The sequence below is a fragment of the Anser brachyrhynchus genome (genome assembly GCF_964034855.1).
Source record: "Anser brachyrhynchus genome assembly, chromosome: 16".
Lineage (NCBI taxonomy): Eukaryota > Metazoa > Chordata > Aves > Anseriformes > Anatidae > Anser > Anser brachyrhynchus.
This window is the reverse complement of record NC_137734.1, coordinates 13,151,486-13,284,759: the sequence shown is the minus strand read 5'-3', so window position 1 is coordinate 13,284,759 and position 133,274 is coordinate 13,151,486. Positions and strand designations below refer to the sequence as shown.

At 47.0% G+C, this 133,274-nt stretch overlaps 4 protein-coding genes across 11 annotated transcripts; all 4 read right to left on the bottom strand.

The window, feature by feature from the left end:
• Positions 1–20,419: 20,419 nt before the first annotated feature.
• On the bottom strand, positions 20,420–51,616 carry DHX35 (DEAH-box helicase 35). 2 transcript variants are annotated; one of them, XM_080557514.1, is made up of 22 exons: positions 51,462–51,616; positions 50,136–50,269; positions 49,693–49,785; positions 48,793–48,870; positions 46,727–46,831; positions 45,441–45,502; positions 44,760–44,829; positions 44,224–44,283; positions 42,311–42,423; positions 41,313–41,409; positions 40,065–40,223; positions 38,584–38,794; positions 36,361–36,485; positions 35,554–35,608; positions 31,378–31,473; positions 30,855–30,949; positions 30,176–30,253; positions 28,895–29,024; positions 28,124–28,205; positions 27,528–27,599; positions 25,123–25,261; positions 20,420–22,228 (listed from the first exon to the last, which is right to left on the bottom strand). In XM_080557514.1, exons 1-22 carry the CDS (start codon positions 51,499–51,501, stop codon positions 22,184–22,186), a joined length of 2,139 nt encoding a protein of 712 aa, XP_080413640.1. In that variant the 5' UTR covers positions 51,502–51,616; the 3' UTR covers positions 20,420–22,183. The 2 variants fall into 2 exon arrangements, with proteins under 2 accessions (XP_080413640.1, XP_080413641.1); XM_080557515.1 differs by having other exon boundaries at positions 25,150–25,261.
• Positions 51,617–52,312: 696 nt separating this feature from the next.
• Positions 52,313–57,450, bottom strand: LOC308178615 (protein FAM83D-A-like). Its single transcript, XM_080557538.1, has 4 exons — positions 56,913–57,450; positions 55,194–55,361; positions 54,485–54,609; positions 52,313–54,275 (listed from the first exon to the last, which is right to left on the bottom strand). Exons 1-4 carry the CDS (start codon positions 57,369–57,371, stop codon positions 53,885–53,887), a joined length of 1,143 nt encoding a protein of 380 aa, XP_080413664.1. The 5' UTR covers positions 57,372–57,450; the 3' UTR covers positions 52,313–53,884.
• Positions 57,451–57,769: 319 nt separating this feature from the next.
• Positions 57,770–65,844, bottom strand: LOC308178614 (protein FAM83D-like). The gene is made up of 4 exons (XM_080557537.1): positions 65,309–65,844; positions 62,505–62,672; positions 61,415–61,539; positions 57,770–61,055 (listed from the first exon to the last, which is right to left on the bottom strand). The coding sequence occupies exons 1-4, from the start codon at positions 65,765–65,767 to the stop codon at positions 60,101–60,103; spliced, it is 1,707 nt and encodes a 568-aa protein (XP_080413663.1). The 5' UTR covers positions 65,768–65,844; the 3' UTR covers positions 57,770–60,100.
• Positions 65,845–66,282: 438 nt separating this feature from the next.
• Positions 66,283–129,738, bottom strand: PPP1R16B (protein phosphatase 1 regulatory subunit 16B). Of its 7 annotated transcripts, XR_013939851.1 has the most exons (13): positions 126,464–126,740; positions 109,626–110,028; positions 81,943–82,013; positions 79,864–80,009; positions 77,762–77,865; positions 77,360–77,484; positions 75,725–75,850; positions 75,315–75,390; positions 74,050–74,179; positions 73,155–73,323; positions 72,330–72,506; positions 68,413–69,850; positions 66,283–66,728 (listed from the first exon to the last, which is right to left on the bottom strand). XR_013939851.1 is itself a non-coding variant. In XM_080557536.1 (12 exons), the coding sequence occupies exons 2-12, from the start codon at positions 109,870–109,872 to the stop codon at positions 69,785–69,787; spliced, it is 1,437 nt and encodes a 478-aa protein (XP_080413662.1). In that variant the 5' UTR covers positions 109,873–110,028; positions 126,464–126,740; the 3' UTR covers positions 66,283–69,784. The 7 variants fall into 7 exon arrangements, 6 of the variants coding, with proteins under 6 accessions (XP_080413662.1, XP_080413658.1, XP_080413657.1 ...); XM_080557536.1 differs by having other exon boundaries at positions 66,283–69,850; XM_080557532.1 differs by lacking the exon at positions 126,464–126,740 and adding an exon at positions 126,827–129,738 and having other exon boundaries at positions 66,283–72,506.
• Between the last annotated feature and the right edge of the window lie 3,536 nt (positions 129,739–133,274).

Genomic DNA, 133,274 nt, shown 5'->3' with positions numbered 1-133,274 from the left:
GCCTTTTAGAGCTGAGGTCTTTTGTTTCTCCCCTTCCAGGGCACACAACTGGTGGGCAGGTTGAATGTGGCCCCAGCACTCCCCAGATTAGACCATCATTGTGCACCACAGCAAGGGAAGAAAAGAGATGCTCAGCCATCAGCTGATGCTGCTGAGTAATTCAGCCAACAAGCACCTTCTAATTCATCTACCAAGCAACATTCAAGCACAAGCAGATCTTATGGTCAAACACATTGATTTTTGATTGCTAGAGACAATATATCTTTTCTGCTCTGGAGCTTCAAAATTCTTCCCAGCACCAAAAGCAAGGATAGCTTTGGTTTATAAGACCTTTAGCAGCTGACAGAACAGGCAGTGCAAGGGAAAGAAATCCTGATTAGGTGCCTATGTAGGTTGAATTTCAATAATTTTGGGCGATTCTGTCAAAGGGCAAAAACTAAAACTGTTTCCCATCCCCATCCCAGCAAATCCCAGTTTAGGTCCCAGCATGGTGCCTCGGTGGCCTTCCCTGTGATGCATTTATGGTCCTGAGAGATGAGGGTGTTATGGGGAACATAATGTACAAATCCAGAAGATGGGAAAGCAGGAAAAGGTCTTTGATGGGCTTTGTTGTTACTGTGGAAAAACTGTATTTGACTGTCAAAGCACAAGCTTCATGTTGGGTTTTGGCTGCACTGGTTTACAAACACCCTCCGGAGTGCCTACATGAGATACCACCAGTACTCTGAGTAGCGGCCCCTCTATTTTTGGTCTGGGCTCAGCATCTTCCTTCTCATACAAGTGAGTATCTGCAAAAAGGAGATACTTACCGCTTTTTAATAGAACCTGAGAGCATGCTGCATAGTAGCACATCAGCTGCGGTTTTCATCTGCTGCCCTCTGTGGAACACAGTAAGAAGTGTTTGATGGCGATGCAAGGGCCTTGGCTTGCTGAGCTTGGCTCTGCACCAGCAGTGGAAGCCTCTGCTATTACAACAGCCCCCCACAGCCACAAAGAGCAATTTAAGCATGAAATTCTCTATAATCACAGGTTAGGGCATGATATGAGCTTGTTCAGAATTCAAGAGACCTCCACTTGGGAATCAGGTGCCAAAAAATAATAATAAAGAAAAATAAAAATAAAACAAATAAGCAGCATCCAGTTTTCTGCATAGCTGCATAAAACTATATGCTCCATGGAATAAAAGTGACCCCTGATAAAAATCCTTCATTGCATCCATAAAATTCCATCATTGCATCTGTAAATACTCCATATTTAACTCACACCCATGAAATAACAAGAGTCAGATAGTACGTAGTTGAACTTTTTTGGTTCTAGATGCTTAGGTATAGCTCAAAATGAGGCGGGCAGGATTTCTTGCATCAAATACAAGATCTGCTAGAGCAGGTACAGGCTGCTCTTTGCTACATGGTTGTGGTGAAGGAAATCCAATGGGCTTGTCAATACAGACATTTAGACTACTCGTTGCAAGTGTGCAGTGTTTAAAGAAATCACAGATGTTTTTTGTAAAACATGAATAAAAATGGTCACTTGACAAAAGTGTATCTGAACAGATATAACCGCTCTTTTGACATATTCGTATTTCTCATTTATGCACCTCTCCACAAAGTAGGAATTAATGACCCTCTCTCCACCCTCACAAAATTTTCATTTCTTTCCCCACCTCTGCAGACCTCCAAGAGGCCACACTTTGCACTCCACCAAAAGAGGATAACTGGCTCCAAATTAGACCATAGAAAACCACAAAAATGATCCCTCTGGGAGGTCGGCAACACTGTTGCAGGAACATTTTAACCAAGAGAAAAAAAAAAAAAAAAGGAAGTAAAACTATCAGAAAGCAGGTAAATACATTTAAAAAAAAAATCATCATGGGTCTATTTTCTACCCACCATTATAGCTGGCCTAGACAAGAGCCATAAAATGTCTTGCCCGAACTACTGGGGCAACTGTGCTTTGATGCAGTCGCCACCATGCTTGACCAAAGGAAGGCTTGTCATAAAGCTACGCCTTACTTCAGGCAAAACTTTCTGCCCTGAAAAATCTCAAATTACCTGTGGGTGAACAATCTCAAATTACCTTTGGCTCTAGGAAGTAAAATTGACTTTTTAATCTGGTTTGATTCACTGAACTATTATGCTAAGTGGGATATTTTAGTTGTCAAGGATGAGCACAACAGCTTGAATCAAGATCTGAGAAGACTCCAGCGTTTATGGCTCCTTGGGCCTCCTGGAAACGGCTTGCTTTCCAAACAAGTGGCTCATGGCAAGTCTTTAGAAATCCAAACACGGATCCCAGTGGCACTCTATGACCAGAACAATGCCAGGCATGGCCTCGGTGCTCACCCAGGTGCTGTCTGGCCCATCCAGGAGAAGGGTGGGTGACACCAGGAGAAGGGTGGGTGACACTCATGCGCCTGGGCACCGTGGGCTGACAGCCCGGGCTGCTCGCGGAGGCTCAGCAAGATAAATGTCCTCCTCTGTGAGATGAGATACCTATCCCACAAATCACCGCTCTCTTCCCCCTGCACCTTCCCTTCCCTCTAACCCGCTTCCATTACTCATCCCCTGGACGAAAATGCAAAGAGTAATAATAATTAGACAAGTACAAATAGCCAGACAGCCTTGCGGATGGCTCGTTCCACTAAATAACGGGCCGTTACCATACCAACGGGTGGGCCGAGAGCAGGCCTGACGGCGCTCGCGGGCGCTCCGGCGGTGGCACCTCATCTGTTATCCCGGTCCTGGCTCCGGCCTCTCCGAGGCCCATGGCGCTGCCCAGGCCTCGCGCCCCATCCGTTTAAGTCAGGAGGCTCTGCTGCCTCTTCCGAGGGACTGTGCCGAAAGCCTCCGTGTCTGCAGGAAATTAAGCAGCAGCGCAGCTTTGCTTCTGGAAGGAGGACAGGGATGGAATAAGCAGGCTGAGCTCTTTCTGGGATGTTAATGCCAAAAAACTTCTAAACTTTGGTAAACTGGGAGGCCAATGTGGAGAGAGCTGGCCAGGGCATAGGCATGGCATCAGCCTGCTTGGCCAGAGCACGTATTGCTACTTCTCCAAGGACTGAATTTGCTTTGCTGGGATAAATCTGGGCTTGTCTGGAGCACAGTCTGATAGGGACAGACAAACCAGAATCCTCAGTAGGAGCAAGGCCCTTAGAGAGCTGGGCTGGGAGAGCTTAGAGAGCTCCAGATAGGGAGGAGATGGACTTCAGGTCCAGAAGGGCACATGTAACAACCGAACTCTCACCTGCACTTCTTAACAACCATATACAACCTGGCTAACTGGGGTCTGTCATACAAAAAGCCAGAAGTTGTAAGACCACTGACGAACCAGTATGGAGAAAGATGGGGAGGGATCAATGACTTTGATCCTTGTGACAGCAGGAAACCTGCTGGGTTACTCACACTGCCAGCGGTAGGTCCAGCAGGGTGATTTGGGCTGAAAACCTAAAATACTTCACTATGTCACAGACACATAAGGGAGATCAACTACAGATTCCTGGTGGAGCTCTGTGCCCTTATCAATAAACACAGTTGTCTGACGTAACAGTATTTATTACACCAACCCAGCTGCATGAAGAGGTGGGTGCTCTGAAGGCGAGGAAAGCCTCTTTGTTTTAAGAGTAGACACAACAAGCTCTGTCTGCAATCTTGCTAACAGAGTTAACAACAAATCACGTTCAGACATTTTTGGAAGAAGCCTCCTGCAGAGGAGTGATGCTCTTTGAAGGTCAGCAGCACACACTTCCCTGTAGGTGTGTTGCTGCAGGGCGGTCCTGGCAGGTGTTCCAGCTCCTTCACAATTTTTCCTGTCTTTCCTGTCTTGGCTGATGATTTCCTAAGAAGTAAAACTACCAAACCCAACAGGTCCAACAGATTATAAAACCCAACAGTTTCTGCAAGAAGTACTTGTGCACTCAGTAGCTGCACACTCAAGATCACTGATCTTTTAAAAATCTTGATAATTGCTCCTAGTTCAGGTGATGAAATCTGGTCAAAACAAAAGGTCTGGAAACACCATCAAAAAGGCACAATAGTCCCTTTCCGAAGGGCCAGAGGTGCAAGAGATTGGGGGGCGGGGGAGGGGGGGCTCCTCCATGTGCCACTACCTGTCCAAACCTTCAAACCTGGACAACTAACAGCAAAAGAAAAAGTTCTGAAATTCTGGTTGCCAGTTTTTCTATCATGCAAAAAGATGGTCAAATGGAGAGAGGAAGAAGTCAAACATTTTGTTAAATTATTGAAACATCATTTCTTGAACTAACAGTTGTTCCAACTCACACTCTGCAAAGGTAATCGATTTTTTCTCCCAAAGTTTTTATTTAAGATTTTACGATGAGGCTTAGAGATCGCATATTGATTTAATTAAATTAATCTCCTTTTGCTTGCTGATCTGTCCTTGCTGCATATAAAATAGTCTGTGTCCCAGCTGAAATTCGCAATATATTTCCAGTGATAACCCTATCCATCACAACAAACACTATCTTCTTGTTTTAGGGCCTTCAAATATGAATTTAAGGTGCAGCTGTTTCTACTATCATACAGAAACCTCATGAAGACAGTAATTACTTTAACCTCTCTTCCCTATAGCTAAGCTATATAAATTCCCTTCTCTGTCAGCTTCCTTTGCGGTCGCTTCTCTTCCCCCCCCACAACCTCCTCAGGAGGACCCGGCAGTTCCTGTGCTAAAATTATTCATGGTACACATGCTTTTAGGACAGTACATCATCATTACAACAGGGACCCCATGCATACCGTAAGTGAGCAAGTTAGCATTTGCTTCACCTTCCTTTCCTTACTCTGCAAGGGAGGTGGACAAAAGCCAGAGGAAAGGCAGGCTGACAGAGCCAGCGGAAGCTATCTATCACAAAAGCCAACAAGAAGGGTGTTTTTTCACTTTTCTTCCTGAGCCAAAAGGACAGCAAGTCCCATGCAACTCTGCTTTCCCAGTATTCACAATCTTAAGAACCAGAGTAAAGGCAGGTAAAATAAAGTGTATGAAGGCAACTGTTTGTGTGAACAGATAATGATGCAAATGCTAGGATAATTTTACAATAGCTCAAAATAGCTGAAACGAACCCTTCTCTGCTATTTCTGTCTAGTTCTGGGAACCTCCTGTTCCTAGACACATTGAAAACTGGAATAAAAGGGCATTTTATCAATGAAAAGGTCAAGCAGATCATTTAATTCCTGACTCGCACTATACCTTCTAAAGTATGTGAAACAAAGACGACTTTACTAGAGTATACAAATGTTAAACAGAAGGACTTACTCTAATTTGCTACTTCTTCACAGCCCAGATGAACCTGCCATGAATTATTCATTTAAAATCCACATACCTGTAACTAGTCAGACTGGTGTCCAACCTCATTTCAGTCGCTTCACTGCATTTTTCCCCACACCGTTGCTATTGCAAGTTGAAGCAAAAGATTTCTCCTCTATCTGTTTCTCCTTTCCTCTGTTTCTGGGAGTCGTTTGGTTCCCAGCTCACTTCAGATATTACCAGAATGCAAATACTACCGGAACACAAGCAGTGAACGAACTTAGTGATCTACTTTACCCTGCTGGGCACAGAGATGATCTCCAACGGTACCTTCCAGCCTCAGTCATCCTGTGAGTCTGTGACTGTGGTAATATGTACACAGATGGGGGGTAACAAATGCAAAGCCTTCTGTCTGCTAAGGTGCAAGACAGCATGACTCTAGGGTGCAGGGAAAGTCTCTGGAGAATCTAGACAGCCACCGTGAGTCTGAACATTTAAACAGCCTTCAGCTGTGCAGGGAATGCAGAGTGCTTTCCAGCAGCCAAAGGCCTGGAATATCAGAGTTCAAGTTTCCTGCTAGATTTTGTACCAGCAATTTGACTAAAAAACTTGCTCTAGAAAAACCTATAAATTAAACTAGGGAGGTTTGATTTCAGGTGAAGCTGTACTTCAGTCTAATCTGTCAGGGGAAAAATCATCCAGCAGTTCAATTCCTAAATAATTGTTCCAAATTACATCCTTAATATCACAATTCTAAGAAACAAAAATTAAAAAAAAAACCATGCTCACATATAGTAAATAAAAGTCTCTCCTATACTAGGACAAAATAATTGTGGAGTACGTTGTTCTAAAACAACTGGGTTGATTGCAGAACACAGACTAGGTCGTGTTTAGGCTTTTCTGTTTTCACTTAGCACTGGCACCTCTTGACAGCAGTTTCTGCACATCTACTCATTGAATTATTGGTCCCCATTTAAATGCCTGTGCCCTGTGATAGACCTGTCATTACCTGCATCCCTCAGCCACATGTGATTAGAGGAAAATCAGCAATACAAACAGCCCTATCTTCCATATGTAAACTGATTCAAGAGCAGGTTAAGGCTCCAGCTTTGTGGGACATCACTAGCAGAAGGTGAGCAATGGTACCACTGCTACAGTCAGGGAGAGGGAGCACCACAAGAATGCTCTTTTAGTTTTGCAGCTGAATTTTGGGGCATGACTGCAGACAGATTTCTGAGCAGAGCTGGGTCAACTCCTGTGGTGTCCTGGCAGCACTTTCAGGAGCAGCCTGCAGAACTGCTGGCCCTCCCCAGCATCACTAGCTCCTTGCTTCCCTCCAGAAAATAAACCATTTGATTTGCAAAACCCCTCTTAATACCACAACAAACCTTTGTGCATTCCAGTTCCCTGGCTGTGCCTCTCCGTAAAGCTGCTTTGTCCCCTTTGCACTTAACAAGACAAAGAAGATGGTTAACAAGAACTTTTGCAGATACATTTTATTTTTATTTTTAAGACCTTCGCAAGCCAACTCATCTGCTCTCATGGGCTTCTTGCTGATACGTCTCACTTTATTAGTGCCTTTGGCCTTGAGTGTCTCAGCTGTTTGATCAATACTGCAGGGGGTCAGTGATATTTTCTCACTTTTAGTGGCTCGCTGCCTTTAACTTTGTCACCTGATGAACAGCACTACCCCTGGAACGCTTATCTCGTATCGATTTTCTCCAGGCTCCTGCTGCATTTCCAGATGTCCCACCATTTCCCCCCCTGTCACCACACGCCCATTTAACGTTAACTTATCCCCCTTTCTCCTGGCTCCTCATTCTTACAGAGGCTTTCCCCCTCCCCCCCCTCCACACTAGCAGATTGTCAAAAAAACAATTTCCTTTTTCCACCTGACTCATTGTTATCCTTCAGCCGTTTGTTGTTTGTCAGCCGGGCGCCCACAGCTCCGTGCTGGGATGGGACGAGGAGAGGGGCTAAGCCAAAGCAGATGTCCAAAAGCCACCCGCAGCCCCATCCAAACCTACCCCTGGTCCTACAGACAGCCTCCTCCTGCACCAGGGCTGCGGTGGGTACGTGCTCAGGCTCGGCCGTAACGCATTAAGCAGGATGCACGTGCTCAGAGTCGTGTGGGGTTGGGAACGATGTGGCCTGGTGACAGGGACCCTCAGCCCCCACCGCTGTCGGGTGCTTCAGCCCAGCCTGGGTCTGGAGCAAGTGACAGCCGCCTGCTGTGAGCCCCGGCAAGCAGCTTGTCATGCGCTGTGCCTCCCGATGCAGGGGAAGGGACTGACGGCTACCAAAAGCTCCATTTGTAATGGAGTGAGGGTTTTAACGCCGTTGTAACTCTGTCATACCTGATACAGACTGCTTTGCTAGCGGAAAGGACCACAAATCGAGGTGTCATCTCATTCCTAGGCTTGCACTGAGCTGCATGGCAGAGCAGAGAGCTGGGGGCTGCAGGTTTACACTAGTAAGCTCTGGTTCTTTGCACATTTTTTTCCTGCAACTGAAACCATTTAAAAAGATTTCTATGATAACCTTACATATTCCGTCCCCTGGAGTTGCACACCTTCCCTTAGTTGGGCAAAAAGGATCATAACCAGAAAGTTTACCTTCCTCACCGAAAGTGAAACCTTTCCTCCTATCTCAGTAGCACAGAAAGCAAAACAAAATGCATTTCACGTGGTATGGAAAACGGAGCAGCCCTGCCAATGGTTTCCAAATGTCTCTCCCTAAATTGAAGTAGACGTAAGCCAAGTCCAATGAGGATTTTGGGGAACCCTGCACACACAGGGTATTTAATCACACCACACACACATTGCCCTAAAACAGCTAGAATGTGAAAAAGCCTTTCCAGCCACGTCACTGGCAGTAGATAGCTGGTTATAAAACTAACAAGGTGCTGCCCAAGAAGAATCAGCTCACTCCATGCTCAAGATCTGGGAAATACCCCAGGTACAGTGATACTCCTCCAGCCAGCCTCATTTCCAGAGCTTTGGGGTTCAGCCCACACGTGCTTCCCCCAGCAGCTAGTAAGGGCAGAGTACTGCTCACGTCCTTAGCGAAGTATTTTCTGGTCAGAAACAAGTTTTACACACTTTCACTTACAAATGTATCTAAAATTAAAATGAACTAAGAGCAGAGCAAAAAAAAAAAAAATCACCTGGAATAAAAAAATATCCATACCATCCAAAACAGTATTTCTGATTTTGCATTCCAACAGAAAAATGCAAAGTAAAAAGTTTTCACCTGATAGTTAACTTCTAAATTTTCAGCTCATCAAGAAACAAAACAAAACAATAATCCTCTCTCCCTCCCCCAAGTCAATGATTTACACAGCTTTTTTCAGTCCCGTTAGAGACATATCAGTGGGGGGAGTCTTTTGATTTCACTGGACCAGATCTAACAGGTTTCCCTAGTGTTTTCCTGTGACTCTGTTGTAGACCATGACTTTTAGCCATTAGACGTCCTGAGCTTGTGGATGCAGAGATGGTGAAAAGTGATGGCTTACCTTGTTGTACTTTTACTGTAGGTCACTGGCTTGAATTTCCCTATTTTTAGGCAAATAGTATGGTGAATCTGGGGAAAACCACTATGTTAGTAAGAGCAGCAAATGCTGCTGTACTGTACTGCTGTGCAGAACAAAGGGAACTAAACCTGGTCCAAATGGTGCAAAAGGAAGATGCTGCACTGGGCAGTGACTGAGGCCAGATCATCCCCCGCCAGGGAGAAGCCAGAAGGGAGGATGCGCTATTAGACATCCAGGTGAACTCTCACAGAGAAGGCTGGAGGTCATGATGAAAGAGGTGACCACTGCTCTGCAGATGAAGCAGCAAGACTACCCCCAGGGCGTCAAGCAGGAGGGCCGGGGAACAATTTTCACCATTGAAGGGTTTCACAGAAGCTTCAGTTTCCCACTGGGACAAGTGAGAAAGGAATCAGAGGCAAAAAGCCCTCTGCCCAGCAGGAAAGCCAGAGTTCCAGGGGGTGGAAGAAGAGAGAAATGGCAAGTAGTGCTGAGAGGGCACCTCTCCTCTCCTCCACACAAGGATGCTTCACAGATCCTGGCCTCGCAACTTGCCTCTGCTGACGCCACTCAGTCCCAAACAGAGTTATGAACTGGTCTCTCCCACTTCTTTGCTCCTGAAGCAGATTCTACACATTTCTAGGGCTGCTGGGTGGCTTGTTCCTCTCCCGCCTGTGAGAAACTTTGAAAACCTCCAGGTCTTACTGTGCCTCCCTCCAAACCACCCTAGAGGCTGCAGCAACATGGCACAGCCCTTCCCAATGCTCAGCATTTCCCTCCAGCAGCTTTACCCATCCCCTCTCTGTCTCCTGGCGTTAAACTCTGGGATTTAATATATATGTGCTCTTTTATTCATCTAACAAGTTTATTCCTTTGTCAGGTGCAGCCTCATATCAGAGGGCTGTGCCGAGATGGATACACAGGGAATTTATTGCTATAACAGGCTTATTCTTACAGCATCTATTCATTTATGCAGACTTCCCTCTGTTTGGCATCCCTGTGCATAAACAGCAGGGGCAGCGAGCTCCCACGCAGCAGCCGCAGCGCGAGCCTGCATTGCCCTCCTGCGGCCAGCCGCTGGATCCCAGAGCCTGCACATTAATCATAGCAGCAGGAGTGTAAAATTCAATTTTACCTCTCCATTCATTCTGAGATGAGTTGAAGGCCGGCCTTGTACATATAAACCACACTTTACTTCATCAGAGCCCCGGTAACAAATGGAGTGTCTTCTTCGGGGAGTTTAACCATCAAAAAACACCGCGCCATTTAATTCCACGCGTGCCTAGGGTCAAAGAAGTAGCTCTTGGCATCAGCAAATGCTTCAGCCCTCAGCTGCGCAGTAAACTATGTTTTAGAGATTGTTCCTCAATACGAAATGATCAGTCCATTTATCTGCTAAAGCAGCCTGTCTCTTTGTTCAGTCTCCCAATATTTTTTCCGCTGACCTGATCTGGACAATAAACCAGAGTCATCTTAAGATATTCACCATTCAATTTGTTACTTGAGTGCCCCCAAGCCCGGCAGTCCCTGCTGCCAGTGTCACAGGCTGCCCAGCCTTCGCCACCAAGCTGAGTGCCCATGCCGGAGTCCCCTGGCCCATGGTGGGGCAAGCATGGGCACACTGCCCGCTGTGCCCGGCATATGGTGATGGGCTCTCTGGCTGCAGTAACCACACAGCCCCAAGCCACTGCCGTGCCCCAAGGCCCCTGCCAAGTGTTCTTCTGTCCACCCTCCCTTACACCAAATACACAAGCAGTACTCGTGCATGGGCTGGGGTCTCTCTGCTCCATGGGTTCTGCTTGAAGAGCTGCATTCACACTCCTTCCCCTAAGCTGATAAAAGGTTGGTTACCATCTATAAAAGAGTCTGACCTATACTAGGAGGCCCCCCTTTTCATCCTAAAACTCCTCCTGGAGGTGGTGAGTTTTACCACCTTCTGCTGAAGATGACTTGGAAGCACTACTGCAGGCTGCTAAGTGAATGCATCAAACACAGAGCCATCACGCAGAGCAGGAATTTACTGGTAGTCTATCTAATCCTATGGACATGACAAGTTTTGTAGCAGAGCGTGGTGCTGAGGTACCAAGAGCTAAATCCAACAAGTCTTCCATGTCCTTAGCAAACATCAATGAAAGGTGTGACTGTGTTCATCTCCCTCGGAAGGGCCTCATAACTCGTGTGCACAACTGTATCCCTGCTGGACATCAGCAGGCCACTGCTGTCTGAGTTCTGTCTTTCCAGTTCTAGAACTGGTTCATCTATGTCTACACCATCTTGCCAACAGTATTTTAGAAACTCATTTCCAGGAGATTTTTCAGTGTCCCAAAGAGCTGAGCTCCCAGCTGGACTACCAATACAAACTCACTTTTCCCTGGCTATCGTAGGTGGGCTCCCAATAAACAGGCCAAATGTCATGAACGTTATCCTTCAGTATCAACAGTCCCTTTGCATTGCACAGAAGATTACACACCTACACAAGGCTGTGGTGTCCACTACTGGAGCCAGATGTCCAGAATTTTGACCGCACAGATCCCTGACTCACCTCCAGAGCCCTTTCATGCGTGTAGCTGTAAATAACTAATGCAAGTTTACACTACAGTGATGGAGGGATTTAATCTTCAAAGACGTAAAAAGAGTATTCAAACCACAGAATCATACTTGCTGCTCAGACAAGAAACTTCCTAGAAAATCTGCTCCTCATAATCATTGTTTTTGATTCATTTGCCGTTCTTCATTATGCATGTGCCACTGTGTTGCCCCACTTCGGAATCCCACATTGCCTATTCAGCACGGCAAGCACCAAGATTTTAACAGCAGCCTGCTGATAGCAGGAGCTTTCTCAATGCTTCTCACCTCAGTTGCATCACACCAGCACTCAGCCAAAACAACACGGGCACAATGAAGCAAATGAGGAATGCCCGAAGCCTCACACATGGCACTTCCATTTTGTTACAAAGGCCCAGAGGGCTGGAGCATGCACAGCACAGCGTGGGGAGAGGAAGCCTAAATGTCTGCACGGTTGCAGAGGGGGCCATAACCCCAAATTTTCCATGGAGTCCAGCCTGCTTGCACAGAGATGTACAGATCACCTGCGTCATGGAACTCGCTGGCTTCCACCGGGATGCCTCCTGACAGTGTGATGATCCACGCTGACTCACAAGCTGGTCAGCAGAGAGGATCAGACACAGGTATCTGCTTGGACTGTTTGCTAGCAGTGGCACAACTGCTCTAGGATCGCAGCTGGCTGTACATTCCACAGAAACCCTCCTGGCCCTAAGATCTGTACTAGATGTGAATGTTTTGGTTTTGTTTTTTGGTTTTTTTTTTTCCTTTCCAGAAAACTTTTCTTAAAAAGGTTTTGACTATTTTCTGTGGAAGATTCTAGAACTTTATCCATATTTTGAATTTTCTCCCTAATTCTGTTCTTTTTTTTCCCCCCAATGGAAAAGGATGAGGATTAACCCTCACTTGTAAGTCTGCGTCCTTCTGCCATGAAAAAGCATGGAGAAGAGAGATACCTAGCAAGATGGTTTCTCCCACCTAACTACATTAGGAAAAGGGAGAGATGGAAGATTTGCTTTCTCTACTACTTTTCCTCCAGTGCCCACAAAGGAGGAATTAAAGGGTGACAAGGGACATAAATAAACACAAAAAACTAAAATAGAAATTGAAGTGAGGGAAAAAGTGCAACTCAAATCAAGTATAGCGTTTAAAGATCAGTCAGCACTGAAGCACTGAAAAGTATTGGATGTCAGCAATCTGCTAATTCCTATTTTAGAAGGGTTTTCTCTCAAAGTGTTTCAACTAGCCTTGGACAGGAAACTCAAAACACCCAAACCCACTTGCCAAAAACATTTCTGCGTTCCAGAAAGCATCACATTTGTGGGTGTCAGTATATCTGACAGACATTACAGTCTTGTACTGCCGTAGGAGATAAAATTTCACCCCTATTTACACTTCAGTAAAATGAAATACAAGAGGATTTCTCCAGTGAGACACAAAGTCAAGAGCTAAATTCAGATGTTCTAGTTCTGTTTCCAACTCAAAATTCATTCCAGAAAAAAAAAAATGGAGGGAGGAGACTGATACAAAGTGTTTACCCTCTAACTTCTGTAAAAATTCACAAAACATCCCGATCCAAAACAGTTCACAGGACCACTGGCCTCTGTAAAGGTTTGTCTTCCTTGAGAACCATTGGGAAGACCTGCACCCACAGAAGGTGCTTGTGCTGTGGCCGTCTCCACATGCTCCCAAGTGCCATCAAGGTGGCTTTGCCCTGGTCAAAGCTCTGTAATGCTCAGCTCAACTCTTTTTTCCCCACACCTGATGCAGGATTTCTGGTAAAGCCTAAAGTACCTGTCTTGCCAGAAATTATTACTTAGGTACAATGGTTCCTGAAAAGCTTCCCAGCCCTAATGGAAACTTCACTCACATGACTAAGGGCTGGGCAGCTGGTTCACTTATATTGGATCTCTTCTTGCTACACATCTTCCCCCTGCATACCACTCCTCACAGGAGTAAGAGCCCTTAAATAGACATGAAAGGACTTGGTGACAAATGGTCTGAAATTAAGAAGCATCTAGAAAAGGCTTTTAGATGGCTATAGGGCAGGAGGCTATAGGGCAGAGTCAGAGCAGAAGTTCTTACCAGCAGTGTATCTGCAGCCCTTCTCTGCCCTCTTCAGTCTTCAGCTAACGATGAACATTTGCCACTCAGACCTCTTCTCTCATCTTTGTACGTCTTCCTTGTGGTGAAGCACATCCTCAGGAGGCCTCCAAATAGGACTTAAATTGAAAGGTGTACACGCAACGACGAACAACACGAATGCCCGATGTGCCTACACACATGGAACCTGCACAATGCACGCTACACAAGTGCTCACAAACCCTGGTCACCAAAAAGATCCAGTGATGAACTTGGGGTTCCCAAGAGGCCTGAGTGGTACAATTTGCCATTTAAAGACGACTGAGGAGTCACTTTTCCCTAGATGTTTTGTTTACAGGATGAGAGCCTGAACACATTATGAGTGGAAACTCCTCCAGCTCGCCTGCATTCTCAAGGCTGAGGAACGTGGATCTGCTGTGACCACACGGGCTCCCTCAGCTGACAGGAAGGACACCCTGCTTGCTCTCCCCGCAGCTAGAGACACGCTCTGTCCGATCAAGAAGGGCACATGCAGGCTCTAACAGCTGGCCTCCCGCTACATGGCCTGCAGTGAGCCCTGTTGGCTATAACACACGTCCAAGCCCAGGCACCATCTCTGTGTAGGTGCTCAGCCTGTCAACCAGCCAGTTACAAAAGCAGGTTTTGTTACAGGGCCAGGAGAGGCGACCTCTGGAAGCGCTCCAGCCACAGGCCCCAGGCACGCGGCGGCAGGCCGCCTTCCACTGCTCTGTCTAAAGCAAGAGGCTCCAAGGCTTCTCCGATCGATCCCTTGCCACTGAAGTGCAGCGCTTTCTCCTCAGTGTCTCCCCCTGCAGTGCAGAGGGTTAAACAAGCATCAGCAGATGTTTTCAAGAAACCAAAGTGATTTTGAACAAGACGAAGCCCTCCTCTCCCTTTGCTGGCCCTGACCGCCCTGCCTGCACTCCCGGGGAGCCACAAAATGCCTGTGTGTGTCAGTGTGCTGACCGGCGTCACTGCTCCCCATGGCCACCAGGCCCTCACGCTGCCTCAGCCCACATTTCTGTGTCAGAGCAGCTGCTGTGACTGGCACCATGCACAAAACAAGCCCGGCCTATGCCCACACAGCGGCAGGCTTCATTCTCCTCCTATGCCCTGACATGTCCCCGTTCCTGCAGCGCCCAAAGGCACCTGTGAAGTTCTGTGCCCTGGCGTGCCAGATACCGAGCACCCGGGTGCATAATCACACGCTCAAAAACAGTCCTTGGCCTCCCAAAACTTTAACAGACATGGGGAAGTAGGAAGGCCTAACTCCACCTTGCAGACAGGTCCTGTTCTTGGGAGCAGACCTGAACGTTAACCCAGCTCTTCCAGGTCCCAGCACGGGGCACCACATCTGACATAAGTCATTTGCTGGTCTCCAGCTTCAGCAAGGCTCGAAATCATAGTTTCTCATCAGGTACTACAAAGAAAAACAGGAGTTCCTCAATATCTGGCCCACGAAGGACGTTTTCTGGCACCAAAACACTCCCTGCCTGATGGGATTATCCTTCTGCCAGCAGGTATTTGCAATATACACCCTAGTTCTTGGCCTGAAGGCAGCCAAGAAGCCTTTGCAATTCTGTCTTCTTTGTCCTATTCCTTCTGCAAATTTTGACTTCACCCAGCCAAGTAGCGCAGGATGCACAGTTTAAGGGATCTCTTCCACCTCAGCCATTTTTCCCCCGCAGCACTCGGCTGGGGAGCAGGAGGGCACTGGGAGCACTGCTTCGGAGGCAGCAAGGGTGAGAGCTGCAGCTGCAGCCACAGAAGGCATCTCCTGCACTTACACTGCCAATAGCAAGCATGGTTTTCCTCCTGTGCTCCTCCTTGTGCTGCTGCGCACTCCAGGAGCTGCTAAAGAGAATTAAAACAAAAGTGAAATACATATTACACATACGTATTTCATATATACACATACATATGTGTGTTATATTTATATATACATATATATATATATATATACACACACACACGCATAAAAATCTTACATCTTAGGATGATGATCCTAGAAAGGACAGTCAGGGATTTTTGATGATTTCAGATGATTTTTGATCTCTCATCATCAACAACGTGGCTAAATGCAACCTCACACACTCAAAAAACTTCAGCCCCGTGAAAGACAATTTTGAAACAGAGCAGGCAGTTACTTTTGCTTCCTTTGTGGGAAATTGTATCTACCATGCTGCCATGAAATGAACTGGATTTGTAGCTCTAAACCGTTAATTTTGTTTATTGCAGTAGTGGATGGAATCCAGCTCAGATTGGAAATTTCTTTGTAGCAGATACAACCGCTGCTGCCCTGAAGCGTGGACAAAAAGGGAAGGAGATAAAAGCCAAGTGGGAAGGCAGGCTGGATCTGCCTCACATCATGGAAATACCTACCTAAGACCTGCCACAGCAGGGCGTCTCAAAAACTTCATCCTGCCCCTGAGTGTAGCCAGCAGCAGACACTAATGAAAAGATGGCGTGCCCCTACCCAATATGTGCATACCTTCAAACATTTTGCTGAGCTGGCTGTATTTTGGACATAGACTGGTATTTTCAAAATACCATGGACTTCTTGGCCTCTTCGTGCTGCTCTGAGCCTTGTTCCTATCTGCAGAACCCATGGAGCATTCCTGTAGGAAGAACCAGCCCAGATGCATGGGCAGCCTCTCTTTAGGGTTTTCAGGTTTACAAAATTTTGCTAAAAGGAGACGCATCTAGGTTGGATCTTAGGAAAAGGTTCTTCACTGAGAGGATAGTAGACCCCTGGAACATGCTGCACAGAGAAGTAGTCACAGCACCGGGCCCATCAGAGTTTAGGAAGCATTTGGACAACACTGTCAGATGTATGGGTTGATTTTTGTGTGGTCCTGTGTGGAGCCAGGAGTTGGACTTGATGATCCTTGTGGGTTTCTTCCAACTCAGGATATTTTATGATTTCACATGTGTCCCAATATTTCACAGAGGAAAATCAACCGGGTTAATGATGAGTTTTAACCAAGAAAGCTTCAACAATTTAAAACTAGAAGAACATTCCAGTATGCCTTAGTTACAAAAAATAATATATGTGGAAAAAAAAGGAAAAAAAAACAGTATGGAAAAAGAAGAAAGGTCTAATAACACAGATTTGCAGCCTTACACTGAGACTTCAGTAACATACCAGGAAATACCTTTAGTGAATATTGTCCAGCTATACAGAACTGTTGTGGTTTTGGCTGGGACAGAGTTAGTTTTCTTCCTAGTAGCTAATATGGTACTGTGTTTTGGATTTAGGGTGAGAATAATGCTGAGAACACACCAATATTGCAGAGCAGTGCTTGCACAGAGCCCATGGCTTCCCAGCTCCTTGTGCTGCCCTGCCAGCGAGCAGGTCTGGTGGGGGGGGGTGGAGGGGAGAGCATAAGAGTTTGGGGGGGACACAGCCAGGGCAGCTGGCCCTAATGGCCCAAGGGACACCCCATGGCATGGGGAACAATAGAAGTGGGGCAGCTGGTGACACACAGCTTGGGGACTGGCTGAGCATCAGTCAGCAAGCAATTGCATTGTGCATCAATTGTTTTGTGCATTCCTTTATCATTTCTTTTTTTTCCCTTCCTTTTCTGTCCTATTAAACTGTCTTTATCTCAACCCACCAGATTTACCTTTTCCCCCAATTCTCTCCCTCATTCCACTGGCAGAGGGAAGTGAGCAAAGGGCTGTGTGGTGCTTAGCTAACCGCAGGGTCGCACCACAAGTGCTTATGGGCAGCTGTTTTCAACTCGAAGGATTCTAGTAACTCTTCTGCTCATTATTATGAAAATACCTCTACTAGATAAGACAATCGCAAAATTTAACTTTATTTAAAATCTGAGAGCTGAAGCCAGAAGTCGCCACCAAAAAAGAAAGTGAGAAAAACTTTTAACTTCAGCTGTGGTTGGTCACTTGGGTAAGCTAAGTATAAAAGCCACTGACAAACGCCGTCAATCTCCTTGACTTATTAGCACGCTCCCATCCAGAACACTCTTCTAAACCTCCAGCTATAGTCCACAATAAAAGTTGCCATTTTTATGGTTAAGAGTATAATTGAAAGAACTGCTATAGAACGTATTGACTTATGGGTTGGCTGTTGGGTTTTGTTGTTTTTAAACCAGCGGGGCACACAGCACTGGGCTTTTTCTCTAATCTCTTCAGTTGAAATACTGACTTTATCCTATATCCACAAGAGCTTTTCCCTTTCCCCTTCCTGCTCCCATTTATCACAAAACTGATTTAAGAAGAAAAACGTTTTAAGAATTGACCAATTATTTCTTCCCCCAGATACTACTACTCAAAACTGACGCCTGCCATCTACTGGCATTTTTCTCAAAATGCAGTCAAGCCTTGGGCAAAAATGCTCATTTCTCCGAGAAATCTTACAGGTGGTGAAATTATTGACAGGAAAAAAACGTGCAAGCTCTTGAGTACAAAAGCTCTGCAAGCCTGAGAACCAATGAGACACTGGATATACAGTCAGTTTTTCTGTATGCCACTTATGTACATCTTCCAACTAGTTTGTTCCAAATTGTTTTGTAGGAGAAACTTAACTCCAAACTCTTTCTTTGCCAGTTGTTGATAGTATTGCCACTTGATAAACAGCAATATAAAATTATGGAACCACACTAAGAAACGGTGATTCCAAGCTGCCTTCACTGGAGTTACTCAAAAGTGATGAACTAGTCCAGCAGAGGCCACTCACCAGAATGATGGGATGCCACCAGTTACCGACGCACATTCAGGCTCCCAAACACGTGGGTTCTGAAGGGTTAGTGGAAAAAAGGTACAACAAGTTTTCCTTTGTAAAGAGAGCAGTTAGAACATCAGGAAAGATTTTGACAACTACATTTGAGAACAGAATCACCCTTCCAATCCAAAGGCAGTGTATGGCCTAGTTTTACCCCCAGCATGGCAAGGTGGGTTATCACCTCTGTGTTCCTGCATCAGCAGCGGCGGGACGCAAACAGGCAGTGCAGTCCTCAGCTCCAGGACTGCGGGTCAGTGATCCTATCACAAGATACAGACATCACACAAAGGGGACAAGCACAGTGAGGCTGCTCAGCTAATTAATTCCTAATCAGCTTCTGGAAGTTTAGGTTCCCACCAAGCAAGCCAGCAGCTCAGTAACCAGTTGTTCAGCAGCAGTCGGAGGAGTAAACAGGCAAGGCACTGCAGTGAGTCACTGGGTGAACCAGCGATGAACAAATTTTGCACCTATTTGCACCTTCCCTACAGATACCTCCGCTTCTCAGCACTTTTCCCTCCCTTATTCCCTACAATGGGGGTTCCTGACAGCTGGCCCAGCCCTCCCTTGTGGTCAGAAATGTCTTTCCAGAACACGTCTGGAATTACTGAAACTATTACTGAATCAATTCTAACGTGTTACAGCCCTGTCCTCCCTCATGCACCCTCCCCGTGGTAGCTTCGCTGCCCTATTTCTCCATTTGCTGGAACAGGAAACTATTCACTGTTTGCACTTGCCCACAAGCTAGAAAAGATCTGAACCACAGGATCCAGAATGAGTCACACATATCTGACTCTAACAAACAACTTTAAAGATGCACACAACTTGACTTACTGCTTTTTTCCCATGCCCGTCTACCAAGTGCTTAGCGTAACATATACATAAAATCAACCCATCTTAAAATCGTATCCTGAAGTTTAGAGAACACTGCTCTGTGCATGCCTCAATTATGTATTCTATTCTCATTTTATTATCTTTACGATAATGCACTGAGTATTTTTTTTATCATAAAAAGTATTTTTTAATCATAAAGCACTGAGAAGTAATGGCAGATAAATCTCCCTAAGCACTGTATTTACACCTTTAATTTTAGTCAATAAATGCTCTCTTTCCTCAGATTAAACTTGCAGAGCTCTGGCTGTTTTCCTACCCCTTTAACGGAATTATTTTTAGTCTATAAGAAATACATTTCAATTAACAATGTCTTACCTGAATTTTTATTCTGATTTAGCATCATCTTATTCCACCACTGACAATACTAAAGTCACGAGCAGGAACCCTGACAGCACTTCCCCATGGACTTCAGTATAGCTTTTTTCCCCCCATAGTAATTTGAAATTGATGGATTGTAGGTTTACTTTTTAAAAACATTTATCTCCTTGTCAGTGGTGGCATGACTTCTATTTCAAACAGCATTTTAATTCAAGAGTGATATTTTAACATCGTTCCCTAAAGGCCAGACTTTAAATCTTAAACTGTTTCATAAACTTCTTTGCATTCATCTTCAAATGCCTCCAACCTCCCCCTCAATAGCACACCGACTGTTTATCCAGCAAAGAGCCAACAACAAGGCAGAGTTGCCCATCTCCTTAATCAAAGTTATTTAAAGCATAGAGCTACACAGACAGCTAGCAGAGAGCTGCAGGCCACAATTTTATAAAGTAAAGACATTTTCAGTCCTTTCAAGTTTTGGGTCTCTGACTTCAAGCACCTTCAAAGGGTCCACGTTTCCGATGAAAGCCGTGCTCTCTCTCTAAAGATACCTTAATATGGATACTAAAAACACTTATTCTTGCCTACATCTCTAGTATAAAGTCTACGTGTTCGACCTGTGTGTGCACCTCCGGCAATCCCTCCATAGTCTGTAAAACTACCTACCCACTGTGAAGATAAGTCTCCATTTCTGTTTTTGTTTATAAGACCTATTGCACTCATTCTTATAAAAGTAGAATTGCTTGCAGCATGTTACAAAGCTTTTACATCCCTGGGTTCTGAACTTGGCACGAGTCACGAGTCACAATCATTCCAACAGAAAATTTTGCAGATGTAAAGGCAGGCTGAAGTACACCTGGAGAAGAGAGTTCAGACCCAGCTGAAATTCTGAAAGCAGCAAGTTATAGTGGCCACCCTCTGCACGCCAAGCACCATCCAGACCAGCACAGTACAGCCACCCAGTATGCTGGGAAACCACCCTCTAGTCAGCCTGAAGTAATGCACTCTCAAGCTTCCTTGATTCAATGGTTTTATTTTTCATAAGAATATTTCCAGAGGACGGAGCGACACAGACACTTTACAAGTCTTCGTATTTAGTTCTTTCTCTGATCCTTTAACAGAAAAAAACCTGCAAATTGATTATGTTTAATAAGTGCCAGCAATGCTCTCAGCTCTGGCTGGGAGACAGACCCTGCCCCAAAGAGCTTCCGTTCTAAGAAAGTAATACAAAGGTGAGGATCCCAGGGAAGACAACAAAGAAGGTGACATGGTTTGTCGTGCTGCTGGTGGCTTACGTTGAGACTGGTACATCTTTTTGTGCTGGCAACCAGTATGACGACACTGCATAGACAACACATTGCACATGACAGAACATGTTCTTTCTGCAGGTGTTTGCAAAGGAGGAAGTAAAAAGCTCTCAGAGTTTTCAAGGCAGTCCTGTTACGAGGAAGGCATTTACTCTACATAGAAATTTCTGCCTATTTACATACTGTTGCTTTTTTTTTTTAAAGAAAACAAAATCATAGCTAATGTGCCCAAAATATTAATCACATCAATTGCCTTACAAAAATAAAATTTTAAAACAGTAAGTTGTGCCTTTCTAAAATAAATATTGATACAGTAGGAAAAAATAAATACATGTATACAAGCTATCTTATTAAAACACAAAAATTACAGTTCTTTACTGAAAAGTAGCCATGGAATTCTGGTTAAAGCAGGAAGTGCTCATAGCATCCTTCTCTTGCAGTAACACATGCAGTCCCGGGCAAAGAAAAAATTCTTTTTCTTATTTATATGTATATATATACATACACATATGTGTGTATACACACACACACACACAGTGTTCCTTATTAGTAAAGTACAGAACATATTCATCTTTGCTGAATGAGACATTAGAAAACGTGTTCCCTGATGAAATTTTCTGGGATTTCCAAGCCGAAAGAGGCTAACAGCTTTTTCTTGTTAGAAAAAACAAAACAAAACGAAAACAAAAAAAAACCAGTAAAGCCCCATCTGCAAATCTGAATAACTTAACAAATGTATAGTCCCTTGACTGAGGAAAAAAAAAAATCCTTCTTAAAAAGGCTGAGCTGCTTCTCTTCCTCCCCCTCCTCAAACAGCTATTCTCAAGTATGGAAATGAGACATTTTAAATATTATGCTACTTTCTATAGGACTGTTTCAGCAAAGGAAGCAAGGGGCAGCTCAGCTTCAGGCAGGAGACTTTTACTGCTTGGGAGCACAAGCTGCACCAGTTCAGGATGGTCCGACATGAAATCAATGTTTCCATGGCAGTCCCTTGCATTTCAAGGGCGACTTCCTTGCCCTGAGCTACCTGCTGTCAGGAGTCAGTCTCAGTTTGGCCGGTAGCAGTCACAGTGTTCTAGGTAACAGGAGGCAGGGTACCCTATTCCCCACTCTCATAAGGCAGCCGTACCACTCCAGGAAATCAGCTTCCCTCTTGAAGGCTTTTTTTGTGGTCCTGTATGTCCTCTTACTTTTGTTTTTTGTTGTTGTTTGCCTATTTATTAAAAGGAGCAACATGCCTAGATTAACAACAGTGGTCAATTAGGCAAAGAATAAAACGTCCACAAAGCAAGCTCTACATAGGTTTACAATGTACTGGTCATGCATAAACCCCTACAGATCCTGGCAGGCATTTAAACATTTAACTTTATGTATGATCAAATTGGTACTGAACTAACTGCTGAATGGACTGTAGCCAGCTTCAAATCACTGGTAGGTTCTGCATCTGCTGTCACAAGTCATGTCAAATCAGTGGTCATCCACTTTAGCTCTTTTTGCTTTCAAGGAAAGATGCTACAAAAAGAAAAGAAAAACTTCTTAGCACATACACCACAAATAGAAAAAAAGTTCAACTAGAACGTTTTCAGTTATTAATCATAAATTAAATAAATCCTTATACAAATATTACCCTTCCCAAGCCCTGCTTATTATTGATAGAGCTAAAATAAATACATAAAATCCATTAAAAAAAAGAAACCCACATGCATCCCAAAATAGTATTTTGGCTTGACATAAAATAGCATCTTCTAGTACTTCTGTATTGACTGCAAGCATATGAAGATTCCCCAGCTGAAGCAACTTGCCAACATGTGAAAATGCACAGAGAGATAGATGTGCTCCCAACAATGCATCTGCACAAACAGCAGGAACACATACACGAAGTACAAGATTTTAACTAATGTATTAACTCTGCAGCTGTATTTTCACTGGAGCTTTGAACCTATTTGCTCTTAAAGAAAAAGGCACGCAAAAAAAGTGCAATGGAAGAACATCCTCCAAAAGCACTGCAAAAGTTGGAATGAAACACAATTGTCTGAAACTGTAATCAGAAAAATAGAAAAATAGAAAATATAGAAATAGAAAAATAAAGTCTTTTAACAGAGAATCTAATCAGTTCTAATTTGTTTTTTTTTTTTTTGTTTGAACATGATACAGGAATAAAAATCCTCAGATTTCAGAAATACTTAAGCAGAAAGATATGTTCTTCAGTACAAGAAGTCCGAATGACTATAATTCAGCATAAATTTTTGTGCCTTGCAATTGTTTGCATATACAAAATTGACATCTATAATTCAAAGCTTTACACAACAGATGATATATCTGATTTTCAAACATTTTTATAAATACACCCAAGCCTTTTGGCTGATGAGGATAAACAAACTGAGGCTGACCAAACTGAAAAAGTTTTTGAAAAAGTTTTCCTCAAAAATAGCACCACCTTTGGTAGCTTCCCTTTACTTTAGGATGAACGCAGTGCTTACTTCATCCTGCAAACAGAGATCATCTCTATCAAATCTGAAGGATGGCAACACTAAGAGTTAGGTGATTTTATGGAGTATCTGCAACAGTGGTAATGCTGCCTTGGAAAACATGTTCTCTCAGTCAGGTAGGTAGTACAGTTCAAGACAACTCTTACTCACTCACAAAAAGCAATTCAAGTTTTGCCTGAATGAGTCACTGAATCACATTTCCCAACACCACCTATTTAAAGGAAAACCTCACACCGAGTTTTAGCCCATGGAGAGGTCATATCCTAATGAGATGTTGCGTTACATATGGGATGTTACAGCACGTAAATATGTGACTCAAAAGGATGAATTATTCCAGGAGCAGATTAGATAAAACAAGAATATTGGCTCATCTTTTTACACCATGCTTGCAGAATACATCTAACAGCAGCTAAAGACTCAAGGGACTACCCTGCAGGGTCATTACTACCTTTGTCAAATGCATTATAGAGTAAAAGGCAAAAAATACTCAGCTACTTAATAAATGTATTTATAGATGGCAAACGTCTGGATAACCGAGATGAATTATTCAAGCTCAGCATTCGTAAAAATAAGAAAAAACACCCTCTCAAGTCAATTATATGGACAGATACCAATTCTGTTGTACACTGTAACCACATAGATATGTTCTAAGACAATCCATGTAGCACAATGCACAATGTTTTTCTTTTTTTTTTTTTAAACCAAAAACCCCAAGAAGCAAAAGAAAGCAAGCCTGAGATTCTAAAAAAAAGAGTCAAATAGCGTAGCAGATGTATAAATCAAACAACCATTTTTGCAACCTGGCTGCTCATACGCACAAACAAATCTCGTTTTGCATCAGTCTGATACGCAAGTGCATTTTTTCACTCAGCATTTTGGAAATAGTTCACTAATTCATATGATTAATATTAATCCCCATGGGAAACTCACATGCAAGAACAATTTGGCTATCTTGCCTGTACAGTATCTACATGTAATGTGGTATCAGAAGCTTCGGCATAAATAACAGTTAGATAATTGTGAAAACTGGATTGGCATTAAATATTATCAGTGAGTAAGTCTTGATTGATGAATTTGCACAGGACAGAGTAGCTAAAGAATGATAGGAAAAAGCGGTAACTGTTAAGAGATACCTGTGAAGAACAGAACCACACACAGGATGGTTGAGGTTGGAAGGGACCTCTGGGGTCCATCTGGTCCAACCCCTCCTGCTCAAGCAGCAACACCTACAGCAGATTGCCCAGGGCCCAGTCCAAGCAGCTTTTGAAGATCTCCAAGAAGGAGACTCCACAACTTCTTTGGGCAACTTCTGCTAGTGCTCTGTTACCCGCACAGTAAGGAAGTACTTCCTGATGGCTAGACAGAACCTCCCGTGCTCCAGTTTGTGCCCACTGCCTCTTGTCCTGGCACTGGGCATCACTGAAAAGAGCCTGGTTCTGGCTTCCTCATGCCCTCCCTTCAGGTATTGATTAGATTTATAAGATCCCCTCCTGGCCTCCTCCTCTTCTTCTTCCTCTAGGTATGTATATCACACATTAGAGAACTTAAAATAAAGGTTTGCACAAATAGCAGCTATTCTTTGACATTCCGTGTTTTAACAGACCAGAGCTGACTTTTGCAGCCCTGAATCATGAGTAGAAGGCCTGGGATTTGCTCAAACATTTGCAAAGCATACAAAGACTTAAAATTGTGAAAAGCATGACCTCTGCCAGTCCTAGTGCTGCTCCCAGAAGTAATACCAACCACCTACATTTAAGTGTAAAATAGTTCAGGGTTTCATTTACTGGAAGAACATACTATTTTGTAACTTCAAGATCATGCCTGTTGGTTGGATACTTTTTGTATCATTACATGGATGACAAAAAAAAAAAGCCCTTAAAAGTTCAGATACAAGAGCTGTTAATACAGCAATGGTACCGTTTGGGCTTTATGCTGATTCCGTACCGTTCCTTGCTGGTAAAAATGAGGTGCCAGTTCCAAGAGCCATGCTGATTCAATGGCAGTCACATCTCTCATGTAGTATTTGGCAGTCTGTATGACTTCATTGTAGACTACCCTAGGAGAAAGAAAAGAAAAAAGAATGTGCTATAAAGCAATGAGGGAGGCATGTATATAACAGCATATTTAAATAATTTCACATGCAAGCTGCCAGAGGTAGTATTCACAGCACAACAAGAAAATCTGTAAGTTGTATGGTCTCTTACCTCTTGCCTTCCAGTTGTTTAGAGTACTCTACATTAAGACAATTTCTAGACTACCATTAAAAACAATTTCACATACTACCATGATAGACTGCTACAAGGTATAAAAAGAAAGAATGGGGCCAAGGAGACTCAAAGCGAATCTTTTGGAAGACAGAATATTAGTTATTCTGTAATATCAGAAGGAAGGTTGTCAAAGGCACCAAAACCCTGTGCCTGTAATAAGCTGGGCACAAATACTGCATGACTACCCCTGGTGTCTGCAAGCAAGCAAGATAAGGATTAGAAAAAGAAATCAGCTTCACACCCTGATAGGAAATTTAGAAACAAAGAGTCACGTGGACTCGTTCATTACTGCCTGCATGAACAGAACGGGCAACCCATTTCTGAAGATACCCTTCTGCAGGGAAAGTCATTTTTACCAAGGAAGCACAAACCGACGCTCTGAACAGTTAGTCACCAAAACCAGAAGTCGTTATCTGCCTTCTATAAACGTAAAGCTGCCACAAGGTTTGTGGTCTCTCATTAGTTGGTATTTTGCTCTCAAAGCAAATAGGAAAGAGTCCAAAATTCTCTTCTCTGCCAAATGCAGCCAGACTCATGCTAACCAATCCAACTAAAGAGAAATCAAAGGAAGAGAAACAAGAACACACGATGTACACCTGTAACAGATCAAGAATTGAAGTTCTCAGTACAGGAGGTGCTCTGAGGCAGAAGCAGCACTGAAAGCAGGGTTGCCAGGGAAGTTAAACTCCTGTCTTAAAAGATGCCCTTAGCGAGTAGGGTGTTGGGGCTGGCAGTGACAATACCACGCGGCCTTGGAAGACAGCTCCAAGAAATTACTGCTGCCACCAAACAGCCAGTGAAGCAAACAAGAGCTTTCAGGTTTTACCAGTTAAGGCTTGCAGCTATCTACAGTTCCGATTTCTTTATGTCTGGAAGCGCCCAAGGCTAGGATGGAGATTCTGCTCTGACCTCACTTAAAAACTCAACCCTGCAGTACTTGAGCCCTCTGCTAAGAGATTGCAGAAGGTGTGTGCTGGAGCAAGGAATTCTTCCAATATTTTTCTACCACTGGATTTTCTTTCCAGATGATTTTCTTCTCAATTTATTCCTCTTACTGTCTGTCACTCTCCCATAACAGAACCTCTTTCAGGATGTCATCTTCAGCAAGCTAAAAAGTTTCAGAAGTGTATCTGCAAAGCATTCTTTTCATCATTTCAAACAGCTTGTGTCTTATTTTTAGTAGCAATGACAGGAGGTTAAAAAATGGCAAAAAGGGGAGAGAAGCAGGCTGGTTTCATTGGCAAAATTTACTTTAGCTACACTCTGCTCAACTCAGCCCTGAAGAATCGGTCCAGTTCACACCAAGTGAGAGCTGGACTCGTTTCTATTTTGTGAGCCAATGTAATTGATGGCTAACTTCCAATCAGTTACGCTTCTGCAAACCATACGCACAAGGCGTAGGAGCCCAGTTCCAAGATAACAGATGACACAGGCCAAGTTTACCCTTCAAATTCTCAGCTATAGGACAAGAGTCCAAATACATCAGGTTCATCATGTTGATGTGGCAGTTGGGAACACATTTCTAGTTATCTGAGCATTTTTGGCATAAATAGAACTGTAATATCCCAGCTATTTTGAAAGTAAAACTATTAATGTCATCTATCTTTTAGACAACCATATCTCCTCTCAAAGGATTTTGGATCATGAAATTTATATCTAAGCCCTCTACCAGGAATCCAAATGCAAGTACTGCAGCATTTGACAGGACATTTACTTATTAGGTTTAATAAAAGCAACTTAACTCTAGCCGCATCTAGGTACAGAGACCACTCAGAGAACAATCTGCAGTGCAAGACGTGGTGCCTATTAATAGAGTCACTTGCCTCTCCTTTCCAGCCTCTGCAAGCTTTTTGATTGTTAAACATCATTGTATTTCCCTGATTTATTTGGATACTGCCTACAAAAAGTTGCAAAGGAAACACCAACCAAATTATCTCTGTGAGAACCATAACCTGCATTTATCCCTCTCTCCACAAAAAGTCATTCATGAAAATGTCTGGATGCTCAAAACGTCTTCTAAAGATCACAAAGCAAGTGCAAGTTGCTTTCACTTACCAGCGTGGAGGTTTCTCCGCATACAACACTGAAGTGGGGTGGATATGAAGCTCGTGGTCATCACGGATAGTCCTTGAAAGGAAGATATTATTTCAGACCAGGCACAGATTTATTATTTAACATTTGGTTTCTTCCATCCACAGTAAGACCGTTAACAAATGGCAACAGTGAAAGAACTGGAGCAAACTAAAAATATTCACATTTAATGAACAGGCTTTCAGTTGAAGCCAGGCTTAAATCCTGTCAAAAGGAAAAAATGATAATTTAATGATCTAGAAGAAATCTATCTACATTAAATGAAATACTAGTGTTTCAGGCTTTTATTCAGTGCTCTGAAGCACTACAAAGATGCAGTACTTGCTTGTATTAACACAAGTAATTCCTATTAGTAACAGCTTCCTGCTATCAATAATTATATTTGCCAAAAAGAAGAGAGAAAAATTGAAGCAGTTTGAACATACAAATCTTCAAAGATGTAGTAAATCAAGTGCCACATGTTTCTTACTACAAGTGCCTAGAAGAGCACCCATTTGTTGATTTATCCAGTCAAAGCTTTTAAACCAAGCAACAGTTGTAATGAAAGTACATATATTTACCTGTAAGCACCGGTAGAGTGGAATTTAGCTGCATTAGCAAAGAATCCAGAAACTATGCATCTCAAAACAGGATCTGGATCACCTGCAGAAAATAAATTTTTCTGTCAAATTCCTCAATGTAATGGCAAAAATCCCTTAAATTCCCCTTAATCATCTAAAGCAACTTTTCACACTGCATCAAACGTTGATAGCAAAGGCTTGAAGGCAAACCCTGCAACTGACTTCAGTTTCACAGCAAATCAAAATTACTGTGAAAAAACAGTTGCCACTGACGTCTCCATGAAGATAGTTTCACAGTCCTTAGAGCAACCTCGTGTGACAGCTAAGCATTGAAGTCTGATTTTTCAGAGCAGTTAGAGACAAGTTTTGGGAACTAGTCATAGCATCCACATCCTCACAGCACAGCTGGAAATCAGATCCCAATGTCTATGCATTTTGAACATCGTAGAAAAAATGCGTTTTTTGAAAAGTCAAACAGGTCACCCCATTCCTTCTTTTATGATTTTTTAAAATCTGTCCTTTAAATATATAATCAATGGTCATAATCTCTTGCTGGAAAACTTAACTAATGAAGACTGGACTAAATTCAAATTGTAAAAATGGGTTAAGTTGCTCTTTTACAGTCATTTTTACGGGAAAGATATTGTTTTAATTAATGTTATTTTTAGGCCATAGAGAAAAAAGGTTACAAGAGAAGCAAGAAGCAGACTGACAATTTGGAAACTATCCTCAAAATGTATCGGACATGTTTAAAAAAAAGCAAACTTTCACCTTCACTGGACTTCTTTGGCACTTTAAAACGTACAAGAAGCTTTTTCAGCTGCTCTCTTACAACAGAAGCTCTAACAAGACCTTTGTAGTTTAGAAAGTGTTCCTGACACCACTGAGAGCTCTTGCTGTGCTGTAGAATGAGAAGAAAAAATTACAATGAAATACCTCCAGCAAAACAAAAAACAATCTCTCTTGGATCACAGTCTTGTTCTGTTTTCTTTTGTCTCCTACAACACTATTTATTGTTCTTTTCCCTGAAAATTATCTGCCTACACAGCAACTAACATGAGTTAGTAATCGTCAGTAATTACAGAACATGTTTGAAGCAACTTCTAAATGGCAGCAGAATAAACACTGTGAGGATATGTTCAAATAGTTGTTCCTCATTTCTTCACATGTAGTGAAAGAAAAAAGCATTAATCATTTCATTTTCACACACAAGTGCATTATATCATAAATTAGTCTGTTTTTAATCTGAAAATGTAAATGAACTTTTCTGTTTACTGTTTTCATAAGTTCAAATGTTTTCATTATTTCTCCAGAAGCCAGCACTTACTCCAAGAATCTCTGCAACTGGCTGAGAGAATTACGCAGGTACGAAATCTAAAGGGCAAAGTTTTAGTTAGTACCTGAGCTTTGGTTAGTACCTGGAGCTGGGGAGAGGAAAGTCACTTTTTTAAATACTAGAGCCGTTACACTGGTTCAACTCAAGACTGTTGCAAATATATCATTACAGAAGTGCTTTATACCAACAAAACATACTTCTCCCCAGCAGGTATAGTACTTCAAAACTAATAGGTAAAACCTCAGCTTACAGAAAAGTATTAAGATTGCTGTTAAACCTTAGGGTAAATACATAACGTTACTGAAAAAAAGGATGTGTTGATCAATGAGGTAATTATTTAAAAAAAATGCTAGACTTTGATGCAGTTTATCACCAGTAAAACTCAGATATGTTTATAAGAAAGATACGGTAACATGAATTTCACTTAGAATTTGAACACCCGTTTTTCCTAGACCTTTTCAAGAATTCCAATGGAAACAGTTCTCTACAGACAAGAATTTTGTGCTGTACCCAAACCACAGAATTCTTTCTATTTCCCATTCAGAGGAACTACACAAGGTCTGTAGCAAAATACAAACAAAGCAGAACTATCACTTAATAGATTTGGCAAGTCCTCAACTTTGAGGATGCTATATCCAGAACTTCCAGAATCAGAACTGGGGGACATTCGAGTTCCTTATGTTTCTGCAAATCCACATACACTTGAATCGACTTACTTTCACAAAGGCTTCATAAACATTAAGCATAGTGAGATGATCACCTTCTTCCACAGCAAACTTCCTGTGCTGCCTGGCCTGAAGAAGAAATAGATTTTTACAGGCAGATTGATTTTTGCAACGATCATGTCTAATACCCTCAGTTCCCATCATCTCCATGTTGCCTGGTGACTGTCAAAATTCTTACCATAAAGAGTAGGAGTTCTAGGCAACATCAATATTCTACTAGCCCACCTACACTGAGGTGGTGTTCTAAAACTTAAATTAGAAAAGTGAACTGAGAAGGAACGCCAAAAGTGTACGAGAAGGATGCATTAAAATTAGGCTCTTGCTACCTTTGAAGAATTTGCTACATCCTAATACTTTTTTTTTGTTTCTCTCAAAAGGAAAGAGACTTGGGGAGATTTTTTTTAATTTGTTTCTTTCTATCCCCTCCTTTAACAAGCCCTCGTGCTGGTCAATATTGGATTATAACCCTCCACATTTCTGATCCTCAGAAGGAGACTTTTAACACTGGCAAGGAACTCCAAGGCTCCCAGTGTTACTCAGTTTCTCCTTTTACCTATAACCAATAGGTAGAGTTTAAAACTGTTTCATTTTTCATAAACTTGCAGTATGCAACAGGCATCAGTATAATACCTTACATATGGAACATACAAAACAACATGGTTGAACTTACAGCTTGAGATTTTTGATTTGGAGGGATCATAAAAATATTTTGAATCTGCATCATGGCAGCAATTGTTAAAATTTCCTGGGAGCAGCCAAAATTTCCTGAGGAGTAAGTGGAGAAGTTCAGTACATGACATCTTTTATCAGTCAACTTATCACCGTACAAAATAAAGAGGAAAAGAAGCATGATGTATTTTTAAAGTATATAAAAATGAAGTATCTAAACTCATGGATTTTCTTCACAAGTATAACAATGAATGTTTTTAATGGAAAATTACAAGACAAATATGTTAGACTTAATTATTGATGTATTAAATGTGTTAGACACTATCAGAGAGGTCCATTAGTTTAACGATTCTTTTTACTAAACACCATGCCAAGATGTATATTTCAAGTAGATGTATATTTCACTGTATATTTCAAGTTTAGCAAATGTCTAATACTACTCTACAGTTACTAAAGGTAGTATTCACTACTCAACACAAGACCACGAAGAAAAGTCTGAGGTGGTTTTACTTTTTTCCTCTTACCTGATTCCAGAAGCATCTTTGCAAACATAGGATTCAGAGGAAACTCTGCTATTCTTATTCCAAGAGGCTCTGTTAAACGGCAGTGCATATCCAGACCTGCAGCACATTAATAAATGCATCTGTGATACAGGCAAAAGTAGCACAGAAAGACTTCTTTCGGAATTTAAAGTGTACAAAAGAGCAGAATTAAGAGCTAAAAATATAGCAAATATACCTAGGAATAGAAACAGTTTTGTGACTTATATCTGCTTAGGTCACAGAGAAAAATAATTCAATATAATCTGAACTAGAGATGCACAACTGTTGAAGATTCTCTGCAGTTTATCCTGCCTCATGCATCAGTAAGTGAACTGGCAGCCACGTTCCAACTGTAGCCTTTTTACTGGAGCTGAAGCGGTACAGGATGGAGGCATGGCAGCTTGATTTTCAGCGCACGAGAGAAGCCCCACAAGAAGACTAACAGGAGCAAAGGAGCAAGACTTTGGAGCACCGCAGATTGCATAAATAACCATAGAGTAGTCTGAGGAAACATAACTGTGACCCAGGCATTATAAACATGTTATTTGACAGACTGCTTGGTGGCAAGGAAACCACAGTTGTACTTCAGCTGTGTTTCACAGAGAAAACCAAAACCACAAATCATTTCAAAGGAGAATAGCTCTGATGACTTGTGTCAGCATACCTAAAGCCTCTAAACCTAGCTACCTCTATCACGTTTACTTTCTTTTATTATTTGATATACTTTTACTGAACTTCTTATGACAACATAGTAAATCCCTCACCACACCCCTACACTAACACTTTAAGACATTTCACATGTCAAAATATTTTCCTCAGAAGCAGGTACAACAGTCAGCTTATGTGAAGTGATGAAGTTAACGTATTTAAACACGAAGTAAAAGAAATGGCAGAAATTAAGGTATGATTACCTATCATTTGACCAGCACAATAGAAGAGGCTTAAGTGCTACCACCATTACTATAGAATCATGGAATATCCCGAGCTGGAAGGGACTCGTAAGGATTATTGAGTCCAACTCCCGGCACCACACAGGTCTACCCAAAAATTCAGACCATGTGACTAAGTGCACAGTCCAAACGCTTCTTAAACTCCGACAGGCTTGGTGCAGTGACTACATCCCTAGGGAGCTTGTTGCAGTGTGCGACCACCCTCTCAGTGCAGAACCTCTTCCTGATGTCCAGCCTGAACCTCCCCTGCCTCAGCTTGACACCATTCCCGCGGGTGCTATCGCTGGTCACTAAAGAGAATAGATCGGCGCCTGCCCCTCCACTCCCCCGTGTGAGGAAGCTGTAGACCGCGATGAGGTCTCCCCTCAGCCTCCTCTTTTCCAGGCTGAACAGGCCAAGTGACCTCAGCCGCTCCTCATACATTTTCTCCTCTAGGCCCTTCACTATCTTCGTCGCCCTCCTCTGGACACTCTCCAACAGTTCAATGTCCTTTTTGTACTGTTGGTGCCCAGAACTGCACCCAGTACTCAAGGTGAGGCTGCACCAGTGCAGAGTAGAGCGGGACAATCACTTCCCTCGACCGACTAGCAAGGCCGTGCTTGACGTACCCCAGGATATGGTTGGCCCTCCTGGCTGCCAGGGCACACTGCTGGCTCATATTCAACTTGCTGTCAACCACAACCCCCAGATCCCTCTCTGCAGGGCTGCTCTCCAGCGCCTCGTTGCCCAGTCTGTACGTATAGCCAGGGTTGCCCCTTCCCAAGTGCAGAACCCGTCACTTGCTCTTGTTAAACTTCATGCGGTTGGTGATCGCCCAGCTCTCCAATCTGTCCAGATTTCTCTGCAATTTAATATCTTAGAATAAGCAGCCCTTCATTTAGAGATATTTAACTGAGTTCCCAAGTATGGAAAAGGAGAAATTAACATCTTTTTAACTTTCTACAGGTACATCAAGCCATAATCCATTGGTTTCTGTTGAATTCTATAAATCTCAAAGCAATTATGCATGAATATATACAGCTTGTGCACAGATGCCTTTGTAGCAATACGCCTGAATATAAACCAAATAAATCAGAGCTCTGCTTAAAGATAAAGATATTGCTAAGATTATTATTGAACACGCTCAGCAGAAAGTATTCAAGAGTCTTGTCATTAAGCTTCAAGTAACAATCACTAGTAACGTGATGGGCTGAAGGAGACAAAGTTATTTTAAGCTTAGCTGGAGTGGTCGTTTCTGATAGGCAATAACTTACACAAATCTTCACCAAAATCCTGGATCTGAAGTAAAGCTGAAAATTAAGTCACTTTTTGCCTACTTATCTGTATTCCCCTAAATTATACTTAAAACTTACACCAGCTGACAACTGAGACCTTCAAAGGGGCATCAAAGAAGGCTAAGAGGTGCTCCTGATGTAATCTGTTTGCATCACTGTAAAAATAATCGGTCTGAGAACAGTGATGTGTTTATCCAACAGAACTATCTCAGCCTTAACAGCGTTTGCTCTGCACATGTTTCTCTGTTGGCACTGCATTGGCACAATAGGGTCCTGACCCTAAACTGCACATTTGCATGCTGTTACAATGCAAATGATGAAACACATGTTCATACTTGCGTAAGAGTTTTATTCCTGACTGCACCTGCAAACTCTTGGGCAGCTTCACTTCTGCAACTTAAAAAATAAATAAATAAAAAGAATCTATAGTAAGCCACTGAAAACCTTAAACTTCAGCAAAAATTTGAGAGTGAATCTATATCACGCACATACATTCCTTTCCATCTCAGACACCAACATCAGTGCTTCTCTGCTTTGCTACAAAAGCTGGACAGCCAACAAAGTAACAGCTCTACACTTTCCTGTGAACCTACCATGAGCATAACACTTCTGCCAAAACATCAAACAGCTAATCAGTGAGTTTATTGATCTTTCCTCTCCATTTCCCTAAGGTGGCTTTGGCTGCAAATTCATCCTTGCAACACACTTTGGAGCCAGTGTGCAGGCGCTTGTTCCAAGCTCGAAATGGCTGCCAAGAGCCAAGTGCCTTGAGTGAAACCTTCCTTCACAAGATGGAAATGAATCAGCACAGAACAAAATCACAGCCAAGAGAGCTACAGTTCCATGAGAATAAGAATTGTGCTGACTGCCACAAGTTACAACATGGCATTTGTAAGTGACGTAAAAACAGCCCCAAATGTCTAGAAGCTTCCAAACTTTACAGCCTCTTTTATACTACCTTTTTCCTAATGTTTACATTATGTAGCAAATACTGTTAACTTAGTATTTGTAGTTAATTAAGAAGTAGAGCAGACTTTCATTTTGATTACTTGTTCTTGCATCAAATTTTTGTTTTGCTTTAAGTTGGTTGCACTCAAAAAGATTAAATAGCTGTCAGAAAGTGTTCTGATAAACAAAATTAGATGACATACGTTCTGCTAACCGCAACAAAACTGAAAATTGTGTATAAAACTATTGCTAGAGTGTGATTTTAATGTTAGCAGTGTTCAACAGGAACGTAACAAATACAAACCAAGACGAACACGTTTAACCTCTACCAAATTTGAGAATATGCTATGAATAGTAATTTAGAAAATATTATAAAAAGATACTCTATTAAGTAACTAATAAAAAAGTACTTTGACTTATACTCTCATGGTTTTCCATGTGCCTTAGCATGGTTTCCAGGAGGATCAGTCCCATGATCTCGTCAGGCACAGAAGAAAGACTGACTGGCCTGTAGCTCCCCAGGTCTTCCCTCCTTCCCTTTTTAAAAACTGGGGTTATGTTTCCCCTCTTCCAGTCAGTGGGAACTTTCCCAGACTACCACAACTTCTCAATAGTTGATTCTTCTCATGAAAGTACAAGGCAATATGCAGAAGATAGCTACAAAGTACACTTTTAAACGGTTAAATTCTAGTTTTATACTCCATTCAACCGATTTCTAGTTGTTCCCATAAAGTTACTGCTGCTATTTGCTTGCTTACCTGTGTAAAATAACCTTACAGTAAAAGAAAGTAAATTCAGGAAGCTGAAATGCTTTTCAAAAAATTAAAAATAAAAAAAATAAATCTTTCACTGGTCAAATCTGCTATTTCTCTTACTCTGTTCTCAAAAGCAAACTTAATTAACATCCATCCAATCACCAAATCCAAATTAACAATGTTTTTCATAACTTCTGTAAGATAACTAAGTAAGGCAAAGTATATTCTCACCTCCTAAAGCATACAGCAATTCCAAAGCTTGTACCATTGACTGTGCAGGAGGTGGCTGTGAAGAAAAAACACAAATTGTTTAAAGTTATCATCACAGAACAAATGAATTTTCACAAAAATTCTTCCACAAAATCATTACATTCTAATTATCTACTTTCTTAAGCAAAATGAAAAGAGTTCTCAGACTCTTCCTGTCAGCTTTCCATTAACCACCAGTGCTGCAAGCCAAATCCATCTCAACAGGCTCATCATAATTACTATGACACTCTCAAGATCCTATCAGCATACAGAATTAGGCCAAGCTAGAAAAGGCAAACTTTCTTTATCCAAAAGCGACTGCTGTAACAATTGTTTCTTAACTTTCTCTTCTAATGCTATCATATCAGATTTAGTTACCAATATAAGAGTAGCTAGAAACTTCACAGAAATATAAGAATTGGTATTGCTCTTTTTAATGAGACAGATTTAATTCTGTAGATATTTCTCTTCCCCCTACAAATTTAGTGTAGAACAACTAGTTAGTTTTGCAGAACCTTAATGTGTTTTTCTTCCCAAGCTGTTCTCAGCACTTCTAACAGCAAACTCCAGAATACAAACAGTCGTTATTTCTAAGTTGCCACACACATTACTTGTACTAGCTGATTTCCACAAAGCTATTTTACTGCCTGATAGTAGGCAATGAGGCATGCTTTCCAAATTAACAGGGCAATAATTACTGGTTAATGGTTCTATGGGTTACCAGCAAGTCATCTCACAATATCTGTTCTCACTAAAGAAAGATGACAGACTCCATTGTCCAGGACTCACTGAAAGAAAGGGGAACCTGAGCACGTTGTCAATTCCCAAAGCCTTCAGCTGCAAGATGACGGGTGCAAGGTTACTGCGCTGCATCTCAGGAATGGTGGACTTTGGCAACTTCTCAAAGTCTTCCTCTGTTGCAGGAGAAAACAAAGCCATTTGGGATTCAACTCTTACCTTGGGCAAGCCAACATGACAGCATTTCAAGCAGCCATTTCAAGTTAAAATTGAATTTGAAAGACCAAACAGGTGTTAAAACAACTAACTCAAAAGATGATGTTTCTCTAATTACTGTATTTAAAATTACTTTAATGTGAAAATTCTGTTTTATCTACACTGGTGATTCTGTAGTTGACCCACGTTTCAATTGGAAATGTAAATTCTTCATAAAAATCTGGAAATACTTTATTTTTCTTCCAATAGTTTGATATAATACTATAAAAAAAAGCTTTGATTTTGAAAAAGGGACAAGGAAAAGTTCAAAACAAACGTTCTCAATATAAAAATACTATTTTTAGTAACTATTCAAGTCAATGAGGTTTTAAAAAGTGTATTGAAAATAATGACTAAGGATTGAAAAACAATTTATTCAGCAATGCCTTTTTTTTTTTTTTAAAGGCATACTTACTATAAATTCTAAGCCTGGAGAAACACTTCATGTAAGGTCAAAACCCCCATAACCTCTCTATCCATCTCTTCTGCATTACAGAAGGCAGCAGAGACACATTTCTATGCTAAACTCACCCCAAATCAAGACAAGAAATACCTCACTTATTTTTCATGTCCCGACAGAAACTTCCTCTATCTCTGGTCTCTCTCATACCTTTACTAAGACAAAGGTAGCTTACCTTTTCTGTACTTTGGTCCAGTCAGTGCACCTTTTATTTATTATTTTTTTCTTTAATGTTTCTTAAAACACTCATCATTAGGCCATCTCTGGGGCACACAAAAATAACTTAAGTATAGTCATGTAAGAGATTATGTTGACAGGAGCACTAAAACCACACAGGCTGACTAATCCTGAGACGCAGTATCATCATGGCCACCTACAGAGTAAAAGTGCTCAGTGCCACTACAAATGTCGTAAGAGATCACGGTGGTATCACCTGAATTCTTAAACAATGCTCTACAGTTCCACATGGAAAAATACTGCAAACCAATATGGGAAAAGGTGCTCTGTTTCAAAGATGCAAGGACCACACATGCGAGAGACGACTATGAAATAACTTTTTTTTTTTTAATAAGATGTATCAGCAAGAAAAATGCTCTGTAGTACATCCAAACACCTACCTCGTGAAATGCAAGCAGATCTCACACAGATGTATTTTAACAGTATCACCCAGACCTAATGACAAATTATTAATCTCAACAATTTACTAAGCATTTGCTTTAGTCTGCAGGCTCTCGTCCATTAAAATGTCTGCTAAATTTAAAGCAAAAGCAATTACATTAACTCTCGGTTCTTCACTGGACACACAAATTTAGGGAATAAGTCACGTCTTTGTTTGATGTGGCAAGTGCAGGAAAGCACATGTATGTTGCAAAAAGATATAAGCCTCAAAGCTGCAGTAGAACTAGAGAGAACGTCAGGCACATAAGCTACTACTGTGCTCAACTGTAAAGCCTTTTCTCATTAAACAGCTGAGAATAGAGACAGTTGGATTGCAGCTTTCTGAACACTGCCAGGTGGCTGACAGATTCATTTGTAATACTTATTTTTCTACAGTGCCAGCCTAAATAATTCAGGACGGCATTTGGGGTTAGCACCTATTGCTCTGAAAAAGAGACCGCATAAGGAAGTTCTCCTCAACCATCTGATGAATCCTTTATTAGACACACAGTCTAAAGGGGACTTTAGTCACAGTGGAGAGTGTCATATGTGAAGCAAATCCTCAGAAACCAAAACAGAAGTTTTTCTTCTTTTTTAACCAAGAAAGGTAAATGAGTAAACTTGTCACTCTGAAAGCTGTCAGCAATTGCAAGCCTGAAATACTGATACAACCTCACTGCACTTTCCCTGATCAGTTTGTATTTCTGTTTCATAAAAACGATTCAGTTTCCAATGCTTAGCCCGTACAAACAATGTGCTTTTAAATATGCCAAAGGAATAATCAAGGGAAATTTCTATCTCTTGCTGAAAGAAGAAAATGCAGTTTTGTTCCCCTTTAGCTAATGCTAAAACAAACTGCAAGTCATACCAGCAGACTCATCTTCCCTACACAAATTACTGACCTGTATAAAGTCTGTAACATTTTCCAGAGCGGTTCCGGCCGGCACGCCCTGCTCTCTGATTAGCTGACGCTTTGGACACTGGTACCACCACGAGGCATTCAATGGCTGTTTTTGGATTATAAGCCCGAAGCTTCACAAAACCACAATCAATTACAAATGTAATTCCATGAATTGTGATAGAAGTCTCAGCAACGTTGGTGGCTACTATCACCTGCAGATATGAACACAAGGAGGATACCGTGAAATGCCCCAATTTCCATTACACTGTCAAGCTACCATCAGTGCACCAGGACTGAAATACAAGCCTCCATTTGAGATTGAAAGATCTCAAATACAACAGCTTCAATCAACACACACTGCAGTTAAAAAAGATACAGCGGACGCAGCAGAAATAGCTGTCAACTTGAAGTCAGTCCAGTGTTTTACAGTTTCACAATTAATTTCTTATTCAGATTTATTCTCCCTTCATAAAAGCAGTAGAACTTGGCTGCGTTTACAAAGAAAACCATTATCTGACTGTAAATTGAATGTTATTATGTAGTGAACTAGAATATCTTCTCTCTGCTTCTCAGTTATAGTGAGCTGTTACTTGTAACACTCATGCAGGGCAGGAGATAAGAGGGGGGCAGAGTTGATTCGTTGTTCCATGTTCAGTATTCCTGCAGAGATGTCCTAAAATATTAAAAAATAATTGCTCCCTGCTGACAGGAATTTTAATCCTTATTTCACCTGAAAATAAAAAAAAAGTCTTGGCAATTAATTGACATATCCTGAAGACAAAGTAAGTATTTACCACTCAATGTTTTCCAACATCAGATGAACAGTTTTACTCATTAGACTCCAGAAGGCACAAGAAGCATAACAACTCATCCCTGTGTAATTGTCAGCTTATCTCAGCCCCAACACAGGCTCTGCCTAAGCACTAATAATTGCGACCAATTGGATGACAGTTCTGTGATGTTTAAACATCCAAACAAGACTTTCAGAAGTCAAAACAAAGCATTTTCTATGTAAGCCAAGCAAGTCTTAACTTGTTTCTTAAGTGAAAATAGAGCATTTACCCACTGTCATTAGTTTTTCCTTTACTAATAGAAAATAGACATAGACAGTCCACAGAAAGGAAAGAAAACAGGTGAAAGCAGAAGACTTCAGGGTGTAAGAAGCTGCAACTGGATATAAGCAAAAGCTGCAAGTGGATACAGACACACATGGCATGTAAAACAGCTCTTAAAAACTGAGGATTTGAAGTAGACAGGAGAGCTAGAGCTAACTTATCTAGGAACAATGGAAGATGAAAAGGGAAGCCAGACAACATGATTACGGTTCGCATTGTGAAAATGACAGGCACTATCAGGAGATGCAAAAAATCTTCATCCATAGAAGTTCACAATAGTCTTGTGATGTGAACGTTATATATGGTACCTGTGAAACACAGACACCCTTCTGGGTGGTAGAAATGAAGACATAAATTACAACCGTACCTTCCTGACATTGCGAGAAACTCTCTCAAACACCTTCATTTGCTCCGGATAAGGCAGCCCAGCATACATGGGGAGAACACGGAGGTGTCTTTTCATTCCAGTACGAGAAAGGGCCCGAGCCTGTTCTATAAGCATTGAAACAACAGTCTCCACTTCCTCCTAGAACCACAGCAAGACAAAAAAGGGCATGTGGGAATTTTCACTTCAGTATCATACAGCTATCACCTGTACAAAAAAAACCACAAAAATAATCCTAATATAGTTTTAGTTGTTCAAAATCCAGGACCACATGAATAGCTCCCTCAATTTTTAAATATTCTCATATTAATTGCCATTTATATGAAATATATATTTATATAAAATATTTATATCCATTTATTCGAAACAGTGTTCCTTCACAAATACATGAGAAAAATCGCAAAGGAAGGACTGAACAAAGCTCAATAAGGAGGAAGCAGGCCTGTTTTTCTGTGCATCTCAACGCGTGAGAGAGCAAAATGAGAAGCCATATTTTGGCTGTGCTGTGGATCTTGATGAGGTATGACACAGTACCAGCATTAACACCTATCCTCACATGTTCTCAGAGATTACATTCAGAGATCAGCTGTGGCATCTCACTCAAAAAATACAGACAACAAAATGTTTAGACTTTGCCTTATCATATATTAAATTCACTTTTTCAAAGTTGAATCAATAACGGGGATGAAAACTTTCTTGTAGAAACATGCAAGATGCTAGTGAAGCTATTCAAGGTAGCTTGCTCTGTACTGGAAGGATGATAAGCCACCTCCCATTCACTCTTCTGGGCTGCAAAGTGAGCTGACGGGCACAAACAGAGCAAAAGAGACTAGCAGACCTCATAGCAATTTGTTTTTCTGTCATAGACTTCAGATTTCAAGCCTAAAAAATGAAAATTCCATTTGCCCTATTAATGATCATTCACTGTCAATTTTAACAACTTTGTAGGTGTGACTAGCACCAAGAAACAAGCTGTTCCGCATATCAACAAGGCCATAACCATACAGCATTAAACAAGGGAAAACATTATCCATTACTAGCTCTGATAAATTCAGACCTAATTACATTTTCTGAAAGTCCTTGGGACTGGCCTAATTCTGTTCCCATTGACCCAGAAAGGTTCATCATCCTTAACAACTGTAAAGTAAGCACAGCTAGGGAAAGATGGAGAGACTTTGCAAACCCAATAATACAGCACTGTAAAGCAAAAAAAATTGCTTTTGTCTATACCTGGCCAGTTAAAAATGCCAGTATATCACCATCATTCTCCATCTGGTGAATTTTCATTGCAGTTTCCACAGTTGATTTTACATAGTCTGGAACAGGACTGTGGGGAGAAAAAATAGCAGAGATGTTAGTAGAAAAGTAAATACAGATGCCTCACTTATGTAAGAGTAGAATAAAAAGCTAGCTTTTGGACACTGCACATCACATGCACAACATTTAATTCAGGATGTGTTCTTTGGAATCAGCCTTCGACAATTCATTTGTTTCCTTGACACCAATGTGAGTTTAAAAAAAAAAAAAAGTCTTTCTACATGTGTTCTGCTGCTGTAAGCAACATCCCACCATTTCAAGGGCTTTTTTTAATGCTGTTTTTCCAAGCAAATATGCAAGTGCTTACTTCAAATGTATAACTCAGCTACGACCACGGGCCTGCTCTAAGAAAAGAAATATAACCATAAGGATTTACACATGCTATTACCATATTTTTCATATGATCAATTTACCATTTATTAGACATGTTCCCAAACACATCCGAGAACTGTGGCATCTCCCCAGAGCGAACTGACATGACCAGAGCTGGTTGTACAAATGTGAATTCATGTACGCAAGTTAGAAAGTTCTTTTGAGAATTCTGTTTTAACGATTTCCACTTCGGGGGCTTTTGAGAGGCTATATGCATTTATTGCAAAATGAAACTGATGGATGAAGAAAAGACCCTTCAATTTGTCCACAGCTTTCACTGTTTCATCACTTTTGTACTTATGTTCCTGCTCTTCACAAAACCAGAAGATTCATTCAATCTGAAAACAACACTACACTTATATCCTTAATTTCTTGGTATGAAGGCTATGAAAATATTTTGAAAGAACAGCTCTGTTTGCCAAATCAAATGTTACACCTCCTTACTGCTGGTTTGTGTTTCTGACTTTTAACTTAGGCAAAATGACACCACGGTCAGACACTCTCCTAATCACCACTGAGAAGATCAAAGAGAAACACACCTCTGTAAGTAAAAGATGTCCACTGGAAACGTCCTCCCCTCCACAGTAAGGATCACACTGGTATCTTTGCTGGGGTCACCGGTGTCATTTTGATTAAAGAAATCCCTGAATTTCTACATTAAAATAAAGACAAACGCTTTCAGTTTGATAAATTCAAAGAAGTGAGGGAAAAACCTAAAGACAATAAGAAGTCAAAATACTATTACTTGAATACATTCTTCACAAATTCGACAGTCTTTTAATAAAGTACTAAATAAAAAAAAATGATTTTGTTGCCTTATATTCTGGTTGGGATTCAGGCACTGGAAAAAGTAGATGTATAATCTTTTTTCTGGATCTACCGAAGCTAAGTAAAACATAGAAATTATTGTTCTTACAAGTTTGAGTGAGGCTTGCACATTCTCGCCTATATTTTTGGATAAGTAAATTTTACAGTTTCCACTGAAAACCAACATCTCACTTTGTAAAAGCAGAGTTAAGCTGATTTATGTAAGTTTGGGACTTGTGTTGTGAGACACTTCCATAAATTTTAAGTTTATCACCATGTAATATTTAAATAAGTAACGAGTGAACAGCAAGAACACAAATAATCCATCTCAAATCAAAGAGATACCACAAACTCTGTATTTAAACAAATGTATATACAGTCACTAGTTAGTATGAGTTAAATTACTAGTACTTTACATTCACTGCAAAGGCAGACTATGTCATGTTCTCTAATGTAACGTATAGAATACACAGTATTGTAAGTACTACCAAAGCACAGCATATTATCGCTGTTTATTGCATATGGTATTTGTCACTAAAGGAAGTCTCAGTACACCTACATCAGTGCTAGATGCAGCTCTCACCACCACAGCTCATGAAAGATATAGTGGAGTTCAGAGAAGTACAGAGAAAAGCAATGAACACGATAAAGGAGACAGAGTAGCTGTCTTACGAGGAGAGGCTGAAAAGGCTGGGACTCTGCCTGGGGAACAGAAGGCACACAGCTGAGGTTTACAAAATCAAAGGTGAGAGGAAACTTCTTTTTGTTTGAAAAATCCCATACTACTTGAACTAGGAGGCACTTGATCAACCTAGCATATTTAAAAGAGCATCTCATTAAATAGTAGGCGGCAAACTTCTGGAAATTGCTCTCACATGAGGTCACGGAGACTTACAGATTCAACAAGCAGATTCAAAAACAAATTAACAAATGGCAGGTCCACAAACAAATGCTAGAAGGAAACAGCAGGAATGTACTGTCTAAAAACCCTATTATAACCATTGTGGATGCTGAGGCAGCTCAAAAAAAACGGACCCACAGCAAACGGACGGGATCTCCCTAAATAGCATTTCTCAGTGCTGCAGCTGCTGCACCAGACAGATCACTGTGCTGGATAAACTGCTGCTCTGATCTAGGAGAAATTTTCTGTTCTTACTCAAAGTTAAACTATGACATTTTTAGTAAGTTAGATAAATTCCCAGAGGCTGCAAGTCAATCACAGAGTTTATTTCTCACTGAAATAAAACCTCCTTGTCTGTCACTTACTTTTAATGGTCTATGGTTGTATCAAATTATTGCTATCAGTAAAACAGAACTAAACCTATGTCTCTTACTAGATTAGATTAAGCCAAAAGAACATCTTTTTATACAACAATGCCACTAAGATGAAAAAAGCCATGAATATATGAAAAACAGATTTATATTTAAAATTACTTCCAAAGAAATTTGGTAATGTAATACGTAAAGCAAATACAGCAACCTAACTGTAGCAGATTTTTTTTCCTGCATTCCTTCCCCCCTTCACCACTCAAACAGAAGCAATACTTCACAAGAAGAAAGCAGCACAGAAGACCAGCTGTATATAAACAGAGGTGGAGCTGCCACTTCAGGTCACTTCATTACAAACAAAATTTGAGAGAGATACCTCTGCATCCAAGGTGGCTGAAGCCACAATCAGTCGAAGATCACCACGCTTCTTTTGAATCTAGTATCAAAGAGAGCAAAAACATCCAGAGTAAAAATTATTTTCTGAGGTATAAGGCTAGAAGCAAGTTTTAGAGCATCAACAAGAGAACTGCGTGTGGAGCTTTATATAATTAAGAGTAAAAAACAACTGGGGGTATTCAGTCTGTAATCACAGTTTACTCTTAATTTCTGGTGGTAGTCAGATCCTTAGTAGATTGAAAGTCACCAGCTCCCCGTGAGATTACTTCACACGATCATCATCAGCAGAACCAAGATTGTCTTTTTGCTATTACCATATAAAGAGAAAAGCCAGCCTTACAGGGAGGAAACAGAGCAACCCGAGTGTCAGATGTATCATGTACAACAGGCTGTAAGATAAATGAGGAACTAGAAATCTCCCTCTCTCAAATGGGTCCTCTAATCAGCCATCAAGACCAGAGGTCTAGCAAAAGCAATTGCAATGAAAAAGGTTAGAGGACACTAAAAAAAAATAACCTTTTTTAGTAGGCCAATGGCAATATCTGTATAGAGAGTCCTTTCATGGGCTTCATCCAGCATGAGAACACTGTGAATAAAGCAGAAAGATAAGATTTTAGAAATGGTTAGATTAACACTAGAATCTCTATCTTCCTGTGTTCTATGAAATACCATTGTTTGAAATTTGTTTCTGGCTTATTAGTGTTTACAGCCTCCTAGAAAACTGAGGAGATTAAAAAAAGAGAACAGAAGCAAAATGGGAGGGGAAGAGTAGCTAATGCATGTGGTACATACACAATGTTCTTTATTCAGGCTGTTTTTTTCAGAAAGGGGTGCAAGAAGCAAGGTTTATCTTCACTATACTGCATAGGTTTTTTTAGAATAAGCCTGTGGTTTTTTTTTTTTTATTATTTATTATTAGCGTAAGAAAGAAAAAGAGTTTAAAACTAGTGTATGAATCAGTTCAGACTCCACAAGGTACATTTATGTTTTGCTCCAAAAATTGCAGCACCAAATCCTGCTGGGTTTGGCATTGCGATGATCAGTTGATTTTCTAACAGTCTTTACAACATAAAGAATTCAATCTCCTGAATAATTTTCACATCTTTTTATTTAACTTATCATACCTCAGCCTAGAAAAAAAAAAACAAACTGTCTAACAAGTCACACTTCAGCAAGCATCATTCCATGTTTCTTTACCTGTATCTTGTTAATAGAGGATCAGCCATCATCTCCCTCACCAGCATACCATCAGTTAGGAACTAAAAGTGAATGCAAAGAAAAATGTTAAAAAACAAACAAATGAACAACACACACCCTAACAGATAGTCCTAATTACCCATGTGATTTTTTAATATGAATTTTTTTTGCCTGAAGTTTTACTTGTCTTTCATTTTCTAATGATCTATTAAGCTGAATTACTTCCAGCTACAGAAGCCAAATCTATTTCTGAGTATTAGCCTGGAGATAAGCAGAGAGATTGGTATTGAATCAGTATTGAACTGTTGAAAGTGAGTTGTTTTCACAATGAAAATATAATGGACTGGAAGCAATGGAACGCTGCAACAGAAGTTTCTTCACACTCGTCTGTAACATGACAATCTCCTCTACAGATAACATTCTCCATGTCAGTCCAGTTTTGACTCTCTCAAAGTAAACTACTTAACGGCAATTGGGCATCTGACCAGAACACAAGCCTTAACATTCCAACAAAATACAACATGTTAATTTAGTAATTTCTTCTTAACTAGCCAGTGGAAACAAACCAGCTTCACATAGCCATCAAGCAGAGTTTGACTGAGGACTCCAACTTTGACTTTGAATTGGGCAAAAGCTTGTTGTCAAGGTAAAAATCTCCAGATTTCCAACCCCAAATGGTGAATCATCATCATCAAAAATGAATAAACATCTTTATCTCTTTCAAACTGCTATTAGTCTCAGAAAAATAAAAATTAAAAGACTAAATTCTCATTCACCCTCATTCCTCTTCCAACGTAACTAAAGCAAACTCTCGTCTGTACACTACAGAAGCAAAATATTGCTCAGAGGGCTAAGGAACAGCTGCAAAGCTCGCTATTTAATCCATATTAAATTACTCTCAGTTAGCCTGCTCATCTTCCCTTTTATTTGCACTTTTAATCAAAATCTATTTTTAGGGTGGTGAGAATAGTTGAGCTTTGATTCACTGCAGCCTTTCACTATGACTTTGAGTGGTGTATCAGGTCACACTAGCACTGTATCAATAGCTAGCAACTAGCTTGAAAATCTTTACTTTTAAAAAGGTGGCTGCCAGACCAGCAGAATACAGCACGTTCTAGTAAGGTCTGGAGAGCCACAACCATTTAAGCACACTCTTGGGGTACCCACCCGGAAACCAGGAACGCTACCTGTTCTCTTTACTGGGCATTACAAGGTTCTCATTAATTTTGCAAAAGTACTTTAAGAGTTTCAGCTAACCTTTCCAGAGGAACCACATACTGTTTCACCTTAATTCTTGTAGCCTGGGGATCCGTGCAGTCATCAAAGCGAATACAATATCCAACTTCATGACCCAACACCGCACCCCTTTCATCAGCAACTCGGCCTGCGACCTGAGAAAAGAGATCTGCATAAACAAGAGACAGCTCACAGCAAACTTCTTCGCTCTGTCATCGTTTTGTCCATAGGGAATTGGCATTAAAACAGGAATAGAGCTACTGCTTCTAAAGAACTATTTGTTCTTAATGAAATACAGAATTCTGTTTCACAGCACAGTGCATGCCTAATACAGACCTGGTAAATACTTTTAAGATGTTTCAGAACAACTTAAATCTGTTTCACACTGCTTCCACTTAGAAAAGCTACAGAAGTACTTTTTTGTGATAAGGACTCTGAGAGACCTACAAAAGCGGCCCTCAACCAGTCACAAAGCTGGGGAAGGACTCCATACCTGCAATTGTGGGAATGCAGTTTAAGAACACAGCATGCAAAGAGGACAGGCACATAGCATGCAGAGAAAAAAGTCATCAGTTAAGCTAATCTGTCCCTGAACTTATTCAGACTTTTTTTTTCTTTTACATGAAGATGCTACTCTCCATTTCATAATGCAGAATTCAGACAGAAAAATGGCAGAATAATTAAAAGCAACAACAATTTTTGGAACAGTAGAGCTCTGGGCCAGTTTTAAGCCAAGAGCTCATTTAGCTAAATCTTGAATCACTTAGACTTATCCTACTGAATATTATGTATTATCAGATTATGATTTCAGCAAATTGCAGAAGACATTTAAAAGCAAAAAACACAAAAATCCAGAACACAAACATTAGTTCTGTTTAAATTCCAACAGCAAGCTATCTTCAGTCATTCGAATGACATTCTAAACCATACTGGTAGGCAACAAATTCATTTTCACTTGGAATCTTAACACTCCTTCACTTTCAGGCAAGCCTTCAGGATAACTGTCAGCCTGAGTTATGCAAGCAGAACTTCAGGAATTTCTAAACTACACTTTATGTCTGTGCAACTACTGCTCTTCACTTCTGACAGCCTCCATAGCCTAGCTGAGAAAGCGGGTAAGCAAACTGGTTAAAATTAAAAAAAAAAAAAAAAAAAACAGTTTAAATTCAAGTAATAAATCACCTTCAGTGTCTCTCATCTCCCTGCAACTGCCATATAGCACAGGCAGTTTGCAACATTCTTAAAGAAAAATCCTACTGTGACTATATACTAAGCGCTAATTGAGTAATCCTATTTTAGCCTTAAAAATAACATGCTAAGAGAGAAAAGGGAAAAGAGAAATAAGTTTGCCCGGAGAAGTCATTGCAGTATATGCAACATCTTGTGTAGAACCATCCAATGTCAGATGAATGTCCTATGAAGGGGAAAAGGAAGGACACTGCAGGCAGACTGCCCAAAGCCCAAGACGCAGCTCACTGCTAGGGACTGTTTCCTTAACCGCAGTGGATCTAGCCAAAGACCGCTGGATGAGATGATACAGCCGGGTAGACAACTGCTCAGTCTTCTACATTTTTACAAGAGACATATGCTGATGTACTGCAGTTACAGTTTCATGCCGTTAATTAAAAAAAAAAAAGGCAAAATGGGGATTACAAAAAGGCACCTCAGTTTTCTATAGAAAGAGAAAAAAATCAGGTATGAACTGCTAAAAAGAGGTACACCACCTCCCATTTCTTCTACTGGCGATGTTACTGCACACAGATTTGCATTGCTACTTTACTTTCAGAGAGCAGTTAGGGGTTATGCAAGCGTTATTCTAGTTGAGAGTCAAACACAGCTCAACCTTGCACAGTCCTAACTCCCTGTACAGTTCTGCTGATGCAACTCAATTTTATTTCTAAGCTTTTACCTCTGCAATTCTGGGATTGGAATTTTGGCAAGACCTACTAATCTGGTTGAATTCAGCATATAGCACCAGCAATTCTGGAAGGAAGATGAGCAGAAAAGTCTATTCACTCAGGAGCTCACAGAGTTGTCATTCCTGCCTTTCAGCAAAACTGCTAAGAAATCGGAGGTTATAATGACAATAAAGTGAAAAAACTGGGGAGAAACTCACTGAAACAGCAGCAACTCGACGAGGCTGTGTCACCCCAACAACTCTTCCTTCAGCTGTCCAGCCAGCTTCTGCTAGGTACTGCAAACCAATAAGAAGGACAAGAAATGAGTCACCTGGGTTGTGATTACAGCAAGGTGTTGGTTCTCCACACTCTACATTTCTTCCTAGTTCTGACACAAAATGATGTATGACCCTAGGAAATCAGTCACTTGGAGATTTTGTGCATTATTAATCACACCATTAAAAACAACATATTACCATATTGCTTCCTAAGCACATTAGCTTCCAGAAAGCATTCTTAAAGCAGTTCTTTGGGTCTCAAGTATTAATCTGATTTTTTTTTCTTTTCTCTTTATTTTATAACCTCTTTGAGGAAAACAAAACTAAGCAGCACAAGACCAGTGCTCACACTGGAACAGATGACATTCATCATAACCCAAGAACTAACTTCTGCATATTCTTGGACTTCCTTCATTCCTGTCACAACAGAGAAAGTTTTAAGAAAATACAGAAATATATACTTGAAAAATCTCCAAGAGCAAAGCTCATTAGAAACCTGCACCTTTTTTCCTACTCAAAAACATATTCTCTACAACATTTTAAACTTAAGTCTGACAGAATAAGGACACCTACTACATATAGCACAGTAACTACTATTTGTACCAGCATAATCTTGTTGCGTGTGGTCCTTCAGTGTAGCGAAAGAAGGCTTTGTATTACAGATATATCAGCTCCTGCTATGCAAAATTAAGCTTTATTTTTCTCTCCTTTTGTTCACACACACAGAAAAGCACTGGTAAATTCCCACTCCTACAGTGCAGTTCAGGGATGCTCTTTTAACATTTCATGTAAAATTCCCTGAGGGAACATTTGATTTTACCAAGCTGAATGCACACTTACTTGTGGAATTTGCGTTGATTTCCCACATCCTGTTTCCCCAACAATCACCAGAGTTTGATAGTTCTCCACTAGATAAAGTATGTGATTTCTTAGCTGAAAGATGACATTTTAATCTCAAAAACAGATTTGTACAAAAATAATAAATTAACATTACAGTAGTTATATAACGACACAGTAAATTCATTTTACAAAGTACTTACTGTCAAAAGTTAAATCATACTTTGAAATTTACAAGCATTATACGTACAACATATAGTAACTTAAATCTACAAAGCCTGTAGATTTGCATTAAGGTAATAAACTTTTGCAGGAAATATCCTGCATAAAGGAAATGCAACTACTGCTGTATGCTGTAAAATGTTTCTATGCTGCTTTCTCAAAACAAAAACATAAAAGCCAGGCACCACACAACAGATTTAGTATTCCAAAAAGAACTTCTGTACCTTAAAAACAGGCAGCTTTTGTCTTTGTTGTTCAATAGAAAGGGAAGCATAAGGATTGTAGATGATAGTTACACCACTGCTCTCAGCAGGACTCTGCCTCTCCTCTGAAACACTGACACCAGGACCTTCTGTGCCTAAATGACATAATATTAACAGGAAGAACACGCTTCTGTCAGCTGCGTCACAGTACTGCCAAAATCAGTACGTTCCTTACAAAGGAGAATCATGGATAGCAGCATGCATCAAAAGACCAACTTTTCTAAGAAAATAATCAAAAGCATTCAATAAAACAAGCAAAAGTTCTTTCAAATGAAATATCTTTCTCGAATACGTATATGAATCTTTAAATGAAGATAAACGGGGAAAAAAAAAACACACAGGAAAAGTATACAGCAAGGTCTTGGGACCTTTCTTCTTCTGTGCAATAGCTCAGATGGAGATTCAACAGCCATCTCAGGAGTATACTCACGACTTTAAGCCAGCCAGCCATTTAACAGAACTTCTCTTGACTAACATGAACTGCATAAGCATTCAGCCTTGTCAGCTTATGAGGTACGCCACTCACTTCAGCTCTGTATCTACCATAGTAATTGAAATTTGATTTACTTCTGCTTCAAATTAACATATAACTGCTGACAACCAAAAACACTGAATTACTTAAGCAAACCTGAAACTAAACCTCATCTCGGTAAAGGAACGTACCATCTCTGGCTACATGTTCAACGGGGAATGTCTGAAAGCAAAGAGAAGGCTTCTCCTGTTTTGTAGGATGTGTTTGCTTGGGCTTCTCTCACTGTTTAAAAACAGTTAGTCCCTTCTCAAAGCTGCCCAGCAAGATTCATAGCCTATTGACCCAATCTGAAGAGCCGTTAGCAATGCCTCTGAGAGCTATCCACGCCCCAGTGCACGTGGGGAAGTTAAGAAGCTCAGAAGCCTCTTGCCCTGTCACTGGGCACCACCAAGAAGTGCCTGCTCCAGCATTCCCTGCTCCCCGCAGCCGGCGTTTGTGCACAGAGACACACCCCGAGCCTCCCCTTCCCCAGGCTGTCCCTGCCACCCCCTGCACCGGCCCCACATCACCTCTGCGGCCCCTCGCAGACCCGCATCAGCCCACCCCCGCCTGTGTGGTGCCGGGCAGCCCACGGAGAGCCCCGAGAGGTGCCGCAGGACGGCCCGGCTCCCCCAGCGCCCCTTCCACACAGCCCAGACCCGCAGGGCCCAGAAGTCCCTCCGGGCCGAGGGCACGGAGCCCTCAGCGGCTAGGGGCAGCCACGGGGAGCAGAGGAGGCCGAGGAGCGCCCCCGGCCCAGGCCCCGCCGCCCTCACCCGGCTTCCAGAACTTCACGGGCCCCACGGGCGCCGCCATCTTGAGGCGAGAGGCCACGCGGCAGCGAGGGGCGGGGACGCGCCGCCCATTGCCACGGCCCCGCCGCCCGAGCGGGGAGGCGCCGAGCGCGGGGCGGGCCTCGGGGCCGCGGCTGCTCCCCTGCGGTAACATCGGGCAGAGCCCGGCAATTAACAGGCTGAAAGATCTCAGCCTCCAAAGCGTCCTGCTGTCGTTAATTAACTACTGATAATTGCTTCCCTCCCCGCCACGAATGATGCCACCTCACTGCGAACGTGAGGCGTTGCACTTCACGCCAGGCGACTGAGGGACTGAAAGCAATTACAGGAACAGTTACAGCCAGAGTTATTACAACCAATTAGAATTATTACTGAATCAAATTTAATCTAGAGTTTGAATTATTTAAGTATAAGAGGGAGTTTAAAAAAAAAAAGTAAGTTTCCAATAAGTAATGCTGTCAAAAATTCACACTTAAGGAAAAAATTAACCACATTTTATATTCCTAATCATTCTCCATAAATAACACACAAGCAGTGCAACTGCAGTGACAAAAGCAGAGTGCACTTTGTAACGCTGTACTTCCCCAGTAACTCCTGCTATGTCTCTGGATAATCCCCTGATAAAACCATCATTCAGTTATAATTAAAAGACATTCTTAAAATTCTAGCTACTTATTTCAGTGGAATTGTCAGATAAAAAAAAAAAAAGAACACTATCAAAAGTAAACACAATTGTTACCACAGAAGTTTGTACCATCAATATATTAACAACCGCTGAGAAAAAAGCCCTACTTTGTGGAAATAGTGCCCTATTAAAATAATGAGATGAACAACAAAGTTAAAAAGTTGTATTTGAGAAAACAGATATACAGACAATCATCGCTGTGAAAGTAATACTGCACAAACAACATTTTGCATAGAGTACAAAATTATCATTTTGCCTTTACGGAAAATATAGTTAAGAATAAAAATATATATTTAAAACTTTTTTTTACATCAGGATAAAACTTAAGACTATTAATCTATAAACTATTGAACATTTACAAATTAGGAGTCAGAACTATTACATTTCCGTGTTTGTAAGCATAGAAGGACACACAGTAGTTGTATCCTAATCAGTATGTTATTGCATTGTCAGTAAAGACCATTTCTGTACACTCGCATGTTCAATTTAATATTGTCCTACTGGCGTTTAGCATAGACCCATACAACATTCCCTAGCTAAGTTTATAGATTCCCCTTTGAGGCCCAGAATCCACAAGAATCCACTTAGGCAAGAATATACCCAAGATTTCTGCAGCAGCAGAGCCCCAAGAACATCTTGAGGCATGGCTACCACGGTTGGGTTACCAGGAGTTTCTGCACTGGAAGGCTGGTGGAACGTCAGTGCATCTAAGTACGACAGTTTGGGAGGGTGTCATTCATTTATTTTTCTTCTCCAGAAAACAATGGATTTTTAAAAAATTGAGCTGGCACGAAACTTTACAATTAAATGCTTCTGACTTCCACATTATTACCTGTCAGGTGGAAGTAAGGCTTTTTAGAAGTAGCAGCATCTTCCCAGATTTCAGATCTAATCAGCTTTTCCCCCCATAAGAGCAGGCAGCAGCAACCACAAAATAGGTACGTAATGCCAAAAAAACTCTATTATTTGGCTTTGCTACAAATGTTAGTAGGTTCTCAGTAACATTACCTTGATTGCAGGCATTTAAAATACATTTTTTGTGATGGTCAACAAGTATTCTTATTACCAAAAAGAAAAGGTAATTTGAAATTCAGTCATAAGAAAACCACGATGGCCTGATGTATTAACTTGTTCTGCCAGCTGCGCAGCTTCATGTAAAGAAGACGTAACATTTGAGAACTAGGACTGGTAATTATCTAGTTTCTAGATTATGGCTACTTCAGTTCTGTCATGAAACCGTTTGTAGAACACAAGATCAAGCTTAGAGTGATTTCAGAAATGTACAGCAGTCCTGATATTCATCCTGAGAAGCCTTTTAAGCAATATATACATATTTAAGGTATCCGGGTATAGAAAATAAAGTTTGAGCCATTGAGCCAAGACATTGCTAACCCATTAGCTTAAACCATTCAAGAACAGGTTGAAAAATGAAAAACTGACAGAACACTACAAGTCATTAATGGCTTTCCAGGCGCTAGGAATTTTGTCGTCTTTGGTATTAAAGCACTTCTCAGCCTAAGACAATACCATAACAGTATCTGCTGCTCAGCATTATAGAAGTGTTCAACTGAAACCACGGCTCCAGGGTCCCTTTCTCTCAGTTTGAGGTTGTTTTCCCAGCTGCTCACACACACATGCTGTAAGACAGTACGTCATGTAAGACACGGACCACGGGCCATGGTTTCGAGGTTCTGCGTCTCGCTGTGAGTGAACTTGTAATTCATCTCTCTACGATCCAGTGCGGTCTCATAACTTGAGAGCCATTCCTCTTAGTCAGTGGAGGAGAAGCATGCATTGCATTATTTGACACATAGACTGCCTCCCTTGAGGCATACAGCCAGTTTCGCTTCCTTTTTAGATTTCCTACAAATGCTCTAAGATATAAAAACTCCATTCTCAGGAAGTTTTCCCTGGTTAAGTCTCTGGAAGCCACTGTTATCCTGACCAGCTGATCCAACACCTTACTCTTCTTGCTGCTGGAAAACTCTTTGAGGTTGACAGGCTTTGACCGTGCATAAAGAATCCGAAACTCCTGGTCAAAGTGTGCAACTGCAGGGCCTGACAGGATCAAAATGTTACTGCTGTTCAGCTTCCCATCTGTCCATGTAAAACTAGCAAAAGAAGAATGAGAAAATTTCAAGTTAATTCAAAATTATATTAAAGATCAAAGTATTAACTGAAAATTCTCTTAACAGTGTGCCTTGTTCTAAGGCTAAATATTACAAGCCACCTGTTAATAAGGAAAGCAGTTTTGAAATGTAACTATTCTTGTCCATTTAAAGAAAACTGAAGTTAAAAAAAAAATGAAATTGCCACTTGCCTGTAGGAGCCTGTTGTCACTCTAATGCCATCGATTAACATGAACTTTTCACGGACTTTTCCAACAATTTTAGCACCTGACCTTGTGTAGTATGTGTTCCCAGTGATATTTCGAATTCTCATCGACTGTTAAAAAGAAAGATATGAAAAGATTACGTGAATTTCAAAGTTAAATGATTGCATTTAAAGGAGTGGTCACTGACAAACTACAAAGGTTGCTGTGCAGCAGTGCGGGTTTCACCCCCCAGAAACAATTTTGTGGTGTTTTAGCAGGCAAAGAGAAAACACGCTAAGGGACAACCCCATACACTGGTTGTGCATAATGTGATTGTAAAAAACATTGCCTAATATCAGAGGGACCTGAACTCCACGTCTTCTTGAGAACCTCCCTCCATCAGCCTTTGAAAGCTCAGGAAGCCTGAGCAACTCCAGTCATCCTTTTAGAAATCAGACATTCCTCCTTCATTTTCTTGAATACTCCACTAATATTTGTACTCAGAGAGCAACTGTGACAGCCTCTTGTAAAGATTTCAGCTTTTATATTAACTACCTTCTTATGCAAGCATGGTTAAATCTTACAAGAAAGGGCTAGAGCTACATAAACCCCATTTTAAGTTATGTCAGCAGGTGAAAGAATTTCTTCTAACAGCTCAAAGACTACAGTTATTATAGGACCAACTCTCTATCCCTAGAGACATTACAAGGCGTACCTTTTCCTGTTCAAGGTCAACTCCCAGATCTCTGCACATTTTCAGAAAGTGGGAAAATGAAGACTGATCTAGAAGGATGTATGCTTTAACTTGCCGCTGGCTACAAGCTTCCAAGAGGTCTCTGAAAATATCGGTATCTGTGAAGGAATCCATAACCAAGGCAATCATCTGCAACAAGTTTCAGAAGAAATCATTAGGCTGTTTCCACAGCATTCCAAGAGAGATGGCGTGTGAGGAATTTGCCTTTGAATTTAAATATTTTCCCCCCTATTTTCTTCTCCTTGGTGGTTATGCAACCTGGTAGTCTTCTACAGTACAATGCATTCTTCTGTTGTTCACAGAACTGCTGAAACATTTAGGAGACATATAAGAAATAGCAGAAAAAGGAAGAAATAACTGACTAGAATAAAGTTATGTGATGAGGAGGGTATTTTGGTAAAGATGATTATAGACTACAGTACACCGAGGTACAGGAGATACAACATACTTCACTACAATCACTTATTCATGCCTCTGTATAGCTAAGAAAACATTATATACTGAACTCAAGGATGGAACCCATTGTTATTTGCCCCAGTTTTGGCATTGCTTGACTCACTTATAACAGATAATATCAGTTAGGATTTTTATTAACCCATTGTAAAATTTCCTTTTTTACAGTAATTAGAACTGTGATTTCAGTAGTGGACTTTGAAGCTTTTTTTGCCGGGATCTGTATTGGTTTGGTTCATTTGGTACACACAAACTAGCCTGAAAGCCTGTTGTGGAGAAACACCCCTTACCTATTTAAAAAAATTGGAGTTCATCACTAATTGCCAACAATGAGAGCTCCTGCACCTGTTCAGTAACGCATTGCTCATGGCTTTTCATTAAGGTTGTACTAAAGCCTTCCCCTTTTTTACTCCTTAACTTCACCTTCAAGATCCAATTACACAAATCTCAGTGTTTCTGCCTTTTCCCCGACCTCTGGAGTGGTCTGCAAGACACCTCAAGGCATCCAGGAGACTGACACCTCTCCAAAAAGCAAGCGAGCTCATATAAAAAAAGTCCAAAAAAGAAAGACATTTTGCTGTCGGTCTTCTTCAGCTACACCACTCCTCCAGCTACACACCCTGCTTGGTGTGACAGGAGCACTGAGCTCGCCGGGGGCTGTCTAGGGGTGAGAAGATCTCACACCAATCAGACCAGCGGAAAATAAACGTGCAGCTTCGGGATTTTCTTAACCCTCCCAGATGCCAAAACAGGGGTCTGGGTAAGACAAATTTGGTCTCCGATTCCTAGACAAGAGGTCTTCTCCTGAGGACAGTCCCCTTGTTGTTAAAAGCACTCTAAAAAATTTTTAAAAGATGAGCTTATTTCCAAAACATAAATGGGTCGAAATCTTTCAAACTTTTCAAATAGGAAGCCAAAAAGGTAAAAAAAAAAAACTCACCTGCGACCAACCGTGGCTGCTCATTGCACCTTTTTAAGATAGATCTGAGCTTCCCCTGCAGCTTACGGTTCAGATTCCCGTGACACGCCGAGCAAAGCCCCGGCGCCCTGCCCGCGCTCCTCACACCTCCCTCACAGCTCGCTCCGGTGCTCGCTGCCCTCCCACCGCCTGAGTGCCGGAGCTCGGGCGTGCGTGCCTTCGGGGCACCCCCTGACGGGGCGATTTATCGTGCTTTTTCTCCTAGCGAGGCAGCGTGGGGGGGCCTCCGCGGTGCCCCGCGCACCCACCTGCCGCGCGGAGCGGATCTGCCGCCGCACCGCCTCCTTGCAGCCGCAGCCGCTCTCCCCGCAGCCCGGCTGGAAGTGCGCCTCCACCCGCGTCAGCCCGCGGAAGGCGCCGCCGGCGAAGCCCGGCCAGCCCAGCTCCAGCGCCGGCGGCTCCACGTCCGAGCGCTCGGGGAAGTAGGTGAGCGAGGAGGCGGCCGGCGAGGCGCCGAGCGACGGCGGCTCCTCCTCGGCCGCGGCGGGCGGCACGGCGCCCCGCGCGATGGCCTGCACCTCGGGCTCCGACAGGAAGGGCGGCAGCTGCTCCCGCCGCAGGAAGGCCCGCAGCGCCTCGGGGCCGCCCGCCACCAGCTCCTCCAGCGCCAGCCGCTGCGCCTCGCTGTACAGCCCCGGCTCCGGCCCGGCCGGGCGCGGCGGCCAGCGCCCGGCGCCCTCCTCCAGGCACTGCGACAGGTTGGCCATGGCGCGGCTCGCTGCCGCCCCGGCCCTGCCTTTATAGCGGCCCCGCTGCCCCGCGGCCCTTCCCCGCCTCACGCCCGGCCCGCCCCGGGGCGGGGAGCAGCCGCCGGCGCTGCCCCGGGCCCGGCCCCGCGCTGAGGGCAGGGGGCGCCGCGAAATGGCGGCGGCGGGGCCGGCAGCCCCCCTCAGAGCGTCCTGGGGAAGGGGGAGCAGCGCGGCCCTCGGGCTGAGCTCCGGCTCCCCACCAGAAGGTGCTCTGTGAGGTTAGAGAGGGCAAATGGTCCTCCCGGGCAGGCGGCCGCGTTCCGCCTTTTCCTTCATTCCGCAGCAGCCAAGCGGGCAGGGCGTCGGTCACCGGGATGCAGAGGGACAGGTAAACAGAAGACAAAACTCGGAAGGGATCCGGTGAGAACCCCCGTGGCAAAGTGAGTTTATTTGTAAAAAAAGGTATTGTTCCTGGGAGAGCTCCAAAACAACCGTACAGCGCACCAAGCTGAGAAGTACAGAGAACAAACACGGTTTTCAGGTGGATTTTGGATACATTCAAGCATTGCTGAACAACGAGGCTTTTAAGAATACAACTGTGACATTGGCCTTGAATGTGTATTTGGGCTCCCTCTTTGCAACCCCCTTTCATCTCTGTTCCAGCTCTAGGAGCTGTGCGCCTCACCTGTTTAAGCAGGTGCAGTCAGCTTTTACCTTGCCTGCACCTCTCCATGCATCTGCCTTACAGCTTTAGGAAAGAAGCAGCTGCTTTAACCTCCAGCCTATAAAAGTAGCTGAGCCTCTTCATCAATACAGACCTCAAAGATAGAAATTCTAGTCAGTAGAATAAAGTGCTGCTGTCTACACTTCGGTTACAGCTCTGCTGAGTTTTGGCTCATTCCTATTCATTGCTCCTTGTGAAAATAAATAACAGCTGAAATGTGCCACCTACTGGACAGGCATGCCCATAAATAAGAAGGAAATACCTCACGCAGACTCTGATTTGACTCTGAAGAATTCCGAGTCTGGTTGGTCACTAAAATATTGGCAAACAGGTCTAAAGAATAATATCACAGGTCAGATTTCAGAGAGAACTCAGAAAATCCACATGCTGCTCAAAAAAGTGATCCATCAAGCATGGACACATGCACAGTAATACTAACAAATGTCCATGTAGTGTCTGCAAAGTGACTTAACCCAAGATCCATTTAGTGTTGAAAGCAGAGCATTTTCAAAAGCTAGAAAGGCACTTAACTTTCTTTGAAGAACCTATTAGTGGATAAAATACAGAGCAGGAAACACAGAATACTTCAGAAAGCACAGTTTAACATAAAAACTCTTAAAAAATTACTTGTAAAAGAATAAAAACAAACAATCTAATGTTTTTGTAGTGTTTGAGCAGGGGCTTTGTTGTGTGTCCTCAGTGATTGTCTCACCACTAGGTTGACTCCAAAGATGCCATTTACAGGTCTCTTAACAGAAGCAAGATCATAGAATCAGTAAGGCTGTAAAAACCCTCCAAGATCATCTGGTCCAACCATCACCCTACTACCAATGTCACCCACTAAACCATGTCCCTAAGCACCATGTCCAACCTTTCCTTGAACACCCCTAGGGACAGTGACACCACCCGTTCCCTGAGCAACCCATTCCAATGCCTGACCACTTTTTATGAGAAAACTTCTGAGAAGAAATGTCTCCTAATTTCTAACCTGAATCTCCCCTAAATGGTTCAGAAACCTCCTAGACCAAGCCAAAATATGACTTAGTCTCAATTCTGGGAGAGACATTGAACAAAAGGCGTCTTCTGAAGTTGTGCCGAAAGGGGTGCACAACAGGAATGCTGCTATGAGACACTGAGCTCCAACTATTACCTCACCTCCTGCTCACAAGCACGATTTGCACCCCCAAACACTTCAGCACTACATTTACATTAATATTCAAACAGATCCAATCTAAGTGCTTCTAGTATTCAAAACTAAAAACTAGTTAAATGAGGACAAGTTCCCCTAAAACAGGTATTGCTATCTTGGAGCACTAGGTTGCTACTTCCTTGATTTTTAAAAGATGCTCCTCTGAGCATGTGCACATATATACAGATGTGTATGTATGTATATCATATATAGAGAGACACACACACACATTAGGTGATCAAACTGAAGAGCTGGTTAGCTCAGTACTACCTACTCACTACCCTTTCAGAATGCTTAAGCAAGGGAAAGAGGATACAGTTGAACATAAAAACCTGCAACTGTTCCAATAGACCCTTCACAACTTTAATGGAAGAGCAATATTTTTATCTGTGAAGTCAGAAAAAATAGCTTTATGATTAATTTTTTCCCCTCATGCTAAGTAAAAGTCCCAATATTAGAAAGGGGAAAGAAGTATATATTGATAAAGTCATTCTGAGCAAGGTCAGTCGGAATCAGATTTTTCCAAGTTTAGATAACTTAAAGCCAAAGAATTAGCAATCCTGAAGAGTAAACATATTAATGCTTTCTAAGTCAAGTATACAGAAGTACAATAAACCTTTACCACTAATGCATATAAGGGAAACATGTAAGTGGTTATGGTATAAATAAAAACCTGGTTTTTATTACTTAAATCGCATAGTATAAAACAAAGTGCTGGAAAGGGATTTACTCTTGTTGGTATGTGTGCAAGTACTGGAAGGAATTAGAAGAATCAGCAGATAAACAAGTGCATTTTGAAACCCAAACTTCTGTGCTCTGCATTCAGTACAGCAGTCATTTATTCAGAGAAAAGAGTGAAACGTCTCGGAGGCTGCGCAGGCTGGCACTGATGTCTCGCCTCTGATTTAGGTCGCATCTTCCAGTGTAGTGGTTCATGTAGTTTTCAGGCACACGTCTCCTTCGGGATAGGATATCCACCATGTGGCTGAACTTCGACCTGATGGTGGAGTAGTGGAATTGCCTCTCCTTATGCAGTTTCTGGAAATACTCTGCCCTGTGGCTGCTGGAGTATTCAATGGAACGAATAGAAGAGAGGGAGCTGGTAGAGCTCGTAAGAGAGCACTGGGACGACGATGAAGACAGAGATCGCAGGCTACAATTTGATACAGACTTTCCAGGTGGAAAGGATTCTTCTTTTGATGCCCTTCTGTAAAGCAGGGGTGTTTCTGCATGCTCTTCTTCCTTTGTCTGTGTCACTGCAGTCTTCAGTAAAACTGAAGTCTGAGTCCCTGTCATTCTAGCATCAACAGAAGTTTGGGTGCCAATTTCATCTGTTAAAACGTTGGTCTGCGTGACAGCATTACACGCAGTCACTACGGGCTTCTCTTCCCACCAGCCAGTTTGAGTTGATGCGTTCTTTCGCTCCGCTGTGGCCTCCTGATCACTGAACCACTCCACTTCACTGATGAAAGAATGTCCCAGGTTACAAGGTTTGCCTCCAGGAGTATCTTCAGCCAGATCTAGTCCTTTTAACACTTTTTTGGGAGTACTAGACATCCTGGCAAATTCTGCTCTCAAATTGCTTTTTACAGAGTATTCTTTAGAGGACTCTATTCTGCTCACCAGATGATCAAATATTCCACTGTTCCTGGAGCTCGACAGACGTTTAGGGCTGATAGGGTTTGACTGGGCATAAAGAATTCTGAACTGGAGGTCAAACTGTTCAACCACTTGACCTGACAACAGCAGCAAGTTACAGCTGTTCAGCTTCCCATCGGTCCATGTGAAACTATTGAAAACAAACCAAGATTCACAGTTAAATTTCAGCTCACTTCAACACGTACAGTTACAGATAACAAGACAAGACTCCGCTTAGGACTGTTGTGCATAAGGGAGATATCAACTTGATTGAGTGAGTGTTCACTCTCTCCTTCAGGAAAGCCTCTACATAGCCATGGCCATGTCCCTTCCTAGCTGTGTAAACCAAGGCAGTTTTCCCACTGTGTTTCCAGTTTTGGGTTAGTTCCACTTAAGAGAGCCCACTTTACATTTACCAGCACCAAGCAAACAGCAAAGTTAATACACCCTTCCTGCGGAACCTCCCCCTTTGCACAGCATCATCAGGCACTAACAGACCCCAACACTTGCCTGTAGGAGCCTGTTGTCACTCTAATGCCATCGATTAACATGAACTTCTCATGGACTTTCCCAACGATTTTGGCGCCTGACCTCGTGTAGTATGTGTTCCCAGTGAGAGTTCGAACTCTCATCAACTGTTTCAGAAGAGAAGGGAAAAAGTAACGTCAGATTTCAATTAAAGTTTTGATCAGTAATTCTGCATAAAAACAACTAGACACATTATGGAAGATTGGAATGAAGTGAACTTCCTTACATTATTTGGCAAGTGAGTCTTAGTGCTAAATTTCTGTTAGTTTAGGAGAGGCTGGAGACTCGGCCTGGAGAGAACTGCCAGTTCCAGCTAATTACTGACCACAAAGCTAGGAGTGCCTCCCCATACAGAGAAGCTCGCGCTTGGGTCAGCATAAGCCTGTCCTAGCCAGGACATAACGCAGTCACGTCAGCTTACATTCAGAGGAATTGAGGAAGCCACCTCGGTCACACCATCCAAACCCTGAATTAAAGAGATGTTCCCAAAGCCATGCCACCCTTGAGCTTCCTGTGTTTGTTTTCCTTAGAGTCACTTTTCTTAACAAGCCCAAGGAACCCATTATTGGGTTAAAGAGAATAAAGCTACTTAGATCTTGCAAAATTAAGTGCTTGAAGGTAGCCACTTTGTCAGGACACTCCATCCAGCACACTGGGGAGCTGCACAGCGTGGCTGTAGCTCCTACATACTGGTAGCGTAGGGTAGAAGTAAAAGTGCCTTTTCTGTGTGGTTTTCAGTTGAGTGTGTGAGCAATTTAGGGACACTGTTTAGTGGCTGATACTGGTACTAGTGTGATGATTGGACCAGGTGATCTTGGAGGTCTTTTCCAACCCTCATGATTCTATGATACTAGCCAGTATTGGGCCTTAATCTTCAGGAGCTGAGAAACATTTCAAAACCAAAACAAGACATCACCACCCTTTTATTTCAGTTACCAAACTGACAGGATGCTTTAGTCTCTCAGGGAAGTCTGATGATTTACAGAAGGGTGTCTTTGATGTCCGAAACCATAAGCAGTAACACAAGAAGTAAAAAACAAACCACCTCCCCTCCACCATGTTTAGTACTTACACTTTCCTGCTCAGGACAGACTCCTAAATTCTTGCACATTTCCAAGAAGTAGGGTAGAAAGCCCTGGTCAAGGAGGATATAGACAGGGACCTTCCGGTTGTTGTAGGCATCCTGAAGGTCACTGAAAATATCAGTATCTGTGAAGGAATCCATCACAATGGCAATTACCTGTAAAAAGAAGTGGCAACACTTGTTTAAGAGCTTTACCTTGCACAAGGCAAGATCATTGCCTCCCCCATCCGTTTTCTCCTGCTGTACCGTCAAGGCCAAATACATATTTCTTTGCCCTGCTGCTTTGGCCTTGGCAAGTGTTAAACAATTTCTATGTTCTCCCAATGTTTCTGTAAATTCATTGCGTCCCGGCGTGCAAAGCATAAGACTGAAGAGATCTTTCCAGCATCTGCTGCAGTGTTTGTGCACAACCTGCTTTCCTACCTCATCTCCCGTAAGCAGACTTTTCTAAAACCCAGGAAGCTGACACAGCAGAGTCAGCAACCCCTACAAGCCATCCCCACTCCTGTGCTTCCCAATGTGTCAGTAGCATCCTGTGCTGCAGGGATTATGCTGAATGAGGAACTGCCATATCCAAAGAGCAGTTCTTATAGAGTAAGAAAGAGGGAGTTTTTACACTAAACCGTACCGACTTGTGCCTCCTGCAAAGCATTCTCAAGACTCTCTTCTGTGGCAAAGCCGCTATAGACAGCCGCTTCCCCCAGGAGAATTAGCTCAAACAGCCTCTCTCGGTGTCACAGCTAAACATCTCAGACACTCACTGCTTTCTCTTCAGGCCATGCATCCCTACGTGAATTACCATGACAAACTAGTTCTGTAGCAACATAATAAACTGAATACGTCCCATAAGAGTCTGGAAATGGCATATTCTGAGTGTCCATCCAAAACCCACACAGGAAAACCATCCAGCTGCTCAGGAGCAGATGCAGACTTGTAGTAACACTTCTTTACAGCAGGCAAGTCCTAAGAGGAAGATTCCCTTCCAGTGGGCCAAAGATAAAACAGTCTTACATTTGCAGACAGCCTCCCCGTTCAGAACAACGCTGTGTGCCATTTCTGCGCTGGAATCCCAGCCCCTCAGAACTGGGATCATGCAGCTGCATGGGTGCAGACACAAAGGATTTGGCTTCACGACTTACTTCCCTTATTGTTCCCCTAGATCAGCATCAAGGACACCAGTTGCACAAGTGCTGCAGTGCCTGCCTGTATCAGATAGCGGTGTGTGCGCCCTACTGCCACATGCCCAAGGCACACATGCACGCAACGCAGCTGCTGTGTGTGGCATCGCCTACGCTCAGAGGAAACATTTCCCACAAGAACAGACTGAGCTTCGCATTCACACCTGTGCCCTGCTCCTCAGGCAATTGGCTCTAAACAGATGATTTCTTAGTTATAAAAAACACAGACGTGGTGGTATTTCTACATAAAGTTAGTTTACACCTGTGCTTCTTACATACCTCCTCTGGTCTCCTCCACCGTATCACTACATTAAGTGCCAAAATAAGAGAGAGAAAATTAAGATACTCTGGACAAGACCAGGTGAGTAAGAAGTTAACCCCTGAAAACACAGAACAAGAGGTACACAATTCACAGTAAACCCTTTGGAATGCTGCTGCCTTCAAATGACTACTCAGTTAGAAGAGCATTTTAGATCTAATCCCAGTATTAGAAACTGAAAAAGAAATAAAGTTGTACTCAAAGTGAGCAAGAGTACAGTTATGTGTATAGGAGGTAGGGAACACACTTTTCTCTGTGCTGGGCCATTCAGGATAGCAGAGGCAAGACAGCAACAGTGCCCAAATTAGTCTCTCAAGCCAACTGTATCTTAGCAAGCTGAGAAGGAACTGTACAGCGTCTGCAGCTTTCCTGTTCCTCACATTAACCCTGAGAGCTCAGCTCTGATTGCACAGCTGCTCACAGTACTTCAAGTGACAAGGGTCGAAATTCTCCCTGTCCCACACCCAGGAAGCTGCCTCCCAGGCCAGGCACGTATGCTGCAGTGACCAGAACAGCTCGGCGCCTGTTGGCTCCACGCGAGGGAAGACATTTCGGCCAGATGCTACAGGCAAGAACGTGAAAAACAAGAACAGCTTTTTGGAAAAAAACAGCTGTTTTCATGGGGTTTGCTTGAACCACCAGACCGCTCACAGCTACCTGATACAGGACCTTTGCCAACAGATCTTCGTGTGCGACTGCTTCTGGCAAGCAGCCCATGCTCGTGTCATCCTCGTGCACGCCCCAGGCTTCTGCTCTTAGGCAGGCAGGGGCCCGGCTCCGTCTCTAACTCTGGGTGTGCCCCGTGGGAGCACCTCACCCAGAGCCAGGGATTGCTTCACCTGGAGAGGAAGCTGTACTTTTAAATTTTGGCCAAGCCAATCGAAAGGCTGCTAGTGGGGAAGGTGGCTCCCTCCTGGGACTGCAGTTAGAGGCTACAAACTCAATTAGCGCTGTGAGTTACGGAGAACAGTTACAAGTTACTCCTCAGCACGGCTCTTTTAGGCCATGCCCTGCCTCAGATCAAAACCACCCGCTCCTGTGAAACGGGAGCCCTGCTAAGAGCAGCTCCGCACAAAACTTTGGGTCAGTCAACGAGAAAAAGAGAACCAAAGAAAGGAGTTACAGTCACAGCGCTACCTCTGCAGATAACGTTCCCTGGATAAGGAAGGATACAACACAGACAAGCCCCTGAGGAAAGGCGGGAGGCTTTGGCAAGCAACTCCGGCTTGCGAGGTGGCGAAGCTGGGTGAGGAAAGGCAAGCCGGGACCCGAGGCACGGGGCCGGCAGCACCCACCTGCCGCGCGGAGCGGATCTGCCGCCGCACCGCCTCCTTGCAGCCGCAGCCGCTCTCCCCGCAGCCCGGCTGGAAGTGCGCCTCCACCCGCGTCAGCCCGCGGAAGGCGCCGCCGGCGAAGCCCGGCCAGCCCAGCTCCAGCGCCGGCGGCTCCACGTCCGAGCGCTCGGGGAAGTAGGTGAGCGAGGAGGCGGCCGGCGAGGCGCCGAGCGACGGCGGCTCCTCCTCGGCCGCGGCGGGCGGCACGGCGCCCCGCGCGATGGCCTGCACCTCGGGCTCCGACAGGAAGGGCGGCAGCTGCTCCCGCCGCAGGAAGGCCCGCAGCGCCTCGGGGCCGCCCGCCACCAGCTCCTCCAGCGCCAGCCGCTGCGCCTCGCTGTACAGCCCCGGCTCCGGCCCGGCCGGGCGCGGCGGCCAGCGCCCGGCGCCCTCCTCCAGGCACTGCGACAGGTTGGCCATGGCGCGGCTCGCTGCCGCCCCGGCCCGCCGGCCCTGCCTTTATAGCGGCTTTGAATCCAAACAGCGCCGCGCCGCCGCCGCCACTGGGGCAGCCGCGCTCCGCCTCTGCCTCCCGTTGGCTGCGGGACCCGGCGCGGCTCGGCACGGCCCCGCCTGGAGGCCGGGCCCGGCCCGTGAGGGGAAGCGGCGCCGGGCGCAGGGCCCGCACCCCTCGGCCTCGCGCTCCCCTCAGGGCCGGGCGGGGGCGGCCCCGCTCCCCTCACGCGGGCCGGGCCAGGAGGGCGAAGGCCCGAGGGCCCGCAAAGCCGCTGTCAGACACCCGGCCTCCAGCAAGGACAGCCGCGGTTTCGGCCTTCCTCCCCGGCCCCATAAAGAAAGGAACAAGTTAAGAGTCGCACCTACCCCTGCCCGGATTTACTCCCCTACTCTCCTCCTGGCACTAACAGCCACAGGAGCGGCGGAGTCGCTCAGGGAGAGTTCCAGACTGTGAACCAAATAAATAAAAACCCGCGGGCTTTTCTGTATTATTAAAAGAAATTTAATATAATTTTTAAATTAAAAAATTCAATCTCTATTAAAGACACAAGTCAGGTACTAATACTGTCAGACATACCCTTTTGGCATGGGTTTTACATACAATTTATGATTTTATGCATTGCTTCAACATGTTAAGAAACCACCTTTTCATACTTACAGTAGCAATAAAGTCAGTTCCATACAATATCAAATATCCTTTTTTTAAAAAAAAGTTTTAAATATATTAGACTCTGATTGCCAAAATGCCATTTTATACACAAAGCTGCTAATACAATATACAGTTCTTACATTATTTTTTTCACATAAAATACATTTCATCAGGTTTTATTTGTACATCATTTACTACTGATCGATGGAATTACGAATTATTGCAGAAGGCTTGCCATCGTGTGTTACATCCTGTACACGCAGCAGTCGCACCGAGCTGTACAAGGGCTGCCAACGCTGCCGTAGTTCCCTCGTCCCCCCTCGGGACGCCAACACCGCAATCCACAGGCTGAGCGTGCCGAGGTGGCAATGCTAAGGCTGCATTTGCACCATTTTAAAACCCGTATGTCCCGGTCAGGTGGAGACAATTGTATTGGTGTAGATTTGGAACAGGTCTCTTGAGCACTGTCTCCTCTACCACAGCTTCCGCAGCTGAAATACAGCAAAATATTCCGGGCCCTATTTTTGCCATGGCAGATGTTGCCTGAAGAACCCAGTGGTACTCGAATCATGCGGGGCCACTGACAAGTCCATTACCAGCATGGCCAACATCAAAACAGCAGAATAAAGCTGAAGAACAACCAGGAACAACGAATTCTGTTGTACAGCCACAGACAAAACAAAACTAAATTCCAAATATTAACTCTGTTCTGTGGTAAGAGGCTAGACCTTGCTACTCAAAGTATCTTCTGGACTCTGTCTGTGGAGAACTGCTATAACTGAGTAGGTCAACAAGATTTGTTAAATTAGAATGAAGATCCTGATCATTTCCATTCTCTGTGTTTAGAAATGGTGATCATGAGAGAAATGAAAGAATGAAAATTGCAGAATCCTACATGCTCTGAACTGCTTTCCTCTTGCAATAAAGAACGGCACAGCATAGTCACTGCAAATGTTCCAGAGACCAGAAACCAAATTAATTTTAGCAAGTGTGATAAGGCACAGAAATATCCAGACATAGGGAGGACACCTTCCAGCAGGTACACAACAGTAAATCTGTGGCTCACTACAGACCAGTGCTCTTGCTTTCTCTGTTAAGATATTCCTATTTCATGGTATTGCCAATTTTGTTTCAGCATAGATGATTAAAGTTAACAGAAGCCCAAGATTAAAGCAAAAGGACACCGAACAGAGTTTATGCCATTGGGAGATTATAAGTGCTTTCACCTGCAGCCCCATGAAATAAGACTCGCTCAGTGTACTAGAGAACTCACTGCCTCCACTGCATATCGGACTGATTCGTTATTGCTATTGCCCTGCCATGCTCTTCTCCTCCCCTACCAGGAATTCCTCAACCATGTCATTCCCCGACCATGCCTACAATATGGTGCAGAATCGCATCAGCTGGAGTCAGTTCTTACCAAAACCAGGAGGGTTTTAAGATTCTGGAGCACCACAGAAGTGAGGCTAACTGAGATAAAATCGCATCACTGGGTACATGAAGTACAGACCTGGGTCTGAAGCCAAACAGATCCCAGCAATGGTACTGAAGCCCTTAACTAATATTTCATTGCTGGGACTTTCCTGGTGGAGTTCAGTAAAGCAGATACGCTATTTTGAGACACTTTTTTTGCATCTAAATAAAGTCTTTCAACACGGGAAGTAAAGCTGCTCTCAATAACTAGTTAGTTTGCTATAAACACTACGACTAGCACTTTGGAAGATTTTGCAAGCAGAAAAGTTACTCCCATGTGCAGCTTTGCCTACAGCAGGCCTGTCAGCACACCCGTGTTCTCAGATCTTTGTGTAGCCTGCGCCAACTACAACCTTCGGCTTACAGCCGATGGAAGTGGGACTCTGATCTGACCTTCAATCTGTACGTAGAGCTTTATAGAACCTAGAGTCACTGAGTACGGTGTAAAACCCCCAAGTCTTCCTCTAATAAGCCAAGTGCTTGATACGCCAGTCACAATACGATTCACAGTTTCTACAGCTTTTTAGCAAAATGAAGATCCAGTGAATTAGCCAAGGTGCCTTCTGCTATGTACTCGAGAGCTTTCCACTGGGATGGTCTTATTAAAATGCACAGATAATTGAGAGCACTATTATTGTAACATTGCTAAATTTTACAATGAAAAGCCCTGTTCCTAGAGGTAGGCTCCTACAATGCGTGTACAAGAACATCTACGTTTTCATTGCTCCCCCCAAAGCCTGTTTGTCTCTACAGCACTTTAGAAGCAGGCTGAATACCCGCTGTACTGAACCGCTCATTCCAGACCTCCAACCAACAGCTCTTCAGGCAGCATAAATTATCAGCTCCTTCCCTGAGCTTATTTGCCAGTGCCCCGTGGGCAGTGACTGTTACATCTGAAATGTCACCAATACAAAAGCATGAATCCGTTTTAGGTCACTCTTCAGCTGTCTTCCCAAGTCCCACTCTGATGCATTCTGTGGAGTGGAAGATAAATACTTGGCTTGGCTGTGACATAAATCCTGGGATATTTATCAATTACCGATTCTCTCCTCTGAATGAGAAATGATTACATTTGATCAGACAGCACTTGCCTTCAGAGGACATGTTAGTGCTAACACCAGAAGAGCTGTATTATGGCCAATTTACAATTACAATGCAAAGTCCAATTAATGGATGCTTTATAATCTAGAACCTGTAGCCTTTTTCTCCTGATAGTAAATCAATTGTTGTTTTGCTCAAATCACAGCTAGAATAATGAATTTCTGGGGCTTCACACATAACCAAAGTGAGGTACCAATGAACTCAACGCTATTTGTCTAATGTGGACTGGCGTCCTACAGCTTTGCTGTATCAGTAGCTCCCAGTGAAAGCAAGCCTCTAACTACTTAACACCATTGCATCCAGCTGCCTCCTTTTCATGTGCGTGGAGCTACGTAGCATTCAGTACACTCGATAGCACAAAATTGCTCTGGGAAGGAAAATGGCCCCACTCCACCTACCTCTGGGAGGGAAGGCATCAGCAGGGCCAAATCTTGCACCACTTACTACCGAGTGGGTAACAGCACCAACATTTGCTATACTGAGTCCAGAATGCTCGTGGGTTTGGATGTGAGGAGGCAATCCCAGCACCATGGGAGAGCAGGGGCATCTGGAATCATCTTCCCCCACTCAGTAACACCCAGGCTACGCTTGGTTTTATCCCAGATAAATTTTCTCTAGGTAAGCAGAAGATCCCCTATTAACTATACACAGATGCTGTAAAGTCTGTCCAGTTACTAAATCATCTTCTTTCTACTGGATAGTCTTTTAATTTCCCTTAAGGTTAAGCACAAGAAGTATTTTCTAGTCTTATATTTATACTATGCATTCCAGGAACAGAGGGAGAGCTGGAGCCGGCACATTAGCCACAAACAGGGCAGCACAAGCTACTGGCTCTGTGTCAGAAAAAGCCCAACTTCTCTGTTTCAGAACAAACGCAGAAACCCCTTAACTGAAGGGAGGCTGCAAAATAAATAAATAAATAAGCAGACTGACTGCTACCATTTCCCAATTCGTTCCTGAACAGGCCCGTGGCCCTGTGACATTACACAGCCAGCCCCAGCGAGAGGCCAGACCTCAGGGCACGCTGCCACGGCTGCGCTGGGAGCAAAGGAGAGAGCCTTCCCTCCCTCCGTGGAGCTGCCCAAAACTCTGCACATGGAGAGTGAAGGATGCTTCTGGCTGCTGGCGAGCAGAGGGTAGCGGCTTATGCTCACTGGCAGCCTCAGCCAACTTTTTATGGCCTAGAAAAAGGCAAGGCTGTGGGGATTCCCAGAGGGGAAGCGTACGAGTGAAGTGCAATACTGATGTCTAACAGCTGCCAGCTAAAAGGATGACGGGTGGAAGCTGCATTTTCTGTTGCTCGGCTGAAACACAATTACACTGCCGCCAGCGTGATTTAATCCACCGATGGCTTACAGAGCCCCAAGCAGGTGTGTGTTTGCAGTCTGGGATTTCAGCTGCCCAAGATGACATACTCATAGAGATAGTTACCTGTGGGATAGCCCCTGTGCAGAAAAAGGTTTGAACATTTACAGTTATTTCTGCAGATGCAACTTGTTAGCTCAGCTGTAGCCAGTTCCTCGGAGCTGGCTCCCATGGGGCACTTTCCTTTCAACCTCACCCAGGTACACAAAAAACGTGACTTGCTGAAACACCAGTGCCAAACCCCCCTGTTATACCATGCAGGAGTTTCTCAGGTACGTCAGAGCTACGTGAACTACATCAAAGCAGTGGTGTTGGTGCACCAAACTCTCTACAGCAGAGAGACTTTGCTGAGTACGGCGTGGTGCTGGGTGCCCTTGCACACAGAGGCAGTTAAGCCCCATTCTGACAGCTACTGATGGTGATGATTTCATCACGGGAGCAGGAAAAAGCCAAAAAGTCTCCTGTCCTGCTGCAGTGTTCGACTACCAAAGCAATGACTTAACAGTTATTCATCAGCCAAAGACTGCAGGTTAACCTAAGTGTCGTAACATCTAGGGAGGTTAGAAACATTTTCACACCTTTCTAGGTTAGTGCAGGCAAGCCTTTCCTCCTCTTCCCTCCCAAGCCCTGTGGTTCTGGAAATCCAGAAAAATCCGAACACAAAGCACACCGCCCCAAGTATCTGTGTTGAGCATACAGAGTAAACAGAATCAATAAGAAAGTGAGATCAGCAGAAGTCTTTTCAGTTTTAAACAAATTAAAGTCTAAATAGTACAAATAAGTGTTTTAAATTACTTATCCCAATATAGACCTTTGTCAGTATTTTATTGCAGTAAAATTCTATTGCCAGGGCCCCTTATTGCAACACCGGTTTTAAAGCCTGTCGAGTGAAGCCTGTTCCAGGCAGAGTTCTGCTTAAAACCTGATGGCAGTCTGCATGACGAGTTCACATGAGCAGAGCAGGACCCAGCCAGCGCACAGTTTCTGATGGTGAGCTGGCACTGCAAGGAGACAATACCTTGCAAACTTCCTAAAGCAGGCGCAGCATCCACGCTTGCTTGTTGCTCAGCCCCTGTAGACGCAGGATCCAGCTGCAGGGAAAACAGCTCTGTCCACTCGTGCAAACCTTGTGTTGGGGCTGACCACCCCTCCGGGATATGTGCATCACTCAAGAGAGAAAATTCAGGTCTGAACTGTCACCCTCCAGAAGCGTGGTGGCTTGCAGCAAGAGGCTCAGATGCAAATATATTTTAATTCCGATCATTTCTTCTTTCCAAGCCATCCCATGACTCCTCAAGGATGGGGAAGCAGCTCATACTTTCTTCCCCAGGGGGAAAGACATGGGCATCCCCTTTTACATCCTACCGATGCATATCCCTTCCTCTCCTGAGAGCCTTGCTCCACCTGCATTACTCATTCAACTTCAATGGAAGTAATTGGCAGGGTAAAGTACAATTCAAGATGAACGAGGCCGACACAGTCAGGATGTCCGTAACCAGATCCTCCCCGTGGAACGCCAACAACCTGGCCACAGTGATAGATCCAACCAGCCCACCCACTTCTCGTTTCCTCTGGGGCAAGTAGCAGGTAAGACTAGGAAATTCTGCAGCACCCATGCACCTTCTCTTCCATTTCCTCCATGGGAGCTTTGAATTTCAAGAGGGGTGGCTCACCACTGGACACCGTGTAATACACCGAGGTCCCATTGGAGCTGTAGGGAGAAGTCCTGGATCCGATTAGGTGCGACTTGGCCTCGCCCCCGTTTTCGGCAACTCCTCCCATGCCGCTGCCGAAGTGGGTGCTGAGGAAGGGGTGGTTGAGGAGCTTGGCCGCAGCCCGCTGCCGCTTCAGTTCTGAGAGCGTCTGGTGGCTGTGCTCCTTGTAGGCGCCCCAGAACTGCTGCGTGTCGGGGAGCCCGGGGTTGCCGTAGGGCAGCACGTGGCCTGGGCTGCCGTCGGGGTCAGCGTGCATGCTCCAGATGTCCCCGTTGGAGAAGGTGTACTGGTACGTGCTGGCCGATGCCATGAGTCCGTTCTGGAGGGGGATTTCGGAGTCACACTGGGTGCTCTTGTTTGCTAACTCTGGAAGGAGGGCAGAGTTCTCCAGCACTGAATTCTGTAACAAGAAGACATTAAAGAAGAGCATCTTCCCCCATTCTCCACGTACAGTTCATCCCTGTGACAACTTCCTAAGTCAGCTCACACTCAGCCTTTCAGCCGGAGGTACTGCAGCAAAAACATCAAATTCACCCACCAACAGGACCCTATAATGCTGTGAGTCCCAACCAGGGGCTGCTCCCAGCCAGAAACACAGAAATTTTAGCACAGAAGGACTCAGAAAAAAAAAATATAGATTGAGTGATATGCATGTTAATAGAACATGACAATTACTCAATTAAAAACAAGTAACTGCAAAGCAATATAGAAATTCCTTTGTGACTACCTGTTTGTTAGCTCTACAGAGAAATGCATGTGTCATAACTAACTGCTATTTTTTCTGAACACTCTGGTTCACTAGGGTCATATCTCAAACCTATTTAAGCAGCTGTAAATCCCAAACAGCCTTTCCACTGTAGTGAGATATTCCTGTTTATACTAAATGAGAATTTGGTCTTTTGCTTAAATCTGATGGATAATAAATCATAAATAAATAATAAATGATTACAAATTTTTCAGCCACATCCCACCCCAGGGCACCCACTGCTATTGAGCCTGCACTACCCACCCTCCTCTGAAACTCTTTAAAACAACTGAGATTCCTTACAGGGTCTGTATTCTCCTGGTCAGACCGAGTCTCCCCCATTTCTCCAATGAGACCCGAATTCCTTCCTTCTTCTGCAGCCCCCAGCTGCTGCCAGACGATGGCCTCTTTCTCGCACTCCTTCCTGTAAAGGTTTGTGCGGTCCGACAGGCTGGCCCTCCTCACCACCTTCCTGTGGGACACAGGGAAAGAGCATCAAAGCTGTGAGCAGGATATGGAACATCTTACCCTCTAACTCCTCTCACCTTCTCCTCGTGCTTCAAGGCATCTCCCACTGGAATGTAACGTGAATTTAGTTTCCTGGCACCCACGCAAAGCAGACAAAGGCACTAGTGTGGATATTAAAGGTGGGAGGAATTTTAAGGAGTTTTAAAGTAGTACTGCAAATGTGGGTTAGATCTCACACAGCTCACCTCATGGATCTACTCTGCCAGGGGAGTAAATACAGAGGGAAAGGGCCCGTGAGATAAGGGAGTTCTGTGGTCTGCAGGACTGCTTTGATGTCTAGCAAAGGTCTTATAAAGGCATTTGCAAAGTGTCTGAACACAGTATCTTGGCCATGAGAATTTATTGCTCTTCATTCCCCTTCCCCTCCACCTTCCTCATTAAAGCTGTCAAGAAGCTCAAGTTAATCCATCTGAAGCGCTGATTCTCAGTCCCAGCTACCAACAGTCCAGCAGGGTAAATCCTCACCACCTGGCTCTGTTCAGGGCAGCTCTAAAGAATCCCTCGCCAGAGGAGCTCTGCCTTCCACTGACAGCCAGTTTCTGCCTTTCAGAGTGTGCTCCGAAAGGACAGACGGGCTCGTTCTCTGCGCGCTGACCGCAGGGTGCTCGGTGGTCACACCTGGGTGGCCAAGCAAAGGCGCCGGGTGACCTGCGGGGAACAAGGCACTCACCCACGGCTGCCGGTGCTGGAGGTCCTTCGGCTCAGGGAGGATTTGTGCCTCATCTGCGACTTCATGATCACGTCATGCTTGTGTTTCAGCTCCAGAAGTAAGACTTTGAATTCCTCTTCTTCACAGAGATCTATGGGGCACATAAACCAGGCCGTTAGTCAGACCATTCACACATGGTACCATTCGCAGCGTGGTACTACCTGTGTCTTCCTAGTACATACAACTCAAAACGCCAGGAGGAGAAAGGAAATTTAAGCAAAATATGCTTAGACACATTTATCTCCAAACAAACTGCAGGAGGCACAGTGGTTTGGACACCTAAGTGGGATCAGAAAACAAGAGCTGCTCACTGTGACAGTGGCTCAGCTTTGCGATGATCCAGCTGTTCAGCTAGGTTTTGTCCCATCTCTAGCAGTATGCTTTGCCTTTACCTGTGACAGGGTGAAAGATATATTGACCAGTGTCTCAACACTTCAAGGTGTGAGGAAAAGAAATTTCCGTAATTACCAGACTGCACCTCCCCTGGTTATAGCATTTTTACTTAAGTCTCCAGAACTTAAGACCAGACAAAGGCAGAGCAGGTCAGGGTAGAAGATGAGAACTTCCATCCTTGTAAAAATATCCTGGAAAAAAATGAGGATGCACAGATTTTGCAATTAAGAAAACCTTAATGCCAAAACCTTAATGCTTAGAAAACCTTTTGCCAAAAGAAAATGTGGCACAAGATAATAATAGACATGGTCAGATGCTAACACTGGCATTTTTACTTCCAATCTGTTCCAGGACTTGTGTGTTTTCTCTTCCCTCTCCAACCCTGATAGGTTACAGCACTTCATTGCACCAAGGCAGAACTAGAGAGACACAAGTTTTAGGGCTGCACTCCGCTTTAGAAGTGGTACACCAAACCCCGCTGCTGTGGGGTAAGCCAGGTCTAAGACCATAATGCAAGAGCAGGGAGACTCCAAAGCACGGGAATAGAGGGATGACATGAGTGTGGACAGACAAGACAAAACCTTGGTGCTCGAGAAATTCATTCTCCCTTCTTTTTATGAGCAGGAAGAAGCATTTTCAGGAGTAACAAAGTCGGCTCTTTAAAACTTCAATCCCTGTTAAAGTCCTTATAACTTTGATTCTAGACACCTGAAAAATGAAGTGTTAACGCTTCTGAAAACACCATCTGAAGACTCCAGCAGGCTTAGAGGCAAAAGCTTCTAAAGGATTTTCTTAATGACTTTGATCTCGTTATTTAAGATTAGTAAACCCACCTATTGGCATCTCATCCAAAGATGTCCTGGCACTCAAGCTAGCCCCATGGGACACAAGCAACTCAGCCATCTGCATCTAAAGAAACAGAAAGAAAACCCAGTTAACAGAGGTATTTTAGGAAATCGTTTTCCACCTCAAACTGAAAAGTTGGAAGATGACAAGAAGCAATAGGATGCATGCTCAACTTGCCTCACATCTTTCTGGTACATGTGTGATGTTAAGTATAGCTCCCACCATTCAACTGCACAGACATACTCTTACTGAGCTTTCTCAGCAAGAGCTTCTTTTTGGAGCCCTGTGGATCTCATCTGACACCATCCAGCAAGTCCAGCCCTAGTACGGATTGCTTGTTTGTACAGGCAGAAAGGAATGTCACCCTCGTACACGAGTTTTGCAACAAAATCCTTACCTGTCCCCAGAAGGCCGCCGCATGAAGAGGTTCCCAGCCGTCCCAGTCCTTAACATCCAGGCTTGCCCCCTGGTCAAGAAGGACTTCAGCTGCATGCAGGTACCCATTGGCTGCGGCTATATGCAACTAGGAGACAAGGAACAGGGCATGAACCACCTGCAAGGACCATAAACATTTTTTTACACTGAGCTTCAGTGGAATTTCCTGGATGATGTCTGACTCTAGATTCAGACAGGTGGCACGTTGGGCATTTGGCAGATGCATTTCCATCAGGTCAAAAGCAGGTTGGTCCTGTTACTGACACTCAGCATCACCTGCATGCAATTCTGCTGGGAGAGGAAAGTGCTCAACAGTGCTTAAGATCTCTTACATATATGGCTTAAAAAGTAATGTTTTCAAGTTTTAAATCAGGGCTCCTAAGTGCTCCCCAATCAGCAAGCAAACAGCACCATTGAAGTGCCAACCTGCCAGGGAGAACATCTAATGTGAACTCTACATCCCTCACACCAGAAAACATCTCCTCTTCCCCACTAAGTTCTGTGGATGTGATTTTTTGATGAAATGTTGAGCATGCTTTAGTCAGGACTCCCTTTGTGCAAGTGCACTTCCACTCATTCTATGATTGCTTTCACCATTTGAAAATCAGAAACATTTAAATCCATGGCGACTTCTAGTTAAAGAAATCTGATTTTTCAGATACTGGCCTCCAACTACACCCATCACTTTGGAGACATGAATAATAGTCTCCTGTACTCCACCATGACCCCTCATGTGTCTGAGGATTTTCATAATTGCTGTCTGCTGCTGCCTCTCTGAGCACGCCATTGACCTGTACGCCATTCTGAAGGTATGAGCTTCATTCAGAGCTCATTCTACTTCAGCTGTGCTAAAGAGGAGCACAAAAGCGTCTTTTCAAAATTTTCCGCATGGATTCTACCCCATGAAGTTAAAACCTCATCTGGAAATAAATTCTGATGCTTTCTGGCAGTTCAATTAATTTCTACATAAATTTTATGGCATGGGGTCATTTCCTCTAGAGGTCGTATGATTTAACAAGGAATCAGTTAATGCTCAGAAGCAGTCCGACAAGCAAATGCAAGCTTGAATCTGATGCTGAGAGTTGTTAAAACAGTTAACAGTTTTCCAGGACTGGAAGGTAGTTTCACAGCTAGAGCCTCTACAAGCAAGGTGGGGGTGATACAGAAAGGGAAGCCAATACACCTGCTTCATTTTTTTAATATATAAGCCATTTAACAAGTATTATATGTATAAATTTATATCCTCATCGCAGGATATTTTGAACCTTTCTGTGGAAATTGCTGGTACCAACCACTGTCAGATGGGACACGGGGGCTCAGCAGCCTTACTGCAGGACCCGACCCGTGGGACAAGTGGCGGAGGTCACAGCAACAAGGGATTTGCTTCAGAAAGCTCAGGGTTAGGCACTAAGTTATGTCAGCTGTACTCACGGACAGAGCCCGTTCCTACGTGACGATACTAAAACAGAGGAAAAGATCCAGACAGCTTCCTCCCTCCTTGTAGGTGTTGATTTTGTATAACCTCCTGCCACAGGGCAGGTTTCGTAACCCACAGGCTAAAGGAAGGCAGAAGCTAAGCCGTGGCAGTTTCACTCACCAGCGTAGCACCCTGGGCATCAGTCCTGTTCAGGTCTTGTCCAGTCGCAAGTATGTCATGAATGTCACAGATCATGACCTGCTCCGGGGCAGCCCGCATCTCATTGATTTTTTCCTGTGTAATTCCTGTTAAAATTCCAGTTGAAGAGTTGGAAAGGATCTTTGTCTCCACTGGTTGAGTACAATTATACTCATGATTCCTTGTTGATTTGCCCTCACATTCTTTCCAGAGGCTGAGGGGACTTCACCATAAATTAGGAATCAGAGAAACTAGACAGTTCCAAAACATTATGCCAGGCAGAAGCTCTCCGCTTCTCTCAAGAGGGAAATCAAGAGCTGAGAAGGTCATTTTAAGTACTACATTGGCCCCCTTTTGAATTCTACATGTTCTCAGTCTCCTTACCCTGATAGGCCATGCAAGTCTCGATGACATCCAGGGTTGGCTCGTCTTCACAGAGGTCGTACGGCATGTTGCCATCCGCGTTTACTGCCAGCAAGTCTGCTCCACTGCAAGGGGAAAAAGGTGTCACACGAGAAAGGATTCCCGTAATATCCTAGAGCAGACAGTGCCAAACACTGGGATAAACGTTTGGCAAAAAGCAGCTGGGGTTTCATGGTTGCCCAAATGTCACCAAGATTTGTTAGACAATATAGATTTAAAACAAAGCCATGGAGCTATGAGTGGGGAAGACAAGTTCCAAAAGCGGATGAAAGGCAGCACCTCCTTCGTGGGCTGTGGGGGGACACAAGCCACTGAGCCGTTCCTGTCCTCTCCTGGTCCTAGCACTCGTCCTGGCACTGGACAGACCAGCAGCTTCTCAGTGATAGAAGTGATTTATTTGCTGAATTTCTGGATATCAGTGCCAAGCAACTACCAGGTGCTTGTTATCTGGGCAGGTGGCAGCCCTTGAACAAAAAGTTCACAAGGACCGGAGAAGTTGTGGAAGATACAGGGTGAATGGTGGAGGGAGCCTTCCACCTAACCAAGGGCACACTGGCAAAAATAAAAAATAAAATAGTAACAATAAAATTTCTGGCAACTGGTGAATTTTTCCATTTGATTTTCCAAAAGCACTTCTCTAAGCCTCTGTATCACCTCCAGGAGGTACTATTTGGAAGGCAAATAGCCAGTTATATTGTTCACTAACCTAATATTCTCACACGGTAAAAGAATTTCCAGCACCTTCTGAGCTTTGCCATTTTAGCTAGCTGTTAAGTAGTCCTCAGCTGACCTCTGCTCTACCTCGGCAAGATGGCAGACAACATCCACTTGCATTTACACTCCTGTTCCTTTACTTTTTTTCCCCTCTCTCTGCCCGAGCAGAGCAAACTGCATTGAAATTCACACTTGCAATGTTCCAGTGTTAGTTTAATCAGCAAATAAAAAAGCAAGGAACTGAACATCTCTTGTGGGCTGCCACCTCTGATGGTCTCCCAGGGCTCCAGGTGCCACCACCAGTACCACTGCCTCCCATGGCAGTGTTTAACCAGCCATTTGGTATGTGAGACCTGCTCCAAAGGACGACTTTCATCATAGCAAACAAATCACCCCTTCCTCAAAAGTCCAGTGGAAGACTCTTTCTGAGCATGGGATCATGACACCATGCCTGCACCCTCTGCCTCACTTCCTTCATTGTAAGTCAAGAAAGAAGGACAAAAAGTTCCATGCTAGTGTCCCAGATGGCAGCACTGCAGGGAGAAGAGGCCCTCAGGGAGAGGTCACAGGCTCCGCTGTGCAAAGCAGCACGGTAAAACCCCAAAACACATTTTGCCCTCTCCACCGTCACCCTGGCAAATGGAGGAGAGGCCTCCATGTGCAGTCAGGACTGTCTGCTCCAGCAGGTGCTCATTAAAAGCTGCGCATAGTATGGCTCAAAACGCATCTTTCCTCTTCCTCCTTGCCAGCGGGCCCAGCGAAGACACGAGCTTTGTGGCCCTTGAAAAGGCAAGGGGAAGGTCCAGGGCGAGCGCCCTGTGTCACACCGCTGGGGAACAAACGCATTGTGAGCAGCTATCTGGTCACTAATTAAGAGCCAGTAAGGCAGGTCAAAAAGTTCACCCAAGTATTCAAGCCATATGAACCTGCTGTCCTCCTGCATTGGTGTCTCTCTGACTGTGGCTGGAAGACCTGAAGTTGTGTTTAAAAGCCTGAGAGTAGGTTGTGCTGGCTGCTCCTATTTCTACCCATCCAGCAAGCACAGTTCAACGAGCACAAACACAGGCACGTACACACCAGGACACAAGGCAAAATGGGCAAATTTCGGCCCAGTCCTGAGCGGCTTCCTGAAACTGAGTCGGGCCACCTGGGTTTTTATTGCATCTCCTCAACCTTTCTGCTCTTCCTCCTCCACCTCCTCTTCCCCCACGTAGGAAGGAGTCCCACGAACAGCCTGAGAGCAGGCAGGAACCACCACCGAGAGGTGGCAAGCAGTCCCAGTTCCCACCCGCAGAAGCTGCGGGTTAAATCAGACTTGCAGAAAGGGGCAGACACAACAAGCCACCTACTGCTGGATGAGGATCTTCACCAGGTTGATATGACCACACGTAGCTGCTGCGTGCAAGGGAGTCCACAGCTCGTTGTCCTTGGCGTTGACGTTGGCCCCGTGGTTGAGGAGAAGCTTGACTATCTCTTCATAGTTGTCTATGCAGCACTGGTGAGGAAGAGATGTAGACAGATTGTTTCGGTTTGCTTTTTACTTTGGGAAGGTGAGGGCTCACACCTGCTCAGTTGTACCACGGTACCTGGACACGGGGACCTACTTTATGCTGCGGTATTTGGCAGCAAGCCTCTCCAACAGCGTAAAACACCAAGTTCAACACAACCAGGCCAGAAAGGCACCATGCAGAACACCCACATGGTGGACTGAAGGTCACTGGTGTTCTGCAGGGCCTTCTGGTTTGGGGCAGAAGCAGGAGGGGAACATCAGCAAATATGCACACAGCTGCTGCTTCACTGGGTCTTCCATATTCAAGAGCAAACAGAGCAGAAATTCAAGGTAACCAGCATAGCTGCATACCGAGGGAGGAGCTGACAAGCTGACATTCCCTTTTCTTAGGGAAAATCCCACGCGCTGGCATGCGATGAATAAAAAACTTCTAAGCAGCTCACGCTACCTACCATAGTTATCTGAAGAGATGCAAGCTGGATTCCCAACAATATGAAGTGCTTCATGGGGCATCTTTCATTTCCTGGAAAAATCGGCATCCCCCATGCACTCACACCAAGAAGGGCCTCGACTGCTTCCTTTGGGGAAGGTGGGATTTGCTCTTTGACCCACCTCGTGCTCACTTCTTGATATGAACATGTGTATGGGACACTAAAATAAGATCGGTCCTTGTGCAGAAAGCCCCTTTGTGGTCTGCCCACGCTGGAGCCTCGTGGCCCAGCGCTGCACTGCAGGCTTGTACAGGGGCCGAAGCACACCCACAGCAAGCACCTCGGCAGCCGAGTGACAAGGACCCTTTGTGCATTCCTATTTCTGTTTACTATTTATATGTGGAAGTGAGGCTAAAATCATGCCTGTCAGATAGCCAAGTTATCCCAGAAGCAAAAGCTGCATCCTTCACTGGAAGCCACTGCTAATGGGCATTTGTGTTCGTTTGGCAGCTTCTCTCTGTTCAGGGATACAATTAATTCTCATGAAGTCAAAGCTTCCACCTCAGCCCCCAAATGCACCTTTACAAAAACTGATCCTTTAGTTGGCAAAGCCTTTCACAGCTCCAGCAGCTGGTGGTGGAAGCAAAGAGGCTGCCAGCAGCACCAGCTGCCTGCGTTTCTCTGTGTGCAGAACAGCATCGCTTTGGAGAGGAGGTGGCAGGAGCTTTTGCTCTTCTAGGAGCCGCTTTGCCTTTTCAAGTAAGCATCCACCCGGCTTTGAAGACAGAAAGCGACTTGCAGAGGAATCCAAAATGCCAAGTCAATGGGAGCATTTACAGCGGGGACAAACGGAGAGAAAGCCGCGTGTCCCCGTTCCACCCTCGGAGCGAACTCCACAACTACGCTGTTGTTTTTGGCGGAGGCGCTGGCTGCCAGGCACGGGGAGCCCCATGGGACTGCCACGGGGACAGTCCTGAGGCTTTGGCACTGAGCATCTGGGCTCACGAGGTGGCGTGGGGACAGGGCCGTGGGAAGAACAAAAAACCCTGGCAGCACGGAGGCTCTGAGGAAGGACGCAGGCTGGCACCCCAGGACAGCAGCCCTGTGTTTTCCTGCAGATCTGCTGCTGCCCCTCGCGCTGACCATGAGGTCACACAGCCTACAGAGAGCTCTTCAAACACCTTGGGCATCATTTATCTAAGCCTCTTCCAAACCTTGTAAGGTTGCCATAGTCTCTCAGTGTGAGTTAACCTGCTTTAAGAGTTTACCGCCCAGCCCCATAAAGATTATAGAGTGTGAGCAATGTCGGTGTTCGTGCCTGAAACCCAGCCCCAATTCCTGAGCCCTTACCAGCATGGAACAAAGCCTTGTGTACAGCACGAGACGGGTTTTATCTCGGCTCACTCCCCAGCACAATGTGGCAAAGCTTCCCTGTTTTCACTGAGCGAGGAGATGAAACAGGGAGCGTTCTGCCTGTTGTGCCTCACCTGATGCAGTGCGGTTAGTCCGTCTTCATTGCACAGGTCGGGGCTGATGTTGCTCTTCAGCAAGTAGCACACTGCAAGGAAGGAAGAGAGGAGAGGACGGTCAGAGCTGGCACCTCCTGTGCACAAGCCCCAGGCAGCGGTGTCAGCGGAGCAGCCCTGCTGGCTTTATCCAGCAGGGAGCAGCAGCACACAGTTTTCCCCCCTGCCTCCTTTCAAAGGAGGCTTTATGACAGCCATCATTTCCACAGGGCAGTGCTGGAGCAATTTACGTTTTCTTCTTTTGCTTAGTGACAGCCGAGAGCGACCTCTGCACGCTGCAGCCCAGGAGAGCTCCGAGGCGATCGGTGACTTTTAGGTCCTGAGCTACGGCCGCAGGAGAGATCGCACCGCGGGAAGATGAGGTCCTGCCTCGAGAAGTTACCGGTGTGGTACAGGAAGCCCAGTCACTCATGGCACATCTAAAATACACCAGGGTTGCTTTGGACACTTCACATGAATGGGTGGGTATTTGAGGAAAGCTTTCCAGAGGCTTAACTTTTAAATTGCTGCTTTGGGGGGAAAGGATAAGTTTTATTCCATTAAAATGCAAATTTGGGGAACACATAAAAAGCCATTAGCCTCCAGGCAAAAGATGAAGTTTGCTCTGGGGTGCAGCTCTTCTGTGGGGTAATAGCGATAAGGCTGGCAGAGGAAGCAATCGAATAGCAATAGCAGGAACTTGCAATCCAATGAAATCAAATTCATTGACAGGTCTTGGTGATCCATACCTGTCTTCTGGTGCTTGCTTTCTCATTCCCTGCTTTTTCTCCAGATGTTTTCCTACCTAATGCTTTTCCCACCTCAGCTGTCACTGCCAGCACAGGCATAAGCCAGAGCTTCACAGTCATTTCCTTGGGGCCAGCGCAGCGACATATTCCAGCCCCACCTGATTTGTTGGCAAGGATACAACCACTGAGCGAAACCAGAGCTGCAAAATAAGGAGCAGTAACGAAGCTAAACGGGCAATAAACATCAGAGCTGGCAATCAGGAACGACTGCAGGGCCGGCCACTCCCAAAGCACCCGCAGGTGCCGATGCCCACTGCGGGCAGAAGGAGCTCCCTCCCAGTACAGCCGGGGGAAACTGGGAGCAGAGCAGCTCCTGGCAGCCAGTGTGGGACCTGGGGGACTTTCTCGCTGGAAAACATGTCCAGGAGCACACTGATGTTGATTTATGAAGCTTTGTTCAAGAGAGGTGGAAAGCACACTTGCAAGAAAGTCAACTTGGAAGCAAAGTGGGATTTTGTTTGGACACCACCGGCCTGATGTCGGCAAAAAGGGAGGCAAACGCAGACAGAAGTGGAGTAAGGCACTTCCCATCACGGCATCATTTCACCAAACGCTGGCATTTCCCTTATCTGGAAACAACCTGAATGCATTGACACCTGCTGGGTAAAACCGGTACAAAAAAGGGAAAGACAGCGAAGAACAAAACTCGCCCCACACCGCGGCAAAACCCCCTCACCGCGGCGAGTCCAAAGCATGCCGTTTTTTTTCCAGCTCGGAGGCCAGTGCAGGAAGCCCCCGGCTCCCCCGGCACTCGCGTGCGTGCCGGCAGCCAAGGTGCTGAGCTCCTCCAGGCAGCACACCCACCCCAATGGCTGCGCTCCTCCGGCTGCTGCTGCCCGGCCTGAGCTCTGCTCTCATCGGGGCTGACCGATAGGCACGTCACCCCCAGCGGATCTGGTCGCCTGTTATTTACTTTGGATGCTCTGCCATTAAGGCTTTAATTCAATCCGGGCCATTTAAGAGCCATTGTGTCCTAATGACAAGCAGCCCCATAATCACGTTTCGCCTGATTATGGAGATTTGGACAAGTAGATGCTGGCGGATCGACCTTGCGAGTGCTGTCTCTCCATGGGGAAGATGCAAAAGCATAAATCCCAGCTCGTTATGGTGTTTGGGGTTTTGTGCTGAAGGCTTTGTGGTCACGGCTTGACAGAGCTAGTGAGAGTCCTTAAAGGGTTAAGAATCAGACAAGGATTTGTCTTACCCTAAAGCAGCTTTGAATTCTCCACTGACCCCTGCAGCAGCCCTCGTCTTGGCTGTACACCATGGCTCCCACCTGCCCTCGGGACCTGCTCACCACTGCCTGCAAAACATTTCCCTCTACATCCCAACACACCAGAGACCGATGGCCAAGAGACACCAAAAAAAGCCCCAAAAGGTAATAAAGCGAGTTATGGATGGGGTGCCAATGATTTCATGAGGACACTGCTTGGATAAGAGGCCAGACTCCTTGCCAACTCGCCCTAAAGTAAAGTTGGCATCGAGAGGCGCAGCAGTGGGAGCACAAAGCTGGGCAGCAGCGAGTCCTGGCTCCTTCCTCCAAAGCCAGAGGGACGTTGCACTGAGTGCTCGCCCACTGCCCGTGCTCCAGACAGGCTGCAGAGGGACACGGAGGGAGGACACGGACATCTTCGTCCCCCTGCCAACCACCCTACAGCGACCTGGCTTAAAAACTTCCCTCCCGTGTGACCGGTAAGAACAGACCCGGCTGTAGGAGCCGTGTGCATTTGCGGGTTTTCCAGTGCCTGAAGAAAGGGGAGCACAGCTGTGATGCTTTGCAGTGCTGGAAGACAACCCACCAGTTCCAGCGCTGCACCCGATCCCCTCCGTTGTTTGTAGCACAGCGCAAGAGGCAGGGACCTGAGCGAGCAAAGGGCTTCTCTTCGAGGCTGCCGGTGCCACGCACCTGGCTGTGAAGCTCAACTCCTCCTCCTCCCGCAGCCCAGCACCAGTGAGGCCATCCAGGCAGGAAGGATACGCTCCAGGGATGCAGAGCGATCACCCAGCAGCAGCTGATCGCCTTCTGCTGGTGAAAGCCTCAGCACACCACTCGCATGGACGCTGCTGAACGCCGCGGCTCAGCCAGCGCAGCAGGAAGGGCTTCAGTGGTTAGCAGCCAAATCGCTGCCAGCTTAAAGGGTTGAGGTCACTGCGGCCTGCAAAATGGGCTTTTATGGGTCACATCTGAGCAATCAGCAGGCAGCAGCCTCCACTTCAACACTTCTGATTAACTCCACTCTGACACTTATGATTAACTTCTTAAAGAGAGCTCAGTGCCTAAAATGCTGAGCTCTTTAAAATCTGTCCTTCGTGGCGTGTAGGCGGGGGGAGGTGGAGAGAAGGGGCTGGATGCGTGGATATACTTCATTACAAGTTGTGGGAAGCAGTTTCAAACGCTGAGCAAATGAAGGAATGAAAATTATTACAATAAGAGTGGGGGTGAACAAATTGTTGTGAATAATTCATTGCAAATGATATTAACTGAACAATCACTCAAACGTATTTTCCATTATTCTGCATGCTCTGCCTATAATTGAACCTTTCACACGCCAAGATGGTGTACATTAATCTTCGATTTATGTTTTATCATTCACATCTGTGCTGAGTTAAATGGAAAATGCTCTCACAAAAGCTGTGAAAATACATCCCCAAACCAGTAGGTTTTAAGTCACCCTCCATCTCAGGTCCTGGGGCAGCCCCAAGCAGATCCTCCTCCCTGCACACCACAAACCCCCTTCCAGCAGCTCCCGCGCCTCCCACCTCACTTCTTCTCCCCCAAACCTATAAATCAGGGGGAAGACAAAGAAGCCACTGCAGAGGCCCTAAGGAAAATTCAACGTGGGGTAATCAGCTCTCTCACCTGAAGAGACAGGACAGCGCTATCATTTTACATTCATGTTACTTCCCACAGAGGTTATACAAGAAACAAATGTTCCAGAAAGGTTCCTAAACCAGATGGAGACTTTTCTGTGGAGAAAAATGCCTTTGTCAGAGCAGTTCCCCCAAAGTCAATAAGCTACACCATAAAATTCTGGATAATATTACGCTCCCATCTATACCTGGCTTCTGCATACCTCAAGTATTACTAATTCATCAAAGACAAAGCCAACTGATACTGGGAAGAAAAATAAACAAGAAAACAAACAAACAAAACACCTTTCTGATAGGAGGTCCCAAAAACACCTTCCTGATAGCAGCTCCCAAAAATATACAGTGGCAAATTGTCCAGAGTGGCAAGCAGGCTTCCCTGCGTGCTCTGAGCTTACACACACACGCACACTGAGTTTTTACAAGTCCAGGTTTTTGTACAACCTTTGCACTCAGTGACTTCTTTTTGAAAGTGATGTTCAAACTCTTCTATTTCACTGTCTGGTTCTCCTCTCCTAAAGGACACTTAAAAGCTGCTCTGGCAGTGAGGTTTCTAAGGCAGTGGAAGGATTCTCCGACATTTATACACAATTTCACACAAGTTTCACTTGGGTTAAGATGCACACGTTTGCGCACCAGTAGAAGTCACTTCCACCCAAACACAGCTTTAAGCAAAACCCCAGTTTGGCAGAAGAAATTCTTCCAGCATCACTCGCAGTGATGTACGGGTGGTGCCTGCACCAACACGTGTGCCAGCAAAGGTCTCAATAGCCTGACCCCCGGCCGGGCACGGCGCTCTGGACGGGCTCAGCTACTTCATGATGGGCTTTTCCTGCTACGGTTTTGCAGGGGTATTTATCACATAGGAGAAACTTTGCCAGAAAAACGGCTTTGAAGCTATGAGTGCTTTGCAAGCAACGCATCTAGCTTCCTAACGCAGCATGCCGTGATATTCATATTTAAGAGCACAACTAAACCCTGAGCAACCCCAGGAGGAACGTACTCAGCCCTGTCCGCTGCTCGTGCACCGTGCCACTGATAGCCCACCCTGGCCCATTGACAAACTCTGCAGCTCCCTGGAGCTTCCTGAAAGACAAAATAAGCCACGGAAAATAAAAGCCACGCTCAGCTTCAAACATTTAGCACGCCTAAAAATAAATATGGCCCGTTTTGCCTGCTGAGCTAGCAAGCGAGACATCCCATCGTGACTGATGGCTGAGCTTTCTCAGGCAGGATCAAAGCCTGTGAAGACGCCTCCCACCTAGTTCATGGCTGGGCACACACGTTCCTCCCAACATACCCACACAATCTGGGAGGTTTGGAAAGAGGCCAGCAGAGTCCCATCTGCTTTGTGCCACGTCCACAAGGGCAGGGAACATTTCATGCCATTGTACTCAGCCCAGGTGCTCGCAAGGAAAACCTGTTTCTAACTGTGACACTTCTCGCCCATCGCAGCGCACCCTCGGCCACCCGCAGAGCCAGCCGTAACACTGCCTGGTGACTCCTGCCTACAGAGAAAATGCACTTTGGTCAGTGGGCACAGCCAGGTGCCCGAGCCCTGCCGCATCCCACGTTTCCCGTGTTCTGTGTCTAGGTTCATATATAATCCACTTAGTGCTAGTGATGCCAAAGCGTCTTTCTTTTATGGCTGCCATCCACCTGGGATTATTCTGACAAGTAACACTGTGCAAGCTGCCCATCTGCAACCAGCAATGCTCAAAGGACACGGTAGAAACAGAGCCAAATTAATTTCAATAGACAAAATAAAAATTATAGGAAGCTGCCATCTGACAAGCCCTCCTAAGGATGCAGCGTCATGTTAAAAGGCACCCTCACCCTCTCCTCCTGCTCAGGCTAACAGTGAAATTGGTCCACTCAGGAGATACCAAATACATAAAAGAAAGCTGAAGTCAGAGACTGTTTTTTCAGTTTCCTATTCCTCATCTGCTATTGGAAGAACAAATAAATCATTTTGGTATGGTCTTTAAACAGATGATGGGCTTGAAGGGATGAGTGTTTTATGTAACCTGCGGGCTCAGCTGCCTTCAGCAGGATTGCTGTGGGCAGGGAGCCAGGGAGGCAGATTCCCCAATATCATTGTGACAGTGACACCTGGGCTGCCAAAGAGCCTCTTCTCTCTTTAAGAGGCGTTTTGGAGCAGGTATTTGTGAATTGCACCTATTTGAAGAGGGCCAAAAAAATATTTATGTCAGATTTACGGAGCTGTGGATCAAGGAGAGCAGGGCCAAGGTCCCCGGGGTGACTCAGAAGCTGTAGCCATGAGCGGAGCAATGCCAGGTTTTGGGGTGCCGTGGCGCTGGGCAGAAGTCCCTGCACAATGTGCAGAGGGACTTGCCCGCTGTCTTCAGAGCCACGCGAGGCAGCGGCCTCAGCAGGGAGGTCCAACAGAAAGCGAGGGCTGGAGGACAGCCACGTCCTCTAGAGCAGCTCGATAGGAATCTGCACCCCCCATCCCCTGAGCCAGCTCCTGACACGCGGGGTCTGGTGCGTGCAAGCAGGTAAGCAGCACACCTCGCTCCCTTGGTGTCTCAGGCAGAGTCAGACGAAGGGCACCTCCAGGATCAATAAATGCTGACCAGGACCTCCTCTTCCCCTACTGCTCTGGCCTCTTCCAGCTTTCTTCCCACAAAAATTTCTTCCTGGAAGTCATGAGAACACCTTCAAATCCATTCAGACAATGCAACATCAAAGCCTTTTATCCGAGTAGCACAGAAGATCCCACTTAAATACCTGTTCAAAGACTACTTTTGATCTGCAGGACCAAAACCTACCTACTGACACGTGCAGCTGCAGCAGTCACCGTCTGTGAAGTCTGTCCTAAGCCTATGAGAGAATAAACCTTTCAGAGCACCAGAAAGAAAAGGCAGGGAAAAAAAATTAATTGGCTTTAATAGAAATCTAAACACTTCTTAAGCTGTAATAAAAGGGAGCAGTGGTGTCAGGAGGTAAATTTCTCCAGCTACCCGAGTACATGGAGAGCTTCCCCCGTTACCCTAACGCAGTCACGTAACAGGGGAGCGGTGCCTGGGGAGCAGAATCGCTCCATACAGAGCCAGCCTGCCAGTATTTGCAACAGGATACTCTAATACGCTCCGTATAGCAGGAAATAGTTCATATTGCCATTTTAAAGTGTTATTAGGTTCCAGAGTCAACAGCCTCTGCCCCAGCTCGTATTTCAGGCATTTATGGGCTCAGCTCAGCAGCTGTACGTTGACCTGAACACCACGAAGGCTTTTAAGAGTCTCAATTATAAAACAGGAAACTTTCTATTTAGAGTAACGGAAAAGAGGTTTTGCTAGAGGGGTGGGCAAATGTCTATTTGCTTTTCAAGCTGCCCTGCGTTAACACCAAAGGATTCCCTGCAGGAAGAGCCTGCGGGCTGCAGCCCGGGCTCCTGGCTCCCCAGCTCCTGCTCCCCAGCCCCTCTCCAGCTGGGAGAGCCCCGGCTCTGACGGGCAGCTCCGACCTTGCTGCTCTCCTTGGAGAAGCTCCTGCTGCTTTGGATTTTTCGGTACCTTCTCCACCCTCTGCGGCACCCCCTGTGACCTTGATCAGCACGCTGAGGTTTTTTTCTTCGTGTGAATTTGTCTCCATTTAGTACAGGATGAGTACATGTGGGACGAAGATCTTCAAGAGACGAAAGACCAAATCTCGTACTGATGTCTGATCGCTGCACTCGTGAAGCAGGCTCCTACCTGCCTAAACACTCGCTCAAGGCAGGAGCACGGTGTGCCACGACACGCTCTGTGACAGAGCCCTACAAAACCCCTCCTGGTGTGAAACGGCACCAGCAGGAGCCGGTGGCAGCCCCCAGGTCCCCCAGCCCCGGCCTGCCACACACCACTGCCCCGCACGGGAGACCCTGGGGGCACAGCAGGAGTTAAAGCATAATCTGCTAAATCATCACCCCCTGCTCGACAGCACGGCTTCTTACTGGAAACTCTGCATTGCTATGCAGTGCCGGAAGGGAAATGTCTATTAAGGAGAAAGTCCCCCCCCACGCCTCTTTTTTCTTTTTTTGTTTTTAAATAAAAAAAGATTGTGGTTTCCTTTTAAAAAGCAAACGCTTCAGAAATAAGACTTTCACATAAGTTTAGCAGCACCCTGCACTTTACCAGGGAAACACCGGCTGATCCCCCGCAGCCCTCCTGCCTTAGCAGCCGGCAGTTATTCGGCAGCAAGTTTTAAGCGATGCAGAGATTTGAATTTCAGCACAGCCTTCCAGGCAGAGATCTCTGAAAGCCCTGCTGCCGTTAGCAAAGCAGCTCCAGACTCTCTCCCGGGATTTTACAACTGGCATTCGCCTCATTTCACAGATGTGACATCTCAGCCTGAGTTAGACCAAAGGCTCTGGAGGCTCGGGTTTCTTCACCAAGGTCACAGCGACGGTCCCCGGCACGGCTGTGACGGTGCCGGGAGTCCCAGCTCCGCGCACAGGAGAACGTTTCTCTCCTCTCCTCTCCTCTCCTCTCCTCTCCTCTCCTCTCCTCTCCTCTCCTCTCCTCTCCTCTCCTCTCCTCTCCTCTCCTCTCCTCTCCTCTCCTCTCCTCTCCTCTCCTCTCCTCTCCTCTCCTCTCCTCTCCTCTCCTCTCCTCTCCTCTCCTCTCCTCTCCTCTCGGCTGGTCAGCCCAGAGGAGCTGAGCGAAGGAGCTGAATTCTTAACGCTAACAGCTCCCGTATGGCAAGGTGAACCTTATTTTAGACAGAATTGGGTAATTATGTGTATGGGTATTTTAAAAAGAAAACCTGAAGCCGTTGCTCAGTGGCAGCAGCTCTGCCTGGTGTCCCCTCGGGAAGGTCCCCATGTGGAGCAGACACGGGGCTGTCTGTCTGTCCGTCTGTCTGTACGCTGCGCTGGGGAGCTAGGCCAGGAAAGGAGCACAGGGACACGGCACAGAGCAGGGACACCAGGTCAGCACGCTGCACTTCGTCCCGAGTCAGGAACACTGCCATAGCTGAGGCGGAGAGTGAAGCACGTCTGGTCACCAAGCCTACCTTTTACAAACGTCCCTGACCTTCACCAGCAAGCTAGCCGGCACAGCTTCTTTTTTACGGTATTCTTTTTGAGTCTCCCCTCTCACAAGCCTGAGAAGTTTGCAGGTTTCCAGTCCGCATTTGGCTGCCTATCACACCAAGACAAAGCGCACAGTCGAGAACCTTTTTTTTGGTATCAAGAAAAAAGAACGTTTCATTTGCTCTCCAGGCCAAACACCTCCGATCTCCAGGATTGCCCCGGCTCGAGCATCAGCCCCATGCAGCTGCCGCTCGCGGTGCCTGCGGCAGCCTGACGCCAGCACAGGCAGCTGCCACGGCCACCAAGCAACTGCACAAAGTCACAGAGCCAGCAGCAAACCGCCCCTCGAAGGGACCCGGCCTGGAGGCACGGGAGGTCTTCGGACCATTGCGTACCAAGCAAAGGTGTTTCCAGGAAGTATCCGCAGGTTTGGTTTCAACACGACCAAACCCGTCGCAAACTGATTGCCTGCAACACCAACACGCCGCTGCTGGAGGCTGGGGAAAAAGCAGCCGGGGGGTGAGAGCCCCGGGGACTTCTCTCGCAGCATTTGGCAACCAACAAACCGTTGTCAGAGCAGTCGGAGATGGGGAACGTCAACGAAGGCATAGAGTGCTGCGTGGAAATTGCTTTTTTGCCTCGAGGAGCTGAACCTGATCCCACTGAGGATGCTCTGCTCGGTAAAGACCACAGCATAAACTTGCTTCAGGTTGCTACTCCCACAAATCCACCTTTAAGCCCCATTATCTCAAGCATCCAAGTTAAAGAAAATAAAAAAGGACCCATTACGAAGAATATGACAAACACTTCATTGCCTAATTTCATGGCAGAAGCTCTGAAATCCCCTACCACGACTCCTCAGAGACTGCACAAAGACAAAAGACCTTTAGGTTAGGTCAAAACAAGTGACTCTAAGTGGTCCCTAAGTGACAGGAAAGTGCTCTGCATCCAGACCAACTTGTTTCAATATTTGTGCTACCCGCCCCATCGCACAGACCTGAGACTCTCTCCTCCTGTCCCAAGTTTTACAGGATTTCTGCTCCCCCACAAAGGCACCCAGTAGAAGCTGAGCGTTCCCAGCCCGGACGACACATTACAGGCAGGAGGAGAGCCCACAAGGAAGCAGCCTCAGAGCTTGACGTGTCATTTGGACTATTTCAGGGGGGAAAAAAAATAGCCCAACTGGCTGCCTTCGCCCACCCCTGCTGCACCGTCCCACAGCACGGCCCCAGCCCCGCAGAAGCACACGGTGAGGCGGCTTTTGGTGCCAGCGCTCCTCTGCTGAGCTTCCTGCACTCTGATGCAGCAACGACGGACGCTGCGCGTGGGGCCGGGAGCGCTTCCCTTTTCAGCGAGCAGCTCCTTCGCTTCCAAAAGCCACCTCAGTCGACTGAAGGCTTTCACCTGCAGAATATGCGTTGAATTCAGCGAAAGCATTCAGAGCAGAGCTGGGAGAAGAGAGCGAGCCAGCTCCCCTTCACGGGCTGCAGGGACGTTGTGCACCTTGTGGCAGAGGAGCGAGGATGCTCCCTCTTGGGAAGGGAAGTCTGGGGCCCAAGTGTACGGGCACAGCTCAGACCGGGGCTCTCAACAGTTACAGGAGAGCTCTAACAGGCTTTAGGGTCAGTCTAGGGTTCTCTGGGCTCTCTAGTGAATATTTAACATAAAGTAGAAAGGAGACAGCTGAAATTCTCCTCCACGGCTTGCTTTGGCTTGGTGCTTCACACCAGGTCACTCGCGGCTCAGACTCAGGGCAGCACACTTCTCCCAGCTGCTGAGGGGAGTGCATCAGTCCCAGCACACACAGAGGTTTTGCTGGGTTTTTTACTTTGTTTTTCACCTCACGAGCTTACTGACAAAAGTAATAGTTTAAACAACCAAATATAAATAAATACGTAAACATAATTCCTACAGTCCTTAGACAGGTGATTAACCTAGGCTTAAAGCACCCTGTTTATCAGAGCAGTGTCACTGAACACCGAGGACATAACTCCTCGATGCTGGGAGCAAGGAACTGCACGTAACAGCAGGGAGCAGGGAGAGCACGATGCGTCCTGCTTCCCTCCCTTCATCCCTTCGAGAGGTCTCCCGACCCGGGATGAAATATATTGTCCAACTTGGCATTAGCTCTGCGAGTCAGATGCCTCCCACTCCCTCTTCAGCAAAGAGTGAGCTCGGAGGAATTATCATTTGCCTTTCTGCAACAGTGGAGAAAAGCTTCAGTTTGCCAAAGTATATTGCATTTCCCAAGAAGAACAATTTTCAAAATAATTAAGTCATTAAAATCTCCCATTAGGTTACACCATTGGCAGTGGCAGGACCATTTTCCTCTCCACGGTGGTGGAAGAACTCCGCTAACTTGCGTATTAAACCCAGCTTTTTTAATGAACCATTTTATTCCATCCTGTTTGCTTATCAAAGAGTTCCTTCCCCATCAGATTCCCCACGTCAGGGAGTTTTTCATTACGTATTTAATACTACAGGAACCCTGCCACCGTAGGCCACAGCTGGGTGTCTCTCAGCCGTCACAGTACAGGAAAGGTGACATCCATCTTCTGCACCTGAACGGCAGGTTGCCCGGTGCTGCCTGCGGCCCTTACACCCGGGTACCAGCAAAGAGGGGAGAGACGAGAGCTTCCCGTGCTCCCCTGCCGCGCCGCCTGCCATGGCTGGTTCTGCACCGCCACTGAGGAAAGAACGGGTGACTCCCTAAACAATAATATAAAAAAATCTCAAAATCAAAAGAGAAGAAAAGACAGGCTCAAGCTTTGCATCATCTCCCAACAATCCCACAATCTCATATTTTGACTTAAAAATGTACAGTAATGACAGAATGCTTTAGTAGCTAAACCCACCTTCGTAAGTTCATTAAAGCAATTAATGATGCCTAAAGTGGCTGCCCACCCCGCTCTGCTGACAGCGCTGACAAGCGGCTGCGGGGGAGGATGCCAGTGCTGGGGGCTCGCACGCTGTGCTGGGAGGGGTTGCAGTCCTGTCCAGCACCCCTCCCTGTCTTTTCCTGCCACTGAATTTTATTTGGCTTTTAGTACCTCCAGCACGGAGCGTAACTGAGCACCTTTGGCAGAAGACCACGGTCTGAGCATCCTGAGGACGGCACTCAAGGGGCACGGGTTGCTGGGGACACCACGGGCCATTTTACCCCTTGCAAAGCGGCCCGGGAGGGGTGAGCCCTCGCCCCCCTGACACTCAGCAGGGCTCCAGCCTTCCTCCCGCCGGCAGTGCTGTCCTCCCAGCACGTGCAGCCACCCGGCCACCCGGTGGGACTGGTGCCCAGAGCGCACGTACCTGCCTCGGGCGATGTGGGAGGCCTGACCCTCATCGCCAGGTCAATCGCGAAACCCCTCCCTCAACCGCCTTTGGTCCTACCTTTGCCTGGCAAAAACAGTCTTTAAAATAATAAATAAAGAAGTTTCCAAGCAGCTGCTTGTGACAAATGCTTCTGAGATGCTTCCCACAGTTTGCAAAGACCGAAGCAAACCCCATTCCAAGCCCCTGCTCCCAGCCCAGCCAGTGCTGCAGCATAAGACCCGTTTCTCTCTGTACGTCTCCTCCCAAGGCGTTATTCCCAGGGAAAGCAGCCAGCCAGACCAGGAGCCTCCAGCAAGGCCTGCATGTCACGCGAGCGGCTGAAAGCAGCACAGTTGTGTAATGGAAACCTGATCTACAAACCTCGAACCAAATTCCTGCTATTCCCCCTTGAAAAGAGAGCAGCTGGAGCTGACCCCGCACACCTCTCCGGCCCCGGCTGCTGCCTGCGATTTCAGCTGTGACCCCCACATGGCTCCGAGCCCCCCGGGAACATCGCCTCTCCTGCATGGAAACCTGCGGAGCAGGGGATTGCCAGCAAAAATGGGCCCGGCTGCGCGAGCGAAATTTGTGCAACCTGTTAGCAGGGGACGGGGCGCCTTGTGCTGGCCACCATCTCCCACCACCGCCTGCTTCTGGTTAAAGGACACAAGGAGGAAAAGCAGACTCCAGCACTGCCTCTTCCAGCACACCGGGGAGCACTGAAGCCACCTTAAAGAGGTCCTTATGCTGTAAACAGGTCCTTATACTGCCAGCAGTTGGTGGGTGCTTTGCAACCACCCGATCCATCCCCCTTTCACCCAGTGGTACTTAAATCGAGGAGTTTCTTCAGAGACTGGACTGAATTTGAAAGATATTCCCCAATTCCTTGGCTAGCAATCCCTTCGTATGTTGCCTCTGCTGCCTCACCACATCCTTTCCAATATTCTCGCTGGAAATGAGAAGTTTGCTGCCGAAGCACCTCCCCTGACCACACCAGCTCCAAGGGAGGGCAGCCCCCAGCACTGCTCCCACGCAGGGCGATGCATCTCCCCCCCCAGCTGACCCCTGCACGACAAAAAGAGTTTGATAACTGCTGACCCCCCCTGCTTATCACATGAGAAAAATGAAAGCGGGAGGCAGGGAACAGCTACGCAAGCCTCGCTGGAAGACGTCCACGTTGGTGCTAGAGACGACAGGAGCAGAGTGAGATGTATTTTAGACATCACACGTGACTGCGCTGGAGGATAACTCATTAAAAACCTGATTTACTTAACAAACGTAGCGGCAACTTTTCTAAAAGCGAGTGATTTCACAGGAAGCCGGTGCCCCGCTGCCGCTCTGAGTCACGGGAAGCGCAGTTCGGCAGCCGAGCCCCGCAGCGAGACAGGAACATCTCCACTTCCCCGAACCGCTCTTATCTTGTCTCACAGTAACTCGAGGCTTGTTCTCAAAACCAGGCCCGTGCAAAGCAAACAAACAAACCACGGCGTTCACTACGCCCTGCTGCGTCTGGGAAAACACAGCACATCACGGGTGCGGGCAGGATTTACGTGCAGAAGTAAACTGTGCGGGGAATATGTAAATATGGGCAAGGAACGCGCGTTGTGCGAGGACTTTACAGCACACCAGCACGTTTTTGTCCTCCCAAAAACAGGCACACCAGCACAGGTCATATTTGTGTGCTCCTAAAAGCAGGCGATTCAAATCTGGGGCTGTCGCAGGTTTTTATCCTGAGCTAGTTTTTTCCTCCAAAAGTAAGTCACTGTCATCGAGAGGGCAGGACTTACAGAGATCAGCTTTCCTGAAGGTAGTCGGAGTATGAGGAAGCGATGCTTTGCACGGCAAATCAGTGCAGCCAAGGCCCAATAAAGCAACGATCAATAATTAGTGATTTAGTGCTTTCCTTTTGACAGCTAGCAGCAAATGTCCTCTGCTTAAAGCTAGTGCATTTGCCAACTTAAAACTAATGTGTCTGAAAATTAAACGAAACTTCTGGAAAAATAAAAGTCCCAGTGAATATTAGCTAAGATTTACAAAGTGATACACCTGCTACAGGTGAGACAACTCAGCCGTAATTCAGGCAGAGCTGAGGTGGCCTCGTGTAAAGAGCCATCGGCTGAATGGAAAATGGATGGAAATAAAGCTGCATCGGTTTGGGTTTCTCCTAACAGGGGCAGATCAAAGGAAAACTAACCTGATTAGGAAGGAGAGGGAGGCCGGTCCAGATCCGTCTGGCAAAGCAGATCAGCTATAAAGTGACATTTATGGTTATTATTATGGTCGGACAAAGCAGCCAGCATGTACCAGCGGATCTGGCCCAGATTTACAGGCTAGGGGTAGACTCTTTGAAATAAGGGCAGCTTCCTTCCCCGTAGCTTACTTCCCCAATCCAAATGAAATAGGCCATAAAAAAAAGCCTGAAAAAAAAATTAATGAGAGTAAGCGATGCTCGCTGCCGGCTGGCAGTGTCCCCCTGCCTTTGCTGGGCAGTCTGTCCTGCTCGCCGGCGGGTCGAAGCCGTGCTGCTGGGCTCGGCCCGTCCCAGGCAGCGGGCATGCCTGTGAGGGCAGGAGGTGGTTCAGGTGCTGGCATCCCGCTCCCAGGAAAGCCACGTTCGGGCTAGGCCAGGGCACGTCAGCATTGCCCTGGTGCTCAGCCCGGGATGCTCGCGGTGCTGCATCTTGCAGGGACACGATGCACACGCGGGGGTACCGCGTCTGTCCCTGGAAGAAGCCTGATGGGGCTCCCAGCAGAAACCCTCGCACCCCGAGGTGAGCTCACTCTTATCCAGGGCCACTAACACCGCTTACAAGGGGCTAATTTTGATTAAATGGGACCACTCGGTGACTTGCTGGGTGTCTGGGCTCCTGCCCCACTGGTCAGGCATTAACGCTCCTGCTCACAGCACAGCTACGGGGCTGCTCGTTAACGCGGGGCTGGCTAATGAAGGCATCTCCACTGTGGGAGGCACGCAGGCTGAGCAGACCCTGCTCTCCCCAAAACCCAGGTTAATGACTCCCTCCCCAGGGCCGGTCAGACAGCGCTCTCAGAGGATGCTGCTCTGGCAGCGTCCCGCGTGCTCCTGCCCATCCCACTGCTTTCTGGAGCTGTGCCCGTGCCAGGGGATGCACAAGAACAGGTAGATGTTCTCTTTCTTGCTCCCTGCATGCTGAAAATCATGCCAAATCTCAGGAGACTTCTGTTCCTCCAGGAGGCTGTCCTGGAGCTGGGGCAGGCTGCACCCCAAATGTCTCTGCAGGACCACCAGCCGTGGTGGGTGCCCTGCCCACACTCCTCCTGCTGCTCCATGCCACCCACGCTCACCCCAGCACCGCTCCAGCTTCCCCACTCTCCTCCTGCAATGCCTCCATCAGCTTCTTCCCCATAAGATCCCTGGTAAATGAGACTTTTATCCAAGGCTTCTCATTCCGTCCAGGAGACCTCCGGCCTTCCCCCCACCTACCCCCAGAGCATCACCCCGCTTGCCTTTGCCAGCCCTCGGAGCTGTAACGCTGAGACGAGTCACCGCTGTGCAGAAATGCTCCCATAGCGTCGGGAGCAGGCAGATGCACACCCCAGGAGGCACTTGGGGTTCTCCAGCTCCAGGCCACCTCCATGGGGGGCTCCCCCCTTCCGCACTCATCTGCCAGGCTGCAGGCTGCCAGCAGAGCGGCAGAACCCATGGGCTTCCCGACAGAAACACAGGGACCGACCACAACAAAAGGGCCAGTGCCCAGCCTGGACAAGGCTCCTCATATTTTAGCAAGAGATAAGAAATGTAGCCAAGGCTCGGCAGGAGCCTCACCAAAGGTCCCTGTTTGTGCCTGAGGCAGACACCACCCAGCACCCTCAGGGAGCGGCAGTGGGTTGGACATTGTTAGGTACTAGGACAAAAAAAGCCCGGCATGTGATCGGGCCCCTTTTGGGTTTTGTTGTTTAATGCTACGAACACACGTGCTAACCTGTGGGAGGTCTCTGGCCCACACAGCCCCCCTTTGGGGCAGGACTGTCTCTTGCGGCCCAGTCCAAGCACGGTCTGGGGGTGACAACTAGCTGTTACTTTCATCTCCCAATTACACAGCAACAGCGCTGCCGGGGTCCTTATCCCCTTATCCCCAGGGTCAGCCCACGGGGATTTGAAGCACCAAAGCTCCAGCATCTCAGGGCCCCCAGGCACGATGCTGCAGGGGGCAGCTCCTTCCAGCGGGCACAGGGAGCCGAGGCTGCTGACGATCGTGGCGCTGCCGCCGTGACATTGCAAAGCCGAGTCTGAAGTCAATGTCAGCAGCTCAGCGGGCAGCTGGCGACATCCCCTGCGTTTTTCCTGTTCCTGGGGAAATGCTCCTCCCTGCAGCAAGGAGAGAAGGCATTTCCACTGCTGCTGGGAGCTCCTGGGGCTGATCGGGGCAATCCCCAAAATGCCACATGGGTGTGTTTTAATGCCCCAGGACAGGAACGCCTGAGCTGGGGCTCTGCACGCCATCCTCCAGAAGGGAGCTGAGTATTCAGCAGACAGACTCTGTGTTCTTAAGCAGAACAAAGGCATGAGGTGACCAAAACAAATGGACTTCAGTGGAACTTAAAATATCCCAGTATCTTCACAAGACCCGGGCCAAAATGCTCCAGGGTGCACAAGAAGCCCACAGCTAATGGTAGCTGAATGTGCTCCTACCAGAGCTCGGTCCAGAAAGGCTCAGGGAGCAATGTGCTTCTGGAGGCTTTCAGGATGAAGAGAATAACAGAAGGCTCACGCAAAGCCAGATGGCCAGACCCCTGCCTCGTCACCGCTGCACTGCTGGGGGCACAGCTCCCTTCACCTCCAGCTGCAGTCCGAGCCGCCAGGCCCACCTCGCAGGAGTGCATTAGTCAGCAAGCACTGCCCTTCAGCTGGCAGGCAAGCCTTTGAATGCAAGTGAAACGAGAAATATTCCTTGCTCTCGTTCCCCTTAGGATAACTGGATAGACTGACACCACAAATGTTACCATTCCGAAGTGCACGGGAAATCTTAGAGCACTGACAATGAGACCGTGACCCAAATTTTGAACCCGTGGTACAGCTTCGGCGCTGACCGGTCCTCAAGCGACAGCTCTCTTTGCTCTGAGGAGTGATGGAAAATTGTCACAGATCAGAATAATTTGGGCCAGGGGGCAGAGTGGCAGCGTGTTCATGGCTGTTTCACAACCGTGTGGTTCAAGTTATTGAATAAATTTACTACGAAAGCACACAGGGAATCCCTTTGGGTTGCCTTTTAACAGGAAGTTTTAACGCCACCAGCCTTTCTAACAAGAGCACGGTGGACTGTGAGCACCTCTCCATGACCTGCTGTCACCTACCAGCCCAGACACGCTGCCATTTCGGCACCGCACCAAGAAGCAGGTTGGAAGTTGACTGCTTACAGCCTGTGCTGGAGCCTCGTATCTCATCCAGGGCGAACATCATTGTTTTGACAGCATCACTGTTAGGAAGAAAGAAAACCCTGTGCTCAACAGCCTGACAGCCAGGAGAATGTCCCTGTGCAGGTCCACGGGGACTGTCCTCCTTCGGGGGAGCTCGGCCCTTCATAAAGGCTGCTATTTCGGGCTACCAGACCAGTGCTGGAATTAAAAGCAGAGTCCCATTTAGTGCCCGTGGAGCCCTGCTGTGGCCTAACAGTTTGCTAATTAAAGACGAACCAACAGAATCCAAAATGGAAAAATAAACCAGGTCGGAAAAGTTCGAAAGTCACAGAAAGAGTCTGAGCTAAGTAGGTTGAAACTTGGGGTCTGTGGGAGCCCCGCGTGTCGCTTCTCAGCCAGGAGCTGGTCCCTGCAGGGCTGACAGACTTTCCTGGGGCTTGAGCACAGCCCTCCAGTTCAGACCTGTTTTGTCTCCGTGGGCAGTACAGGGGACACAAACCTAACCCTGGCAGACAGACGCAACAAGTGCTCTCCTCTCCACGTCCTTGACACGAGCGAAATGGCTGTCTTCTGCTGCAGGGGCATCGCTCCTTCCCCCCTCCAGAGGCCAAGGGCTGGTAGGCACTGCCAGGGGACTTCCTCACCCCAAGGCAGGGGCAGAGGGTAGGCGTCCTGCAGCGGTGGCACCTCGGCACAGGAAGGCTGCTGTATCCCTCTGCAAGGGCCTCGTGTTTTCATTCAGGAGTATTGTCTTGGTCAAATGTTGCTTTTATTGAAACTGACATTTTTGACAGAGAGGATCTTTCAGAGTGGAAAATGTGAAGGACTTTGCTTGAATACACCAAGCCGTTCTGCCTCACTCTGTGCTCGAGCGTTATCGTTTCAGCCGGCACCGGGCAGCTATCAGCACTCGACCTCCAACCTTTGCTGTTCTGAACCGGACCAACGTGGAAATACTTTGAAGGTGCCAGAATCCCCCCCACCCACTCAAGACGTGGAGGCTTCCAGACAGATGTGGGCGTAACGCAACCAGGACAAGACGCAAGCTGCATGCAGACAGCGCTTCTCCGCCGCGCGAAGCATCAGCTGCCAGCCAGGTTAAAAGAGGGCTGGAGAAGCCAATGAAGACTGCGTGTGAGCACAGTTTACTAATAAGATCTCTCTTGTCAGCCCAGGCGAAGGCACACACATTGAAATGAGGCTTTTGGAAGTTCCCCGTAGCAATTAAGAGCCTGGTGCTCGAGGCAGGGACCACCCCTCTGAGCCACCTGCAAGGCAGGGCCAGGCGGAGCAGGGCAGCCGACCAGGAAAAAGGGAACCACGATGGAGCTCAAAACCCTCGGCCAAACCGACGGATGCTGCAAACTGTTACAAAATGCACATTGAGCATGAGAAACAACATAGCAACTTAAGGCGCTTTCCTACACGAATAACGTTTACAGCCAGTCTGCTTCATGCTATCTAGGGAATGCAGAGGCCACGTTCAGCAATAAGCAGTTGCAAATTGCAGGGACCTCAGTGGAAACTGCATCTGCTTGCTAGGAGCTGCACATGGGCTCTTGTTCCCCGAATTAAAAGGAGTGCAGGGTGCTTGATTGCATCTCAACTCTTGATTACAAAGGCATCAGCAGACAGAATTAAACAGTGTGCTTCCTGTCCTATTTAGCATCCTCCGGGTGACGGCTTAGAGAGTAGGCAAGGCTTAGGACATTTTTAATGGCGGTGCCAGAATATGATTTTTTTTTCTTTTGTCAAGACATTTGCTGCAGATGATAAGGTTTCCCGAAGATCTGGCCAGGCTCCAGAGGAAAAACCAAGCAGTGAATGTGCATGTAAAAGCAGCTCTGCACTAGGTTATAAGGCACTGCCTGAACCAGCTGCCATAGCAACTGCTGTTAGAGAAAGAATTAGAGCATTCTTCATGGAAGTAGGAAAACTCAGTCAATAAGCATAAGGATGGGATGCAAAGCAAAAAAAAGAAAAAAAAAGAGGATAAATAGGATAAATATAAGCAAGTGGGAAGAATGCACAGAACTGAAGGAGAAGCTGGACTGTTTGCACAGGTAATGTGTGCTCTCGTGTTGTGGAGATGCCTATAAATACACTAAGATACCTAACTCCAGCCTCATTAGCAAGCATTTTAGATACAGTTGATCCTGCCTTGGGGCAAGAGGTGGATTACATGACCTCCCAGGGCCTGCTCAACCTCTATTTTCCATGATTCTAGGAGGAAGAAACCTACACCAGCTGAGCAGGGCTGGCCTCAATCCAGCAAGGAAGGAATTTAAATCTGGAAAAAATAGATTTAATCCACCTTTAAAGTTCTCCTTGGCCAGGAGAGGGGGCAAAAAGCAGAGCCTGCAGCCATGCACTGCCACGGCTTGCAGCCAAGTTCCTCCTGCGCAGGCATGACACCCAAACACTGCTTCCTCAGGTACATGAGGGTAAATCAGAACTGTACGACTTGGTCCTGCAAGAGGGCTTCACCTCCAGAAATACTCATTTCTCCACCACTATTCATTTACAAAGAATTGGCTGTGGAACCGTGCCTTTTTTTTTTTTTTTTGAAGTACATATACAAACAAAACCTACGTGTAAACACAATGATGCTGCAAAATGCCAGGTAACAGCGAGTGCTTAAGAGCGACCAGGCTGACACCTTCCGTACCTCTGGCAGAACTGGATTAGCTATCACAGCACAGCGCTGCAGTGGGGAGGTCACAGCCAGCGGGGGCAGAGAGCCGATATTTCGCTCCGGGTTGCTGCTGCTTGTTACGCAGAAAATACCCGGGGTCCTTGACTGAGCTGTTATTCACGCTCCTGTTGCTCATTATTGGAGTGGGACAAAACACGCAGTTATCTGAGCGTAGGAAACAGCACACACCTGGAGGGCAGCCAGGCAGGCAAGAAGCACCGCGAGTGCAAGAAACCCCGTGTCACAGCCCCTCGGAGCGAGGAGCTGCAGCATCAGCCCTCCAGCCTTATCCCACCGAGCAGGCGGCCAGGCGAGCTGCTTGGCCCAACCCGTATCAGCCCCATCGCTTCCCTTCTGTGCCTTGGTCCCCCTCATCCGGACAGCAGGCAGCGATTCCCCCTGGGGAAGCCACAAGGACAAACAAGCTGGGAAGCTACTGGCTCGAAATGCCAGCAATAGATCGGCAAATATTATTGGGCTGAGATTTGGAAGTTCTGACTTTGACATTTGGCAGCCCATAGATAACAACAGGAACAAGAAAAAGCAGCCACACAAGGCTGCCCCAACATCATCGGGGCAGAGCAGCCAGGACGGGGAACGGAGAGGTTCAACGCGAGACATTTAGCGCTTTGCTGTACGCACGAGCATTCCCGAGCAGCCGGCTGAATCGCAGCACCAGCAGCAACCCGCCTTTGGCTGACAGAAGCCCCGAGGCTCCCAGCAGAGGCAGCCACAGCGCCCGAGCCCCCCCTGCTGTGATTTGGCCGGGCAGGGTTGGAGAGCAGATGGTGACCTGACGTATCCTACCTGCTGCACCGCGCCAAGAGCTTCGGCCTCTGCTGCCCACTGCCTCGATCTCCCTCTGAACACTCCCTTCTTACAGGTGCGTGGAGACCATCAACAGCACAAATATGTTGTGCCGGATTTAAACGCGTAGCCCATGCATCCTCGTCTGCACAGCGTCCCTGATACACAGCAACGGCAGATAGGAGCCATTCACTGCCAGGAAACTCAACTTTTTAGCGTGCTTTTCTAAAAAAAAGAGAACGATGTGCAGACAGCTCAGGTTTTTTAATGCAGCCGAGCAGATGGTTCCTGACTTTCACTTCCACAATATATTGTAGGCAAATTTTAGAAGCAAATTAAGGTGATTTAAGTCTCTTTTAGTAAGAAACAAAATCTGGGAGCAGCAACAGCCATTGACCAATCCCTCTTTAATTTAAAACATCTTGAATCCAAACAGAACCACCTTCCTAGAGGGACAAGCAGTTTGAACCCAACATGCAGTGCTTATTTGCTAAGATTATTACAAGATGCACAAAAAAATACTTTCAGTAGCATGAGAAATGGTAGAAACTGGCACACATAAAAGCCAGAAACTGAAACAACATGAAACCAACCCATTTCCATGGCATGAGCTGACAGCTTGCACTGCTGAAATGCAGCACAAATGGGAAGATGTGCCCAGGGAGGTGTGGGTGGGCAGACGAGCATCCAAACATTTGGAGGTTTAATTTCAGTTAAAAAAATCCCATCCAGGATCCCTGTATTTCTGTGTCTTAGCAAGGACAGTCAGGATGTGTTATTACAGTGTGCATTTGCAGTTTGTGTTTTAGCCAGGAAAAGCACTTGCTCGCTGGGTGCAGTGTTATGAGCCTTACTAGGAATTGAGAGACTCCACAGATGCAGAGTTTCTGGTGCATACACATGGGAAAATCCCACTTCTCAACTCACACCTTGAAACGGCACACAGCGATGCTCAGCACACCCAGCAGCCAGCGCCCAGCGAGCAGGCACCCCAGCTCTTCCACAAAATGACCATCATGAAGAGGCTCAACCCACTGAAACCAATGCTTTTCCACAACGGCTTGTGCAACATTAAAAAAAAAAAAAAGTTGTTAAGGGAATATTTCATTTTGATATTTAAAAAAAATAAAAAACATGCATTTTCTGGTCACATCTTAAAACTTGCTGAAAAAGAGTTTGAAACAAAAACATTTCAGTTGACTCAAATCTGGGGAGGTAAATCTGAGATGGACTTTCAGCAGTAATTTCCAAAAAGGAAAGTTTGCATTTCAAGCTCTTATGGAAATAATGTTCCCACTTCACTGAAACTCCAGCAAGTCAGGGGGAAAAAAAATTTACTTGTTATGACAACAGAGAAAGTTGCATATTCAATATTGCCTGTGCTCCCAGATGACATCTCGTTAGCTGTCATATGCGAGCTACCCCGCCTTGGCATCAGGTTCAGATTGTGTGAAAAAAGCCAAGTTAAATCTGGCCAAGTGCGTGAATCTGCTTTTGGAAGACATACCAACTGCCATTAACAAAATTAACAAAATCCGTCACTGCCAAGAGCTCCCACACGTAGCTTCTTGAAGAGAAGGGGTTTCATTTCCACACCAACGGAGTTTAAAAACTCGAGAAATGCTTTTGTTATTGAGCAGAAACTGTTCGCTTCTGACTCGAGTCATTCCCCAAAAGCACAGGTATACACTCAGACTGCTGGCAATAAAAGACACTTTCTTTCAGAGCCCTTCAAAGGGCACAAAACCCAGGAGAAAAATCTTCTGAAACAGATAAATGCACTTGCTCATAGACTTGGACACAGGAACTCTATGTAAAAAGCTTCAGGAGACTAATAATGTGGGTGGAAAATTAAGGCACCTCATAAAAGGTTTTTAGTAACAAGGGAACAGATCACATCAGCTAGGAAAGGTTAACGAAAGCAATTTATAGACACTAATTAGGGCCTCTCTTTAAAGTGCCTTTGCAAATGACAAGGTTGGTTTTATTCCAAAAAGCGGAAAGGAGCTGCCCGGGGAGGGCTGTGCTTCTCGCACACAAGGGCTTGTCACCCTCACCCTCCGTATTACCAAGCATTTAGGATTTAAGGGTCATTAGGAAGGGAAACTTGGGGGATGTGCTTGTATGAATAAGCTGTGCAATATTTACACTCTTGTGGTGGAAATCTCAACGAGATGAAAGGCCACCTCAGCTCGCTCTGTACTACCCCATACAGAGTGTGCAAGGTGGTGGGGTGGGGGCAAGGGCCCAGCAAACCCCAAACTGCTCACAGGATCAAGTCTGCTGGATGCCAGGTCCTACGCTGAGTTTTCATTCCCCTTTTGGCACACCAACCGTTAGGATCCTTTTTACACGTTTGAATTCCTCCAGAAACAGTTTTACGGCACTCTCTGGCCCTGACAAAGTTTTGCTCACAGGAGGTGGGGGCTGAAGGACTTCGCCGCATGCAGTGATGCTGCTGGAGCTGCGCCCACGGGGACGGGAACCCGCAGGGATGGAGCAGGAGAAACCAGGGCACTTTCAGCACTGCGGGAAGGTGAGTCAGTCCTTCAGGGGCGTTATTTCTCCCATGGTTTCCTGAAAGGAGCACAGCTTGCCCCATAGCTAAGGTGAACCCTCCAGCTACCTCTGGGTACCTCCAGAACCCTCTGCTATTGGGATAGAAGCTCCCCCTGCAAGTTGGCCAGGCATGCAAAGGCACTTCCAGGCAGAAAATGCCATGTGTCCTTGCAGGTGGCCACTGGGAGCTCTTTTTTTTTTTCCATTTACGGGATGCCAGCCTCTCTCTCAGCTCCCCAGAACTGCTCTTACGGCAGCTCAGTGATGCAGAAAGCCCCAGACTCGACAGCCCGACAGCAGACACCACCCTGGGACCAGCCTCCTGCCAACAGCATCCTTCCACCACCTCGCAGCCTTCGGCAGCCCTTGTAATTTCTTGGAAATTAGTACAGTAGCTATACAGTTTTTTGCATTATAAAGCAAATCTCCTTCATAACTGTTAGAACAGAGGTTAAATACAACACCACTATAATACAGCTAGCCTGGGGTCCTCCCTCCTAGCTTTACCCCAGTGCCCATCCGTCTCCTACCCCACAGCAGATGCACTTTACGACAAGCACAGAGCTGCCATTCTGTTTTTCCTCCTCTCATCCCCTGTAACTGCATCCCCTGGTCCAGCAGACAGATCTCCTTTCCAGATCTCCCAGTGACTCCCCCACCCATCCAACCCATCTACAGCATCGTCCTGCAGCCAGCTCAGGTTGTGCCTAGAGCTGGGCTTGGGGCTTCAGTATATTTTCTTTTACAGTAACTATTGGGCATGATGCTCCCCCAGAGCGTGGCCTTCCCAGCTCCTCCACGGGGGAGGATGGAGTGGGTCCTGTCTGGCACCTGGGAGCCCCCCGTTGTCCCCTCGGAGCTGTCTGTAGGTACTTCAGCTTCAAACCGCAGGTCCCAGCCAGCACTCTGCAGCCGTGGGGGGCGGCTGGCCCAGGCCTGGTTCTGTCAGCAGAGATCTCAGCGAGCATTTCGCAGCAGCTTGTTTGCTAAACCGGGGACGTTTTGACAGATCCGTTGCAGGAGATGCACGCAGCTCCTGCCCACATGCCCCGTCAGAGCCATCTCCTTCAGCCCCATCTCACTGCCTCGCCATCCCAAGAGAGGAAGCTGTGGGGCTTGGCCTTTGGCTGAAAGGAGCAGGGACGACGTGAACCCATCGTAGTGCCTGTCATGGGGCTACAAGCCGTGTCCCACACAGACCTACAAGGCTCCACACAAATAACTCTTTCTCCAAAAATCCCCCCACATGACCACACCATGTCCCCAGTGCCACCAGCTCGGGCCCTGGGCTGTGCACGTGGCAGCAGGGCCAGGCAGCTCCGCTGTCACCTCTCCTCACGCCTGAGCTGCTCTCAGCGTCTCCACCCTCCAAGCAAACACCTTCCAGGCTGACACGGGATTTTGAAAGCAAAAGGTTGTTTTTTGAGCAAAACAAGTGCTGCTATTTCAATCACACCTGTGTGAGACGCAGGAAGCAGCAGACGCAGTCAGCACGGCCAGGCCCCGGGGGACACAGAGCTCTGAAGGGCAGGGTCAGGTTCCTGCCCTGCTGCTGCCATCTCTCGGGACTTGGCCCACCTCCATCAGGAGGCCACGCCACAGCACAACACACCTTCCAGAGAGAAAGCTAACTTGCTCTTCACCTCCGCTCATCCCTAATTTCATTGCATGGCACCTACTGTCATCCCTTCTTCCACCTCAGGAGTGAGAATGTTAAAAAAAAAAATAGAGAAAACTAATAAAGGATGGAAATTGCACGCCCGCTCAGAGGTAGTTCAGAGATGACGAGTGCTAACGGCACCCCCAGCTCTAACTTCCCTCACAGAAACTTCTCAACTTTTTAATAATGTATATTTCTCCTCCCCCTTCACTTCCCACATGGAAACAAAAGATGATTCATATGCTGAAATCATCCCCTGGGACCTTCAAAAGGCCATGAATTCACTCACATTGGCCTAGGGCTCTTGATAAGGAATTTTCCCAGTTTGGCATCTGGGATTGATGCCATCCCCTCCTTCCCTTTATACTGGTGCCACAGCACAAAAGGACAGACCCTGCCCACAGGCTATTTTTAGGACTTAACTGACCACCAAAGCCATCAGGTTTAAGAAACTTGAGGCATCTGAGAAACCCAGCTACGCAGGGGAAGCACCCATGGTTAAGGCCTGCAGTCGCGACCTGGGCTCACCAAGGTAAAGAAGCCAACACGATGGGAGCCCCAGCGCTGAGCAGAGGCACCACCGCTGCATGAAGAGGGGGACGATGAGGTGCTCACTGCCCACCCCAGCACTGTGAGCACCTGCAGCTGTGCTCAAAACCATACCACATGCTGCCAAGTGTCTGTCTGTAGAGGTATGGGTGATAAATGTCATATATCTGTCACCTCAGGTGATGCTAGCAGATATAATTTCACAGCACGGCTCTAGTTGGCTTTGTTGATGGGGCTTTCCTAGAAGACCAGAACTGCTCAGAGTGAGAAACACAGGCTCAGTGGAGCAGAGAGCTGGAAGCAATTGTTAAACCTTTAAAGCAAGGAAGAAAGAAAGAAAAGCCTGCAGGTTGCTACTCATTATCACAGGTCTGCTCTCCCATGGAGAGGTAACAAATGAACGCACAGACACAGACACAAAGCAGGACTTGGAAATGCTTGTAACCACCTGGGCGGAAATGCAGTCCACCACCAAATCCCTCCATTTCCAAACAGTATGAAACGTGCACTGGTGGGATGTGAGGGCAAGTAGTGGTGCATGAAAGGCCTCCTCAGAAACAGGAACATAACTCTCGGAGGTTCCTTACAAGACAAGGTTCTTGCTTTCTACCCACATACACTGCTTCTTGCAGAAGATGCTGGAAACCAGAGCAACATTCACTAGCAGAGACGCAACCCAACTGGTCAGGTTTCCTAGGCATCTTCCTTTGTCTCTGCAACACCAATGGGTGATGAAGATCACACCAATTTCACTACCTGGCAGAGCCGCAACCCCAAAGACTGCTCCAGGTCTCCTCACAGAAATGTTTTTACATCTCTGGGGGGCATTTGTCCTTATTTCCTAGAAGGGTTGAGCCCCCTATCTTGACTTAGACTTTATGAGCAGTGGTACACAGTGACTGGGTTGGTAGGAAATGAGGCAAAGATGGGGGGAGAGGTGAGGCAGACAGATTTCTGCCTCTTAAAGGTATCTTCAGAAATGGAAAACCAGGTGTTTGCCCACTGCTTGTAGTGGCAGGACTGGGAAAACAGGTGACCCAAGCTCTCTTCCCAGAGAGGATTTCGCTTTAAAAATGTTACTGTGTTGGAAGAGAAAGGTTCTGTATTTCATTTATAGAAGTCACAGGAGAATTGCAGTGGCCACTGTAGGAACAAAGCCCCAATTCTCTCATTTGGCAGAGTAACAGAGGCCTCTTTCGTTGTCCCTTCAACAGGGCTGAGGAGCCCTCAGACCCAGCAGCAGTGTTGCTGGAAGCACCAGAGCTCAGCTCAGCTGTCCCATTTCCAAACCACTGCCAGAGCCCTGGCTTCCCGGAGCTTACAGGTTTTTCCCATTGCATTACTAAGGCTAATTTGGATTGACTTTTAGGCGTTTTTTCCCCTTCATTTTAAACAAAAGCAAAGCCTTTTGACCCACTTCGAAATGGAGCAATTAAACTGATTTCTGAACAATTTGGAGTTCTCACTTCTATGGGAAGCATTAAGCACAGAAATGAATTTCAGTATTCTAAATGGGGAAAATTCATACATCCATGTAGCTCTCAATCCATCCCCCAAGCAGAAAAGCTGAAAAGATTTACACTGACATGTAAATCCCTGTGGCGGACTTCTAAAAAACCTCTAAAATAGGCACACCCAAAAGGCGAAGGAGTGTTTCTCACCTTCTGTAAATGGGAAGTGTGAAAAGGAAAGAGATGAAAGCTGTCTTCCTTTTCCCAAATCTTGGTCTTAACTCCTGCCCCATCCTGTCACTTGTGCACCCACTCCTGGTGTCATTCTAGGTAACGATTGTGTCTCACCGTGCTTTCAGCAACCCAACCCTGCAGCTATGCCAGAGATGGCAACACTCTAGAGATAAACACCATGCCAAGGGTAGTCTTGTCCGTGGATGTCAATGCGGATGCCTCTGCACACCGAGGAGCTACATGGACCTCACAGGTATCCAAAAAAATAAATTGCCAGATACAAGTATCCTACCTTCCTCCAAGTCATTCCTCAGAGAGGCCTCCAGCAGAGCAACACTGGCTTCAAAAGATACTTTCTTCTGGTTAACAGCATTTCTCTTCTTTTCATGCTTCCGCTTCTTGTGCTGCATCTCCTTCTCATACTGCGCCCATTTCTTCAGCTGCTGAGCCCTCCGCTTCTGGGCTGCCCGCAGCCTCTCCAGCGTGGGCACCTTGTCGAGCAGCTGCAGCTCTGTCAGGAGGTCCACGTGGGCATCCATCGCCTCTGCCAGGAAAGAGGAGGTGAAGGACGTCCCAGCTGGAAATGATGTCCTTCCACAGGTCCTCAAGATCACGGTGGCCTTGTGCTATACCAGCATCTTGGGGCTGAGCTGGGAAGGGCCCATCGCAGAGTGTGGTAGGAATGTAGTGGAAGCCTGAAAAGAGGAGGAAAGTGTGAGGGATCAAGTCACATCCATGTAGACAAATGATTAAGACCAGCCCACTGGAAAACTCAGCAGGCAACACCTACCATCTCAAAAGAAGGCTCTTTTTATTGCATTTTAATTGCTTGGCTCTTCTCACTGGCCTTTGTGATTCCACCTCTCACCCACTTCAAACACCCAAGCAAAACCCTCTTGACTAGGTAGCAGTTTCAGCAAGCAATTCCTTCATGTCTACAGTTCAAGGTAGCCTTCTTTTATCAGCAGAAAAAAAGCCTAAGTGAGCTAACAAAGATCTTACTTAGTCTTTCACAAACGTCATTTCTCAGACAACCCGTGAGAGAGATACCAAGACACATCCTCAGGCAGGTTTCTACTGTCCACAAGCATCACCTGTGCTCCACTTCTTTATCCATCACCCCTTCTTACTCCACTCCTAGCCGAGGGCAGATGGGTCAGATGTCTCCCAGAGAGGCATTACCAACACTTCAACCACCTCAGCCACTTAAAAACATGGTGTTTTGTGTTCATTTCACTTTTCCCCAGATATTCTCTTCAGCACGCAGTAGGCCATTCTGCTTCTGCTGTACAGGCTCTATGCTCAGAGCAAGAAGCACAGTTAAATCAGAGCTGGACTCGTGGCGCAACCACAACACCAGCCAGCCTCTCGCAGCAGCACCCGCAGAGCGGTCAGCTGGGAGGCCCACAGGCAGCCACCCCATCACCAGCAGAAGGAAACACGCCCCAGATTTAAGGAGCCGCTCAACAGGGAAAGACGCACATGAAATAAAGTCAGTGCCGCAAGCAAACTGAGCAAATCCGTTCCAAATAGACTCACGTGTCGCACATCGAATGGCAAGGCTAGCGTGCCAAATCAGGGTAAGCTGCAAATAACCACATACAATATCGGAGCTGCTGGGAGATGTCCAAGCTGCACGCCCGCAGCGTCCCAACAAGTTGCACAAGGCAGAGACATCCACTCCTTTCAAACATTGCCACAGACCTGCCACCAGGGTTTGACCTCACCTATAAATACCTCGGCAGACTGACAGCGAGGCATGTCCTTTCCTCTGTGAGATAATTGGTTTGAAAACTGAAAACAAACAAACTCAGCCAGAGTACACAGGCAGGTCCTGGGCAGTAAAGGGCCAGCAGAGGCCAAGGGCAGCTTCAGTAGCACCTGCAAACCTTATTTTGAGAGTTTCAGAATAGATCTGAACACAAAAAAAATGTTTCAGTCCCATGAGAACTCAAGATCGCAAAAGTAAAGATTGTATAAGTAAATAAATTACAAATAATAATGAGAATAGTCATTAAATATTCTGTTCATATTCAGTAATATTCATTTTCAGTAATATTTCAGTTCATATTCAGTAATAATTAAATATTTCAGTTCCACATAGGTACAAACCCAAATCCTTGCAAACTTTTTCCTAAGAAAGATGCTACCAAGAAATTCAAGTACTTGCTCAAGCTGACCTCCACCAGCAGCTCTGCAGGGTTGGCACCAAGGCAGACCTCTTCCCCAAATGGTTTTGTTTTGGGACCAACGCCTTTCCCAAGCACAGGCATTTTGCTGGGAAGCTCTTCCCCACCTCCCATGGCTCCTGCCCCGCGCAGGCGTTCCTGCGCAGGTATCTTTTCTGGCGATCTCCGCTGCAGTAACACAGGCTGCAGATCTGAAGCCCGCTGACAATACCTCGAGTGGCGGAGATAAGGGCAGGAAATGCCTCTCAGCATACCGCGCCGGCACTCCCACCCGGCGCCTTTCCCACCCCGCTTCCACCATTGTTTGCTGAAAGATGAACAAATATTTCCCAAAATACACCTGAAGTAGGAATGATGGCCGAATTCTGCAGGTTTTGGAAAGCACGTAAAGTATTTCAGTGCTTCTCTGTTTACCCCAGAAAGCTGGAAGCTTTCCTCGCGGACGGCACCTTGGAAGGACACGAGGTGAGGAGAAGCGCGGCTTGCTCTGCTCCCCCGTGTTCCAGCTCCCCTGCACGCACACAGCTCTCCTGGCTTTCCTGCTCTCACAACAGCAGAAACGGGGAGAGATGAGCTGCCTACAGAGGGGAAGAAATGAAATGGCAACGAGGGATGCACGAACACCAGGAGACATCTGCTGCTCCCGTGAGGATCAAGCTGCCCTAGCACCAAAACCAGCCTGTCCCCAAACCACCCAATGAACCTCTAAAGGAGCAGAGAGGTCCCCTGGAGAGGACTTCTTGAAGGGGATACAGGTCAGCTGCTCAGGCACAAGTCCCCTAGCACTCTCCACAGATCCCAAAAGCCTCACGAAGACTTCAGCTCCATCTCTCCAGCCACCTGTTTTCCAACAGCCTGGTTTCCTCTGTACCAAAAGATGGCATGTTGCCTTCTGGTCACACAAACCAGCCGGTGTCATTACAGCAGAGGTACAGGCCCAAGAGTTTGTTTATCTGCAAAGTGACACAGGAGCTGGCTGTGTGGGTGTCTGTGGTTTGCAAGGCATCGCAGTTTGGTTTCTGTTTTATTTAAAGAAATGAAAAAAAAGCACCGTCCCTTGCACTCGGTTTCCATGAGCTCAGCAGATCCGAGCCACGGAGCCGAGCACATCCTGTGAGACGCAGGGACAGCGAGCGCTGCTGTGTCGGGGCCAGGAGGGAGGCGAGGCGCTCGCTGTTGTGTTGTGCTCGTGGCTTTCAGCGGGGAAGGACCCGCTCCAACAGTGCCAGAGAGCAGGCCCTGCAAAGGGCGTGCAAGCGTTGGCAAACACAACCTTTAAGAAACTTTGTGTTTCCTACATACTTTGCCTCACCTCAACACAAGATATGTCTCGCTAAGTTCAAAAGGACTCTTTCTGGGCATTGGTTACTCACTTGCATTCCCAGAGACCCTGATTCTGTGCATTTAGTGAATCCCTGGCTGCAACAAGCTGCTGCAGTGCAGGGACTGGCGGGGGCCTTCATCTCCTGTACACACACTTTTTCCACATCAGATTTAGTGGTTAGTAGAGGAAAACACCGAGTGCATCTGTTTTCCTGTTCCAGAAAGCACCCAGGGCTGCCCCCCAGTCCTTCCTGCCAAGCACTCAGCTTACAGACACTTTGCCACAGCGTCGCTGAGAATGGAGCTGGATCCGTTCAACCAGCAATGCTGCTGGGTGATGCCAGAGAGCACTCTGCTCTCCCCGTCAGAGCTAAGACCTGCAAATCCTCCGCCACATCTCCTCAAGGAGCTACTTAAAGCACAGCATGACACCAAAGCAGAGCACACGCACTTGCAAGAGTCATTTGCTTAAGTATCATTAAGCGATTTAATTTTTATTCCACTTAAAAAAAAGATAAACACACACAAACTCTGGCAGAGCAACCACTGAATGGAACGCACTGAAACAAAATAGTTTGGCAAACAAATAATTCCTTTAAGTTGCGCACCTTTCAAGCAAAAGTAAAATTCAAGGCCTGCGTACGTGAGCAGACTCTGCTGAAGTGAAGGAGATCAGTTTTGTTCCCTGGATCGTTTGTGGGAAGACACCTGCAGGACTGGGCCCAGCTGACTGGATGAAGTGTCTGAGTTTGCAGCATGAAGTCAAGCCAGTGGCATGAAAAGCGACAGAAATAGCCCTCTCCTCCCCACCTCACGTTAATCTTCTCTCAGCTGGAATTGGAAACCAAGCACAAAAGCCTATAGCAGGGATCTGAGCACATAAGCAGCCTGCAGCAGAGGCGGCTGCCCAACTCATTTATTTCCTTAGCATCGACTCCTGCACCATGGCAAGGCGAGGAGTTTCCAAACTTAGCCCTGCTCCTTCCCAGCAGGACCCAGGCTCATCTGTGCTCTTCTGGATGACCAGCCTGTTGCAGTCCTTCTGAACACATCCTCCAGCAACGAGCACCCCTGATGAATTCACAGGCTCCTTTTTCCAGCAGTACCCTCAGCACTGTCACCGCTCCTCGATACAAGACACACCCGCACCACGGCCTGGGTGACCAGCAAGGATCTGTCTCCCCGAGGTCTGGAGAAAGCAGCTCTTCATCGTTTTCTCCCCAACACGGGGACGAGCTCCCTGGCAGCACAGCAACACGGTGAGGAGACGGCCAGAGAGATGCCAGAAAGCCACCAAGAGCGGGAGGTGACAGGCTGCGGGATGGGCAGGAAAAGGCAGGCATGGGAGCTCAACTGTCCCCGGGGAAAAACAAGGCAGGAGGCAGGCGGGGGCTGCCCAAGGAGCAGGGAAAGCCGATGTGCTTGCGTGGGGCCATCCAGACATGAAGAGCTGAGGTCCAGTCCCTCCCCGCAGCCCGGGTTTGGCGAGTTGGAGGTTGCTGTTCGCCCAACGCCATGCGCCAAGGACGGCAGCAGTGTCCCCCTCATGCACAACAGGCTCCAAGTCATTTCCTAACTGGTGTCACTGCTGGGATCTTCAGGAAGAAGATCCACTTCCAGATCTTCAGGAAGACGAGAAAGCAAACCCCTCTCCTGGCTTAAGGACAGGAGCGGCGAACTGCCTCTGGATAAAAAGCTCTTGTTTGTTTTTTAAATTAGCACAGGATGCATGAAGACAAGAGGGTCGTGTTACGATAACCAGAGCCTGGAACCGTGTTTCTTTCACTATTAGATCACTGTGTCTCTCGCCTCTTGCCTTTTGGGCAAATGTTTCATCAGAGCATTGCTAACAAGGACACTGCCAAGCGTTACTGCCCAAATGCCCAAACCTCCACAACCTCACACACCTGGAGCAGAGGACTCAGCTGCTGGGCCTGCCAAATGCAAAAGGACAGAGCACCAGGCACCAGAGGCCACAGAGGCAACTGGGAAGGGAAGTTCAAATCACCCAGAGCTTGCACAGAGACGAGCCTGCCCCTCCAAGGAATCCCAGCCCCGAAACACCAATTTCCCCCCACAGTGCCACAGGAAAGTCACGTTTCCTAGAAACCCCAGGGGAGAAGGATGCCAGAATGCCCGTGGTGAAAGGCCGCAACGCAGCGTTTCCCAGCCTCCTGAAGTGTTTCCCTCCTACTTGAAACTGAAATGTGTATCTCCCCAGTCCCACACCGTGGCAGGCAGGTTGCACCCTCACCTTCAGCTGGACCTCCAGGCGACGAGGGTGCCACCAGCTGCCACCTCCTCCAGGACGGCACGGCCGGCAGCAGAGCTGAAGGCAGAAACCTGCAGCTGCTAACGCACAGACCGCGAGTGCAGCCCAAGGCAGCGCGTCAAACAACCCATTAACGCACACCTGAGCCAGTGCTTTCAAGATAAAAAGCAGCAAACCCTTCTGCGGGGGTCAGGAGCCTGCACAGACAGGCAGGGGGAAGCAGAACAAGGTCACCTGCCTGGCTGCGGGCTGCAAGCGCACTGCGAGAGCCCCCTCGGGACTATTATTTCTGGCTCTGCGCTGCACAAGGTATCGGTGAAACTCTGCTTGTCCCTCAGTGCCACACTGACAGCTCTGACCGTGGCTTCTGGTTGCAAATTATTCTTGCAGGCACCATGCAATTCTTCCTGCACCCTGCTGCAAGCCCCACAGCACCCGCAGGTTAACCACACAGGGGAGTGAAAATTCGGAAAGTCACTGCCACGTGACTCAAGTTCGCTGGTATCTCAGAAGCAAACAGCTCCTTCCCTCGCTCAGCTTCTACAGCATTTCGAGCAGCACACGTGCAGCACGACTGAGCGAAAGGAAAGAAGGTCAAAGTGGCAAGGAATGTTACTTGAAAAAAAAAATTAAAAGATTTCAGCCAAGACCCCTCGGGGAACACAACTCCTACAGACTGCCGTGGCATGCTGGTGGGGAAGAGAGGGTACAGAAGTCTTCTGGGTGAGAGATCTCATCAGAAACTGGGAGTTTGGGGAGAGATTCTTGGCTTTCCCACAGGTTTCTTGTATGCAAAGTAAGTAACTTAATCTGTGCCCCAATTACCTTCTTAAAGCGAAGATACCGCTTTACCTGGCTGCCACAAAGGAAGTTCCATCGCTGGTAAAGGTAAATTTGGTGGGGAAGGTGCATCGGTGTAAGTTGTATTCCTCACTTGACGGAAAGCTCGAAATTTAAAGCTAGGTTCTTCCCCAAAGAATTGAAAACATTTTGCTTCGGCTGCGTTAGCTCTGGTTTCAGATAATCTCTCCCTCTTCAGTGAGCTCTTTCCTAGCAGTGGGAATGAAATACGAGTAAGAAGGAAAAGGAAAAAAGTGAAACAGCAAGTCCAAAGAATTCCTTGGAGCTGATGCTGGTAGTAGAAAAATGTAAGTGCCTCATTCTTTTCTCCTCCCAACTGTTCCGCTCTTAACAATATTGGCACTTGTCTGAGGAAAGCCCCTCAGTATTTTCACTGTATATTTCCTGTAAACACCCAACATGGCACAATATACATTCTTTTTCCCAGCAATATTTCAACATGGGCTTACTTTCCTTGCTTCCTTAAAAAAAAGCCCTCCCGTGCCAAGCGGTCCTCCCCCACACGAGCGCGTTTGGAACCACACTGCTCCTCCGTGACAAGCAAAACAAATCCAGCGGTGGTCCCCAGGCGCGTGCACGCTGCCCTTTAACTCCTGCAAACAAGGGGAGAGCTGCACCTTCAGCTCCAGCCTTCACCACCAGCTCCGCTTTAGGATGCAGGTAGGAAGCGGGCCGCAAGTCCGCTCGAGCACCAGAGCCAGGCCAGCTCCTGTCGAACACCGGCAGTTTTACCACACAACACTTGGGTCCCTCCGAGTGGTTCTTGGGCAAAGCCACTCTTTGAACCCGCTTCCCGTCGCAAGGCAGCAGGACTTTGGGGCATTTTATAAAACCTCAAGCCAGAGAAGAACATCTGCTGCACAGAGCTCCCGCCTCTGGTCACCACAGCGCTCTCGAGGCTGCTGCCCTGCTGCATTAAGCAGCCCCCTTCGGCTTTCCAGGTAGGAAACTGCCGTTTTGCCTTTTGCTTCCAGGTCGACCTGGGCTCTTGGTCATCAGCTTCCAGTCTGGAGAAGGGAGAGGGACATTTCAATCAGCTTGAACTTGGAAAAAAAATCGAATTACGGTTTTGAATCAAGTCCAAATTATAACTAAGTTTGGGGCTCAGTTTCAAACTGCACATCAAACGAGTCTTGTGCAATAGAGAAAACTGTTCAACAGCCCACAGATCTGCCGAGACCGCACACCAACTGCACCAGTTCCTCTTTTTTCTTCAATTAGGGCTTTACGCTCTAAACAGGGAGCAGAGTCCCCACTGTGCCCCCACTGCCTGTCCCCGAGGCAGCGCAGGCGCCGCCTCAAGGGCAGCACTGTACGACTCCAGAGAAGACAATGCTCGAAGACAAGGAAATTTTATTCCTTCAAGAGTTCATTACACACCACTCCCCTCTCCCCTTTGCTCTCCCAAAGAAGAGTATCTGCTAACAAAATTTATCTCCAGCATCAGAGGAGCAGCAGGATCCCTGCCCTTAGGCAAAGAAAGGAAGATCAGAGCAGGATTTCTGTGCAAACATGAACCGAATCCCAGCTTCCCTCGCACGGGAGCAGGCCCATCCTCTGAGCCAAGCGGCTAAATAGTGAAGGAAAAGCATGCAGCAGCGCCGATTATGTGGAACAAAAATTAATTGAGGGCATAAGTCTCCAATTCGGCTCTCCATTTATTTTTCCACAGCAAGTTATATGTGAGTGCAGGTTGCAACGCAGACACCTGCAGGGAAAGCAGCCTGACCCAACTGTGACAGTGAGATTACCTCCTTTCATTTGTTTTTGGGGGTAAAGCTTCCATTTTTTATCAGACCTGCAACAGGCAAATGTACACGACCTTTCAGACCTGCATCCCCTTTCCTGACATTTTAAACTACACTCTTGGAGATTCTGAATGTGAAAAACAACAACAGATGCCCGCAAAACAGGCTTTAAAGTAAGAGATAGGGGGAAAAATAGCTGATTTCCAACAGAACCTCAAAAACACCACTGCAAAGCCCACACCCTTCCCGTACGATACCAGCTGAAGCCCTGTTTGCCTGCACACCGCTTTTTGACCGAAGTCCTTTCATTGTGTAAAGCCACCCGCACGCATTGTGGCACATGGAAAAAACACGGGGAACAGCCCTGCTCTGGCACAGCAGCGAGCTCGATAAGGGAATGGATTTTCCATCTGCAACCCCACGGTACCTGCGGCCGTGCCAGCCCTGGGACGTTTCAGCAAGAGAAAACTTCTCCCTGCACGTCTGCTGTGGAGCTGGCCACACCGACACCAACGCCGAGAGCCCACCGCTGCGTCCCAGCTGGCCACCCAGCCCTCAGCACCGAGCGGTCCCAGCAGGAACCAGCCCAAGCAGAAGACAGGAGAGGTCCCCAGACCACGAGGCCGCAGAGCAAACACCGTGGAGCCCGTCAGCAGCAGGCACCTGGCCCCGGCCATGGCCCTGATGTCACCTGGGCAGTGACAATGGCACGTGGTGGGAGAAGAGGGCTTGAGAGCCCGGGAAGCAGCTCTGCCGTCGGGATGGTGCTGTGCTTTCAGCTGCCTCTGCGGTCGGCGTGGATGTGACTGACAGGATCTGAAAGCGTCTGCTGCACACCTGGCAGAAGGGATATTGATTTTTGTGGGAGATGTACGAGAGGATGCTCTTCCCCATCATCTGATTCATTCCTTTTAAATAGCAGTTGTATTTAATTATTGCTAACCAAATGCCTTCACCCCTAATGTCTGCAGACACTACTGAGCTCGTCTATAAGCTTTCCAATGATCCTCGAGAGATCTTAACCAAGTAACACTCAAAGGCGCCCGCACATCTCCCGTCTGTTGGGGAGCCCGCACGTCTGTCCAGAGGGATTTGCCCACCTGCAGGGAGCCCGCAGGCCCCGCAGGAGAGGAAAGAGGTGAGACCTTGGGGAAAACAATTTATCCACGCTACAGCGCATGAAATTTTGCTCCATACAGCTCAGACATCTGGACTTCTGTCCGAGGCACTGCCTTTATGCCCTGGTGAACTCCACAGTGCCTTATTAATTCTGCTGCTAAGCCACGCACACGCTGCTCCTCCACACCAAAAAATCCACCCCTCTCCCCCAGGCTGAGGTCAGCCACAAGCAAGCAAGAAGGGGGCATGAGGCTGCAGAGGGTCAGGCTTCCCTGCAGCATAAAACAGTTGCTCTGGGGTATCACTATCAGCCCATTCACAGCAGCAGCAAGGCCCAGCACCACCAGACATTGCTACTGCAGGGCAATCATCAAGATTTGTTTCTCCTGAATCCCACAGGAGTACTTGAAGTGCGTTTCCCAGAAAGCTGCCCCCTAACATTTCAAGAGCAGGACAGCAGAAGCCCTGCACGGGATGCCGTTTGCTGCCAGCTGGGCTTGGCGCAGGAAAAGCATCCCCACCAACAGCCCCACCACTGCCTCTCACCTCCACCTCGGCCCAAGCACAGCTCGAGAGCAGCTTGTCTTATCTTAGATGCAAACCGTCAGATTTAAACAAACACACAGCCTTCTGCGGCGCTAACATCACCAGCTTCAGTCTCAAATCAAACACTCGGAGCAGCTTGCCACTGCCTTGCTTGCGAGGCAGATTTTGTGTTTCTAAAGTACCTTATTTTTAGGCGCAGCTATCAACCCGTACGTCACCATCCATGCCCTACTTTTCATGTTTTCTGCCTCTACACTTGGCCACAGTCAGAGATGGCGTGGTGGCCTGACTTGCTGCTCTGACCACGCAGTTGCTCTTACATTCAGTTTCAAACCTTTACCATTTATTACGTTGCAAACATGACTTAGGACATTTCACACGGACTTGGTTACCAACACAGTGTCAGAACTGCAGGTACCTCTCTCCTCCCCGGCAGTTACTTTGCTTCTGCCCCTTCTGCAACTACGAGCACCAGGGCTCCCCGGCCACAGGTCCCTCTCCTCTTCTACCCACGAGCACAAGGCTTGGCCATCCTTCTTCTCTGCTGCCTGGGGGTGCAGCTATGCCTGGATTTGCAGACACACAGACTTGCCCAGGGGAGAAAGACTTCCCCGAAATACTGAGATTTAAGGGCCAGACCTCAGCCGGGAAGAACGGCTGCTCTCAAGGGAGACTTTCTGGAGTTTTCCAGGCACAGGTACCCAGCTCGCCATTCTCTACCTGCCTCAGCTGACACTGCTCTGAGAAGCTGTTCTAGCTGGATGGCAGAAAATTGTTTGTTCTGGTCGTGTAAGTCGTATTCAGGTACAGGGACATCTTAAAGCCAGAAATCCAACCCCGCAGGTGGTGGAGATGGTCCTTCTGTGTCCCACTGCCACATCTGAAGCATGGCTCCCTCCCGTTGCTTTGGCGGGTCAAACAGGTCAGCAAGCACGGCCCACCCAGGACAAAGCCCCTCTTACCTTCACACACCAGCTGAATGCTGCTTGCTCAGGACCTCGGTAATAAAAAGCCAAGCCCTACACAAATACCTAAACCTCAGCTTAGCGCCAGGCAGCAGAACATGTTGGTGGATCTCACTAGACACTTCACAGCCAGCACAGGCCTCACATCATCCTTGGTCTTTCTCCTCTGATGGGTATTTGACCTCTGAGCTGCTTAGCAAGCAGCTCCGCAGAGCTCACGGCTGTGCAATGCTGCCAGCATCCAGCGCTGCTGCATGGAGCTGCTGCAATGCCTCCTCCTCGGGGTTTTCCCGTACAGACCATTAGAGGTGCCATCACTGTACCACGGTGTCACACGTGGCAGCTGGGACAAAATCAAGGCAGCTGGCACAGGTAAGTGAGACTGTGCATCTCCAGCCCTCCCTCCTAGCTGCCCCCTCTCATCCTTCCTAAAAATGCTGGACCTGCAGCTCCTGCCCCCTCCGGCTCGAGGGCAAAGCCCCACGGCGCGGGGTGCTGAGCAGCCCCTCACCTGCAGCGCGGAGGCAAGAGCTAACGAGCAAACTCACAGGGGAGGTCTCTTGGCAACACGGGGTGAGAGAAAAGGAGGGGAAAATTGCTGCCAGCTTGTTTGTGTGCACTTAGGGTGGCATTTCCAATCCTGTAATTGTTGCATAATGAATTTAGCAATGGAGTTCAAGAGCTATGATTCATTCAGGCCAAAAAAACATGAGTCAGCCCCCAAAGAATCATGAGATGTTAAAATTATATACATTTAACTTGAGCTTGACAAATCCGAAGGAGCAGCGTAACAGCAGAGTGTCTCAGCGCAACTCAAAACATCATGCAAATATCCCCGCAAGACGAGCACAGGGCAGAGCAGCGAGTCGCTCCGGCAGCGCAAATTATTTACGGCCGGCACCTGAACGCGGCTCAGGTGATCAGCCCCGGCTGGGATCCGGGCACCTGATGCTGTGTCTTACCTGGGACTCAAATCGCCTCCGGGGTTAAAGGGAATAAGGTCCCGTCCAGCCCGGCACGAGGTCTTTGTGCCACCTCCCTGCGGAGAGGAGCGCTCGAGATGCTCGTTCCTGCGTGCGAGCAGCACAAAGGCCGGACAGACGACAGGGGAGGAGAGGAGAGGTTGCTACGGGGAGCTGGCACTCCGGATGTTAAAACAAACCACAGCATGGGGCTGGAGAGGGAGTGCAGATCTCTGCAGGGGCAGAGCAAGAAAGAGGGCAGATTCATTATGGCAAAGGATGTCTACGTTAAGGAGCGTGTGCGGATCGCCAGGAGGCAATGCAGAGAAGACCTCGGGAAAAAGAATATTTTTTTTCCTAGCTCTGTTGGGTGAACTTGTTTAAGTCATCTCCTGTATTCTGTGCTTACAGAGCTTGCATATGTGGAAAGAAACATTATTCTGAAACGAGATAGGGTGCGAATTCAAAGCAGAGCAACTATTCTGGGTTAACTCCCCAGGTGGCTTCTTACTCTAGAGTGACAGTACCTTTTTCTAGTTTAATTCACTTTAAAAATAGATTAGGCCAATGGTTCTGATCCGCAAGGCCATCATAGCTGGCCTGCCGCTTTTAGAGCATCCTTAATTAGAGCCTGGATATGGGGACAGGTGGGGCTCCGGGACGCAGCTCCGACGGTCCCAGTTTGGCAGTGTTGTATTAACCCAGGCCGGGGAGGAACGAGCTGCCTGCAGGAGGGTCTGCACAGAGCCCACCTGGCCGGGAGCTGCTGCCCAGCAGCCACCCTACACGGACACGCGTTCCCTTCTCCTCCCTCTTTGTACAACAGGGGAACGGCCGGCACAACGCGCTCTGCCAAATGCGAGCCAGGCAGCGCTACCATGAGCCTACAATCCGTGCTGGGCGCGCAAGCAAAAGCTGCCTTACACAGCCGTTTGTGTTTAATGTTCATTTGAGTTTACCATTTATCGAAGTTCTATTTAGCCTCATTAATCACAGCCTATCAAGCTCTTTCAAATGCAAACAGAAAAGAGTACCCAACAACCGCACTTCGTGCTTTATCCTTCTCCTCCTGGAATTACGGAAAGCCATGAAGCAGGAATGCCCACCCACCTGCCTCCTGCTTTCCAACCACTTCCCATGGGATTAAATCAGCTGACTGTTCTGGAAAAAAAAAGTTATATCTCTTTCCCTGCCAGCTAGCAATATTCCAGGAGAGCAAACTGTGTGTTATGCTGGAGGAAGAGCAGAGGGAAGGCAGATACACCGCTCCTAGCTCTCGGCAGCAGCGATACCCGCATCAGGACTCGGGAGCGGTGTCTGAAAGCAGGGATGGCCAAGCCACCTTTGTCAAAGGCTTTGTCATTTCCTACCCGGGCCTCTAGAGCTGGAAACCCTGCAGCTCACCTAATCCACACCAAATGATACACCATTTGTTTGCTTCATACCGCTATCGAGGCTTAGTGTTCCTAAAGCTATTTGTTTTTTTCTAGGTGTGGACGGGGCTCTGTTAACCACAGTATTTACACGCTTCTGTGAGGCCTGGAAGGAGAAGGTCCATTAGAAGAAACGCGTTACTCTGGAAGCTGTACTTGCCCCTGCACGGAGGTGATGCCGAGTTCAGGCTCACACCGAGCAGCCCAGCAGGACCCGGCACAGCATCAGGCTCTGGGCTGCTCACCTCCACCCCAGCCAGCAAAGCACCAGCGTCACCTTAAAAATAATTTATTATTACTAGAAATATAGAAATATAAATATATAGAGAAAGAAAAACATGTCGGGGAGCAAAAAGCGACAGGCTGCAAAGGAACATGCCCAAAGCAGGAGCACTTGGGCGAGCGGCACAGGCAGTGCCGATGGGCAGCAGCGCCGGCAGCACGGCGCTGTCGGGATGAATGTGCGAGGGAGCACGTGGAGAGGAGCTGAGGAGAGACGAGCAGATTAACAGAAGACAACAGATTTCTAGTAAGATTGCGATAAGCCTCTTTAAACATCCCTGAAGGATGAGCCAGCTGGCAAGGCCGTCCTCGGAGGTGGTGTAACTCAACTCAGAGCCTTGCAAAAAGCGAGCAGCTGACCCCTTTCACACATCCCGGCTCGCTCCTGCAGCTCTTTAGGCAACGTGGCCGAAAGCGCGGTGCCTGGATGCTTCTGCACCCGCCAGCAGCCTGCAATTACAGCCTCCCAGCAGAGAGGAAGCCAGCCCTGAACTATTTTCAATGAGCAAACAAGACGCGAGGTCGGGCTGATCATTAGCGCCGGCGGAGCGCACCGTCCCCCGGACCCGGCCAGGCAGCACAGGAGGAAACGCGCTGTGTGCGCGGGCTGATCCTGAGCCACGTCCCCAGCACGAGGCGGTGCCGCTGCCCCACGCGTGCCAGCAGGGCTGGGGGCAGAGGCACGTCGCTCCTGGTAAGGGCTTTGCCAAAGCAGGGACGGCGAGGTGAAGAGGGGGGCCCCGCTATCGTGCTCTCACCTTCTTTCAAAATTCAGCTCTGCCAGGCTCGGTGCAGAGCCGAGCCCCCTCCTGGGGACACCACGTCCCCGTGAGCGGTGCCACCTTCTGAGGAGGAAGAGGAGGGGAAGCAGGGGAAGGCAAGCTGGAACATTACGATTTTGATGCTTTTTTAAGGGACAACACCTGCAAAACCTCCTGAAGGTGGAGTGGACCCCTCACAGGTACGGCTACGGGAAGAGTTTGTCATCTCCCTTTTCCAGCGCCCCAACAAAAACCCGCAAGCATCAGAACCCAGAGGGATCACCTGGAGCAGGAGAGGGCTTCAGAACGAAGAACAGCAGCGGCGGGTTTGTTTGATATCAGGCAAGATCTTCTTCGGCCAGTTAGCTGGTGATGCAATTTGCCCACTCGGGTCACTGAGCCACCATTTAGCAGCTTCGAACGAGACGAGCAGAACTGCGGCCAATCTTCCCCCTCCAGCAAAACGAGTGACTCAAAGTGCAGCTAATGACAGAGGTTCAGGAGGATCTGGCCGAGGATTTGGCCTGCTGCTTTGAGAGGGCCACTTATTGCCCAAAAGGAGACCGACCTCTTTCAAGCCACAGAAGTTAATCCTGTGAAGATGAAGGACCTGAATTTCCTATCGTAATTCACAACCATTAAATACCAGAGGGCTGCCAAGCTCGAGGCAGACGCAGGTAAAAGCAAAAAAAAAAAAAAAAAAAAGAGAATCACACCCAAAATCAGGTTAAGGAAGGTCACAGTTAAACCCCCCTTCATCTCCAGAGAGCAGGAGACATTTTTAAGGATGGAAATAAGGAAGGAATAACGTCTCCTGAAGACTTCTTAGCACAAACCCTGCTTTTTCACTAATTTACATAAGACAAAAACGAGACATCCCCTCACCCACAAAGGCTTCATTATTTGTCAGCCTCAGACTCTGTAACCATTATTCCAGCAAACATTGGTTGATGTTTTTCTTCTTACTGGATGAAATGTGCCTAGAGGCAACAGGCATTTTATAAATTATTAAACCAAGGGAAAATGAGGTCCTAACAAAGTGGCTGCAGAAGCGATGCAGAAGCACCAAGGAGCCGGTACAATTGGTACCAGCACACTCACACAGGGTCATTTTTCCAGCACTGAAGGACTCAACAACAAGACATTGTCTGAAACGGGCAGCCCGAACACGCAAAAAAGAAAAAGTTGTATTTCAGTGTTTCATCACACCCAGCACAGACATCAGAAGTTCAACACTTTAAAGCTTATTTTTGTTATGAAACCCTCATATGTGTCTTCCTGCTAGAAGGAAAATAAGCTTTTTATCCTCACAAGAGATCTCACAACATGAAGCAAAACCCATAAAAATAATGTAATGAGAGTATTTTCTAATGTAAGAAGAGTGTTTTCAGAATCACGCGGAGTTTTTGAGCAAACCCTTAGCACGGAGATGAAGCCAGGAAAGCATAAATGAAAAGGTGCTCTTCCTAGTCAGGATTTAGCGTGTCTTTCACCAGAACAACACAACCCCTCCAGTTTCAGTTTGGCTCCAGACTGGAAAGCCCGTCCTGCTTTCTGCCCGACGGGCACCGGGCCCCTCTCCGTCAGGAGCAGGGCGCCCGGCGGCAGCGGCCAGCTCAGGGCAGCCGCGCCGAGGCAGCCGGGGTCAAGGTGAGCGCTAGGGCAGCCCCCGGGCCGCTCCTCCCCAGGCTCCCCGAGCTCTCCAGGAGCACGGAGGGCTCAAACCGAGATCATCGACTTCCAGGTTTGCGAACCTCGTGCTTTCCTCCACGAGGACGAGAAGCCACCTTCTCTTCTCCTCCCCTGTAGCTTGAGACACCCTCCTCAAGCAGAGGTAGCACAGCGCAGGAGGGACCTTCCCACGATAACTAAGCGGGGTTAGGAGCAAGAACTTGCTTTCTTGCCAGCAGAGCCAACCGAGAGCATCCCCAACGCCGCGACCCCGGCGCTGCGGAGTTTGGGCTGCGCTCAGCCCTGCTGCCGGCGTCTGGAGGAGCCGCTCCCCAGGCGGGACCTTCGCCGCCTCACACGCAGACCAGCTGCAATCCCGGTGCCACTGCAGGAATTACGGCCGCTCACGTTTATGCTGCCTCAGGTACATCTCTTCCACAGCGTGGTTATGCCAAAGGGGAGAGGATTTCTAAAGGCAACCAGCGAAACCCCTCGGTGAAGCGAGGGAAGATTCCCCCCTTCGGTTCCTTGGGCTCTGGGCGATGACCCACGGCCCAAGGGTGTCCTCAAACACCAAACCCAGCCTTTGGCCAGGGGAGCAAACTGCCCTGAGGACCTAATCCCGTCCTCAGCGCTAGCTGCGTCCGAGGTAAGGTCGGACAAATTTATTGTGGGATTACCCGGGTGCCTTGAGCCACCGGGGGCGGGCAGCGGGCTGCATTATTTAAGCGGCTCTCACCAGCCCTGTCTAGGATTGCACAGGGCTGGAGTTACCGAAACTCCGTGATTGCGGCCACCCGGGAGAGGCGACCAAGACCCCGGCGGAGGGGAGGCGGTGGGGGGGGGGGGCACCCCCCCGGCCCTCCCCTCTCCCAAACCCACCCTCGCCGGCCGACGAGCTCTGCGGGGGCTGTCGCGCCCCTAAAAGGGGTCATCACCCCGGAGCCCCCCCGCCTCCCAAGACGTCCCCTCTCCGTGCCGGCTGCCCCGCCACTCACCCGATGCGCAGCGGGGCCCGGCCGCCGAGCTCCCAGCGCCCCGGCTCCGGCTCCTCCGGCGGCGGCTGCTGCTGCTGCTGCTCCGCCCCGAGGTGGGGCCGCGGCTTTCGGAGGCGCGGCCGCGGAGCTGGAGGAGGCGGGGGGGGGGCCGTCGGGCCCTGCAGGTGGCCGCCGGAGCATCCTTAGCACCAGCCCCTCTCGCAGCATCCTCCGCACCGGCCCCTCTCGCAGCATCCCCCCCGGGGACGCAGCAGCGTCCCCGGGGGGGATGCTGCGGGAGGGGCCGGTGCGAGCGTTGGGCTGCGAGATCGCGTGCACGCGTAATAAATTTAATTAAAAAATGGAAATCTGCATCTCCGTCACCTTTCTGTCGCAGCCACCCGTCGTGGTGAGGCTGCTGGATGGGGCTCCGGGTACGGGCTGGGCTCGCGCGCACGCCGCTGCCTGAGCCGGAGTTGGAAGGTCTGGGGAGGAAATCCGGGTGAGCGGCCGTGCTGCCCTTTATTTTCAGCATAAACAGCCCAGGCTGGTGGCAGGTTCCTGTTTGTCACGGAGCGGCGGCGTTACAAACTGGGGAGGGAGTGGGGGCTCTCTCGGGGTGCGTTTTTAGGGGAAACTACGAGCCGGCCCTCAACGCCACGCCGGGTTCACGTCAAGCTTGCAAAACGCGGCGGTGCCGAAACCAAACGGCGTGCCCGAAGCATGCCTCATGCCCATTTCACAGGCCGACAAAACGAGGCAGATAAGAGGCTTTGCCCGGAGCCCAAACCAGTCACCGGGCCTGGGAGCGCAGCCAGGAAGCTCCGGGGAGCTCGCGCTCACCCTGCAGGGCTGGGGAGCACCGCCGAGGGGATGCTTCACGCTGCTGTCAGATCCTGCCTCCGCGCATTTTCCAGGGTGAGATAGGTTTCGGTAGGTTTGGAGGATTAATCACCAGCCGCCCCGTTTCCTTTTGGGAAAAGGCCTCCACACAGGCGCCGGATAAGAGCAACGGGGAGGCAGCTCTGACCTTTGAGCTGTGGGATTTCCTTAAAACGTTCTAGCTCTACGAATAGCTATCGGTTTGGGTCACAAATCGCTCCTCTGAACGGGACAATGTGGGGGGAAGCGCTGAGCGGTAACAAAGCTGGACCTTTGCAGTTGTACCTGGGTGCGAAAGGGCATCCATAGCATGAAAGTCTTTAAGGTGGGAGTCTCCTCAGGTGTGTCTCAGGCCATCTATCCAGAACTCACGTACTCCTGCTGCAGCACAGCAGAAATGGGTTTCAAGAGTCACCAAGTGCCTTAGCTGTACAAACTTGTCTTACCGATGGATTTATAAATGATCAGGTCTGGAAAACAAAGCTGATGAGAAGGAATTACAGCCATGTCCTCCTCCTGACTGGATCCACGAAGGTGGGGGTTGGGGATGGAAGAAATGGGAAAAAGTTCAGCCAAGGTAAAGGTTAGTTACGGATCTGGGGCCAGACTCAGATCCTCACCAGCCAGAGGCCTCGGCGGCCCTGAGGCTCCCGGGGAGGCTCTCCAAACCCGGCAGCTGCAGCCCTAGCCCAGGGCGCAGGAGAGCCGAGCGACTTAGGATCGTCCTCTGAAGTCCATAATTTAGTTTGTTTATTGAAGAAGTGCTATAAGCACAGCTGCTTTCTGAGGCACGTATGGTAATGAGGGGGGGGAAATCATATAAATAAACTGGCTCGGTGCCAGAGCAGTGAGTCAGCACGGGGAGCTGAAATGCATCCTAACAGTTACAGGATCAAAAAAAATAAGGCTCGCTTTCTGTTCAGGCTGGGTTATGAGCACTGCAAGCAGGACAAGAAGCCAGCTCCCACGTCTGCAGGCCCTCGCGGTGCCCAGAGCCCAGCCATGGAGAAGGTGGAGAGCTTCAGGGCTGAGGGAGGACCCGCAGGCATCTATCTGCGTGTCCTCCTCCGTGCTGGCAGATCAAAGCTCTCGATTCAGTTGCCAACTCAAAGATTTGGAGATAGAATAGAAATAGAGCTTGTTTGTTTTCTAATGCAGTCAAAATCCCCTGGGTCAGGTTTTCATGGTTTTCTTTGGTAAAAATTATTAAAAAGATAATAAAAATAAAACAAAAAGAATGCAAAGATTTAGGTTTAAACAAAAACAAAAAAGCTATTTCAAAACTAAAGTTCCATGAAAAGCACTCCTAAAGCATCCAGCGTGTTCAAAGACCCAGCTCCTAACATCTCTTTCCTCATCCAGACTTCAATCCCATTTCACGGCTAGTTTTGGTCCCTCGGGTTCCTTTCTTTGTTAAGTTCACTCTTTGCTGGAAAGATTTCACCTAGGTCTGAGGAGAAGATTTTTCTCTCGTGTTTTCCCAACATGCAAGTTACTCAGCGGGCAGACCAGGCGCTGACAACCAACCGAGTCTTCCAGAGGAAAAAAACAAGTGGGAAGCTGCAGCGATTGCGGCAGCTCGCACACACAGAAGGAGCTGCCAGTCTTGTGCTGGGGATAAAAACGCAGAAGCAAGGGGACGGCAGAAACCAAGCCCCTGCTCTTCACGTGTGCAGGGCTCATGTGCTTCCCATCGCTGCATCGTACTGCGTGGGGACCGCTCATCTCAGCAGGGACCAGCCCAGCACGGGCAGGCTCCAGCACCAGCTGAGCGCCCTGGGAGCCGCGCAGGTCACCCCGGGCACGGGCTGAACCCACTGCCTTGTCTTCCCTCTCCTCTTTATTTCATGCTTCCAAAGATTTCTTTTCAAGGTCTCATGATGTACGTTCTTCCAGCTGATGGTAAGAGTTTGTTTTTTTTAAAAAGGCCTCAAATGGCCCCAAGCAGCCCCTGTCTGTGCTGAAACCTGCCCCAAACAAGCACAAGCCCCTGTGAAGCACGGGAGCAGTCCAGGCTCCGGTGTCTGCTCTGCTGGGCAAGGCTCACGGGAGACATTTGGCAGCACCACCGGGGCTGGGGGAAGAAGCGAGCCATGAGATAAGAAATGAAGGCCGAGGCTGGTCATGGCAATGGGCTGCTTCGAGCGCTGGGGCTGGCCCAGGGCAAGAGGCAAAGTGAGCTGGGCAGGGGCACAGAGGGTGTGGGAGAGAGAGGGACAGAAAAGGAGGGTGAAGTGGGAAATCTTGCAGGTTTAACGATGAGGATAAGAGGCTCTGAACACAGATAGTGGGAGGAAATGAGCAGTGCAAGGGGAGCTGTGGGGTGGTGGAAGGGGAGGAGCGACCCAGCTGTGGGGCCTGGCTTGTTGAGAAGGAAGCTGCCAGGGACAAGACAAGGAAAGGGGGCTGAGATGGGGCTGAGACGGGTGCTGTCGTGGTGAGACCGCAGCTGAGAGAAGGGTGCTGCAGCACAAGCACTGACATTGGTAATTCTCTGGGAAAAATAAACTCATTCAAGGGCTTGGGAAGTGCTGAAGTTCTGGGAAGGCTCTCAGTGTCTTGCAGAGGGTTACACGGCATAACCAGGGTGCGGCTGGAAAAGGAGAGCTGGGGGAAGGAAATCAGCAGAGAGGAGGCAGGAGGGCACCCAGGGAAAGCTGAAAGTGGAAGCAGAAATGTGGGATTAAAGAGACAGAGGGGCAGATCGGCTGCCTGGCACCCGTTCCTCCTCCTGCCTGTGGGCACAGAGGCCAGCTCACCACGGGTAACGCGTTTCACACCAGCTCCAGCAGCACCACCAGCCCAAAGCAACACAGCGTTAACATCCAGGACTTCCCCAGGGGAAGGACCATTTGTAGGCACAAAAACAGGAGTAGGCTTAGAGCAAACCCCTCCAAAAGCTGCAGAGAGCTGGGGCCAGGCTGACCTGTGTACGTACTGCAGGAGTTCACACCCTTGGCAAGAAAGAAATATTTCAGATCGATGGGCAAAGATCCATGGCCTGCAGGGTTCCTGGTTAAAGTCCCTGTGGTCAGGAGCTGGCCACCTGCCCAGTGCCGAGTGCGAAGCTGAGTTCTCCTTTCTATCACCATCCTCCTCTCCACCCTCGGGTGCCTCGCCGGGGGCAGGCCGGGCAGTGCCTGGGGAGGGGCACTGGGTGCTCAGCTCTCGGTGCAGGGCTGCTGAGCGCCCAGCACTGTGCCAGCACGCTGACACGTGGGGCTGGTTTCCACCTCCCAGCGCTGCACCAAAGTTGAGTCCACCTCAAGCACCAGCCCTCAGCAATAGTGGCTTTAATCCCCTAATTAATCCCTACGTCCTTGCTAATGCCCAAGTCCCCTGTGCAGCCTCTGTCCTGCACGGGGCAAGCGCTATCCCAGGCGGTTTCTGGGGGAAGCCCACCCGGGGACAACACTGCTGTGATCTTCTTCTGCCTCCAGTTTGGTTTGTGGGCTGAAAGCCTTTTATGCTATCACAGCTCTGCATCTTACTCCTCTCCTCCAATCCCCGAACTGCAGTTAATGCCTGTTACTTACCTTCTTCACAGCAGGGTGGGAAGATTAATTAGAAAGATTGTCTCAAGGTGCAAATTTTGCACCTGGCTGGAAATTTTGAAGGTCAGAAGTAAGCTGGTTTAACCCAGTGTTTGCGAGCCTCTGAGAAACTCTGATGGAAAGACTTTAAGGGCCAGACACAACTTAGAGTCAAGACTTAAGGGCATGGCACACTTCTGGTGCTGCACAAACCCACTGTGCTAACATCAGCACAGGTGCTGCCATTGGGGAATTTAAAATGACAGCTCAAAGCCACCCTCCTGGGCCAAAAGGGTTTTGAATCAGAAGCAAGAGCTTCTGGCTACCTGAAAACAGACACCTCCGGGCAGCCCAAGGGTCAGTGCTGAAGAGTTTTGGTATGAGAAGTTGGTCAAAGCAAGACACTCCCAAAGCATCTGGATGCTAGACCTTATTGAAGGGTGGCTTAGCTTTTAGATAACAATGTTATTTTATTTTCAGCTACGCCCACTCCCCTCCTCTAACTGAAATAAGCCATTGCCCCAGGTAACGGCCTTGAATTTTAGAGAAAGCAAAAATTAGCATGGAAAGCCAGCAGAGAAGTGGCTCCATCCATGCCCTGCAAAGAGCAGAGCTTGCCCCACAGGAGCGAGGTGGGAGCCACCAGGAGGCTGCAGCACAGCCCCTACCCTTCCACTTTCTTCTAGGCCAATGGCTCAGGCTGGATCGGGACTTGTCCTCAGAGGCAAGCAGGTTAGACACAGCAGTCGTGCCCATAATTTGCTTTGATATTTTCTACCCTACCAGTCCCATTAAAAGCCCTTCTACCTTCATCTGGACACCTATCGATTGGCAATTTATTAAATTATCTCCGTGCAGTGCACTTGAAACTCATCAGTGCTTTGTTCTCATCCGCAAGCTTTCTCCCCAGAATAAGCAAATATTGTCCGATAAGCTGGTTTGCACAGCGCGCGGAGTGTTTAGCCATAAAATCCCCCGTGGCATTCAGGTATTTAACAAGCTGAAGTGTTTAAGGGTGTGTCTGACATTTGTTTAATATACGATTATTTAATGTATTCTTGAATCCAATCTGAGAGAAACTTGGCCTCGCAACCTTTGGGAACAGAAAAAAATGCAAAGGGGGTTCCTGAATCCCAACCCCAAGCCCTTGGTTTTTGTGGGCATTTTTGTCCTGGAAGCCCTCAGATGAAGCAGCCCTGCCATGTCCCCACGTGCCGTTTGAGGAGCTTCACCTTCCAGGTGCCAGGTGAGGCTTTTCCATGGAGCTGTCTCTGCTGCCAGGGCTCTGGTGCCACACTCAGGTCCCTCTCCTCTCCCGAGAGCATCCCCACGCTGCTCTCGCCCTGGAGCAGAACCCCTGAAGGAGATTTCCTCCGGACTCCGAGCCCGTCCTTACATCGAGGCGCTGATGGCTCTGCCCGGCCGGTCTGGCTCAGACACTCAGAGCTCATCAGTTCCTGACCACAGGAGAGGAGCCCACAGAGAATTTCAGCGCTGCAGCCCCCACTCAGACCCAAGCAGCCCTCGCCAGCCCGCCAGGAAACAGAGATGCCACAGGCCATGCATCTTTAATGCTGCTGCTCGGTGGAGCACACATCTGATAGCCGGAGGCATAAAAGCCTCGCCAGGAGCAGGCGTGTCAGAAGTCTTTGTCCATCTTTTAGGGCCAGATCTGGTTTCTGCAGTTAATGAAAGTCACCCCATTAGTTTTCGCAGGATTTGAATCAGGGCCTGAGCAGCTGCATGCAAGAGAGCTACAGCCAGGACATAACGCTGCAAGAAACAGGGAGCAGGTCACAGGGATGTAGATGCCTGCTCCATGCTTATGGCTTTCTTTTCCCTAAAAACAGTGGCCTTACCACTCAGGTGCACTGACAGTTTTACATAAGCAGCAAAATGCCAGTATGTGGATGGCTGTTGCAACACAAGAGGCACTCCTGCCACCAGCTCTGGGTTTATTCTGCAGCAGCCCAGACTTTCCCCGCTTTCACTGAGCTTTCAGCAAAAGCAGAAAGCTATCTCCTTTCTCACTGCATTCAGCAATCAGCCTAGATATGGCTCTACAACTACTACAGGTTTTTTTTTCCCCCTTAATTGTTTCCATATGTAATCCAGTTAACTAGGTTTGTTACTGATATAGAAGAAAGGAAAGGCCATCTTTTCATTCAGATTCCAATGGGTAAACAAAGCCCAAAGACAGCTGTGACAAGAAAAGTGCTAATGACAACATACACCACACTATAGTAGTTGCAATAAGAAAAAATCGTTTCTAATCAATACTAATTGGAAGTTTCCTGCTTTGAGAGCTTGTTAAGCATCTGTCTCCCCCTTGTACCAGCTACTCTGATAGCAGACAAGACTCTCCTGCTGTTTGCCAAATTCATCCTTCTGTCTAAGCATATTTCACAAGAAAGATA

Bases quoted from the DNA above. Each gene is read 5' to 3' on its own strand.
- PPP1R16B (XM_080557532.1), bottom strand. From the start codon at position 109,872: ATGGATGCCCACGTGGACCTCCTGACAGAGCTGCAGCTGCTCGACAAG. The intron at 80,010-81,942 runs GTGAGGCACAAC...CTTCCTCACCAG, and splicing joins GACTAACCGCACTGCATCAG to TGCTGCATAGACAACTATGA. The intron at 74,180-75,314 runs GTGGGTTTACTA...TGTGCCCCATAG, and splicing joins TTTGGATGAGATGCCAATAG to ATCTCTGTGAAGAAGAGGAA.
- DHX35 (XM_080557514.1), bottom strand. From the start codon at position 51,501: ATGGCGGCGCCCGTGGGGCCCGTGAAGTTCTGGAAGCCGG. The intron at 36,486-38,583 runs GTCAGTAATTTG...CTCCTGCAACAG, and splicing joins ATGTTACAGACTTTATACAG to AGGAAGACTTTGAGAAGTTG. The intron at 30,950-31,377 runs GTAAGAGGAAAA...CTTACTCCTCAG, and splicing joins AAAGATGCTTCTGGAATCAG to GAAATTTTGGCTGCTCCCAG.
- LOC308178615 (XM_080557538.1), bottom strand. From the start codon at position 57,371: ATGGCCAACCTGTCGCAGTGCCTGGAGGAGGGCGCCGGGCGCTGGCCG. The intron at 55,362-56,912 runs GTGGGTGCGCGG...AACTTGTTGCAG, and splicing joins AGATCCGCTCCGCGCGGCAG to ATGATTGCCTTGGTTATGGA. The intron at 54,276-54,484 runs GCAAGTGGCAAT...TTCTTTTGCTAG, and splicing joins GTGACAACAGGCTCCTACAG to TTTTACATGGACAGATGGGA.
- LOC308178614 (XM_080557537.1), bottom strand. From the start codon at position 65,767: ATGGCCAACCTGTCGCAGTGCCTGGAGGAGGGCGCCGGGCGCTGGCCG. The intron at 62,673-65,308 runs GTGGGTGCTGCC...TTCTTTTTACAG, and splicing joins AGATCCGCTCCGCGCGGCAG to GTAATTGCCATTGTGATGGA. The intron at 61,540-62,504 runs GTAAGTACTAAA...CTTCTGAAACAG, and splicing joins TCTGTCCTGAGCAGGAAAGT to TTGATGAGAGTTCGAACTCT.